At 41.2% G+C, this 105,529-nt stretch overlaps 3 protein-coding genes and 1 long non-coding RNA gene across 14 annotated transcripts; 2 read left to right on the top strand and 2 right to left on the bottom strand.

Annotated features, from left to right (window-relative positions):
• Nucleotides 1–2,295: 2,295 nt before the first annotated feature.
• Nucleotides 2,296–8,170, bottom strand: C11H6orf201 (chromosome 11 C6orf201 homolog). The gene is made up of 2 exons (XM_036868606.1): nucleotides 7,978–8,170; nucleotides 2,296–3,117 (listed from the first exon to the last, which is right to left on the bottom strand). The coding sequence occupies exons 1-2, from the start codon at nucleotides 8,168–8,170 to the stop codon at nucleotides 2,915–2,917; spliced, it is 396 nt and encodes a 131-aa protein (XP_036724501.1). The 3' UTR covers nucleotides 2,296–2,914.
• Nucleotides 8,171–14,105: 5,935 nt separating this feature from the next.
• Nucleotides 14,106–22,281, top strand: FAM217A (family with sequence similarity 217 member A). Its single transcript, XM_036868371.1, has 5 exons — nucleotides 14,106–14,238; nucleotides 17,371–17,384; nucleotides 18,019–18,093; nucleotides 18,191–18,258; nucleotides 20,632–22,281. Exons 3-5 carry the CDS (start codon nucleotides 18,049–18,051, stop codon nucleotides 21,794–21,796), a joined length of 1,278 nt encoding a protein of 425 aa, XP_036724266.1. The 5' UTR covers nucleotides 14,106–14,238; nucleotides 17,371–17,384; nucleotides 18,019–18,048; the 3' UTR covers nucleotides 21,797–22,281.
• LOC118903368 lies at nucleotides 14,416–17,036 on the top strand. The gene is made up of 3 exons (XR_005021788.1): nucleotides 14,416–14,787; nucleotides 15,018–15,179; nucleotides 15,897–17,036. It is a non-coding gene; the product is annotated as an uncharacterized LOC118903368 (long non-coding RNA).
• Nucleotides 22,282–26,137: 3,856 nt separating the features above from the next.
• Nucleotides 26,138–68,470, bottom strand: PRPF4B (pre-mRNA processing factor 4B). Of its 11 annotated transcripts, XR_005021795.1 has the most exons (18): nucleotides 67,681–67,841; nucleotides 58,946–60,145; nucleotides 56,061–56,237; nucleotides 47,793–47,948; nucleotides 46,378–46,459; nucleotides 44,856–45,066; nucleotides 41,076–41,149; nucleotides 39,758–39,848; nucleotides 38,899–39,046; nucleotides 37,062–37,199; nucleotides 36,260–36,413; nucleotides 33,527–33,641; nucleotides 32,817–32,968; nucleotides 31,427–31,513; nucleotides 28,816–30,719; nucleotides 28,486–28,558; nucleotides 27,986–28,030; nucleotides 26,138–26,323 (listed from the first exon to the last, which is right to left on the bottom strand). XR_005021795.1 is itself a non-coding variant. In XM_036868406.1 (15 exons), exons 1-15 carry the CDS (start codon nucleotides 67,815–67,817, stop codon nucleotides 30,516–30,518), a joined length of 3,126 nt encoding a protein of 1,041 aa, XP_036724301.1. In that variant the 5' UTR covers nucleotides 67,818–68,470; the 3' UTR covers nucleotides 26,138–30,515. The 11 variants fall into 11 exon arrangements, 1 of the variants encoding a protein (XP_036724301.1); XR_005021799.1 differs by lacking the exon at nucleotides 28,486–28,558 and having other exon boundaries at nucleotides 26,138–28,030; nucleotides 28,816–28,902; nucleotides 29,419–30,719; nucleotides 67,681–68,470; XR_005021801.1 differs by having other exon boundaries at nucleotides 26,138–28,902; nucleotides 29,419–29,464; nucleotides 29,978–30,719; nucleotides 67,681–68,470.
• Nucleotides 68,471–105,529: the final 37,059 nt, after the last annotated feature.

Here is a 105,529-nt window from a genome sequence, read left to right as displayed (position 1 = left end):
TAGACAAAGACTTTAATAAAACAACTGTCAAATATGTTCAAAAGAGCTAAAGGAAAACATGGGCAAAGAACTAAAGGAAATCAGGAAAACATTGTATGAACAAAATAATATTAACAGAGATGGAAATTATTTTTTTTTTTTAATTCTGAAGATGAAAAATTACAATAACTGAATTGAAAAATTCACTAGGGGGGTTCACCAGCAGACTCAAACTGGAAGAAGAAAGAATCAGCAAACTTAAAGACATTTGAAATTATTGAGTTTGAGGAGCAAAAAGAAGAAAGAACAAAAGTGAGCAGAGACTAAGGGACTTACGGGACACCATCAAGCGACCAATATGCACACAATGGGAATTCCAGGAGGAGGAGGAGGAGAGACAGTGGGACAGAGCAATATATTTGAAGAAATAATGGCTAAAAACTTAACACAATTTGAGGAAAGACATGATATACAATGCAAAAAGCTCAATGAACTATAAGTAGGATAAACACAAAGAAACCTACACTGAGACACATTATAATCAAACCTGTCAAAGACAGCATGAATCTTGAAAGCAGAAAGAGAAAAGCAACTCATCGTATACAAGGGATCCCCAATAAGATTATGAGCAGATTTCTCAGCAGCCAGAAGGCAATGGATATATATTGATATATTGAAAGTGCTGAAAGAACAAAAAAAATTGTCAACTGCTAACTCTACACCTGGCAAATAGTGTTCTTCAAAAATGAGGGAGAAATGTAAGACATTCCTATACAAAATCTGGGGAGTTCATTACCACTAGATGTGCCCTCCAAGAAAGGCTAAAGGGAGTCCAAGTTGAAATGAAAGGATGCTAGATAGTAAGTCAAAGCCCCATGAAAATATAAAAGTTCTCCAGCAAAGGTAAATACATGCACACGAATATAAAACTATTATTGTAATTTTGCTTTGTAACCTCACTTTTTATTTTCTACAGGATTTAAAAGACAAATGCTTAAGATATAATTATAAATCTGTGTTAATGGGTATATAATATATAAAGATGTAATCTGTGACATCAATAACAAATGGAGAGGCAGAGTTGTAAATCAGTAGTTTTTCTTTGCAGTTAAGTTGGTAAAAATTTAAGACAGATCATCATGATTTTAGGATGTTATCTGTAACCCCCATGGTAACCACAAAGAAAATATCCATAGAAAATATCCAAAAAGAAATGAGGAGGGAATCAAAATGTGTCAACACAAAAATATCAACTCAACTCAAAGGAAAGTAGTAGTGGAGGAAATGAGGGACAAAAAAATGATACAAGACATATGGGAAACAAGATGGCAAAAGTAAGTGCTTCCCTATTGACAATTACTTGAAATGTATTAAACTCTCCAATCAAAAAACACAGATTGGGCTTCCCTGGTGGCACAGTGGTTAAGAATCTGCCTGCCAATGCAGGGGACACGGGTTCGAGCCCTGGTCTGGGAGGATCCCACATGCCGCAGAGCAACTAAGCCCGTGCGCCACAACTACGGAGCCTGCGTGTCTGGAGCCTGTGCTCCCAACAAGAGAGGCCGTGATAGTGAGAGGCCCGCGCACCGCGATGAAGAGTGGTCCCCACTTGCCACAACTGGAGAAAAGCCCTCGCACAGAAACGAAGACCCAACACAGCCAAAAATAAATATAAATTAATTAATTAATTAAAAAAAAAACAGATTGACAGAAAGGATTAAAAAATATCAAGGTTCAACTATATGCTGCCTATAAGAGTCTCACTTTAGATCTAGTGACATGCATAAGTTAAAAGTGAAAGGATGAAAAAAAGATATTCCATACAAATAGTAACCAAAAGGGAGGAGACTCAAAAGCTGTTACAAGATACGGACATAATATCATGATAAAAGGGTCAAAACAGCAAGAAGATCTAACAATTATAAACATTTACACACTAAATATTAGAACTCCAATATATATAAGGAAACATTGGCAGAATTGAAGGGAGAAACAGCCTACAATAATAGTAGGAGACTTCAATACCCCACTTTCAATAGTGGATAGAAAACCAGACAGAAGATCAATAAGGAAAGAGAGAACTTGGACAACACCATAGATCCTTTGGACCTAACCGATGTGTACAGAACACTCCACCCAACTACAACAGAATACACATTTTTCTCAAGTGCACATGGAACATTAACCAGGTAAGATCATATGTTTGGCCACAGAACAAGTGTTAATAAATTTAAAAAGAGTAAAATCATATAAAATATCTTTTTCTAATTACAATGGAATTAAACTAGAAATCAACAGCAGAAGGAAAACTGGAAAATCCACAAATGTACGGCAATTAAACAACACACATTTAAACAACCAATGAGTCAAAGGGGAAATTAGAATATATCGTGAAACAAATGAAATAAAAACACAACATACCAAAACTTGTGGGATAAAGTAAAATCAGTGCTAAGTGGAAAATTTATAGCTGTACATGCTTACGTTAAAAAGAAGAAATCTTGTAGACTAGGTGTAAAGCCAAAGTTCTACCACTCATATGATATTATCCTAGGTCCCTGGTCATACTTGGGGTGGGCTGGTGCTTCCCAACTCATGCAGCATAAAAGCCCTACAGCTCGGTGGTTGGGTCCCTAAGAATCCCTCTCCAGCCCTGCTAGGTCTCTGCTCACTGACCTGGAATGCGATGGCCCATGGGGAACCCATGCACCTGCACCAGTCTCCATGAGTTTTCTCCCAATGAGGGCTCCTGCAGACACTGGGAGGTGTGAAAATGGGGCTCATGTGCTTTTATACAGAGCAATGCTTGTTTTCACACTCACCGTATATACCAAAGACAACATTAAGTCATTTTTTAGCTTTTAAAGGCATAAAGAGAGTTTGTGGTCATCCTATACATCTCTAAATATGCCTGCATAGGGCAAAAATTAGGCACCTACCTGACAACTATGGTTGACATTGGAGGCTCCTTTGTGTTTTTATTCCACAAATGGCATTTCTTCCACCCCTGATTTGCGTTGTTGTCGACTTTTCTTCTCCACAGGGGCATACTGCTTGGTTTGGGGGTCAGATTAATCTCTTTGGGAAATTGATGTCTTTCTAAGATCCTTTCTAAGCCAGAGAATTCAGAATTCTCACCTGGTAATAGAACAATCGTTAATACAATTCAATGTTCCTTTCCATCTTTGCATAGCAAGAGTAAGATGTCATTAATTTGAGAAAGACTATTTGTGCCACTTAATCGCTGTTTAGGTCTCTGCCATTTCTTCATTCCAAAAATAGCAGTGAGCAACATTTAGACCGTAGCTGGGTTCTAGACATCTAATAGATGCACAGCAAGAAATGAGTGAGTGAATGAACAAAGCAGGTGCGCTCGTACTACCACAGGTACTGACGGTCATTGGTGTAATCTCTGCATTATTCTCAAACGAACGGTAAGTAACTGGACTATTTTTATCTTCAGCGATATTAACCACACTCTGCACTGACGTCACATCCACTGCTTCACACTGACCTCAGTTGGCCCCTAACCAAATCGCCCATCCGTAGTGAGACAAAGAGCTTGTGCCAGAATGTAATCCAGTACACTGCTTCCTTCCTTCATTAAAACCATCTTCTCCAAAAAGAAGGAAGGAAGGGAGGGAAGGAGAAAGAGGGAGAGAGAGAGAAGGAGAGAGGGAGGGAGGGAGGGAAGGAGAAGGGGAGTCAGTTGAACCACGCAGCGTGTTTAGTGACATAGCTGAGTTGTCTTGTAGTGTAAGCTTCTTATCTCTTTGCCAACTGGTAACAATTTGAGAAGCAAAAGCCAGTTTGCAAGCTGTACTATGAGCATCTCTGCAATCCATTTGGGTGCGTAGAAAATAAGCTGTTACACACCTACCGTAAGAAGAGAAGCTAAGCCTCAGAGAGACTCAGGGTGACCCTGCATTGGATTAGGAATTACATCAGTGCTCGTCCAGCCCCCATTATTTCTCAGGCTGAATCCCTGAAGGTCCCTCCCAGGCAGGGTAATTGACAGAGACCTAAGGAACAAAGAATTGGCTCAAGGGACCATAGGTTGGCATTCAGACTAAATGGCTTAATAACTTGCTGAATAGATTGATCCTTAGAGGCCAGAACAACCACTCCAAGTGAGGCAAGAGCAGGCCTGGAATATGGAGCTCCTGCCCAGCGGGCAAAGGCCAGGGCTCTTAGCAGCAGTTTATTAGCTCAGTGACCGCACAGCTGGGCCACCCGGAAGCTCCCACGGGCTTGCCCCAACAATAGGAAGGGCATAGGGTTTGCTTTGGTTGTCAGAATTTCAAATCTAATGACATGGACAGCAGTCTACACGGCAGGAACACTGCCAGTTGCTAAAGATGTATCAATATCTATTCATGTCTACACTGGGAGGCTAAGAGAACAAACTCTAAATCAACATATAACTGGAATATCACTGGGAAATCAAAACCCACTTCTCCAACCTCACATAAATGCTCACTGTATTTTCGATTTTAAAATTGCATTTTAGTTACAAAAATTAAAGACGCAGGAAAAGATTTCCACTGGAATAAATAAAATCAAACAACTTAAAGAAGTATACATAGTGTAAAAAATTAATGAACAGAAACCTCAGTTAAATAGAGCCGGGAGACCAGCAGGGGGAGCTCTCACCCCTGCATCCAGAGCTGAGCCCAACCAGAAAGAAGAAAGATTCCCCTCTTTCCTGCTAGGACTCAACCACAGACTCTTTGTTTACTATTTTTGTTGCCCCCCTAACTTCCTTTCCCCTCTATAAAATGTTCTCCTTCCCATGCCATGTGGAGACTTGCTGGTGGTTCACCAAGGTTGCAGACCCCGAATTGCGGTTCTCTTCTGATCTTGAATAAACCCGTCTTTGCTGGAGAAATACCAGGCGGTCCTCTTGGTTCAAGTCAACAGCAAAGGGAACATCTTCCTCCCTCCCATCTCTATCCTTCCTGAGAGGTAGGCACCACCCTGCATTTGCTGTGTCTCCTTCTCAACTCTTTTCTATGCATTTATATACATATTTGCATTTACAAATACATAGTCTTCTTTTGGCAAAAATGGAATCATTGTTCCTTATTTTGCAGCTTGTTTATTAAAACTCTGCAGTGTGTTTTACAGATATTTTAATGTCAACTTTCTTTTTAACAGTATTCCACAGTACGGATGTATCGGTTTATTTAACCATTCAGCTGTTGAATGACATTCGGCTGTTTACAGTTTTTCACCATTATAAACATTCCTTCAGCACACACCCTTGTTCCTGCATCTGTGTGCACGGGTGCCAGTATTTCTCTAGGACACTAACTAGAAGTGCAATTGCTAAGTTGAAGGGCACGCATATATAGCAGGATGTTAAAATGTGAATTTTTCTGTTGTCTCAGTTTTGTCCTAAGGCCACACAGTCTGAAAAAATCCAGTGGCGCCAGATACCCAGCTATGAACAACAAACTTACCTGTCTAAGAAAAAGCTAAACATTCTTTGGCACATGAAGACTTCTTTAGGCAAAGCTGTTGTAGTGCTGGGTACTGTAGCATCTCCCCTCCTCCTGGCAAATGAAGGTACTTTAAGAGAACTACGTGAGCCGGGCTGCGCCCCCTGTCACCTGGTGTATTAGTGTCCTGGGGCTGCCATAAAGCAGCATGACAAACTGGGGGCTTAAGCAACAAATGTATCGTCTAACAGCCTGGAGGCTGGAGATCCAGAGCCAAGGAAGGTGTCATCAGGGCTGTGTTCCCTCTGACGCCTCCAGGAGGGAATTCTTCCTCGCCTCTCCCCAGTTTCTCGGGTTTGCGGGGGATCCTCGGTGTTCCTCGACTTACAGATGCATCACTCCAATCTCTGCCTCTGTCGTCACATGCCCGTCTTCTCCCTGTGTGTCTCTGTCTTCTTATAAGGACCAGTATATTGGATTAAGAACCCACCCCGCTCCAGTATGACTTCATCTTAACTTAATCACATCTGTACCTCTGTAAAGACCCTATTTCCAAATGAGGTCACATCCCGGGATACTGAGGGTTTGGACTTAGACATATCTTTGGGGGCACACAGTTCAACCCGTAACACCCAGAAAGGTCTAATGGTAAAAGGCTGGGACCACAGCTGCCTGTGCCCACAGAGAAAAGAGGTCAGTGCAGGAAACTAGCTATACTTTCACCAACTGGGTGAAGGTCAGAGGACAGGGGTCAAATTTCCTCTGAGCTCCCAGAAAGGAGTCAGCTTTGAGTTATCTTGCATAGGATTTCAAGAGGACTTTGTTAAAGGCTGACGCAATCTGGGATGAAGTAGGATGGAAGTGTACCGTGCCAACGCTGGGGTGGCGGCGGGGGGTGGTGGAGGAGAGGTCAGCAGGAGGCTGTGCAGGTGAGACCCCCAGCAGTGGAAGCCCCCAAAGAACCCACACAAATGCCACGGAGAGAAAACGTCAGCTATTGAAGGCAGCCACCCTCCAGAGACCACAAATGACAGATGACAACGTGATGTTTCTCCAATCGAGGAAAAGTTTTCCCATTCCTCCCACCCTCACCCTTGTCAACCTAAAAGTAGCCACCAAGGGAGGGGGCAGAGCAAGAAGAAGAAATCCTGCACATGGCCCGACCTGCTGCCAGTTTCTGAGTCTAAATCAGGCCGGTGAAGTGGAGAGCAGAGAGCCTTCAAACTGGACGAGGGTTTAGAGTTTGGATATGAGAGAGGACTTTTTATTACCTGAGCATGACCAGGAAAGCTATGAGATCTGCTTGTAATTTCACCCAAAGGTGATGAGCGAAGATCAACAGAATGGGTACAAGGCGGCAGTTGTGAGAAGAAGAAAATTACGTTCTGCTTACTCTTTACCAAATTCAACTCATTCAATAAGCCAGCAACATACATTTAAAATTTTGACAGTTTCTTTGAAAGAGCCTGAATCAAGGAACATGCCATCAATTGTGAGGATACTAATTTCCCCACATGCTTATTATTAAATTTTACCACGATGATAGCCTAAAAGGATCTCCTTGGTTTATCTTTTACTTCCTTGATTACCAGAGTGCTTGAACATCTTTCATGCCTATTGACGGCTTGTGTTTCATCTTGTGAACTGCCTGTCTATAACGCTTATCTATTCTATTAGGTTGCTTACATTTCTCTTGATGATTTTTAGGTAATCTTTAGTGTAATCTGGATCTTGCAATTGATTCACAATACCGTGGACTCAGGGATTAGGGATTAATTAGAATACAAATTGCCAAATTAGCCATAATGTTTTAAAATCATTACCCCAATACCCACCTTCCTACCCAGGACTTGTGTATTAATCACTGTGGCAGCTGCTACTTTGCTCCCTAAGTTCTTGGGGCACAAGTGGCTGCCATCTCCCTCTGCCCTTCACTTGGCCTTGAACCCCCCAGGAGGCAGGCTGCACCCAGCTCTGTGAGTCAGCCGTTATCACCCTCTGGGTCAGAATCCAGAGGGGACAGCCCACTCCATACTGTGAAAGGCAAAGTTTGCCTAGAATGCCCCGGGGAGATGGCCAGCATTTCCCTAGGGGTGGTACAATCCTGGTGACAGAAAGGAGGAGTAGGAAATAGAGCCAGGGAATAAACTTCAAAGCCTGACTTTCAACTGGGAAGTTCTGTCACTAATCTTAAAATCAGATCTAAAGCTGAAATTGTACGTTTACTGGTATCTGCCATTCAGTCCCCTTTCCATCTTTCCACGGGTACGCTCTGCCTGAAGAAGAGTGACAGAACTATCTTGGTTCATAAAAGACCAACTTAAACAGAAGGAACCTGAGGAGGCAATGGGAAAGTCAAGTCAGTGTGTGGGTAAACTGCACATGAGCCCTGAGCAGGGAGTCCCACAGCACGATCAAGATGGGCCATGGGTCTCAAGGATGGACCACACCTGCTCTCTAAGACTGAATTCTCACTCGTGGCTAAAGGAGGGGCCGTGGGTACCATGACAAAGTGTACGCTTTCTAAAGAGTTGGCACCTACCCTCTGCCCACATACATTTTTTCTTGTCTTCTGCACTCTTGTAGGAAAAGAGCAGCTCCATCATACGATTTGGAAGCAGCTTGTGAAGGTTAGACAGAGTCTCAAAGGTGTGACGGAGAACCTCAGGATGGTTATAGTTTTTCGGGGTCTTAGGTTTTTCAAGGAGTGGGAGTTTCAGTTCAACTTGATTGTCCCTGGCTGTTCCCATGCTGACCCGTTAAGTTACGGAGAAGAATTCACGGAGAACTTGAAGGCTGGAGTCCCTCGCAAGTGCTCTCTCTCCGAGCTTTCCTTCATCTCCAGGAAGGTACCATGGAAACTGTCTTCTGGTGTCTGACTCCTGAGCGTTCCGAGGGTCACAATGGCCCAGAGCTTAGCCTGGAACCGGCAGCTCACGCTGCATCTTCCCACCAGAGGAAATCAGTCTTTCACAAATATCCCAAGTCTGACAGGGGTTGTAGGCAGAAACCCCAGTTTCCTGTCTGGACATGGACAGTATCTGAGGAAGACAGGGTGCTTTCCTAAAGGAAAGGGGGACCCGGTGGGCACACATCAGTGTTATTTTCCCATTGGGCCCCTGTGGAGGCCGTGCACCCTGTGTGAACATAATTAAGGCTCCACAGACCGACCAGACCCTGAGGGAGTGTGGTTACATCAGCGCAGTTCTCAAGCGGAACTGGGGAAAGAGCTTCCTCGTCCACAACGAGGAAATGTCCAGATTAACACAGGTAAGAAGCTCACCTGCTTCTTATTCTCATATCCAAACTAACACCAAGGAAACAAAAGTAAACAAACAAAAATTCTCAGCTCTGGCTTTACTGTAGAAGCCATCCTTCATTGCGGACCAAAAGCAGAGGAAAGATAAAACAGGGAACCAACAAGGACCTACTCTATAGCACAGGGAACTATACTCAGTATCTTGTAATAACCTAAATGGAAAAGAATATGAAAAAGAATAGATATGTGTATATATATATGTCTAATGGAATCACTTTGATGTACACTTGAAACTAACACAACACTGTAAATCAACGATACTTCAATTTTTAAAAATAAGATATAAATTTTAAAAATTAAGAAATCAAAAAACAAAAAGAAACAAAGAAAAGCAGGGGATAGTAGACGTACTAAATAATCTTAAACCACCACACCTGATAGCACAGCCCCCAAAAAAGACAGAAGTTGCCAAGGACTACTCCCAGATTTGGGGCAAAAATGTAAATAATGAGGTCTGTTAGAGCTGCTCCTTCGTTTCAGCGTGTTCCAAGCCAGGCTCACCGTAACTGCTCTGTTCTATGAACTGGCTAGACAATCACACTCCACAGTGGTCAGAAATGGGGAAAGCCACGTGAGCCAAGGGTGCCGCGGCAAAGGCTGGGAGTGCTTGCCAGCTTTTTACCAAACTTAAAAACCCTCGGCCAGGGTTGTAAAAAAATCATGATGGTATCATGGTGCCCAGCACAGGAGGTACAAAATTCCACTTCTTAATTGAATGGATAAAGAAGATGTGGCACATATATACGATGGAATATTACTCAGTCATAAAAAGAAATGAAATTGAGTTATTTGTAGTGAGGTGAATGGACCTAGAGTCTGTCATACAGAGTGAAGTAAGTCAGAAAAAAGAAAAACAAATACCGTATGCTAACACATATATATGGAATCTTAAAAAAAAAAAAAAAGGTTCTGAAGAACCTAGGGGCAGGACAGGAATAAAGACGCAGACGTAGAGAATGGACTTGAGGACACAGGGAGGGGAAAGGGTAAGCGGGGACGAAGTGAGAGAGTGGCATGGACATATATACACTACCAAATGTAAAATAGATAGCTAGTGGGAAGCAGCCGCATAGCACAGGGAGATCAGCTCGGTGCTTTGTGACCACCTAGAGCGGTGGGATACGGAGGGTGGGAGGGAGACGCAAGAGGGAAGAGATATGGGGATATATGTATGCATATAGCTGATTCACTTTGTTATACAGCAGAAACTAACACAACAATGTAAAGCAATTATACTCCAATAAATAAGTTTAAAAAAAAGTAAAACTTTAAAAAGTAAACACAAAGGCATACTTTAAATAGAACTATATTTAAAATATGGTATAGAACTAACGAGAACTATTGGAATAGAATGTGATTCTCATCATTTCATAGGTGTTTTTGGAGCGAGAAGGGAATTGGTGGAGGTGAGGTGGGTAGAATATTCTGATAGCCAGAAGTTTCTCTCTTCCAAGCAGATTTGGGTGGATTACTCTAAATCCTCATTTACATAAATAGGAAGGAACAAACCATGTCTTAAGACATTCAACAGGCCAAGGAAGTGATCTATTAAAATCGATTTTTTTCAATCCACATAAGTTGACCCATATGTTTCTTTTAATTCATTTTATTGAAGTATAGTTGATTTACAATGTGTTAATTTCTGCTGTACAGCAAAGTGATTCAGTTATACATATATATACATTCTTTTCCATATTCTTTTCCATTATGGTTTATTATAGGATATTGACTATAGTTCCCTGTGCTATACAGTAGGACCTTGTTCTTTATCGATCCAATATATAATAGTTTGCATCTGCTAATCCCAAACTCCCACTCCATCCCTCCCCTACCCTCCTCCCCCTTGGCAGCCACAAGTCTGTTCTCTATTTGATCCATATGTTCTTAACCATTGATCTAAATAACAACTGTTGGACTCTTTCTAGCGATCTGAAGTTTATTGACCTTGGCTGAAATCAGGAGGCCACAATGATCACGTTTATTTTTAAATAAACTGTCCAAGGGAGAAATGTTTCCTGCCATGGGTACGTCTTCTTCAAGGAGTCAAATCTCATTCATTTTCTCTGATTACGGTGCAATGGCAAGAACGCTGTCGGGGATGGGAGTTAACAGTCTTACCTGAGAGTAGAGGCTGCTGAGCCCAGCTGCTAACTAGCTGTGTGATCTTCACAGCAGCCAAACAGGTCTCAGCCTGCGGTGCTGCTGCTGAGACAAAACCTTCCATTGTGTATCTTGCTTCGAACTCCTCTTATTTACAGTTCTACTCTTCAATGACCGGTAGGTATATTGACCTTTCAAAACTGAATTTGTGATCAAGTGTTATTTTCTCCCAAGAAAAGATCAGAAAGACTCCTCCTCAGCCCGTGCTCCTTTTCTTACTGTGATGACGCTGAACTGCTCTGAAGGCCAGCAGCCCCGTGCAGGTGCCGTGTGTTATTAACTAAACTGATCCCACAGCAGAGCAGCTGCAGTATTCTGGGTTGTTTTTCTAGGTAGGCTGATCTCTTACTCACAACTCTTAGGTAAACGGCAATTCCTTTTTTTATTCCAAAGAGGGCTGTCGTGTCTCCCGAACTCCTTCCCCTCCCGCTCTGCCACAGTGGATGTGACAAGATCAGCTGGTTTCCAGAAGGCAGGGTATTCAGTAACATCCAAAGAGAAAAGATCATCTCCAAGTTTCTGAAAGAGAGCGTCCTAAAGAGAGCATTCCATTCCAAGCAGATGAGATGGGAAGGTCCCAGCTATCAGAAAGAGGATCCAAGCTACAGCTTTCCTGGCACCAGAAAGTAAGTTCTGATCCTGAAACCCAAACCAAAATTCAAAGTGAATCCATGATATAAGGCTAAGAAAACACAGCTAGAGAGAATAGGCATCTGAAGGACAGGAAGAGGTATAAAGCAACTTGGACTGCAGAAATCAAATCTTGCAGAAAAATCTAAACGTGGAAATATATGATTGAGAACTGATTCAAAAGCACGAGCTGCAACAGATGCAGATGTCGAATTTACTGATGTTTGCGTTCATCTTACATCTGGAAATATATTGATATACGTCACTATCACATGCCTTCTGGGAATAAATAGATTTTAATCAAGATTTCTTATATTTTTGCGACAAAATGGAGGCCTCCCAAATAAGGGAGAAAAGTGTTAAAGGTTAATTTTTTAAACAAAAACACAACTTCTAACTAAAAACATTTCCATGTATATTTCTCAGAGCAGAATTATACACAGACAAGAAAGTTAGGCTATTTAAGGTAAACGCACACAGAAATGGAGTCCGAAATTGGGGATAAATATGATTGGCCATGGGAAAGACTAGTTATCTAAATACACCGAATACAAATTGCCCATAATTAAATTGGAATGTTTCCCACTGACTTAGCATCTTATTCGAGAACAAAAATGCATATTGTTAATTAGAAAAGATTGTCCTGACTTTCTGAAAACATGTACCTAATTACGCTGCACAAGATTCTACTGTAGAACACGAGCAGCCATGAGCTTGGCAATACTGGAGGGAAAGTCAAGGGAGGTGGAGACAAATGCATGGAAATGTAAACCATGAAAGGGATTGACAGAGGGAGGCTGAAATAGAGAGCTTTTCCCTCCAGAATAACTACTGATCGAAAGCAAGCACTGTTGTTCCTGACGTTTTGCATAAACCTGGACAATGAAAAGGAATGTACATCAAAGTGCTTTCCAAAAGAGTTATTGGTGGTCAATGTTGTCACCTTTGTCACAGCAGGAAAAACCGAGGTGGGCAGCAAGGCATCTTACCCACTAGGTGATTGGATTTCCTAGGATTTCCTTCTCTTCCACCCATTCAGACCACCTCCGGTGTAACTGACAGAAGAGTTTGTTAAATGCCATGAGACAGGGTCGACCTGGCCCTGTTTCATTGGGTTAATAAAGAGATACAGGATGAAAGTAAAACAGGCTAAAGCTACCACTCAAAACTGAATCCCCACGGGGGCCTTGGGATGGTCAAGAAGGACAGTGTGTTCTCTTGGGCCGAAGACTTGAGCTGCTATGGCAAACAGCCTACGTCCAACTCATGCCTTGGCTCTCAAGGCTGGTCTAGAGGCAAACCAGACTGGAACCAGCCTCAACCCAAGCTCTCTGGTTGTTTCCCTGCATTCCTCCATATCCACGACATTTCACATCTGGCCCTTGTCCCCTGGCTCCCCGTGAATACCGCGCAGGGTCTGTGCTGTCACCATAGTGTTAAACGTGCGACACTAAAAACTTTATCAGTTCAACAAGTGATGGGGGGGAAGGAAGCAGGATTTTGATGCTGATGCAAAGCGTTCAGAAAGTTTCCAGAGGAAGGAAGAAGTGTCAAGCGGGGACGATAATAGGAAAGGAGGCTTTTTAAGAGTATGTTCTGTGAAGGAAGAAAAAGAGGATCTTGGAGGATGTATTCCTGGATGACACGTCTCAGAGGGACTTAAAGGGCTCAGGAAGCATCTCAAGTTCTGAAACAAAAGGTAAAAGCAGAAACAGAGAGCAAGGAAGATGGGAGATGTATAAGCTACACATGTGAAATGCACACACACATGTACACATACACACATCATTTCTGTCTCCCAGCCAGGGAACAGAAAAAATCTTTCCCACCTAGATATACTTATAGGAAGTGTTAGCTGGGGATACGTGGACCCCACACTTACCCAACTCACTATTTTTCAAGTAATTGTAAGTTGGGAAAACTTACTTAATATATTTAAGGCGCAGGTTACTCATTTATAAAATAGGCATAACCAGTACTACCAGCCTCACTGGGGTGTTACACGCACAGAATGCATTAGTACCACCCCCATTTCTGGCTCAAATGTCAGTGCTTTGTCATATAATCGAATCTGGACTCATGAGGACCCGCCCAGAGGCGGGCTTGCGCTCGGCGGAGACACCTTCCTGCTCTCACGTCAGTTATGGGGACACTGCATGTTGGCAGCGTGGACAGCACTGGACACACAGCCCGGCCTGGTGGCGCGGGGGCGGGGCGTGGGCCGGGGGCGGGGCCGGGTTGGGGGCGGGCCGGGGGCGGGGCGTGGGCCGGGGGCGGGGCCGGGTTGGGGGCGTGGGCCGGGGGCGGGCCGGGGGCGGGGGCCGGGTTGGGGGCGGGGCCCGGGTCCGAGGAGAGGTCCGGGGCGGGGGTGGAATCGGGATCAGGGTCGTGGCCCGGCGTAGTCTGGGCCGGGGCCGGGGGCGAGGTTGTGCTCAAGGTCGGGGACAGGGCCGGAGTCTGGTGTCCGGGTCCCGCGAGGGGGAGGGGGCGGGCGAGGGGCTAGGGGCGGGGCCGCGGGTGGGGTCGAGGTCGGGGGTCAGGGGTCGGGGTCGCGGCCCCGCCGGCCGTATCCCGGCGGCGCGCTGCCCTCTGTCCTCCCTGCAGGCGGGCTGAGTCGGAGGCTGTGCGCGCGGAGCGGCCGGGGCCTCGGGGCGGCAGCGCCCACGGAGACGCCGCCGGGGACGAGCCGGGGGCCAGCGGCGCCGAGCGGTAAGAGGCGGCCGGGCCCTGCCGGACGCCCACCCCCCCGGCCCCGCCCCGGGTCCCCGTCACAGAGGCCGGGCCGGGCGCTCACCCCGCACACCCCGCGGCGCCGCATCCCCCGCGCCCGCGCGCGCCTCCCTCCCGCTCCTTCCGCCCGGGCGCGGCGCAGGTGGGTCAGTTCTTACTGATGCAGAGCATCCCTGAGCTGCGTTCTCTGCGTCCTCAGGACCCACCCTTCCTCTAGGGGACAAACAGTTGTGAACGACTAGCAAAGACACTGAGTACTGCTGTGGCTTCAGTTTGTGGTTTTTTGCGGATACCCATGCCCTAAGCAATGCCTTAATCCGTTTAAGCAACGCCTTAAAGATTGCTTCACTTGTTTTATTACACAGTAGTTCTCGGAGACTTCTGCCTTAAACAGGAGTGGGCGCCATAGCAGGATAGTTCGGGTGGAAAACAGTGGGCCTTTTGGTACCTCTGCGGCATGTGGGAGTGTCGGCTGTGCCCGTGCGTAAGGTTCATCCTGCTTTCAAACGGAGCACCTGGCTTAAATCAGTAAGAGCAGAGTTCATGACCCTGAGTTTTAATTCCAGATAATTCACCATACTTTTTCTGATTTGTTTTATCGTCCTGTCTGAAATTATCTCCTTTCTCACTTCAGACCTTCACTTCCTACTCTTCTGTCACTTAGACCTTCCACCTGGCTTGTTCTGTGCCCCTCGTTTTTGTCTGATCGCCTCTGGCTTCCACTTAATTTCCTGTTGCTACCCCGCCTCACCCCACAGGCCCCCTCTCCCGCGTCCTAAGCTTTCTCCTGACCCCCTTTGGATGCGGAGCCGAAGTTCACGCGCTGTTTGAGATCAGCCTCGTGTCGTACCCTCAGCGTGCCTGGCCCACACCTGTGCAGGATTGTGCGGAAACAGAGAAGCGGGACGGGGGGAGAAATGGTGAGGACAGCGGCCCCAGGCTGCGCGCGTCCGTCTCCCGAGAGGTGCGGCAGCTGCCGGGGGCGCAGCGTCGGGGAGCAGCCCCGGCGGTCAAGGCCTCACTCCGCGGAAGCTTCCTGCCACGTCCCCCGCTGCTTTCTCTCTGGGAGCAGCTTGTACTTTCACCTCTTGGTGCATTTGGGATACCGAATGGAAAATTTTCTTTTTTCTTTTTTTTTTTTTTAAATTTTTATCCTATATTGGAGTATAGTTGGTTAACAATGTTGTGTTAGTTTCAGGTGTACAGCAAAGTGATTCAGTTATACATAAACATCTATTCTTTTTCAAATTCTTTTCCCATTTAGGTTATTACTGAGTACTGAGTAGAGTTCCCAGAAAATTTTTGTCTTTTAACAAAGGAAAAGCTAACCAGCTTCTTCGTAAATCTCCAAACATTTCTTTTTTTAAAAAAATTTATTTATTTATTTATTTATTTTTGGTTGCGTTGGGTCTTCGTTGCTGCGCGCGGGCTTTCTCTAGTTGCGGCGAGTGGGGGCTGCTCTTCGTTGCAGTGCACGGGCTTTTCACGGGAAAAGTGCAGTGCACGGGATTTGGTGAAACATGCCACCTTGAACCGTCGGGCAGTGCTCACCTTTTAAATTTTCTCACACGTGTTTTGTGAAAAATATTGGTAAGGCAGGTGGATATCAAATAGTAGAACCAATGCCCACCCTGTAGGCAGTTTGCAGTCTGGCTGACTTCACGGGCTACTGACAGCCTTCCTTACTGGCTGACGAAGTTGGTTACTTTTATTCTATGACCTCAACAACATGGTTTTCATCAGTTCCCGTTTATCCTGTTAAGGTAAGGCTATTTCTCTCACAGGTTATTTTGTACCTTAGGGAACCAGGATTCCAGAGCTGAGAGAAGCTTGAGAATCTGTCAGGAGGCTTTAAAAATACAAATATCTGGCCTCATCCTACTGAATCAGAATCTGTGCCATTTTTTCAACTATTATTTTTAAAGAGCTCCCCTGGTGACTAGATCCAATGCGTGTTATCTCAGAGAGCAGAGAATTTTATTAATTTTATTTTTCATGAGAACCTCCGGAGAAAGATAATCTGCAGCCCACGTGCCAATGTTCAACTCTCCTTCCTATCGAGAGATAACTTCCTTGTGGCTCAATTAAATCCTCATCCTGTACTTAAGCTTATTTGTCCCTGTTTCTCCTTAGTGCAGAGATAATACCTAGTACTACCTTTCATTTGTATATTGCTTGGAGTTTAGTTTGCAAAGGATTTTCTCATTTGAGATTAAAAAAAAAAACTGAGTTCATCCCTCACTTTCCCTTTCCAGGATAAACGATCACCTCCCTATCCTGCACACACCCCATGCTTTTACCACATACCACTCAGCACAGTGTCTGGAACATAAATCCTCAATAGATATTGTACCTATCCTTATTCATTTTTTGCCTTAAAAAATATTTCCTAAGTGTTTCTCAGCGTCTGGAGTCTAGAATGAGAGGTGGGCTGGTCAGTGTGGAGTATGTGAGAATTTTGTTCGGTTGATGGAAAGATTCTTATACTCTTTCAGATCTGGTACTCATATATAAAATCTGGTGACTGTGCCATTGTGAACTGGACGTTTTATCATATCTTTTAAATCACAAGTTTTGAAAACTTGTGTGCCATTATTTTTAACAAACTGTGAATGAAATCATAAATTCTTATAAAAGCCTTTCATTTCCTAAGAGGTGTTAGTTATCCAGCTGATAATAGTTTGATGAGAGCATTGCCCCCTCCTCACAAATGCTGAGTGTCCTTTATAGGAGGGAGGGGGCCGGTCATGGACCTTTGTGCCTTTTGTCATATTTTAACCAAGGGACTTGTAAAATTATGTATTTGAGCTTTTAAAGTTTTCTTACATTAAGTTTATCCTAAAACAAATATTGTTTTAGAACTTATCTCACTGGAATTTGGATACAGAAGTACCCGTTCCTGAAAATAAAAACTTCCCACCTGAAAGGGATGGTGCCACAGGTGGTAAGAAATCCTCGATGTGTCTATTGATACTTATATTTATAAATATATGAAAATTTATATTCTAATTTACAATATGAACAACCACTCATATTAAAGGGGGCTTGTTTTGAATATCACCAGTTTTATGTACCTATTAATTGTCTTTTTTTTCATACACATTCTTTCAGGCAAAATTAACAAGGTAAGGATAAATATTTGGTTTTAAGTAATTCACAAAACATTTTAACATTACCATGTATGCTCCTTAAAGAAAATTTCTTTCCTCAAAGTTAAACTTTTAAATTTTATTTCTATAGAGTTCTTCAAACAAGTCAAAGCCTTTATTTACTATTTTACAAGGCTGCAAATTGGTCATTAAATATCTTACTATATTACTTTTTTTCAGCATAACAGTGTTATAAATGGAAATTAACATTGTAGCAAAGATAATGTTTTCCAGTCACTGCCAAAAGGGAAGTGGTCTCAGCCCTTAAGATATCTTGAAGCAGCTGAAATGGTTATATTTTGTTTTGAAGTAGTGAAAAAAATTAATCTTTCATTTACTTTTTTTGATCAAAATATAAAACAGTTAACTTAATAAAATAAAGACAATCTTAATGATAGTCAAGGCTTATTAGTTAACACTGTTTAGTTGATGTTTATAAACAGATTATACTAATTCCTACTGAGGTCAGTAAAAACCATTTATATGGACATGAGGGAGTATTATAGGACTTTACTATATATTGCTTGGTTAGAACAAGAACTATACATTCTTAGAACAAGAGTCGGGAACAGAGATGTCGTGTGTTTAAAAGTCTTCTGCTGCTTTATAGAACCATTTGGAAATTCCAGTAGAGCAACTCATGCTGGAACTTACTTTGTCAGAGCATGCTCCCAAAACAACACAGGTAGGGTTTTATTCATCACACTCTGAAAGTATTATTTTTTTTAAAAAAAGCATGCAGTTACTGACTAAAATGTTGTCCATGGTTCTCCTGTTCTTAGAATAGTAAACAAGGGATATTCCGGTTATGGAGTTATCCTCTCAGCAAAGGAAGTGCCACGGAGAACAGGTGAGAGAATATTTATGTTTGTAAACCCCAAAATTACTGAAATAAATCTAAATACAGATGAGTTAACTGCTCAGCTGAAGTACGAGGCCAAAAACACAACCAGAAGAAAAAAGTACTGTGCGCAAGTACTGGGAAATTATAGAGACGCGCCCTAAAATAGGACGTGGCTGGCAGACAGCACGGTGTGTGGTGAAGAGGCGACTGGCCCTTTACAAGGAGGGTCTAGATGGAGAGGGTTCGGACTTCTCGTTGGAGTGAAAAGGGGCCGTAATAGGAAAGTAATAATTCACGTGCCAGGAATGATTTTCGTTCCTTCGCGTATTAACTCATTTAACCCTCAGGACAGTCCTGTAAGGGAGGTGCTGTTGCCATTGTCCCTATTTTACGGATGAGGACATGGAAGCAGGTGACAAGTGACAGACGGTTGAACCAGGATGTGAAAGCTTGGTTCACGCACTCAGACCCCCTTCCTTGCTTCAGTCCCTTCCTGGGATTTGAATTCTTACTTTTTGGTTCTTAAACTCTGGTGTGCGTGAGAACCAGCTAGAAGCCTTCTTCAAAACGCAGGTTACTGATATTGGGAAATTAACGTGTATCGAGCACCGCTGAAATTAACATGTATCGAGCACCGCTGGGTGTTGCTTTTACATAGTGTATTATTTAACGGGGATGCTGAGTTGCGTTCCTCTCTTTTCTCCCCATTTTTAACAACTGTGTGGTTCCCTGGACAGCCGCTGTCTCTTCGGCTGAGGATTCTCCGGTGTGCGCCTCGGGACACAGCTCACCTAGCGCTAACACTGAGGGGAGAACCAAGAGGCGGGAAGGGGATCGTAGTGACTCATGTCCTGGGGATGCGGGTGGTGATGGGGGGAGGAAGCCTGCTTTTACGAGAAGGAACTCAAAGGAAGAGGTCAAGTGAAGTGAGAGGACGTAAATGAGTCGGCAGAGCGCAGTGGTTGGAGACGTGAACGTGGGACCCAATGCCGGGGTTTAATCCCAGCTCCACCACTTACGAGATGTGCGACCTCAGCCAGTCTGGGCCTCAGTTCCCTCGTCTGTCAAAGGTAGAGAATGGAACTGCCGACCTCATGGGGCTGTTGTGAGGACTAAACAGAATCACGCGTTTGGTGGGTGTTCGTGATTGATACTGGGGAGGCCTGGTGATGGTGCAGAGTTGGAAGCTTGGGGTCAGGGAGACATTTTACTACTGAGATGTTTCTCCTCAATATGCTGTCAACAAGGAAAGAGAATAAAAGTCACGATAGCTTTCATTTAGTGTTTAACAATTTGCAAAGTACATTCATATAATTGTCTGCTTCTTAGACCATCTCCAGGGTGGGTATTATAATTTCCATTTTGCTTGTTGGTGGCAAAGGGGTTCAAGCTTAGGTCTTCCACATCCAGATTCCATGCTTTTTTTTTTTAACTGTACTACATGGATTGTGTCTGTTATCAATTATAGATTTAAGGTGATTTTCCTGTGGTTTTTCAGAGGCAAGTCAGTAAACCTGTAGTATTTATTAGCTAAATAAATAAATTTTTATTATTTTCTGTACTTTTTAAAATCCTTCAAGACTGCTTTGTTGTCTTTAGTGTAAATTGGCTTTAAAAGCAGCAGGAAGATAATGGGGCTATAAATATGTCAATTAACGCGTCAGATCTTTCCATGGCAGTATTTCTAGTAAGCTTTAAAAAAATACTAACTGTAAACTCAGTATTCTGTGGCCTGGCTTTTTTGCAGTTTTCATTTGAATATAATACCTAGAAGTATTAGTCCTAAAATAAAAGAGCACAATCCGATGGAAATTACGATAGACTATATCTGGGATAATTTTTGTTTGATAGACATTGTTTTGCTTCCTTTTTTGTTAGAATAATTTTTAAAAAACCACAGTGGCTAAAGTAGAAGCCCTTCTTAAGTAACCTAACTACATTCTTTGAGAGTTTCCTTTTATCTAATTCTGGGTCAATAAACATTTCACTATAATTTCAATTTGAGTTGGATAGCCTCCTTTTCAGACATCATAGTTGAACGTACAATATATTCATAGGCAAATAGCTGTAATTAGACACTTTCAGCCTAGTGGCCATTCATAGCCAGTTAGCCATTTGTAGGTATAATGATCTAGTCTCCTGTGCATGTACAAAGGGATGCCCAGTTATTGTTTTAATCTGTACTTTAAAATATGTATATAGCTGTATATAATTAGAGCGTATTTGAAAATTAACATGTTTCTGTTACAGATAGATACACGTATGCCATTGGGAACCAAACATTAGCTAGTCTTTGATAAAGGTTTCTTATTCATTATCATTTTAATAGCATTTTAATTCTAGGAAACCAACCATTTATTAAATAAATCATTTTTTAAGGGATTTCAAAAAATCTTCAATGGAAACTGGCTGTCATGTGACCAGTAATCGCATAAGGTTCTTCGCTGTGAACCACTCACTGACAAGTGCTTCAGTGGACAAGCCAGTTGGCTCCTACCCTGCCCTGCAGATGCCATTAAGTCACTGCTGGCCTTATGCTGATGGAGGCTTTTTTAAGGACAGAAATGAGCCTCATATTAATTTATGCTCAACTCTAGGAAACAACAGTGGCGAACTTTTAACTGCGCCAAATTGGAATCTGAAGTATGGAAACAGCAGTGTGGAAGAAAATTTAACAGATGAAAGTGATTTATCAGAAAATGAAAAAGCAAACGATACTTTACTCAGCTATTTTAAAAAGATGGACCTGAACTTAAAGCCAGAAACAATAGAAAATGTTGAAGACTCTTTCACAGAAGAACCAAGTGAAGTATTTCCATATCCTGATTTTCTTCCCCCTCCTTTCAATACCCTGGACTTGCACAAATTAGCCATCTCAAAATCTGAAAATTGGAAAATGACAATGGAGTCCCTAGACAGCTCTCTGGAACATTTGGTAGCTCGTTTACTGGACATGGAGAGATTGCAGCGCGTGACTATTCAGAGAGAACGGCCGAGACTGCAGACGTCCTTCTGTGCTCCCTTAGCTGCCCAACGACCCGCTTCCTCCAAAGCTGTACCCAAAATGAGACAGCCCAAACCTTCCGACTCTGTGGGTCTTCAGACAGCTTGTGTAGAGAAAAGTCACGAGGAAAGGAAAACCAATTCTGGTTCTTGCAAGCTTGAATACAATGCTCCCAAGTGGAATTGCAGCCGTGCTGGGAAATACAAGTGGAATTCTAGACCAGCTCTGAAAACCTCACCCACCACAAAACAGGTGATTGCAGCTTACGACGACTTTAAGAACCCCAAGGTCTCCATTTTAAACCCATGCCAAGAACTCTCAGCCAAGCCTGCTCCTGCCCAGACAACTCAGTTGCTGGTTAAAATGGTCTCAACCAGATGTCTGCCACCAAAGTCTCCTACACCAGTTTCACCTATACCTCTGTCTTTTCCTGAAAATCAGAGGGAAGAAATTAAGGCACCAACAAGGACCAGAAAGAAACTTCACCGAAAAGACATGGTACTGAACAGACCATTCTATATTCAGAAGCTAAACTGTTAATCACCTTCGTTGATACCTAAGGATAAGTGCTCACCCATTGACCAAAAATAACTTTTCTTTCCTGCATCTCAACGTGAGCAAGTCTTTTCCAAGAAGCCTGGCTAAAATATGGTTCCTCATTCCGAGATACAGGTATTACACACACACACACACACAACAATTCCTGAATGTGCTGTGGAGTGGAACTTGTGACAGTCGCAGCTGAGACGTCTACGTATAAACCAAGGGCTTCCCTGATGACATATTTGAGTCTCTTGCATGTTATGTTTCAAAGGAATGTTTCACTTAGAAAACCATTCTATTCAAGATGGTTCTTTTGTTGTGATTGTTTCCCAGTATAATTCCATCATCAATAAATGGCATAAAACTTATCGCTGGTACAATTATTCTTTTATTCCGTTTTATTAAACAATCATAAGAGCCAGTGATTTTTTTTCTGTTTTTAATTGAAGTATAGTTGATTTACAATGTTGTGTTAGTCTCAAGTGCACAGGAAAGTGATTCAGTTATACATATATATGTATATACTTTTTCAGATTCTTTTCCATTATTACAAGATATTGAATATAGTTCCCTGTGCTATACATTAGGTCCTTGTTGTGTATCTATTTTATATATAGTAGTGTGTGTCTGTTAATCCCAAACTCCTAACTTATCCCTTCCCCTTTGGTAACCATAAATTTGTTTTCTGTGTCTGTGAGTCTGTTTATGTTTTGCAAGTAAGTTCATTTGCATCATTTTTTTAGATTCTACATGTAAGTAACATCATGTGGTATTTGTCTCTCTCAGTGATTTTTTTTCCTCCACTGGTACCCTTTCTTCTTTCCCTTCCCATCTCGACAAATCTCCTTTGTCTGTCATTTTGACCTAAACTTTGGGTATTTGCTTGGCCATTAAAAGCTAAAGAAGTTGCCAGTTTGTTAAATTAACGTACAAGATCCTCTAGGTCCTCCCATGAATCCTTAGAAGCTTTCCCTTCCCCAGGCCCTTTGTCATATACATGAAAGCAAGATCGTTTCTCTTTGGGGCCTAGCTACAGGTTTAGGCTTGAAACAACCCACTTCCCTCAGATCCAGTAGTTTTAGGATATTGAAGGAAAACGGGAAGAGGTCACTGTCCACAGAGCAGCCCAAATCTCTTGTTCATGGAATTTTTCCCGATGGCTCTTTGTTGCTGGAAGTGTTAACCTTGGTTAGATGAAGCTCAGACAGCTAAAGCTTAAGTCATTAACTGGTGAAAAAGGGAAACTATGTAATTGACACACTTTACTGTACTTAAGAATCAAGGAAACAAAACAGTAGAGTCCTGGTTTCTCTTGGAGGCCTACGGAAACAGAATCTTTGGGAGTCGGGCCCAGGGATCCACTTTGCAGAAAAAGGCATCCCAGGTGATTTTATTGCAGGTGGTTCTTGGAACATACTTGAAAAACACTGTAAAGGGGAAAACCTGATGTAACATGCATGGATCAGAGTTTGGATATTTTGCGGGGTAGTGGGCTTTGGTTTTAGTGGATGGTTAGTGAGTTCAAATTAGTTTTTATTAAATGTTAAAAAAAACACACACTTGATAAAAACTTCAAACATTACCAAAAGGGAAAGGCTTCTTCCCACCCCCAAACTCCTCCCCCCCACTAAGGCAGTCAGTATTAAGCTTTTGTATATCATCCCCCTAAATAAGATGGAATATTTGAGTTAGGGATGGGTGAGATGAATTAAAGTACAATTGAAATAAATGTTGAAGAGGCAACTTGTTTGAAACAAGAGGTAGCTTGTTTCCTCTATTCTATCGTTAGGAAAAGAACAAGGCTCAAATAGTATTTAGAGGCAGGGGTCAGAGTATGCTTAGCTTTTAGGTTAATTTCAAAGAACGTTCTGGAACCTCATCAACAGCAATGACAAATAAACTTAGTTGTTCAGGATCCCTTATTATAATAGACTTTTACCTAAATCCCATATAATTAGTGTCGTTAGCCAAATGGTATAACATCCCGTTCACAGATTGTAATACAGACATGGACTTGTACTTTCACTCAGTTCCAACCTGCAGTGACCTTCCTCGTTTCCTCCACCAGCTAGCTCTCTTTACTCTTGCCTACAATTCTGAGTCCTGAACCTTACGTACCAGCCCTTTGTATCCATTCTCATTTCCTCCCTCTTTACGTGTTTCGATTTTTAGCCCCTCACCTTTAGAGCTGGAATGATCTAATTTTTACTTGTAAACTCTTCAGGAAGGGACATGCATTTTGTCCACTGCTGCAGCCCGGTCACTGCCTGGCAGGTGGTAGACACCCTTTAAGGCGTTTGACTGGAGTGGACTTCTCCCATCACAGAGGCTTGTGACGTTCGCAAAGCAGCTGCGAGCACTCGCTCCCAGGCTCCGCGACTAACAGCCCCAACTCCTTAGGCAGGTTCCCTAACCTCTCTGTTCTTCACTTACCCAATTTGTAAAGCGAGTAGGATAACTTTTATCTCATATAATCACGTGAGATCAACTGAAGTGCCTGGCAAATTCAGGCACGTATCAGGGAGAGTAGGAAGGGCACAGGAGGGCAGAGTGGCTGGAGTGGGCTGCCCTGGCACTGGACTGTCACCGCATGTGACAGCTCATGATAGACCGCGTCCCACCTCTCGGGAGGCACGAGCCGGGCACCGGGGACGCGGTGTGGAGTAAGGCACGTGCACCCTGGCTTCCGGAGCGGGCGCGGGGGACGGGGCGCAGGAGGCGTGGAGGAGCATCTGCCGGGGGCTCCGTGAGAATCCTGCACTGAAGGATTTCATCTCTTGGAGTGAGGGGTGCGGGAACACGGATTCTGGGCTTTAATGTCTTAGAGGTGGGTAACGGCAAATTTCTTACTGGGGACATAACCAGACTGTTTTATTTAGGATGCCATTGGACCTAAAAAAAAAAAAAATTTAAAAAGAAAAGAACTGAAACACCTACTGGATAGTTTTCAGTTAACAGTCCCAAATTGCTCTAAATGTAGTTATGTAAAAACTGTGAGCAGCATTGCTGACTTCAGTTATGAGGCAAAGGGACTAGTAATTATGTAACATGTCACGAGCACGTGGTTAAAGCAGAGTCGCTGGGATTCTCTTTCCGGTGCTTAAACCGAGTCCCTAGAACGAGGCACCGCGTAGAACGATGGGAGAAAACAGGCAACACATACAAACGGGTGAGGAGAAAAACTCACCACGGAGGGGGGTTGACGTGTAGTTATCAACAAATTCAAGACATTCTGCTATCTCCCAGACCTGTTGGAAGTCAACTTCTACCACTGTTTTTGAAGAAACATTTGGCAAAGTCTGTAACAGACACGTACAAAGTAATCCTGCTCAGGAAATTCTAGTTAAATCTGGCTTTTCGGCTTGCTCGCGGAGTCCCACGTTTAGCCCTCCAGCACTGACACTTTTTCTTGGCTCCTTTTCGGGTCTTAACTGAGCTAGAGTCTGAGTTTCTCATCCGTAAAAGAAAGCCCATGATGAAGGTTGTCATCAACCTAAATCCACCCTACATACTACTTCCCCTAATAAAAACAGGATCTCATGACCCCTGCCCATCACTTTGGATAGATGACTACGTAGCCCTTAGCCCTGTAACAGGCCGAACAGGAAACACAACCGGGGCTTTTACAAGGCTCTCCAGAGCCACTGCCACTCAGCCCAACACTCCAACCACCACGACCTGACCAGATGGCCTGGCCGGCCACCCGGTGGCAGGGGCTCCAGCTGGGTCGGACGTGCTCTACGAAGCCAGCCTGGGCCTCTGCCCTCTGCCCTCCAGTCCTGTTTTGCGTGTGCTGAAGGTTCACACGACCTCCCTGTTCCTCTTAAGTATTTCATCACTGTTCTGTTTAAAGCTGAAGACAGTTCCTTAGGAGAAAATAAAGAATGGGAAGAAGCGGACAGGGGTCCAATACTCGTCAGGCTTCCCTGCCTGCAATGAACTGACTGGTTTAAGTCATTACAGGAAGGGGTTATCCCGTTACGCATCGTTTCTATCCCCAGGAAAACGAAGTCAAGTGTGTGTAACGGGAACGAGAACACAACACCCTCTGGCGTGAGTTCTGCGCTCAGCTGCTTGCAGGCTGTTTCCAGGCTGCAGGTTCCGAGGGGCAGATCCGGCTCGCTCGGCGGGACCTCCTCCCCACCCTCCCCTTCGTGAGCCTCGCAGAGCCTGTTGGATGTCTTCCGAGAACTTCCCTAACCTGGCGGTTCCCAGTCATACCTGAGCACAAAACACTTTGCAAAGCACACCTAGGAAGATCAGGTAAGAAACAGTGTTTCTGGCTTAAAGCTACATGTAAGGTACCAAACTCGAGCAATGAAAACTTAGCAGGCAGTGTGGTAACAAGAGGCACATTTTATTACATTCTCCTAGTAAGTCAACTGGGAACATTGCTGCTGAAATGCAAGTTACAATTCAAATGACACTGGGAATAATTAGGATACATGTCAAGTATTTTCAGAGATGAGCTTCCGTATCTTGATCACTAAATGGAAAGATTCTTCAGAAGAACAGTCCCTTACCCTACACATCGGAGAAGAAAAATTAAAGATACCATGATGATATCTCTCAAAATAACTGGAAAGCATTTTAAAAGTCAATTTAGTGTACATTAATTGACAAGTAAAACACATGAATTTGTAGTGAGCATTTCTATAAGGACGTTTCGTCTCAGAAAAGAATGATAAAATTCACGTTAAATATATGCCTGAACTAGGATTCTATGAAAAAGAAAACACTTTATGAAGCCCAACTTCTGACAGTGTCATGATAACTAACATAAAGTAACTGCGCATTTGACATCTGGCTTCTTTCCTATCTCGACATTTCAAAGGGGATTCCCTCAACTGCTCGGCCTGAATCTGAAGACACGTGATTCCCGGTTCAGAGATTCTCCCTCTCCCCGGCCAGCTGGAGACGCCCAGGTGAGGGGAGGGGGAAGAATGCAGAAAGGGGCGAACCTGGGAACTGTGCGCCTCACTGCCTCCACCACGTACCCACAACACTATGACTGTAAAAATGTCCTGAGTATTTGTTTTAGTCAGGAAAAGAAAGGGGTAATTATAATGGCAAAAAAAATTTTTTTTTAAACACAACATTATTTTGAGAAAAAGTAGAGTGGAATGAAGCAGGCACTGGGGAACGCAGACAGAAACAGGACGCTGTTAGTAAGGACTGGAAAGTGAGGGTGAACGCAGATGCTGGGAGGGTCTTGAAGTTTATGACAAGACACCCCCTTCAAAACCCCAACGTTCCAGCCTAGTTTCTGATAACCTTTGAGAACAGGTCTACCCAGAGAACGGCGTCTAAAATGCGTAAGCTCAACTACTCTCCCAACCACAGAGAGAACTACGCCATCTTTGTGGGTTACGTCCTAGGACTTACGGAGCCTGAAGTCTCACAATCACTTGGCACCATTTTTGCCATAAAGTGAAATACAGCAAAACCTTCGTGAGAGAAACTACACAGCAACTGACTGCGCGTCTGCGGAGGACTGTTCGTGCCCTGGGCCCACCTAGCAGAGGGCTTGCAGAGCTCCACGTCTCTCTGCCTTAGAACATTACAGACTCCAATACAATTACGTGTGTGTGGATAAACACTGCTTACAGGGTTCCTTTCAAGTAGATAAATCAAGGAATGCTGAGTTCGGGAATTTCAAAGATCGACAGAACGTGCCCTCGCATTTCCCTTAAGAAGGAACGCTGGCAGTGCTCTGGATATCTGGTCTATTTCAAGCCCGTGACCGGGGCACTGGCTGAACACAGACACTGAGGGTGAGCCGGAGAAGAGGGCATCCCAGGAGCTGAGCAGTGCTCGTAGGGTTCCTTTCTACCCTTGTGCATCAGCCAAGGAGACGTGACACCTAATGTGGAAGACTACACCGTCAGATGGATGCTCTTTTGGTGGCTACTGTTTTTCTAATAATCCTTAGGGACCAATTTTGACAACCACGTGTGATGCGGAATCTCACCATCCACGTGGCCAACATCGCTAGATCTGACCCCTATTCTCATCCTAGGGGAGGGAAGTGGGGGAGAGGCAGGAAGCATGATAAAGCGAAAACTTTACAATGAACACAGGAGCACCACAGTAACGCACCCCAAATCATAATGCTGAAAACTAAAAAACCAGACAAAAATTAAATGGAGGATTCTTTTTTTTTTTAATCTTTTATAGGACAGAAACCTTAGCTCATGTCTTCCGCTGTCATCATCTTCCACTGAGCTGCACCTAAAACACAAAGAACAAGTAACAAGCAACTTTGTTTTTTAAAGAACACGTAACAGTTTTGAAGGCATAAGATGAACTGTCTCTAGTGGAAGTTAACTTACTTAAATAAGTATATAAAATGAAGCCATGAAAATCACCAGAAACATACAAACGTTAACTATCAATATTTTGAGTGAAAAAAACTAGGAAAGACTTGACTATGCAGCATATCATCACCAAAGTAAACAGTGGTGGGAAAATCACTACCCGTTTCATTCAGGTAGGAAGGCTGCACCTGTGACGCCTTGTTTACAGGGCGTCACCACCTGAGGATGAGCACCACCTGGTCAAATTTACGTCAGTTTACGTCTAAACCACGAGGAGACGGGGGTACAGAGTCAAAGCTGGCCTATCGTTTCATCTATCACCTTCCTGGCTGTAGTTCATTTCATGCCTTTAAATGGAGCAAAACCCACCAGAAGAATGCTGCTACTCTGATTTTCCATTCTTGAATGCACCAAAATGTGCATGCTTGTTGTAATTAGGTGCCTGGGTGAATAAAAAAATCCCATTTACAATTTTAAAATATTATTTAAACCCCTAAAATCTGATTATTTTCCACATTTCTCAGGGAGACAAGCATTAATTTTACCACCCAAACAGAAAAGATTACATACATTTCTGAAAATTCTCTGCTATCACGTTAAAAAATACTAATTTCTTCGTGTTGCAAAACCAAACCGATTTACATGATTTTGTTTTAAATTGTTGCTAAATGTTTATCTACACATGCTGTCAGAAATAACCTTGTTAAGAAGGTGAAGCTGGTGTCTCAGCAAATCAGACCCCTTGGAGAAGGCGGTGAGTGGCCTGTGCCCCGTTTTCCTTTTTCTCTTTCCGCACCATCAGAAGGAAAAGTGAGAAAATAGCAGAAACATTAGTTAAATCCTGAATTATACCCCATAACCTACAGGAATTACCTCACTACACTGAAAGCTGACAATACTGGTAGAATTTTTTGATGAAATAATTAGGATCCTAATTATTAATAAAATGATAAACTTCTCGGTAGGTCTACATCTTTAACAAATAATTCTTTCAGTTAAAGACTTAAAGGAAGAAACGCAAGGTTGCTTTTAACTCTATATCGTTTATCTGACTTACCAGCACTGAAGACAAAAACTTTTAAAAATGGCTACAAATGCCTTGTTCACAAAAGACTTTATTACCTAGTGATGCATACTGAGAACATACAGAAATCTGCATGGTCCACGTCACATGCAGTAGAACAATCTTCACTTTACAATAAGTGAGTGTCAACTGTTTTATGCAATAGACAACACTTTAAAGTCACATTCTTAAAGAAAAGCTTCATTTACAAAAGAAATAAAAGGTAAAGAAGCAATTACCGCTTTTAAAAAGCAGCTGCTTTGTTCAAGAGTGGAAGGTTTATGCCTGTATTGAAAGACAACATGATCACAAATAATGAAAACAATGAACAAATGAAAAACACTTTTACCATAAAGCAGTACACTTTCAAAATGACATACAAATAGTTAAAAATTTCATTATGTTGTCTATCTAACTTTTAAATATGAGGACTTCCAGAATTAGGCCTCAACATTTGTCATTAGTAAATGAAAACTACGCATTGTTTCTATGTCACTAGGAACTGTATTTAACAAAATGTATATAAAGTCTATAGCAAGTTGATTTAAAAAAAATTAAAGTTAATAAGAAACAGTACACTGAAGGCGCTCTATCCATCAAGCGCATACTCTTCAAATTTTAAATGTGATGAACAGAACAGAAATTGTAACTATGCCACAGTTGCAATGCCAAAAAATAAAACAAGATCAGTTATCACACATGCAGGGAATTCTGCCACAACGCTAATATCCCTCATTTGTCAATTGTTCCAATAAAATAACATCTTAAAACACCAGTGATGTTGATGGTTTAGCTTACCTTCAGTGTACTGAATGTTGTACACAACCTGCTTTAAAAGAGGAGACCATCCCTGCAGGCAGGCTCAAGAAGGAACAGACCCCTTTCGGCACTGACTACACCCAGGGCATGCTGCTGTGGCCTGCACACACACACCTAGGAAAACGTGAATATAAACAGCATTTATGCTGGCCATTTTATCTGAAGACCAAAATGAAGCCAAGTTTGCTAAAAATAAATCAACCACCCAGTATTACTACTCATTTGATAACAGGTGCTTCTGTCTTCTATGAGAACTGCAACCGTTTACATTAGCACTGTAATGCTGTGCAGTCTTGGCAATTGAAACATTTCTACAGTGAAATTCCACATAAGACACAAAACAGATGAACTAGCATTTCTAAAAGAAATATCACCCTTGGTGTTAATTCAAATATATCATGCTTCCTCAAATTTGCTGGAGAAATATTTATAAGTTTATATACATTAATAAACTGCTGTGAAATTTCTTCAGTCTTTGTATTTAATTACTCAAACCCTTGGAGCGTCTTCATCTCGTTTAAATCTTCTCCTGGATGAAGGCGTGCTGCAGGGCCTGGTTGATGCTAATCCGTTTAGCTGGGTCCAACATTAGGATCTGGTCCAACAAGTCCTTCAGCTGGTGCACTTTTTTACGCTGGTCTTCAGGAAGTCGCTGGCACCCAATCAAGTCAGCCAACAGGTCCTTAGTTGGATTAATGGTGCTCATGACAGTAACTTTCTCCTACAAATAATTTTTTAAATGTGTATCTCTAAATAAATTACTAAACACATATAACCTAAAAAACTTGAATGAACAAGGTCAACCCCAAGTTAGCCATGATAGTTTAAACATCATTCTGTAATTTAATTTTATAAACAGATCAGAATGACAACAGAAAGGAATTCTATGAGAATTCAAAACCATAGTTAAGTAATGAAGGTCGGGATGGTGTGTGAACAAAGGCATGGAGGTCTGGAACACGCAGCATGCCCGCTGGCCCACTGCCAGGTGTGGAATGGTGGGGTCCACGCAGTCGCGAGGACAGGGAACCGCTGAGGACGGCAGTCTTTCTGAGGAGTTAAATACATTATCTTATAGGTAAGAGGGCGCCAAGGAAGAATTTTTAAGCAGGGAGAGTAACACGATCAGATTTGTTTTTAAAAAGATCACTCTGGCAAGCAGTACGGAAGCTGGATGGGAAGCCAGACCAAGAAAGTGACCCAAGGAGAGAGAAAAGGGCCTAAATATGATAAAAAATAAACTCATTATACTAGGCAAACATTTTAAAATCTTTTCTATAACCTGACGTGTCTTATTCAGGAATTGGCCAACAGCAACAGGAATTATTTTTAGTGTTTTAAAATACTCGCATCTCCTAGAACCACCCAGCACGCAATCCGTTAACAATAAGATAATCATCTAATGTAGCACACCTAAAGGACACTTACCCTCTCTGTTACTTTATCAACTTCTATGTACATGAAGTTGAGGTTTTGATCAAAATGTTGGTCTTTAAATACGCCTTTCCGAATCATCTGGCAATAAAACAGAACAGTTGGATTTTGAGCTCTTAGACAACATCGGTAGCCTGGTCTACCGATGACCCGATACACAAGTCACACAAGTGTTCCTGTTTAGTCTCTCTGGGTTTGCTTCCTTATTTGAGAATGATCTCCGATTCCTTGTTCTCGAGAGAATAACACCTTCGGAAAAGCTCATACAAATGCTGTACCTAAGACTACTTAACAACATGAAATTATATTTTCCCGGGCAGTGACTTAGACCAATTACAATAAATATCATGTTGTGCTTTCACTATTCAAAACTGAAGACTAATAAGCAAAGACTTACACCAGTGGTTCCTGGGAAAAATATTACACAATTGGGGCCTTCTCTCTTGGCAGTTAAGAAACCTAATGACATTGAAAAAATTATGTTCTAACAGCCCTAAAGTGATAGCAGGTCAGGCCTCGTTAAAACAAGTACCGACATAGCTAATTTCTGTGTATCTCAGTCTAAACGAGTCCAACATAACAGAATTTGGACAGAACTTAAAATACATAATGGCTTCTGACCTATAGGGAGAAAAATCTGTAAATCTCTCAGAAAGTCAGCACATAAGCTGAAATCATAAAAGCCTAAGATACGGTCTTTAGACATTTTTATAAATGCCTATAAAATTCTTGATTTGTGTTAATCAAACAAATATTACAGCTCAAGCATTAAGAGTGAGTTTCAGGTTAAAAAGATGTCATTTTCCGTGAGTTTTCTCGGTACCTTCTTCCTCTCCCAAGCAGCTTCCAACCTCTATAAACGGACTGCCGCCAAGTCCCCCTCTCGTTCTCTGATGACTGAGTCCTTCCTCCGCCACCTGCCTACCCGGACCTGCATCTTTCCTCACTGCAGCTGTTACCAATAAAGGCGTGCTCCCAGGGGCCCTGCCGCTGCTCTTCCCATCACTGAATGACAACCAGTGGAACAAGGGAAGGACAGAGATGTGAAAACAGTCGCGTGTATCCTCTCTCCCTCAATTCCAATTCTACCTTAAACTATAGGCCCTACACTTCTGCTTAATTCAGGAGAGTGAAGAAAAGCACAAAGACAGACTTCAGACAAGAAAAGGAAAATGGGATCCTCTTATTCTCTCTTGATAGCTCTTGGCTGATTAGAACCACTAATTTAAACACCAGAAGTGAGAAAGAGCTAAGGAATCAGAGTAGCCATGTACCTGCCTCTCAGAAACTGTTTTATAACCACTAGAGATGAGTGTCAGCAACCCACGAATCTATCGGAAGGTACCACTAAGACCCTGGAAACAAGCTCACACTAGCATCCTACCTTATTTGGCATCTTTCCTTTGAGATCCATGGCGAGCTTCAACATATGGTTATTGGTTTTGCCAGGAAATAAAATCTTTCCAGTATAGAGTTCATACAAGGTGCAGCCTACGGACCACATATCTATACCATAGTCATAGCTTTTACCTATAACTGAAAACATAATACAAGTTTTAACACATGATGATAAAAACAATCAACTACTGTTTACTTCCATTAACAGGGGCATCAATTTAGCTCGGACTATGTAACCACAATCTGAGTACCTCACTTCCACATTAGTTACAGATTCTTTCCCACTAATTCTTAATCGGGACTCTTAAAAACCTTAAAAAAATGAGGGCGTGGGGAAGGAACTGAAGGGGCAGAAGAAGGTGTGTATCTCTTCTATCTTTTCATTTCGCCTTTGGTGGAGGGGCTAACCAGGCTCAGCCAAGGCAAAAGAAGGGGAAAAACACAGGTCCCAGACAATGCACAAATGTGACAGTCAGACCCTGCGGAAGTAAGAGCAGTCTCCCGAAGCCGAGGGCTTTCCACACCTGCCGCAACTACGGTCATCCCACCTGAGGAGGATGAACTGGCTAGGGTTCCCTTCCTCGTGAGTGACTCAAGCAGCTGCTGCAGTGCGACGGAGAACAGAGCTTAGACAGTCAACATGCTGCTCCCACTGCACACGGCGGCCCAGGTCCAAGAGCGTCGGAAGAAACTTACTGATTTCAGGAGCGCGATAAAATCTACTGACAAGGTAAGGCGTTATGTCATTATCCGCAACATGTGAAGCCGACCCGAAGTCGCAGAGCTTTAAAATAGTTTTTGATTCATTAACCTGCAAAACATTTTATAATTGAAGTTTAACTCACGCCAGGAGAAATTAAGACACATGATCAGATAAAAAAAACTGGCTCTGAGAAGTTATTCCCAATACTGAGAACAAAGTCACTCACTTGAAAATTCCTTTTCTAATTATATTATAATTCAATTTCCTAATTATGAAGAATTAAGAGCTCTCAAACATTTGATCATAAATTAGTAAAAGAACTTTCTTCGGTGAGGAAATAAGAGATAATACCAAGTCAATTGAACCAAAGCTATTTAGAAAAGGGTGGAATAGTAACAGAAAGCATTGAAGCAAGGCATCTTCTAAAAACCCCCAGGAAACCCGAACCAATCAAGTTACTGCCTAAAGGAACACGAAGACTGTCACTGAGAAGAAATCAGACTTAGATTAACTTACAACTGACTTAAGTTAACTTTCATTTGCCAGAAAATTACGATGGCAATGAAAGCAGAATGATTCAGATTAAATTTGGACAAAAAGAGAATAAAAACATTCTTCATCCGAAGCTGCTAGACCATCCCAAATTTAGCACTCACTTCGAGTCTAAAAAATATTAAATCCCTTAAACGTAAAGAAAGTATCAGTCAGGAAAATGTTAAATATATTTGGCAAGACGGATGAACACGAACACCGTATCAGTCATCTGTCTCTTTTCCCCTTTGCAAGCACTCCCACGTGCACAGTGACAGTGACAGTGACAGTGACAGTGACACCTGCTGAGAGGCTGGGGGTGCTCCCATGGCTGCTGCCACTCATGAGTCACAGGCAGGCTCGGGATTAACAAGTGAAGGTAATTCACATTCCAGAGTCCCTTCCCCCCTTCAAAAGAGACACACACAAATTCCGAGTTGGGACTTGAACTTGGCCTACTGTTCCCACCCCAAAGAAACATTAACACTTTAAATAAGCAGCCCCGGGCAGTCTCTCCTGGGATATCATGAAGCCTGGTCAGCGCTACAGACTGGTCCACTACAGACAGACCTCATCCACGGAATTAAGATAATACAGGAAAAGTACTTTTAAAGTTTTTAAATATAAACTGCCTTCAGCCACTTAAGGGTGCAGCTGCAGTAACCAGAGAAAAGCCCGGGGCCACTTTAAAATCCGAGTCTGTCGGGGGAACGCTCGGGCTGGGTGAAATGCCCTCAGCAGCAGCGACCCACACTCGGACACTTCCCTCCACTCGCCCGCGGGGAACGCGCACTTCTGCCGGACTGACGGCTGAAATCCTGGGCTAAAAGCTTTGGATTTTCATTGACAAACAGCACCACGTGGCCGCAGGTGTCTGTTTGTTCCGTTCTCAGGAAGAAGGGCAAACTATCTGAAATCCACGTGAAAACCTATACTAGTTTAGCACTAACTCAAAGGAAAATGAAGCTCTAAAAACAAGAGCTTCTAAGATGCTAACAAATGTCTTATTACTTAACCTCCACGGTGGTTACACAGATGTTCAGTGCGTAATTACCTTTACCTTATACATAGTTTATACGTTCTTTGATATGGATGGTGTATTTCACAATTCAAAAAAGAGAAAGAAAAATTGAGGTAAAAATCAACGATGCAGTGGACTCCGCAAGCCTACAACCTGTACTGTGTCCACCAGTCACTGAGGTTACTCAGCCACTCTAACCTCAGGTGACGTGAGAGACACAGTACCTTCCTTTTACTCAGACCAAACGTACAAAATGGAACGCCTCATTAATGTGGTGGTCTGGAAGGAGATATTTTAAGATATTAAAAAAGAAGAGAAAGGGAAATCTGAACTAAGAGCTAAGTTAACTGACAAGGAGTCCAAAACAAACTTTAACGGGATCGTATCTTTCTTAAAACATGTGGAACATGTTATGGGCAGACGAGCTAGAATCCCCCAGCTGTGAACACGCCCCCGACTCTGACAGCATGACAGAGAAAGGGCTGGGGAGGGAAGGGGCACGCACACGCCAATCACTCCACTGTGATGAGATGTGTTTCTAAGTTTCAAAAACATAAACACTGGGAAATCTGCATCTACCACACCAGAAGGCACGAGCTAGGAGAGGTCAAGACTGGGAAAGGCTCCTTTCCATACAAGGCCCAAGAACAACCGAGCTTTCCTGGGTGTGGCCGCCAGAAGCCACAGCTTCTAAAGCATAAAGAATAAATGAAAAAGAATTATTCCTGGACACCCTAAACTCAACCCCAGGCATCTACTTCAGAGAGGGTAACTCCCTTAAATGTCCCTCGCTCTGCTCTGTCAGTCTATAAAACTAGAGAACAAAGGACTGTGAACACTCCTTATTTCAAAACAGCAACACTGCAGCATTTTTCTAGGTACCCGAGGAAGCCCATCGCTCCTACATCAAAGCATTCTTGGGGTCTGTGTGCACTCATCACATCCATCAGTCAACAGGAAAACCTGGGACAGCAGCCTACCACCTCTCTCTGCATACTTCACTATAAAACTTCATGGCCCAATTTCTAGAAGAGTAAAAACTGGTAAAGTCATTCATTTGTAATGGGTAATACACTGAATTATTCTTCAAAGACGTCACTTCTAGAACACAGTGGTAATCACATTATAGTAGAAGTTACATGGATGTACAAGGCAGTCTGATCGTTTGACTTACCAAGATATTGTCTGGCTTGATATCTGCATGGAGGATATTGCATCTTTTAAGGAGTTTTAGTGCCAAGAACAACTGCTGACTATAGGATCGTACAGCCTTAATATGAAGGCCAACATCCTTACCATATTTTTTTAACACCTCTCGTAAATTCATACTTTTAGGAAAGAAAAAAACAAATAAAATTAGGGGTTAAAATGCAAAATGGAAATTAAGAAAGGCAAAACCATTTTCAAGCATAAAGTAAAATCAAGTTCAAAGCATGAATTACAATGAAAACACTCTGTTCAAGAACCCCCTCCCACAGCCCAAACGTTTGGTAAATTATCCTACACTGAAATGAGAGCGCATGAAACTGTGTGTACACAACACAATTTTCAAAATGAAGAGAAGGGAAGGTATGCAGTGCTAAAATTCCTACTGATTTGGAATGGGCTTCCGCTCGAAAGCATAAACACGAAGCCAGTTTTGAAGATGGACGTCATATTCCTACTCCACTGTTCCCATTTCTTTTCACTATGGCTTAATCCTTTCTTGAAGTATTTAATTTTCAGAGAACTCTCTGCTGAGCTGAAGGCCACACGAGGTGAGTGTGTGACACACAGTACACAGCCAATCACTGTTTACACATTAACAACTGTCAAGAAGCTAGCTCTTCACCAATAATTAAAAAACAAAACCCAGAGCCAACTGGAAAAAACACATCAAATACCCAGAAAATTTATCACGGCACTTATCTGAACTGAGGTTGGCAAAGGTAAAGAAGCTGAGTTTTCAGGGTAATGTACAAGTTTTGACACTGTACCTCAGAGGCTCAAACACGAGGCAGAGATGCTGTTTGTGATAAAAGTGTCTGAAGAGTCGCAAACAATGAAATTTGTCATCAGGATCAGCATCGTTCAGTTTTTTCAAGAATTCTAATTCTTTTAAACCAGTTTTTTGCCTGAGATGAAAAAGAAAATTAGGTCAAAATTGGATACATCAAGAATTTAGGAAAACTATACAAACAATAAATGCTGGAGAGGGTGTGGAGAAAAGGGAACCCTCTTGCACTGTTGGTGGGAATGTAAATTGATACAGCCATTACGGAAAACAGTATGGAGGCTCCTTAAAAAACTAAAAATAGAGCCTACCATACGACCCAGCAATCCCAATACTGGGCATATACCCTGAGAAAAGCATAATTCAAAAGGACACATGCACTCCAATGTTCAATGCAGCACTATTTACAACAGCCAGGTCATGGAAGCAACCTAAATGTCCAGTGACAGATGAATGGATACAGAAGATGTGGCACAAATATACAATAGAGCGTTACTCAGCCATAAGAAGAAATGAAATTGAGTTATTTGTAGAGACGTGGATGGACCCAGAGACTGTCATACAGAGTGAAGCAAGTCAGAAAGAGAAAAACAAATATCATATGTTAACGCATATATGTGGAATCTAGAAAAATGGTACAGATGAACTGGTTTGCAAGGCAGAAATAGAGACACAGATATAGAAAACAAATGTATGGACGCCGGGGGGGTGGGGGGGTCGGATGAACTGGGAGATTGGTATTGACATGTATGCCCTACTATGTATAAAACAGGTAACTAATAAGAACCTGCTGTATAGCACAGGGAACTCCACTTCGCTGTACAGTAGAAACTAACACAGCATTGTAAAACAACTATACCCCAATTAAAAAAAAAAGAATTTAGGAAAACTAAATAATATGTATTTATTTAGTGATGTGTTTAGTCTGTTTTTTTTTTTTTAAGTACTAATAATAGAACTGTTGAGGAACACAAGTCTCTATATCATTCACACAATACTTTACTCTTAGCCAAATACTGTTTTCATGGAGTTAATTTCCAAAATAATCAATGAACAAAACAGAAACATCGAGGAATAAACCCACCTTGCTTGAACGGAAATCAATCTTGCACATTTTATCTCAAGATGTCTTGATGCAAATATTATCCTCTGAAATTCTAGTTATAATCTGTCAATAGGCTACATTTTAAAATTAGTGTCTATAATACAGAAGTTGGGGACTTCCATCAAACAAACTTTCTAAGCCTAGGCAACCTAAGACTTCAGTATAAACCTAAACACTTCTTTCTTGTGTTTCCAAACCAGTACCAAGTTGACTTTAATGCCAGCTCAGTGTGTGGCATAGATTATGCGTTAAAGCACATGGGTATGGCAGTTACCTCCTTGCTCATAAAGAGAGGAGGCAACAGACAAAGATACAAATAATTCCCAGAACTATCTGATTTCACACCTTTTCCAGGCCACCATATGCTCAGTGACAGCTAATCAATCTGACCTTTTGATTTCTCACCTTTCGTCTTGAGTTTAAGCTATTCACAGCAAAGGATGGTCGTAAGACAAGCGGTAGATGGAAGGAGTCTGAGCTGACATCAGTGCACAAAGCAAGTGCTGAAATGCACTGAAATGAATTAAATACAATCAGCCGACGGTTCTAGTGCCTCACACAGAACAACATGTGACTATCAACTAAATACCCAGAGCTGCTCTGTCATTTTATAAGCCCAATACCTGTCCTACACAGATTGTGGTCACTATTTAAAAACAGGCTTATGTGTGAACACCCGTGTTGGTGAAGGTTTTGTTCTGTCTCCTGAACTTACATGAGCTCGTTGTTCCTAATGATCTTCACGGCCACCTCCTGGTTGGCCCTTGCATTATCCCTGGCTCGGACCACGTTACTGAACACGCCTTGACCCGTGTAGCCATACACGTTATAACGCTTATCCAGGACTTCACCTATGTTCACACCTAAAAAGGTAAGCTAAAAGATTAGAATTCTGACCATAATAGATTACTGAACAAAACTGTGAGATACATCATAAAAGTCGAAAAGTAGGATACACAGTGCAGTCACTTAAAAACTGTGTCAAATCTCTGCTGTATACTTGGCTTCCTGGACACCATGGAGACTCAAGGCCTCGCCCCCATCGTGACCCTCCTGCGTAATGTGGTTCAAGTTGCCGGCTGCCAACCACTGCAGGAAGACTTTCTGCTCTCCTAGCAACCGCTGACGACCCTAACACTGAGGGGGGAAGAGCTGTGCTCCCTGCAGGGCTTCTGTCTGTGGTCTGCGTGACTGGCGCCCCTTCCCTCTGGAGGAGGATCTCACGGCCGAAAATAACTTTGAATAGATTTAAGCTGCACATCAAGTCTTCACCTCACTTCAATTTGTGATGCTTCTGGGCTGTAACACAGGTTCATGAAGCTGCTAGATGTGCCACACTTTTGAAGTGACGGCACTGTGATGTGACTTTCAGAGTCCTCCCAAGCGTGAAGGCATTAGACCACATACTTTTACAAGATGTTACAATGAACTCTAAAATTAATAAGAACTGTATTGAAAAAGAACAGATACATGTATAACTGAGTCACTCCGCCATACACCTGAAACTATCACATTGTTAACAACTATACTCCAACAGAAAATAAAAAGTTAAAAAAAAAGAACTGTGAACTTACGATAATAGCCTTCTGCATCAGTCCAGTTATCCCTGAGGTTGGGATTCTCTTTGAAATCTTTCCCAATGCCAGCAGCCCGCAGACGCGCACTCTGAAATTAAGGCAGCAACATGAGCTATTTAGCCACCAAACAGGCAGACATTTAAAGCACTTCCTTTAAAAGAAAAACAGGCAGAACCAGCTAAAATTTGATAACATTTTATGCCAACTTAAATAAACTCTTACTATGACTTATGTAAATGCAACATAGCAGAAACATGATTATCTAAGTCTCTTGTATCACAATAACGCTCAAGAAAAAAAGTAACAAGTTATCTTCACATTTCTTTTCCTGCCCTAGTCACGTAACACCCCCTCCCTGTCTCCTCCCATCTATGGATGGAATGTCACTGGCTGTGCTAGAGGATGAGGTTAAGAACATCTGGTCCTTCTGAAGAGTCTTCACTGCACATCACTCACATCACTCTCCATGATACCCAGAAAGCCCTTCAACATCACCCAGGTGGATGATGGGTGCCAATACTTTAACTGGCTCAAAATCATTTCACCCTTCCTTAACCCATCTTTTTTGCGTGTTCCTGTGGCAGCACACCACACACGGGACACGTTACTTAAGCCAATCACCGGTGTCTTCAGGGTCCTGGACATTATTGCTTATCCTAGTCTATTTTTAATCTCCCTGTTATATGTTTATCTCCCCCACCTCCCTTCATCAAAGCCTCTGTATTTCTCATGTTCTTTTAAATTTATGATGGAAATGGTCTGCTACTTTTGAGACCATTTTTCAAGAAAATCTTTTCAAGAAAAACCACTGATAAAATGGCTAAAGGTACAAAATTTCTTATTCCACTCCTTATAACATTTCCAACTCTTCCATGACTGCTATTAGGCTCCAAATCCTTAAGTTCCCAATCGCCTACAATGTAGAGGCCCAAAGTGGACTCTAGGCCTGAAAATTACTGACATCACCTCGTCTCCCCTAACTACAGCACACATACACAGAGGCTTGTAAATCCAAGAAGCAAGTTGTTTAAAAAGAAAATAACTACACATTTAAGTCATTTGGTATTTAACTTTTATGAAGCCCTCAGATTGTTCTGCTGTACTTGTTTTAAAATTTGATTTAATTTCAGACAGAGAAAAGTTGCCAACTAGTATAAAGAGATTCTAGATACACTTCACCCAGACTGTCCAAATGTTAGCATTAATTTGCTTTATCCTTCCTTCTCTCTCTATATGTATATACCACTGAAATACATATTTGTTATATACCATTTTTTGATTAACAGTTGTGTTTTTATGACTTAAAATTACTCACGTCAAAATACGCAGCAAACATATCATCAGATTCTGTAAACATATCGGGTGCCAAAAGCTTCTTCTGAGATGAACCTTAATGGAAATTAGCATTAATATTTGAAAAATGAAGAGATACAAATTGAAACACAAATAATAAATCAATGGAAAATCACTAACAGCAATTCAAACTTTTTTTTCCTCTTGCACATCCGTTTTTCACCAATACCCAACTTAAAATCACTTTGTAACACTAAGACATATAAAGCTATCCACTTTTTACTGAGAATGCACTTCAGAAAGTTGAAAGACTTAATATCGATACTTCCACTAACGTTGAATTAATATGCTAATAACTAAGCAACGATTAGGTATTACAAGGGAAGCTCCTCTCTAAACTGCAATTTCTCTCAGAAGGTTAGCACCCCGCACTATGAATACAGATCTACGTATTTCTCTCCTAAAACGCCTAATAACCCCATTAAAACACTGGGCAAAAGAATAAATGTAAGGAGCTCCTAGAAAAAAAGAATGCAAGGGCTTTAATCATATGAACACATGCCTGATCTCATACACCCATCTCAAACACAAATTAAAATCACAATGAAATACCATCCTATGAGACTGGCTAAAAATCTAAAAGTATGACAACGTTCTGTTAACAAGGCCCTGGATAAAAAGCCCTCAGACATTGCTTGTGGGATGGCAAAACTGTACAACCTTTACAGAGGGGAATTTGGAAGTATACAGCAAAATGACATATTCATTCAGACCCAGCAATCCCACTTCTAAGAAACCATTCCAAAGACACAGTAACAAGCAGAAAAAAACGACTTAATGCACAACGCTATTATCATTAATGCTCCAATCAACAGCCAAACATCTACCATTAGAAGACTAACTGAATAAACTGGCGCACTCATCACACTGGAGTAATATGCAGCTGTGAAAAGAATGAAGGTCACTTCATACAGATGAGTATAATTTTTTGTGTGCATGTGTAGATAGAATATAAACACATGCACATATGAAAGATGTTTTAATGATTTTTTAAAAACCGAAAATATTCCTAAAAATCAAAAGCAAATGAAAATAAGCCTAAACCAAATCAAACTGGTGATATAACCGTACAGAGGAGAACTACTTCAAAAAACTTTAAAACAAACACAGGTTTGTATACATCTTGAAAAATAACCTAAGGACAAAACCATTACATTTTCAAACTGCATTCAGTACATTTAATACTGACAATCGCAGTGATAACTCTGCGTATGGAAGTTTCAAAATAACCTAAGTAACTGTGTTTATTAGGAACCAAGTTTTTCTACTGTAAAAGAGAGAAATACAAAGTCAAGAAAGTTAATAAAAACCCTGTAATCTCGAATTTGAATTGGCAAATCAGTATGAACTCCTCCTTTCCAAAAATGTATGCATTTCCTAGTTTGGTCCACTGAAAAGGCCCATCAGTAACGGGCATCCCTAAGTGCCCTGTAGTCTCCAAGCGGCATTTCCTACTAAGTGGAACCAAGGATCCCTGCAACAATAACCGATTCTGCTCTGGGGCAAGATGCACACAAGGTGAGCCTATGATGTCTTACTGCCTTGAACAGGAGTCAGCAAACTACAGACTGGGCCGAATTTGCCCCTTGCTTGTTCCTGTATGGCCCTGACACGTGAACACCACGTGAACTTCAGCCCATCCAGTGTTTTGGGAACGTGGCCATGCTCATCCAGCTGTGCTGGCCCAGCCGCTCTGCACCATGAGAGCAGAGCTCAGCAGTTGGACCAGAGAAAAAAGTCTAAAATAATTACAAAAGCCTAAAATATTGGATATTTTACATAAAGCCCCTGTCCTAGAAAGTAAAACAGCCATGTTAAATAAATACTGCAGGGTTTGCCTCAAAAAGACACCAGAAACCCATTTAAAAGGGGCTCCCTGGGGCTTCCCTGGTGGTGCAGTGGTTGAGAATCCGCCTGCCAATGCAGGGGACACGGGTTCGAGCCCTGGTCTGGGAAGATCCCACATGCCGTGGAGTGACTAGGCCCGTGAGCCACAACTACTGAGCCTGCACGTCTGGAGTCTGTGCTCCGCAACGGGAGAGGCCACGATAGTGAGAGGCCCGCGCACCATGATGAAGAGTGGCCCCCACTTGCCACAACTAGAGAAAGCCCTCGCACAGAATCGAAGACCCAACACAGCCATAAATAAATAATTAATTAATTTAAAAAAAAAAAAAGGGGGGGGGGCTCCCTGGGCTTCCCTGGTGGCGCAGTGGTTGAGAATCCGCCTGCCAATGCAGGGGACACGGGTTCGAGCCCTGGTCTGGGAAGATCCCACATGCCACGGAGCAACTGGGCCCGTGAGCCACAATTACTGAGCCTGCGCATCTGGAGCCTGTGCTCCGCAACAAGAGAGGCCGCGATAGTGAGAGGCCCGCGCACCGCGATGAAGAGTGGACCCCGCTTGCCGCAACTAGAGAAAGCCCTCGCACAGAAACAAAGACCCAACACAGCCAAAAATAAATATGAAAATAAGTTAAAAAAAAAAAAAGACCTAAAGAAGAAATACATGGCGAATATCTTTCTTCTCTTTAGTTCCTAAATTCATTTATTTAAAAAAAAAAAAAAAAAAAAAAAAAAAGGGGGCTCCCTCCTCGGGTGAAGAGAGAACAATCTAAGCTTCAAAAAGAAAAATGGCAGCAGCGGATCCAAACACAAGAGCATAATGACACCAAATAATAAAAACCCAACAAAAAAACCAAAATTTCACTGGTCACCTCTGGAGGTTGCTCAGGCACCAACTCTATGCTATGCTAAAAACTGGTCAATAAGCGAAAATAATCAAGTATTTAACCTGCCTTTCCTATACGAACTATATTGTGGGGTAACCAAAGAATGGAAACCTCCTCTTTTACAAAATTAGAGCTAATAATTCAAAAGTCATGATAGAGATTTTAAAAATCACCACTTTGGAAACCCTGCTGCCCCCAGTGAAATAACGGATCTAAGCAGGGACCATCAACGGCCGCTAAAAGCGCGAGGCAGACAGCTGAACAGAAACTTCAGTGGAGTATCTTACCCAACACACCGCCTCAGTGCCAGTAAAAGCAGGACAGCCACACCACACCGCACGTGCCGCCAGATGTGATGTAAGAGTACATACCGCCAGTTAATGAAGCATTCTTGCCAAAAAAATTAAACCGACACCTGTTCAAGTCTCTAACACTAACTACTAGTTTTCAAGAAATACGGAGGAGAGAGGAAATAAATAATACAAGAATGTGGCCAGACAAAATCAGAGTAGAAAAGTTCACAGGACACAGGCCCTAGCAGCTTCACAAGTAAAGGGGGCGTCGGGGGGCGGGGGACAGAGCACACCACAGTGAGAAAACTATTAAAAAAGAGACTTCAGAGATGTATACCCCAAACATAACGTGTATCTTATTTGGATTCTGACTCAAACCAACCAACTTTAGACATCAGATATCTAAAAATTATCAATTTTATCAAGTGTAAGTAATGTTTTTTAAAAGGTCCTTATCTAGCAGATACAAACTGAAGTATTCCCAGATGAAATCAAATCATGGCTGGGATTTGCCTGAAAATAGCCTAGCAAGCCAAACCAAAGGCGGTGAACACGCATGTGGGGCTCAGGGCGACACTCAGGTCATGCTTACAGCTCTCCTTGTCCCCCTCCCGTCCCCATCCCGTCCCCATCCCCAAATAACCTCTCTCCTTATGAAGTAACAGGGGTGCAAATTCAGAGAAAAGCATGGTCGAAACAAAACTGTAACTGACTCACCATTATTCTGTTCGACTGTCATGAGATTATGCTTGGCTTTGACTGAGGCCTCAAACGTATCAACATTCTCCCGTTCATACTCCTTGACGTCGGCAGCTACCCTTTCCAGAATGTCCTCAGGAGAGGGAGAGCGGGTGCGAGTGCTGCTCTGGGGGCTGCTGGGCTCAGACGGCACGGACATGTTGCTGTCCTCAGCAAGGTATTTGTATTTCTGCGGTAACGACACAGAGTATTACTGTCACAACATCTGGTGCTAAGAGGGCCTGAACTGAAAAGTTAAGTGTCAAGGAATGCTAAAAAAGTTTTAAAGGTATTGAAGTCTTAACTGAATTAGATCCACAATCCCTTATATGTAATTCCAAATCCACAAAACTCTGAACGCTTTCCTATGTCTGGTGCACATTCATGAGGCGGCAAGATCTGCGCTGCAGAGACGTGGCGCTCTGAGCGGTCTGAGCTTCCCCAGCGTGAACGTGATGCGCCTCGCTCACTGCAAAACTCTCCTAGGGGCTGATAATGGGGTGCTGTGCTAGACCCCACTGTTGGGGCAAAGGAACATACATATATGCACCACATTACCTTTCTAAAATTCACATATTTCTGAGTTCTGAAGCACATCTGGCCCCAAAGGTTGGAGATAAGGGATTGTGGACCTGGGTAAGAACAAAAAAAGATTCAACCAAGTCTTTAGGGATATCAGTTTAATACCAGTTTCATCAGTGCCCCACAAAGGTAAGTTTCCTATGGAATTCTAGTTATGCCCTACATACTCAGGTGATTCAAATTCCTTCCCTCACCCTGAAATGCTGTGGTTGCCCTCTCTGTTTACCCAAGCTGCTACGACTGTCCTTTCCTTGTCTGCTGTCCTCCTAACAGCACCCAAGCATGTTTCATATCTTCCAGAATTCTTCCTCTCAGCTCCATCACTCACCCCCATCACATGATGGTGACAGAAGGCGCTTTACAGGGACCACCATCCTCCAAGGTTGGAGTGGCCAGGCCTCATCTCCGGATGGCAGGGAGAACCGGCAGCCTTCCCAGGCAGCTCACCTTACCATTAGGCCTGAGTCTGACACCCTTTCCCACCCAATCCCTGCATCGCTCGGCTCTCAAGGAGTCTTACAATTACTGAGATGTTCCATTTAAACATTCACATCTGCATTAGAAAATGTGCCATTTTATAAGGCATTAAAAAATCTTTTCCACATATTAACAGGTTATTTATAAATTTGTGCTAAAGGAAATTCCTCCTATTTATACTCACTTATGAGGGTTTTCTTGTTCATCAACTTAAAAAAAAAAAAGAAAGCAAACTCCAAATTTTGTCTTATAAAAGAGATTTATATCAGAATCCCATGTATAACAAAAAAGATTAACTATTTCAATTTTATTAAGGAACCACCTTCCTTTCAAGACCTATTCAATTGCTACTACTGTCACTGCATTGTCAAGGTAAAAATCCTTAATTTTGTTAAAATAGTGGTGAAGGAGTGTTGATCAAAATGTTACTGAAACCATGTACCTGAACAATGGCCTGCCTTTGTATTCTTCTCTGTTCTATCAAGGCTTCTTCATCTTCCTCCTCAACATCAAAGTCTTCAAGGCTTAGAAAAAATTACACACACATCCGTGTAATTAACTTCAAACATAGAGACTCCAAAAGCATTACGTTTATACATTTAAAAAAATAAAAGCTGGAAAATGTAGGTCATCAGTACATTTGAGCAAAAATCTTAAGCCACCCCACTCTATCCTTGCTTTTAAACTATCCTGGTTTGGAATCCTGGCAAGTAATTTAACCTTCTATGTCTCATTTTTCTCCTCACCTGTTTCACAGCACAGAGACTGGGAACAAAAGAAAGATGCCTAAGTTTAAAAGTCATCACTAGCTGTGCCCTGTAGTAAAGTCATTTCACCTCTGCAGCCCTTGTTCTCACACCTATACAACAAGAGGGGGGCTGGGACACACTAGTAAACTGCTACCTTTTCTGGGTCACAGAAGCCTTTGAAAGCTATAGATCCTTTCCCCACCAAAAATGCACAGGTAGACATTTGCATACAATCTGAAGGGAAAGTGGCTCTGCCTCCCAACACTGCCCCTGACCGGTTCAGATGGTACCCCCAGAGAACCCCACCCTCTTCACGATCCCTCCCAGCGCAGCCTTTTCTACGACCTGCTGGACGTTCACTGCGGAGGTGTAAGCGACCTGCACTCTGAAGGTACCAGGTCTACGCAGGACACTTTCCCTCCACTCAACTTCCTTATCTCCCAGCTCCAACCAGGGCTCCTCAGCGCAAGCGTTGCTAACGTTAGGACAGCGCTGCGTGCTGGGGCGTATCCTATGCACTGCAGGGTGCAGAACAGTGTCCCTGGCCTCCCGCTACTAGGTGACAATAAACAGGTCTTCAGACATCGCCAAAGCGTCCCTGGGAGGCAAATCTCCCCCTGCTGAGAACCACTGCTCTAAATTCGTCTCATTTATTTTTGAGATGTGCCATTTAGACAACGAAGTTTGCATTAAAAAAAATTTCCCCACTATTTTATTAGGCACTGAATATTTCTGCATTTTTCACACTGTAACAGGCATAGCAAGTGTGTATCGTTTACACAAAATGGAAAGTCTAAACTTAGTATAAAAATCCCCCCACCAAAACTGGTAACTGAGATTGGCAGGATACCTCTATGGTTCCTAATGAAAATATAGAAGGAAAGGCTCGTGATAAAGTGACGGCCCATATTCACTCCAGCCAAACCAAAATTCAGACAACCATGACCTCTGTCACATAACCTATAAAACCTGCACAGAAGATGACCTTAAATTCAGGGTCAAATTAATGGATTTGCTTAAAATATTCAGATGGAAATTAAAGATTTCCAAGTCAAACAGTGTTTCTCTGATTTGGAAAAAGGAAATTATAGGAAAGTTCCGTTCTTACTTATCATCAGATGAAGATTCCTGCTCAACTTTCATTCCTTCAGAAAGACTTCCTTTAAATTTATCTTCCTTTACTTTGCTTCTGCTCCTACGTCTACGACCACCCCGTGACCGAGACCGCCTTCTCAGGCGTGATCTGCTCCTTCGACCTCTGTCCCTGTTTGAGGAGAAGACAAATTCTAAAGGTCAATTAAAGTTGAGGAGGCTGTGAGTTTGCTGGGTGTAGGGGTAGTACAGGGACTCTCTGTACCTTTCAAAAGCTCAGCTCTGTTGTGAATCCAAAAGCGTTCTAAAAGTCAAATCTTTAAAAACAGTTAGTTAAAATTTTAAAACAAAATTAACATACCATCAGTAAGATTCAGATACCCAGCCTAACTGACGACAACTAAACCACAGCTACTCTTCTCACCAACTACAAGGGCGCGAGGGAACTGCAGGGGCGATGGGAACGCTCTGTACCTCAATGGTGGCAGCCGGGCGACCACACATCTGTCAAAACTCACAACTTTACAACGAAAAGGGTGAATTTTACTTTATGTAAGTAATGTGTCTCAATAAACTTGATTTTTTACAAGATCACTGCTGAATAAAGTACGGGAAAGACAAAGGTGACAGAAATTCTAAGTCTAATTGATATGGCCCTCAGACATTGTCATAAATACCCTGTTAACCAAACAGAAAGTGACATCAGAGTTCAAGTATGAAGGTGGAAGTTTGTGTCAGAAAGTGCTGTGGGACTCCCAAAAGAAAAGGCTGTGAGTCTACAAAGGGCTGGTAAACTCTGTTCATGTCACATCTGACCATGTTTATCTCAGATTTCTTCGGAAACCTTACTAAAACAACATTAAAGGGAACAATGACAAAATAAAACCTTCAGTCAAAGACAATGTGAAGAGATGTGATAACAGATACCAATAAAAGCTTGAAACATGCAAACTGGACAGAAAAGTAGTAGCAGATCAAATCTAAATCTTAGTCCAATAGGGACATACAAGGTAAATAAGAAACAAGTCAGTGCCTGCCACAAAGCCCCAGAAAGCCTCAAGATCTGGAGATACCGTATCCTCTGAAGGATGGAGTACGAGGGAAAAGCTAAAGAGAACTGGTTGAAATCCTTTAGGAACAGCTTGACTTGGTATATTCTCCTTTCTGACTCAGTGGAGAATGCCACCAGCCGCCCCTCCCCACACTACCACAGGAAACCTAATATTCACTTTACAGAGAGGTAGTGGTGGTTGTGAAAACTGGCCCACGGTACCGGAGGGCACTGCACTGGGAAGAGAAGGGTTAAGGGGGGACCCACACTATTTAGGACCGGAACTCTACTGGCAGCCATGTCTTACTCTCCAGCAGATGAGAAGATTCTGGAAAATTCTCAAGCCCAAAAGGAAAGATCTACAGTCACTGATACGCTAATCCGCCACCAATCCACAAGTTCCAGGTTGTCAGAATGGAAGAAAGCTTCCATTTAGCATTCTAAACCAGAATAAAAAAATAAATAAATAAGTACATAAATAGTCATTTGCGACTTTCCTGGCGGTCCAGTGGTTAGGATTCTGTACTTCCACGGCAGGGGGCCCAGGTTCCATCCCTGGTCGGGGACCTAAGATCCTGCTCTCATGGAGAGGATAGGCAGATGAATCAGAACAGGTAGCAAGGAAGGATCCACCTGATCTAGGAAAGTCCTCAAATGAAAAGGCAAACAAGCAGCAAAAGAAACCTGGGTAGAAACAATATATTGGTAAGAGAAGAAAACTATAAAGAAGAAAAGCTCCACAAAATAAACTCATTATCATCTTTGACATAAAGATGCTACTTCCATAAAATGAGAGTAAAATGTTATTAAAAAATAAACAGCCAACAAGGTCTTGGAAATTTAAAAAATTATGAGTGTGCAGAAGGGAGAAAAAAAAATCAACAGAAAGGTAAGAAGGTAGATTGAGAAAGCTTCTCAAGACTGAAAGTAGAACAAAAGGACAAACATAAAAGATGAGAGAGGACACATTCATGGAAAGAGACAAAATGAAAAGGCAGAGGACTTTGTACCAGATGAAGGAACAAGATAAAACCCCAAAAAAACAACTAAATGAAGTAGAGATAGGCAACCGGCCAGAAAAAGAATTCCGAATAACGACAGTGAAGATGATCCAGGACATTGGAAAAAGAATGGAGGCAAAGATCGAGAAGATGCAAGAAATGTTTAACAAAGGCCTAGAAGAATTAAACAACAAACACCTAGAAGAATTAAAGAACAAACAAACAGAGATGAACAACACAATAACTGAAATGAAAAATACACTAGAAGGAATCAATAGCAGAATAACTGAGGCAGAACAACGGATAAGTGACCTGGAAGACAGAATGGTGGAATTCACTGCTGTGGAACAGAATAAAGAAAAAAGAATGAAAAGAAATGAAGACAGCCTAAGAGACCTCTGAGATAACATTAAACGCAACAACATTTGCATTATAAGGGTCCCAGAAGGAGAGGAGAGAGAGAGAAAGGACCCGAGAAAATATTTGAAGAGATTATAGTCAAAAACTTCCCTAACATGGGAAAGGAAATAGCCACCCAAGTCCAGGAAGCACAGAGTGCCAGGCAGGATAAACCCAAGGAGAAACAAACATTATTGAAAGCAACAAGGGAAAAATGACAAATAACATACAAGGGAACTCCCATAAGGTTAACAGCTGATTTCTCAGCAGAAACTCTACAAGCCAGAAGGGAGTAGCACGATATATTCAAAGTGATGAAAGCGAAGAACCTACGACCAAGATTACTCTACCCAGCAAGGATCTCATTCAGATTTGATGGAGAAATCAAAAGCTTTACAGACAAGCAAAAGCTAAGAGAATTCAGCACTATCAAACCAGCTCTACAACAAATGCTAAAGGAGCTTCTCTAAGAGGGAAACACAAGAGAATAAAAAGACCTACAAAAACAAACCCATCACAATTAAGAAAATGGTAATAGGAAGATAAATATTGATAATTACCTTAAAGGTAAATGGATTAAATGCTCCCACCAAAAGACACAGGCTCGCTGAATGGATACAAAAACAAGACCCATATATATGCTGTCTACAAGAGACCCACTTCAGACCTAGGGACACAAACAGACTGAAAGTGAGGAGATGGAAAAAGATACTCCATGCAAATGGAAATCAAACGAAAGCTGGAGTAGCAATACTCGTATCAGATAAAATAGACTTTAAAATAAAGAATGTTACAAGAGACGAGGAAGGACACTACATAATGGTCAAGGGATCACTCCGAGAAAACAATTATAAATATACACGTACCCAACATAGGAGCACCTCAATACATAAGGCAACTGTTGACAACTATAAAAGAGAAAATTGACAGTAACACAATAATAGTGGGGGACTTTAACACCACACTTACACCAATGGACAGATCATCCAGACAGAAAATTAATAAGGAAACACAAACTTTAAATGACACAATAGATCAGATAGATTTAATTGATATTTAAAGGGCATTCCACCCCAAAACAGCAGATTACACTTTCTTCTCAAGTGCACACGGAACATTCTCCAGGATAGATCACATCTTGGGTCACAAATCAAACCTCGGTAAATTTAAGAAAACTGAAATCACATCAAGCATCTTTTCCAACCACAATGCTATGAGATTAGAAATCAATTACAGGGAAAAAAACGTAAAAAACACAAACACATGGAGGCTAAACAATACGTTACTAAATGACTAAGAGATCACTGAAGAAATCAAAGAGGAAATCAAAAAATACCTGGAGACTAATTACAATGAAAACATGATGACCCAAAATCTATGGGACACAGCAAAAGCAGTTCTAAGAGGGAAGTTTATAGCAATACAAGCCTACCTCAAAAAACAAGAAAAATCTCAGATAAACAATCTAACCTTACACCTAAAGAAACTAGAGAAAGAACAAACAAAACCCAAAGTTAGTAGAAGGAAAGAAATCCTAAAGATCAGAGCAGAAATAAATGAAATAGAAACAAAGAAAACAATAGCAAAGATCAATAAAACTAAAAGCTGGTTCTTTGAGAAGATAAACAAAGCCAGACTCATCAAGAAAAAGAGAGAGGACTCAAATCAATAAAATCAGAAATGAAAAAGGAGAAGTTACAACAGACACCACAGAAATACAAAGCATCCTAAGAGACTACTACAAGCAACTCTATGCCAATAAAATGGACAACCTGGAAGAAATGGACAAATTCTTCGAAAGGTATAACCTTCTAAGACTGAACTAGGAAGAAATGGAAAATATGAACAGACCAATCACAAGTAATGAAATTGAAACTGTGATTAAAAATCTTCCAACAAACAAAAGTCCAGGACCAGATGGCTTCACAGGTGAATTCTATCAAACATTTAGAGAAGAGCTAACACTCATCCTTCTCAAACTCTTCCCAAAAACTGCAGAGGAAGGAACACTCCCAAACTCATTCTATGAGGCCACCATCACCCTGATACCAAAACCAGACAAAGATACTACAAAAAAAGAAAATTACAGTCCAATATCACTGATGAATACAGATGCAAAAATCCTCAACAAAATACTAGCAAACAGAATCCAACCACACATTAAAAGGATCATACACCATGATCAAGTGGGATTTATCCCAGGGATGAAAGGATTCTTCAATATACGCAAATCAATCAACGGGATACACCATATTAACAAACTGAAGGACAAAAACGATATGATCATCTCAATAGATGCAGAAAAAGCTTTTGACAAAATTCAACACCCATTTATGATAAAAACTCTCCAGAAAGTGGGCAAAGAGGGAACCAACCTCAACATAATAAAGACCATATACGACAAACCCACAGCAAACATCATTCTCAATGGTGAAAAACTGAAAGCATTTCCTCTAAGACCAGGAACAAGACAAGGATGTCCACTCTTGCCACTATTATTCAACATAGTTTTGGAAGTCCTAGCCAGGCAATCAGAGAACAACAAGAAATAAAAGGAATACATATTGGAAAAGAAGAAGTAAAATTGTCACTGTCTGCAGATGACATGATACTATACATAGATAATCCTAAAGATGCCACCAGAAAACTACTAGAGCTAATCAATGAATTTGGTAAAGTTGCAGGATACAAAATTAATGCACTAAAATCTCCTGCATTCCTATACACTAACAACGAAATATCAGAAAGAGAAATAAAGGAAACAATTCCATTCACCATTGCAACAAAAAGAATAAAATACCTAGGAATAAACCTACCTAAGGAGGTAGAAGACCTGTACTTAGAAAACTATAAGACACTGATGAAAGAAATCAAAGATGACACAAACAGATGGAGAGATATACCATGTTCTTGGACTGGAAGAATCAATATTGTGAAAATGATTATACTACCCAAAGCAATCTACAGATTCAATGCAATCCCTATCAAATTACCAGTGGCACTTTTTACAGAACTAGAACAAAAAATCTTAAAATTTGTGTGGAGACACAAAAGACCCCAAATAGCCAAAGCAGTCTTGAGGGAAAAAAACGGAGCTGGAGGAATCAGACTATACTACAAAGCTACAGTAATCAAGACAATATGGTACTGGCACAGAAACAGAAATATAGATCAATGTAACAGGATAGAAAGCCCAGAGATAAACCGACACACCTATGGTGAACTAATCAATGGCAAAGGAGGCAAGGATATACAATGGAGAAAAGACAGTCTCTTCAATAAGTGGTGCTGGGAAAACTGGACAGCTATATGTAAAAGAATGAAAGCAGAACACTCCCTAACACCATACACAAAAATAAACTCAAAATGGATTAGAGACCTAAATGTAGGACCAGACACTATAAAACTCTTAGAGGAAAACATAGGAATAACACTCTCTGACATAAATCACAGCAAGATCTTTTTTGATCCACCTCCTAGAGTAATGGGAATAAAAACAAAAATAAACAAATGGGACCTAATGAAACTTAAAAGCTTTTGCACAGCAAAGGAAACCACAAGCAAAACGAAAATACAACCCTCAGAATGGGAGAAAATATTTGCAAACTAATGAACAAAGGATTAATCTCCAAAATATACAAAAAGCTCATGCAGCTCAATATTAAAAAAACAAACAACCCAATCCAAAAATGGGCAGAAGACCTAAATAGACATTTCTCCAAAGAAGACATACAGATGGCCAAGAAGCACGTGAAAAGCTGTTCAACATCACTAATTATTAGAGAAATGCAAATCAAAACTACAATGAGGTATCACCTCACGCCTGTTAGAATGGGCATCATCAGAAAATCTACAAACAACAAATGCTGGAGAGGGTGTGGAGAAAAGAGAACCCTCTTGCACTGTTGGCGGGAATGTAAATTGATACAGTCACTATGGAGAACAGTATGGAGGTTCCTTAAAAAACTAAAAATAGAATTACCATATGACCCAGCAATCCCACTACTGGGCGTATACCCAAGAAAACCATAATTCAAAAAGACACATGAACCCCAATGTTCACTGCAGTAGTACTTACAATAGCCAGCTCATGGAAGCAACCTAAATGTCCAATTGACAGACAAATGGATAAAGAAGATGTGGTACATATATACAACGGAATATTACTCAGCCATAAAAAAGAACTAAATTGGGTCATTTGTAGAGACGTGGAGGGATCTAGAGACTGTCATACAGAGTGAAGTAAGTCAGAAAGAGAAAAACAAATATCGTATATTAACATATATTATGTGGAACCTAGAAAAACGATACAGATGAACTGGTTTGCAGGGCAGAAATAGAGACACAGATGTAGAGAACAAACGTATGGACATCAAGGGGGGAAAGCGGCGGGGGGCGGTGGTGGTGGAGTTTGGGAATGACATAAGAACCTGCTGTATAAAAATAAAATAAAATTCAAAAAAAGATGAGAGGGGGAAGTCAGTGTAACAGTTTATAAGGTCTAATTGGAAAAAACCCAGAAAATAATGGGGGAGAAAGCAAACAAAAACATGAGAAAATTTCCCGGTACAGGCAGCCATAATCTTCCTGCTTTAAAGGGCCTATCTAGTGCCCAGCAAAATAAATGGTAAGAAGGAGCTGCTCATCAAGGCATTATTACAGTGAAATTTTGGAACACAGGACATTTCTTATAAAAAGAGAAAAAAGCAAGTCCTATAAAGAAACACCCACTTATCAGAGGAGGACTTCTGAATAGCAATAAGGGAAGCTAGAAATCAGTGGAATAACAATTTAAAAATTCTTAAGAAAATGATCTCAAACTAGAATTCTATTCCTTGATAAATCAGCAATGAGAATCATAGGCATTTTTTAGAGACACAGGTCCCCAAGATTGTCCTTTCTGTTCACTTTCCTCAAAAAGCTATTGGAGATGCATTAGCAAACAAGGAGGTAAAGCAAGAAACTGGATACAGGAAAACGGAATCACAACGTAAGAGAAGAACAAGGGACTCTGGAAAAGGGAAGCAAATCCTACGCAAACTACCGTCAGCTTGGAGCCAGAAGGCTGGGAGCATGAGAGTCCTCTCTTCCCCTCTCCCACCGACTGCTTGCTCTGGAATGAACGGTATGTATACGATCACAATGATTACATTAACCTCGACCATGTCCATCTGCAAGAAATGTGATGAAACTGGGCAGAACAGAAACGTGTGAGGAACAGTATTAAAAAAACTAATGAAACCAATACATATGGCAGTAACTTAAAAAAATTTAGACAAACACACTGTCAAGGCATTTCCACTTCTGAGAATCTAGTATACAAAAACATTCAAAGATACATACATAAAGACTGGTTTCTACTGCTGTGAGTTAAAAGAGATCTTCACCCAAAGAGTCTTTCACGTCTACTGAGGACATCATCTCCAAGTTGTGTTCTTAAGAGGACCAAATACAAGTTCACAGAAAAATCAATACAGAGCTGCAACTATGAAATGACAGGATACTTATCTATTACTCTGTGATCTAGCCTGCTAATTAAAAGAAAAATCATAAGCCTAGCTCATTTAGTATTTATCTCTCTTTAAAACAGAGGGAAAAAAATGTCCTACTTAAAAAAAAAAAGATTTGTGTTTTTAATGAACACGGATTTATATAAATTTGAAGGAAAACTCTATTAAAGAAAAATCAGTGTGTGTGAAATATCACATGTTGGTAACAGGAAACTATATGGCGTCACAGCTACAATTTTTCAGAGAAAACTGTTTGTTAAGAAAACCTACCAACTGAGCTTCAAAAACAGTCAGAGTTTGATGGATCAAATGGGTATCTTTACCTTCTCCGAGGAGACCGGCTTCTTCTTCTGGGAGATCGGCTCCGTCTGAGGGGGGAGCGGGACCTCCTCCTAACAGGAGATCTACTGGCTCTTCTTCGGGCTGGAGACCACCTACTGATTGGGCTGGCATCTTTTGACCTTTCCCGCCTACTGAGGATGTCATCTCGAGGTCGTGTTCTTAAGGGGACCAAATACAAGTTCAAAGAAGAATAAATCAAATTAGAATAAATGAATTTCTTCTACATGTAAAGAACACTTTAAGAAAGGGCACATTAACCTAAAGTTAGTAAACACAGATTAATATGTTTTTTAACAAAAATTCAGATGATCACAGTGACATCTGGTGTTATAGTAGACACACAATAGAAGGTCTATTTCCTCTGGTCTCACAATTTGAAGAATTATTAAAGATTATTCATATTGTTAAAGCTACTGATTTTCAGATAAACAAATAAAACTTGCCCAAGTAAGTAATAATATTCCATTCCCTTGGTTTGAAGACTGTTTTCTTTCTAAATTTTTGACATCTTTGCAATTAAGAGCCTTATTTTTAATGTATCAATTAAGAATAAAACCCCCTTACAATCAACATTAACCTCAGAAGAGGAAATACAGGTAAGAGTTTAGGGAAAAGGACAGTCCACCTAGTCATGGCAGTAAATATTGGTATAACTTATCTGGAAGGAAATGTGGCAGTTAACTTTCTAAAATGTAGATGTACATAATCTCAGACTGCAATTCCGCTTCCATGAATCTATTCTAAAAGAAACTTTACACAGAACCAATGGATGTCTTTGCAAACAATCATGAAAAACTGGAACCAACCTCAACTTTCATCAGTTTCAACAAGGGAATGGTTAAATATATTATGGTACATCTACACTGTGAAATATCATGTTGCTATTATTGATATATGAAGAATTAAAAATGATCCTTATGTATTGTCACAGAAGTGTTTCATGAAAAAAGAAAATCACTGTTAACATAAATAGTATGAATCCTATTTTTAAGAAAAAACGCATACATACAATCGTATGTGCATAGTCAAGGGGCTAGAAAGAGACAGTCTTCTTTGGAGTGGCAGCAGAGGAGGGATGGAAAAAGTGAATTTACAGGCTTCCAGCACCATTTAAATTTCTCTTTAATTAGCATGTATCTCTTCTGCAACTAAAAATAAAAATTTGTTTCAAATATTCAACTCTAGTCCTTGATAAACTCCTCAGAATTTCCTTTTCAAACTGAAAGCAACTGAAAGAGAACAGGACCTTAAGAATGACGTCAGATAACACCAGCAACACTGTCTCCACAGAGCTGCAGGCAGAGCCGTTTCATTACACTGCTTAGAAGTAAAGAGTCAACAGGATCTCTTAAGATACAGCACTTTGAAAATAGCATTCTTGAAGCTTCTCAAAACACAGGATGATTTATTTAAACTTCAAGGCCAGTTCAGATTTATACCCATACACAGAAAACATTAACATGCAACAGTAGATGGCTAGGAATTCAGAATATCTTTGCATGGTATAAGCCGACATTCTTTTAAGGGAAACTTGGTTGGTAATTTCGCATGTCTAATTACTGAATATAAAGACATTAAAAAATCAGTTTCTAAAGTAGCTTTTGGACCAATCTAAACAACACCCTCCTCTCCCTGCCAAAATCCCTTCTGTGCCTTTACTCATCAGTTCTATGACCCTAGGTAAGTTAGATAACCTCTCAATCTACTTTCTCATTTATAAATTAAGTATGACTTACTTCACTCTGTATTAAGTCAAAAAAAGAAAAACAAATACCGTATGCTAACAAATATATATGGAAACTAAAAGAGTGGTACTGATGAACCTAGGGGCAGGGCAGGAATAAAGACGCAGACGTAGAGAACAGACTTGAGGACACGGGGAGGGGGAAGGGTAAGCTGGGACGAAGTGAGAGAGTGGCATGGACATATATACGCTACCAAAGTAAAATAGCTAGCTAGTGGGAAGCAGCCGCATAGCACAGGGAGATCAGCTCGGTGCTTTGTGACCACCTAGAGTGGTGGGATAGGGAAGATGGGAGGGAGACGCAAGAGGGAGGGCATTATGGGGATATATGTATACATATAGTTGATTCAATGTGTTGTACAGCAGAAACTAACACAACATTGTAAAGCAGCTATACTCCAATAAAGATGTGAAAAAAAATGATGACAAAAAAAAAATTAAGTATGAGGATCACTCCACTTCATGAGAGACAATCATGAGAACTTATGAGAAAAGAATTGATGGACCAAATGTATATGAAATATTTTCATTATTATTGATAAAAAATAAAATCACTTCTTACACTATTCTTCCTAAACTTAAGAGGTATTTTTTTTTCAATGAGATTACAAGTATATGAATTAGTAACAGAAAAAAACGTCCACTTTTAATTTAATTATATTTTGGGGACCAAAAAAGACAACTGTAGTTCCAATCATATTGTCAGAATTCAAAATCATGCCAACTCAAAAGAATGGACAGATCACAATCCTTAAACTGATAGCTCCATTTTTAAAAATTTCAGCCCATACTGTTCAAAGAACATTCCCTACTCTGGAAACTATACAATCTCCTTTCCCGTAAAATGGGCATACGGAGACTTATCAGCCAAATTACTTGGATTTAAAGGAGTAATTCTGCACATTAGATACTAAATTAAGAACTTTAAAAATGTCAATAAGTTCAATATTTAAAAATCACCTAGAGTCAAGAGACTCACTGACAAAAGTGCAAACATTAATATAGTTAGTGGACAGGATTATAAGTAACACTATAAAACTCATTACCATCTCATTTTTATTGTCCACAAGTTCTAGTTTCTCCTCTGAAATCTGCAGCACTACAGCTTTGCAGTCAAGTTACCTTGGCGAAGAAAGGCGTCTCCGTTCAGGCTCCCTGCGTTTTCTTTCCAAGGATCGGCTCTTGGCTCTCCTACCAGGAGACAGAGTTCGAGAAGGTGACTTGCTTTGCTTAGACCTTCTATCATTTAAGAGTGGAGATCGACTTCTTCTTGACTTATCACGTTGTTTCGGAGACAAACTTCTTCTTTTGGGACTACGACCAGGTCTTCTACTGGGTGACCTATTTTCTTTCCCAGAGGAAGCATCTTTAGAGGGAGATTTAATTGGCTTCTTCTCTTTATCAGTTTCAGACCGTTTCGATTTCCTCTCTTTGGACCGTGACCTTCTGTCTTTGGATTTACCTCTCAAGTCAATTGGGGATCTAGATTTTTTGCCTCGATCGCGACTTCTACTTTCATTTATGATTGGGGATTTTTTCCTGTCTTTTGACTTATTTTTATCTTCAATTTTAACCTTGTCATCAGCAGGAGATCTGGCCTTCCCAATTTTCTCTTGAGACCGCCTTCTAAGGGTAGGAGACTTTGACTTTCTTGCTTGATCTTGAGACTTACTTCTTTTGGAGGGACTTTTGGACTTTTTCCTCTCCTTTGACTTGCTCCTCGTTGCCTTCTCTTTAACTATTTCAACACCTCCCTTACTTTTCTTTTTATCAGACCTATGTCTAGTCCGTTCTTTGGATCTGCTTTTACTTCGTTTTTTTGTACTATTTTTATTGTCCATAAGTTCAAGTTTCCCCTTCGTACTTGAAGATCTAGTACTAGACCTATTTCCATTTCGTGCCTTTTCATGAATCTCCCCCTCTTCTTCAGAGCCAGACTCATAACCTTGTAATATGAGCCCCATCCCAGACTGGACCTTTCCTTCCATTAACTCATTATCAAGTTCAGCTTTAATCAAGGCCCTCTGTTTCTCCAAGTCTTCCAGCAAAGCTAAATCATCAAGTTTAGTTCTTTTTGCTGGAGACATACCTTCTTTGTCAGAAGCATCAATAACCTCTTTTCTTTTGTGTTTCTTATGTTTATGCTTATGTTTATGTTTTTTATCCTTGTCTTCTTCTGAAGAATGTTTATGTTTCTTATGTTTACTTCTGTGTTTATGCTTCTTTTTTTTGTGACGACTGTGCTTATTTTGAGATTGGTCTTCTGATACCTCTCCATTTTCTTCATTTACACTCTTTTCAGAATTATCAGCATCTTCCATCCTATAAATGTATCAAACACATTTAAAAGTCACATCATTTATCAAGCATTCAGAATCATAACAAAATAATAGCAATGATAAAATACATCTCAATAAGATACATGAAATTAGTCACTGAAATATTTTATTTCAAAGGTATACAGCAAGAACTGAGTTGAACAGTGATTTAACTTTAATTTGTTTCTAACGGTTGAACTCAAATACCAAAAGTATTACAGGAAATACATAATGCAGGAGGTTAACATAATTATACTTAATAGAATAAGGGAATCCAAACCAGGTGCAACAAATTGTTAATGCTGACTTTCTTAAAGTCACTCAAGTAACCTGGTTTTTAAACCAGCATTTCCCACACAACTCAACACCAAAGGACCCCCCCCCCCATTTTCTTTTTCCGTAAAACATTAATAACGACATATATTGGGACACTCATCTCCTTCTCCACTTGGATTCAGAAATATATATATATTTAAATCTCTAGAGCCAATACAGAGCTACACCCAAAAGCAGCAGTCCCTTCAATGTGCACAGGCGGCTGATGGCTAATGTTGATATTGTCAACACATCCCGAGGGTTAAAAACTTCAAAGTGAACTGACAGGAGTTAGGACTCTAGGCTCTAGGCCTATAAGTGGCCACTTCGCAACCATGTGGTACAGCAGTACCCCTGCTCTGTTCTGAGTAGCACGATGAAATCTTTGCGCCATCTTGCCTGGGTTCCCCCACCATGGACATCGTCTGCTCCTGACATCCTACCATCCACATCATCACGGCTGAGAATCCAGGATGACAGGAAGCAGACGATCTTCCGTCTGACATATGGTCAGAAGGTCAGTAGTAGCCTAACGCTATGTCACAATGCCTAGGTCATTCACCTCACTTCATCTCATCACACAGACATTTTATCATCTCACATCACCACAAGAAGGGAGAGTACAGCATGATATGCTGAGAGAGAAAAACCACATAAATGTAACTTTTATGACAGTACATTGTTACAATTATTCTATTTATTATCGGTTACTGTTGTTACTCGCTTACTGTGCCTAATTTATTTTTGAATTAAACTTTATCATAAGTATGTACACACAGGAAAAAGCAGTACGTTCAGGCCGGGTACCATCCCTGGTTTTAGGCCTCCACTGGGGGTGCTGAGACGTGCCCTCCTCGCACAAGGGGGCCTCTGCTGCATTAGTCTGAGACACGGCAGAGTCTTCAACACGCCAGCAACAGCCTATCTCAGCAATTTCATATGGTTCAGCCAAGCATTTGCTCAGCAGGCTATTTAGTCTAAGGTGGGTGGCTTCTGTGCTTAAATGTTTGGACTGAGTTAGAGTTTATGATTCCAAATTATTTTGCTAAATCCTTGCTCTTCAGTAATCCTAGGTTAAACACAGGCTGCAACAGCATTACTTAACTTTCCCCATTAAAGTCACTTCATACTAAACCATCATGTCCTAGAGTTTGAGACCAAAGCCAGACTTTTAACTTATCTAGATTCAGGTCATCACACTATTTTTGGAAGAAGACATGGATTATTTTGTTCAAGTCCTCCGAATTACATACTCCTGTACTTTTAGTAAGCTTAGTATTTGTGCCATATACTACAAATAGCTCCTTGCAAGTTAAAAATTAATGAGTCTATTCAATCTCAACATTTAAAAGAAAATCACCTACACATAATGTAGGCATTGTCAGGTAACAGGAAAATAAAAATGTACAAGACCAATATTTGCCTCTCTCAAGGAAATTTCCGGTGGAAAAGAAAGTCACATGAAACACTGGAGAACTGCAATGATAAAGACCCGAGTAAGGGCATTATGGGAACACTGAAGGATCACTTTAAATCAATTTGAAACAGTCAAGGAAGGTATCTTGCATACCACAGAAAAACCCAAGCTTCTGTTCAGCAGGGACTTTAGGGGGAGAGAAATTTAGCAACAAGGTACTTGGATTAAAAAATAGGATGAGTAACACTGTGTTAAAGAATGAGTAAGAAATTAACCAGAAGGGTTAAGGGGTACTTTAGATATAGGAAAAAAGATCAATGTTACCAGGGCGTCAAACTTGTGGAAGAGACTGCTCTAACGGAGGTTAAGATCTCAAGCGGACCAATTCCAGGAGATGAAAAGATACAGCATGGGATTCTGGGAGCACACGGTTGAGACAGTCAGAGGCTCAGGAACTGCAAGGTTAAGCTACTGGACGGATGGTCTGCAGTGATGCTGCTGTTATGGTCCTCCGGCAGGTCTCCGTCTTCAGTACACTTGGGGGATGAGGGGAGGGGAGGGGAGGGGAGGCGCAAGCAGCACAACACAGCGGAGTGTGCTTGTGAAGTTACCAGCGCACAACAATGAGCGGGTGTGGAGGACATGGAGAACACACAACTACCACATGGCAAGAACTTTGAATTTGGGGCGCCAGACTGCCAATGTCCATTTCTGGCACTATGCACTGTGGGAAAGGAGAAAGTATTAAACAGTGCTGCAGAGGAAGCCGAGTCTTCAGCTGAGTCAGGTTTTAGTTTGGCCTCACTTCTCTCAAACAGGGTATAAGAAGACACGGGATAGATGAAACAGTGTTCTAGGATCATCAAATTTTCTCAGAGACTTGGAAAAGGAAAGTGTAATTTTTGTGTTTAAAAAAGAAAAAACCAACATGGCTTTATCAAGGAGGGGGGAAAATCACAGATTTAGGGTGAAGATACAAAGACATTTCAACTTTGATCCTTGTATAGGCTACAATCTCATACAGGTAACCACCTCCCTTCCCTACAATCTCCCAGCCCACAGTCCAGAAGGTGAGCTACGTGTCGATTTTTCTGAACCTTGAGTTACAGGGAGAAAAGCTTGAGAAAAAGAGAACTAGGCTAATTCAAGATACAGAAGTAGGTACGGAGAACCTTTTTAAGGTCGGGAAGGGTTTTCAGGTATATAAAACCTAAGTGTCCAAAGTACAAAATTCTAGTCAATAAGCTAAAACTCAAATAACGTAGGGCAGCGATCCCCAACCTTCTTTGGCACCAGCGACCGGTTTCACGGAAGACAGTTTTTCCACGGATGGGGCAGCGGGGGAGATGGTCCAGGTGGTAACGCGAGCGATGGGGAGCTGCAGGTGAAGCTTCGCTCGCTCGCCCGCCGCTCACCTCCTGCCGTGTGGCCCGGTTCCTACCAGGCCACGCACCGGCGCACCAGTAACGGTCCGCGGCCGGGGAGTTGGGGACCCCTGATCTAGGGAATTCCCTGGTGGTCCAGTGGTTAGGACTCCACGCTCTCACTGCCAAGGGCCTGGGTTCAATCCCTGGTTGGGGACCTAAAATCCCACAAGCTGCACAGTGCGGCAAAAAAACAAACAAGACCATCTGAAGATCCTCTAAGTATCCTCAAGAAAAAGGATAGTTGGGTGGTAAAGTCTCCAGAGCCAGACTACCTGGGCTCAGTTCCTGGTCTCACTACTTACCAGTTGTGTGGCCTTAGGTGAGTTTAAGCTTGATGGAGAAAAGAGCCGTACCCACCTCAAGGCACGTGGTAAGGACAGCACAGTGCTGGTTAACAGACATCAAGGGTAGCGAGGCCTAGCACAACCCTAGGGCCCCAAAAGTAAGTTGTTCTTATTGTTCAGACACTGGATAAATTTGCTCCCCACTGTGGGCACTGTGGAGCTGCAGACGGACACTAAGAATGTTATTTTAAGGAATCCTGGCGGGAGCAAGGATCCTCGAGTCAAATGGCCTTGTTCCAATGCTGCCTGCAATGGGATACCTCTAGTGTGACCTTAGACAAGCTATTCCCCTGTGCCTCAGTTTCCTCCACTGTAAAAACGGGGGACATAACAGTACTGGCAAATGACAGGTTTGTCGCAGCAATGAGTTCATACATATAAAACTGTCACACAAAGTGCTCAAGAAGTACTGCCTCTGCCTATGTCCCCAGGACAGATGAGACTTCACATTCAAGGAGGTGGACGGGACTCGCCTAAGGGCATGTGTATCTCAAGCTGGTGAGAAGGCTGGTATTACATTCAAAGTCAGAGCTCTTGCAGTTGCTCGAAGATGCTTTTAAAATGTCAGGTCATGTCACCACTCTGAGTGAAAACTGACTACTGTTTCCTACCTTATTCAGAGCAAAAACTTAAACTCTGTATGAGTCCTATACCATCAGCCCAACCCGTCCACCACCCTGAACCCCTCGTTCCCTCCCACCCTCACTGCTCTCTTCCTACAGCAAGTGCTCTCCCACCAAAGGGCCTGGCACGCCTCCCCCAGACACAGCGCTGCTGCCCCCTCGCCCACCTCAGGCCTTTGCTCAAATCACGCTTCCTCAGCCAGGTCTCCGGGCCAGTTCCTTTTCACTGCTACCCCACCCTAGCGCGCATAGCTCTGCTTAGCTTTCTCTGCTTAACCGCCCCCCACGTCACGGAATTCGTATTCGTCTCTCCCTGCCGTAACACGAGCCCTTTGAGAGCAGGGTCTGGATCTGTCTACCTGGCTGCTCTGTCCCTGAGGCCCACAAGATGGTCTAAGCTAGGGCAGGTACTCAGTAAGTATTTGCCGTGTCAAAGAAACGATCTACACAGAGTAACACACACAAGGAGTGTCACGGACTACAGCTGGTTTACACTGCCTGCACGCGCGCTCGCAGCTCTGGACGGTGAACACTGTTTTCGCTCACTAACACCCCCAGTGCCCCATACGGCGCACACGCCTATTTCTTGACGGCAATACCCTCAAACGATTTAAATTTAATCACCTCCCGCAGAAAAATCTGCTCTTTTTTTTTTTTTTTTAATTTATTTATTTATTTTTGGCTGTGTTGGGTCTTCGTTTCTGTGCGAGGGCTTTCTCTACTTGCGGCAAGCGGGGGTCACTCTTCATCGTGGTGCGCGGGCCTCTCACTATCGCGGCCTCTCTTGTTGCGGGGCACAGGCTCCAGACGCGCAGGCTCAGTAACTGTGGCTCACGGGCTTAGTTGCTCCGCGGCATGTGGGATCTTCCCAGACCAGGGCTCGAACCCCTGTCCCCTGCATTGGCAGGCAGATTCTCAACCACTGCGCCACCAGGGAAGCCCTCTAGTGTTATTTTAACTTCCTCTTTCACATATATTTTTCAAAGAGTATTCTTAATAACATCTTATTTAGAAAGCATTCAATTCATGCTTTGCAGTTGGGGGCAAGGGGGAGCAAAATGAATGTCACTGCATTTTATAAAGAAAATAATTAAGCCTGTTTCTCTGACTATGTAGATGTTAAAATAAAAATGGATTCAAAAGACCAACTAGTCTTAAAACGAACCTTGCCCCGCCCCCCCCACCTTTTCCAAGTGGGATATTAAGTTTCAAAGAGTTAGAACTGTCATATCATGAAAACGGACCTTTCTAGGACACTGGAAATAAATAAAAATGATTTCAAATGCTAAAGGCTATTTTTAAAAGGAGCCACACTGTATAGCAAGGGACCAAACAGTACAAAAGTCAGGAGCAGGGCTCTAGAACTAGACTGCCTGGGTTTCAATCCTGCATCTGTCACTTAGCGTGACGTTGGGCAAGCTAACTTAATTTCTCTGTACTTCCGTTTCCTCATCTGTAAAATGTGGGAAATAACAGTATCCACCTCCGTTGGGTTGTTAGAAGGACTGAATGAGGTAATATTTGTTCAGTACCTGGTCTTGGTAAGTGCAAGTAAGTCAATGCATATAAAAATTTAAACGCTTAAAACCATCGAAAAAGGCTGAGCTAAAGAGACTGACAAATGTAAAAGCCACTAAAAAGCCTTCAGGGAGCTTAAAACTATTTTATACGTTTACCTTTTCTAAATGTTCCATTTGGAATAGACTCCATGTAACTGTGAACTCCTCAGTGTGTCCTCAAAAAAACTATTCAGACACTACATTCCAGCATTCACTGCGGGCAGCCAACATGGTACCTGCTTTCTTAGCAAACTGTCATTTTCTATGGCAAAACATTTTCAAATAAGTGAAAGTGGGACACATACAGACCACACATTCCATGCAAAACAAGTGTCGAGGAGGGGGGAGGTGGAATTAAAGACTATCTCAGGGTCATTCATACTGCAGGGGCCAAAATAAATATTATTATTAAATCTAGTGTTATTTGAATATGTAAAGAAATACGGCTGAGCCACTCTTCAAAAGGAATCTGAACTGTCCCTGAAATCAAATAAATGGACATAATACTACAGAACTTTAAACAGATTACTAGAAAAATCAGCCGCGTTGCCTAAGATTTGGACCATCTTGTCATGAAGACTGGAACTGAGCCTCACTGTGAACTCGAGGAGAAACAAAAAGAGGCAAAGTCTACCCAGAACTTCGGAATCCATTTGCTCTCTTTTAAGTCAAATTGAAATGAAGATAATAAAGCAGCTTTCAGAGGTCTTTAATGAAAAACTTCATAAATATCTCTGTCTAGCTGAGTAAAGCAAATGACTGAGCAGTCCAGAACTGGACGCACAGCAATGAAGCGATGGGCCGGCTGGTGGCAAAGATTTCTCCTCTCTCTCAGTCCAAAGTTGCTGAGAGATTGTATCTACCTCTTTCCTAAGACAGCAGGAAACAAAATCAAAAAATGCGGATGCAAAAAAAAGGTCGCTATAGGAATACTATTTTAAAATCCATTCTCTTCTAGGTTCTTGAGTTTTCCTAAGGAACACACGAAAAACAAGATACTGCTTTTAGTTAAGCAACGGTTACCCTTGCAGCATGTACAAGTCTGTTTTTGCTCGGCCGCATCGATCCTTATACTAGCTTAATTACAGACAAGAAGTGCTTGGGTTTGGAAGTAGCTAACAATTTCCACTTCTTCCACTCGTACTCCCAAAGAAGCACTATAAACTCAGGCCAAAAATGCTAGGCCTCAAAACCGAGGACTTGATCCTACTTTGTCTCAAGTTTGCAAGTTGGCAAATTGCTGCAATTGGCGGGGGGGGGGGGGGGCGACGGGGGGATGAGGGGGGGTGGGATATCGGGGGGATGCTAGAGTACAGAGTACAGGGTGGCAGGAGGAAGCACCCCGCCAACCGCAAACTGCAGCTCTGGGGTGGTCAAGGAGCACGGCCCCGGCACCCCTTCTCCTCCCTGCTTTCAGGTCCTAAGGCTGACAAGGGCAGCAGAAGCACCAGGGGAACCGCCTGCGGAGGGAAGGTCTCAGGGCTCGCCCGCGCCGCCCTGCTGCTCGGGGGCCCGCACCGAGGCCGCCGGGAGCCCCGCTCGTCCCCGCGGAGGGCAGGCGGGCAGGCGCGCCCCCGCTGGAGCCGCGCGCTCGGGACCTGTAGAGGCCGCTCGCGCCCACGCCTCCCGGGGCAACGACGCGGCAGGCCCGGCCGCCCTCGACCCAGCAGCCGCGGCCTCCCGGCGAGCGGAGCGCGCAGGCCGCCCGCCCGCGCTCCACGACGCCGCGCGGGAGGCAAAGTTTGGCCGCGGCCCCAGGGCCCGAACTTTCCCGCCCGCCGCCCGGGCAGCTCTCCGCCCGCTCCCCTTCGGCCAGCCCCGGGCGCCGGCCTTCCGCGCTCCTAGACTACTTACTCTGGCTGTTCCCGCAGCGACTGAGCCTCCGCGGCGGCCATCTTGAACTTCCTGACTCCTGGGCGGCGGTGGCGGTGGCCGCCCGGACGGTGGAAGCCACTGGAGGAGGAGGAAGAAGGAGCAGGGCCGTCGCGCATGTGCCGACAGCGTCGGGAACCGTGGAGCTCAGAATTGCTCGGAGAATCCGGATATAAAAGTGCATCCGGGGACAGGGCGCACGAGCGTCATGACGCACTTCCGCGACGGGGCGGGGCTGCGGCAGCGAGGGCTGGGGCTTTAAGGGCGCGCGTTGATTGGGTTAGAACCGACGTTACGTTCCAGGACCCCGGTGGAGAAAGGGGGTGTCTGCCTTGCGGGCGCGGTTCCGAGAACTGGTTTCATTGTGGGGCCCACAGTTGGGTTAAAATTCTCAAACTGGGGCAAACAAGATGACTTTGCTTTTAAATGCCTTTTTACTGTCTAGATAAGTCAATGTGAAACGGCATTAAGGGAAAGTTTGTAGAAAGGCAGGAGTACTGGAAACGTAGGGCTGTACCTAGAACATAGGGAACTATTTTTATTGATACATTTCTTTGAAACTTTTGAACTTTGTTTCAGCTGTTGCTAAGTACGGGGGTAACGATTCAGGAATCCGTTACTCCTGTTTAGTTTCGCTGGTTCTGTAATTGGTCCGAATAACTTTGTGACTTTGTTTTTCTATAATAATGGAATCTACGATAACGAGATTAAATGAAACATTGTATGAGAAAACATTTACTGTCTCTTGGAGAGCTTTCAATACCATGGAGGTTTTTACGTTCTCTGTCTCTCAAAAGAGACATATCTTTCTCCATACTCTGGAACCGGAAAGCAGGGTGATGATCACTTTTATTCTTATAATCCACTGAGTTTGGGTTTGACCTAGAAATTTGAGTTCGGAATATCTGAGCTTCTTATATATCTCTTGATTTTCAGAGAGGAAGAGTTACAAATATTCTTACAAAATAAGTCCCTGGGTGGCTGGAATCCCAAACGTGTTAAAATGTTAAGCGTTTTCCCCTCATGGACTTTATTAACATGGAACACTAAATCAATCCCTGGATACTTATTGATTTTTTGTGGGTTCCCCCCCCATTGTTGCATTTCTTTATATGGTCCTTAATTATATTGTTTTCCTTATGAAGGATTTCTCTCTCCTTAATAATCAAATCCAGGTATAATAACTTAGAAGGCTTCTTTCAAAGGAAATAGTTTTCAGAAATATGTTAAGAATGGTTTATATTTTCAACCATATATTTATCTATGTACGAATAGTGTGTAGGTTGGGATTTCAGAGTTCCACTAATTGTTCCTACCTCTAGATTCTCATCCCTGTATATCTTTTCAAAGGTATTTTGTATATGGCAGCCTTGTATTTACAGTTTATTATATTCTCTGTCCCACGAAGGCAAGGCCATGTGTCATTGTGTTAAGAATAGCTCAAATATGTTATTAAAATGACAGAAAATTAGTACATTATTTTTAAATAAATAATTTTAAAATGAAAATAAACAGTGTAACAGACTTATTACAGATCTCTTCTTAGAATTGAGGGCAAGCCTGTAAGAGATCTCACCTTGGATATAAAGTAGAATGATATACTTTAAGGCAAAGAAGCGTAGCAAACTGGCACTCAGAGGTAAGGTGACTTGCTTGTGATGACTCAGTTCCTAGGTGCCAAACCACGGTTTGAACTGAAATTTCTCAAGTCTGTGCTCTTCCTTACTGTGCTGCTTCCCACAGAAATGTCATTGGTTTAACATCCCCTTATTGAGCACCCACCCACACAGCTCTTTGGTTTTCAAACTCCTTTCGAATAAAGGTAACGGAAAGAGCACTGGATTGGCACCCAGAAATTCCTTATTTTTTCTGTGTCCGTAAGCTGTAGTCTCTTCCTTGTTGCTGATTCGTGGAACGCTCATAAACCAATCTGTTTCCTCAGTCTTAACGTGATCTCCCTGCCCTCCCTCGCCCCGCCCCCCCCCCCCCCCCCCCGCGTTTCTTTGCAGCAGCTTTCATGTAGACATTAAACTAAGCATACCGAGTGTGGCGAAGGATAGGTGGGGAACACAGGAACTAAGGTTCAGGCTTGGAGCCTGATTATGACTGGCTCAAGTTTAGACTTGGACAAACCAAGTTTTTCAACAAGAACATAGTAAAAATCAAGTTTCAGAAAATGATGCTGGCAAACACATTTCGCTCGCTCGGTACTACTCTCGGAGGATGCACTAGGACAGGATTTGTCAAGGACTCAGCCCGAACTATATACTGCCGTTGAAGTTTTGGGAAAAACGGGGTTCTTTGAAGGCGGAGTTAAAGCAAACATCCACTTATTACTTTAATCATTCAGCAAACGTTTACTAAGCGACAAACGTAAGCCCAACTTTTCATTTTCAAACTTGAAGCCCATCCTCTCAGCCTCGCTACTTTCTCCTGTCCTAGTTCGGGAACCTTTGCACCGGAAAGCAGCCGCGGTAGTGGCCGCTGGGTCGGACCCGCGCCGCGGGAGAGTTTAGGGGTGACCCCGCCCACCGGAGGTCGCTGGAGGGGCGGGGCCTCGGCGAGCGCGCGTTTCTCGGCCCAGTGAGGCGCGTGCGTGCGTGCGTGCGTCCGTGCGTGCGTGAGCCTGGGAAGGGGTGGGCGGGGCTGAGGAGAGCGGCAGCCCCGCCCCTCCCCGCCCTTCGGAGCCCAGCCAGCCTAGCGCCTGCGAGCGAACCAGCGAGGGCCGTTCGGTGCTGCTGACGGATCTTCGGGACCGCAGCGCCCGGACGCCGGACACAGTCTCTGGCCCGAGGACAAGGTTTTGGGGACAAGCATGCATTTTTGCACACTGGACTTTTTCTTACCGTCTTCCAAGTATTAGTGGTTTCCTGCAAGACGCACCTTCCCGAAATAGTGCGGTGCTTTAGAGTGACGTTCCTCCCGTGCCGAGCGATGTATTAAACTTGGACCTTCTAAGCTACCCTGTCCTTCGATCGCGCCAAGCTCTTCATAGGCTCGTTATAGCGTGGGCTGCAGACAAACAGCTTCCTAAGTCCTTTGAGGAAAACTGGCCCGCGCAGACTCCCCAGATGTCAATTCAAAGAATGTCGACGACCTTTTAGGTAACACGTAAGGTTTGACTCAGTTTAGATCTAGACTTGGGATTTGTAGATGCTTGGGAAGACACTGGGTTGAGTTTTTCCTTTATTACAAAACAAAAACATGAAAATAGTTTCTTGTTCTTTGTTTTAAAGCAGCTCCAGTGCATTCACGAATATCTGGAAAATACAAGAGAGCAAAAGAAAACAAAACGAAAACCACCCAGAGTTCCATTACCCAAACGGAACCAAAATTAATGTATGGGTCTATTGGGGCCTATTTCCACGTGAAATACTAAAATTTCTTGTACTCCTGTATGGAATGTGATAGTTTGCTTTTCCACGTAACATGCCTATCAATTTTTACATAATTCTAGCTTTAGTAAATGTCTTCGTAACTACACGATGGCCCTTTCCTTTGTTACTGGGTGTCCAGTAGGGTCAGTGTTGCTCTGTTGTGTGTGACTCTGATGAGGCAGTGTCGCCAGTGGTGTTCAGAACGTGACTGTTCAGGTCAGGAAGACCTGGGCTTCACCACGTGTTTAACCTTTGGAGCCTCACTCTACACCTCAGTAACGAGAGGGTAATAGTTCCCATCATGTAGGATTATTACAAGAATTAAATGAAATAATGAATGAAAGGCCCTGGAGCATGTATTGATAAATACTAGCTATTTCGATAGGCAAGGTTTTTGGTTTTTTTTTTTTAGTTTGTTTCTTTTGTTCTGATTTTTTTGTTTAGTTCCAGATTTTCTATGTAGTTACATACTATTGCTACATTGGGTATAAGGGGTTTTATACACAGCTTTTCATGGTTTTATTACATAAGTAACACATAAATAATACATAAATTAGAAGCACTTTTTGCAGTAAGAAAAAATGAAAATTGTCATCCTACTCCCTGTAGATAATTATTATTCACATTTTATAATAGGGCTAGCTAGCCTTTCTCCCTTTTTTATACTTGCATTCATATATTAATGACATTTTAAAAACTGCAATTGCATTATGAACTCAGTCTCATAACGGGCCAAGGATAGCGAAGAGGTCAGTGTGGAGAGAGTGCAGTGATTACAGGAGTAGGAAATAAAGCTGGAAAGGGAGTTTGTGGGATTTGGATTTCACTTAAGATTTATTGGACAGAGTAAGTGCAGGGTTGCAGAATGGCATAATTTATTTTAGAATGTTTTCTTGGCTGCTCTAAGGAGCTAGACAGCCAGGAACCAGGGGAGGAAAGGTGGAATCCAGTTAGGAGTGTAACTCAGTAATCCTGGTGAGTGAAGGTGGTGGATTAGAACAGGGTGAAAGTGGGGAAAAGTGGTTGGATTCTGGATATATTTTGAAAGGACAAGCTGTAGAATTCACTGATCAATTGGATGTGGGGTGTGAGAGACGGTGACTTAAAGGTATTTTGGCTTGAGCAGATATAATGCAATTGCCACTTACAGAGCAGATTTAATTGGTGGGGATTGGGGGCGAATGAAGAGTTCTGTTTCAGTCATATTATGATTTCAGAGTCTATTAGATGTCTAATTATAAGTGGGGTCTTAAAGACTTCAATTATTGTTGTCCATTTTCCCCTTCATTTCTGTCAGTTTTTGCTACATGTATTTTGGTTCTTTGTTATTAGGTTCACGCATGTTTATAAACATTATATCCTATTGGATTGACACTTTTAGCATTACAAAATGTCCCTCTTTTTCTGTAGTAACTTTTTAAAAATTTAAAAGTTTGTTTTGTCTGACATTAGCACAGTCATTCCCACTTTCTGTGGTTGCTGCTTGCATGATTTTTACTATGAAATCTGAAGTATATCTCCTGTAGACAGCATGTAGTTGGGTCTTGTTTTTTTAAATCTATTCTAATCTCTGCCTTTTGATTAGATTGTTTAATCCACTCACATTCAATGTTATTGACATAGTTGGATTTATGTCTATGATTTTATTTTTCTGTATATCTCATGTCTTTTTGTTCCTTTGTCCCTCCTTTACTGTTTTCTTTTGAATCAAGTGAATATTTTCTAATGTAGCGGTTTAATCTCTAAGTGATTTTTTCCCCCACTATTTTAGTTGTTTCCTTTGTGGTTGCTCTAGAGCTTACCACATACATCTTAACTTACCAGAATTAGCTCCAAATTTGTACTAACATAATTCCAATGAGATTAAAAACCTTACTCCAATATAGTTTTGTTCTATTTGCCTATTTTTTGTGGTATAATTGTTATATATATATTGTACCTATAAATGTTACAAACCCAACAGTACATTGTTATTATGATTACTTTATATCTTTTACGGAAACTGAAAGAAGAAAGGAAAGCAAATACATATTTACAGTTGACCCTTGAACAACACTGTGGATCCACTTATTCGTGGATTTTTTTCAATAAATACTACAGTACTACATGATCCGTGCTTGGTTGAATTCATGGATGCAGAACCTTGGCTATGGAGGGCCATCTGTAAAGTTATAACACGTTTTCAACTGCGAGGGGGGTCAGTGCCCTTAACCCCACATTGCTCAAGGGTCGACTGTATAGCTTTTATTATGTATGACCTTCTTATTTATCATTTCTGCTTCTCTTTATTTCTTGTTTTTGTGGATCCAAGTTACCATCTGGAGTAATTTCTTTAGCTCAGTACAGCCTTGCTACTACCCACCTCCTTTGTACTGCTGTTAGCAAATATGTTACATTTCTATTCTATATGTTATAGACCCAACAATACATTTTATTATTTATATACATAAAATGTATTGTTTTTTTTTTTTTTAGAATTGAAGGCACTCTTTTTATTTATTTATTTATTTATTTTTGGCTGTGTTGGGTTTTCGTTGCTGTGCGCGGGCTTCCTCTAGTTGTGGCGAGCGGGGGCTACTCTTCATGACGGTGCGTGGGCTTCTCATTGTGGTGGCTTCTCTTGTTGCGGAGCACGGGCTCTAGGCGCGCGGGCTTCAGTAGTTGCAGCGGGGGGGCTCAGTGGTTGTGGCTCGCGGGCTCTAGAGTGCAGGCTCAGTAGTTGTGGCTCACGGGCTTAGTTGCTCCGCGGCATGTGGGATCTTCCCGGACCAGGGATCGAACCCGTGTCCCCTGCATTGGCAGTTGGATTCTTCACCACTGTGCCACCAGGGAAGTCCAAAATGTATTGTTTTATACAATTGCTTTTTTTCATGTGTGCATCTTAAAAACAACTTTATTGAGGTATAATTTGCATATCATCAAATCACCCATTTTAAGTGCGCACTTCAGTCATTCTCAGCAAATTTACATAATTGTGAACCATCACCATAATCCAGCGTCAGAACATTTTCATCACCCCTGTAATATTTCCTCGTACCCACTTGCCGTCACTCGCCATTCTCACCCCTGCTCCCAAGCAACCATTAATATACTTTCTTTCTCTATGGATTTGTCTTTTCTAGGCAATCATTGTATTTTTCTTTTTCAATTTTATGGTACATTCTCAATTTTGTACAACTACTACGTCTATCTAGTCCCAAATATTTTCATCACCCCAGAATAAAACCTGTACCCAGTAAGCTGTTTGTCCCCATTCCCCTATCCACACAGCCCCTGGCAACCACCAGGCAGTATCCTGTTTCTATGGATTCATCTATTTTGGATATTTTATCTAAAAGGAATAATATATTATGTGACCAGTTGTATCTCTGCTTTTACTTGTTTTAGAGGTTGATTCACATTTTAGTATGTATCAGTACTTCATTTCTTTCTATGGAGGAATTATATTCCATTGTATGAATACATACAGTTGTTTTTTAAATCTCTTAAGAGAAGAAACAAAAATGCATTTATGCTGTCTTTTGTAATTACCTAATTACCAGTGCTGTTTGTTTTTATGTGTTGATTCAGATTACTGTCTGTGGTCACTTTCTTTTAGCCTAAAGAACTTCCTTTAGTATTTCTTGTAGGGTGGGACTGCCAGCAGCAAATTCTCAGTTCTTGTTTATCTGGAAGTTTCTTTATTTCATCTTCATTTTTGAAAGATAACTTTTTGGATATACTATTATTGGTTGACAGGTTTTTGTTTGACCCTTTTGAACATGTTATTACACTGCCTTCTGCCTTCCATTGTTTCTGCTGAGAAATCTGCTGTTAATCTCATTGAGGTTAACTTTTTTGGGGCCACACCGCATCTTAGTTCCCCAACCAGGGATCAAACCCGTGCCCCCTGCAATGGAAGCTCGGAGTCCTAACCACTGAACCACCAGGGAAGTCCCAGTGTCCCCTTTAAATGATGAATTGTTTTTCTCTTGCTGCTTTCAAGATTTTCTCCTTGTGTTTGGCTTTCAGCAATTTTACTGTGATGTGTTTATATGTGGATCTCTTTTACATTTATTCTACTTGGAGTTCTTTGTTCTATGGCTTTTCAATAAATTTGGGAAGCTTTCAGCCATTATTTCTTCAAATATTTTTCTGCTCCTTTTTCTTCTCTCTCTAGCAATCTCATTACATGTATGTTGGTGTGCTTTACGGTGTCCCACAGTCCTAAGGCTCTGTTCATTTTTTCAGAAATTCTTTTTTCTCTCTGTTTTCTGATTGCATAATTTCTATTGATCTATTGTCGAGTTTACTAATTTTTTTTTCTGCCAGTTCAGATCTACTGTTGAGCCCCTCTAGTGAAGTTTTCATTTCATTTATTGTATTTTTCAACTCCAGAATTCCCACTTGTTTTTTGTTTGTTTGTTTGTTTGTTTGTTTTAATTTATTTTTGGCTATGTTGGGTCTTCGTTTCTGTGTGAGGGCTTTCTCTAGTTGCGGCAAGTGGGGGCCACTCTTCATCGCGGTGCGCGGGCCTCTCACTGTCGCAGCCTCTCTTGTTGCGGAGCACAGGCTCCAGACGCGCAGGCTCAGTAGTTGTGGCTCACGGGCCTAGTCGCTCCGCAGCATGTGGGATCTTCCCAGACCAGGGCTCAAACCCTTGTCCCCTGCATTAGCAGGCAGATTCTCAACCACTGCGCCACCAGGGAAGCCCCCCACTTGTTTAATAATTTCTCTTTATTGATATTCTGTATTCGATGTGACATTGTCATCATACGTTACTTCTTTAACCATGTTTCTTTTAGTTCTTTGAACACGTTTACAGTGGCTACTTTGAAAGCCGTTGTTAAATCCAACATCTGGTTACTCTCACAGGCGGTTTCTATTGCCTGCTTTTTTTCCATGGTATGGGGTCATACTTTCCTGTTTCTTTGCATGCCTTGTAATCTTTTGTTGGAAGTTGGCATGTTTTAGCAACTCTGGTTACTGGTTTCCACCCTTCTCCAGTCTTGTTATTATTATGCTTGTCTATTTGTTTAGTGACCCAGTTATTCTAGTGAAGTCTATTCCTTCCCCACCCCGTGCTGTGTGAAGTCTCTGATGTTGTTCCTGAGGGAGTGCAGCCTTGGGGACTCCTACAGTCACTCTGGGGTGACAGTGGTTTTGTACAGGTTCTCCTTGCCCCTTGCTTGTCCTGGCCATACCCAGGTGTTAAGGCCCACTAGGTGTTGGCTGATTGCTGTATTGTTTTAAACATTACCCTGGGGCATAAATTGGTCCACAGACTAAACCAATCAAATTCAGGGACATTTAAAAGGATAGTTTCTAAGGTCACTGTCTGAGATTTGGTCTGACTCAAGGTGGGTTCCTACCAGCAGTCTCTCTATGCCTGGTTCTCTGTTAGAAACGGCTGGCCTACAGTTTAACCTCCATGTGCAATGATTCTACCAGTCTCCTCCGGGTTGTCTTTCCCCACATCCTCCACTGTTTTTGAGAGCATCTGGAAGCTCGAACTTCCTCTCCTCTGTTGCAAATGAAGCCATTTCTTTTGGGAAGAGACGAGGAGCTATCTGTTTTACAGCCTCCTGTACCCTCCTGGCAGAATCTCTGATCCTGGACTCTGGAGCTGGGAGGGGAGCAATGACATGCCTCTCTCTGAGTGACACTTGTGTTAGGAGCTGGGCGCTCGGTGGAAGGGGACAACAGTAGCCACAGGTCCTCCCCTTCTCCCAGTGCCTCTGCCTTGGGACCATGGCAAAGGCAGTCAGGGCCCCAGTATTCCCAGTGGTGCCACACTTGAGGTGTAAAGCCTTCAGTCTGCAAATGGGAGCTGGGCAGAAGAAAGTCCTCTCCTCTTGGCTGCATCCTCCTGGAACTTAGCCTGAGGAACAGGGAGCTGGGGGCAGAACGAGAAAGGCTGACAGCCCCAGAAGATGGCCCTCTGTCTGGGAGCTGGGGGACAGGGAGCCCCGTGTTTTGGGTGACACCAGGCTGGGGTGGAGTTTCTTTTTTTTTTTTTTATATTAATCAGTCATCAATTTTATACACATCACTGTATACATGTCAATCCCAATCGCCCAATTCAGCATACCACCATCCCCACCCCACCGCAGTTTTCCCCCCTTGGTGTCCATACGTTTGTTCTCTACATCTGTGTCTCAACTTCTGCCCTGCAAACCGGTTCATCTGTACCATTTTTCTAGGTTCCACATACGTGCGTTAATATACGATATTTGTTTTTCTCTTTCTGACTTACTTCACTCTGTGTGACAGTCTCTAGATCCATCCACGTCTCAACAAATGACTCAATTTCGTTCCTTTTTATGGCTGAGTAATATTCCATTGTATATATGTACCACAATTTCTTTATCCATTCCTCTGTCGATGGGCATTTAGGTTGCTTCCGTGACCTGGCTATTGTAAATAGTGCTCCAGTGAACATTGGGGTGCATGTGTCTTTTTGAATTATGGTTTTCTCTGGGTATATGCCCAGTAGTGGGATTGCTGGGTCATATGGTAATTCTATTTTTAGTTTTTTAAGGAACCTTCATATTGTTCTCCATAGTGGCTGTATCAATTTACATTCCCACCAACAGTGCAAGAGGGTTCCCTTTTCTCCACACCCTCTCCGGCATTTGTTGTTTGTAGATTTTCTGCTGATGCCCATTCTAACTGGTGTGAGGTGATACCTCATTGTAGTTTTGATTTGCATTTCTCTAATAATTAGTGATGTTCAGCATCTTTTCATGTGCTTCATGGCCGTCTGTATGTCTTCTTTGGAGAAATGTCTATTTAGGTCTTCTGCCCATTTTTGGATTGGGTTGTTTGTTTCTTTAATATTGAGCTGAGTGAGCTGTTTATATATTTTGGAGACTAATCCTTTGTCCGTTGATTTGTTTGCAAATATTTTCTCCCATTCTGAGGGTTGTCTTTTCATCTTGTTTATGGTTTCCTTTGCTGTGCAAAAGCTTTTAAGTTTCATTAGGTCTCAGTTGTTTTTTTTTTTTATTTCCATTGCTCTAGGAGGTGGATCAAAAAAGATCTTGCTGTGATCTATGTCAAAGAGTGTTCTTCCTATGTTTTCCTCTAAGAGTTTTATAGTGTCCAGTCTTACATTTAGGTCTTTAATCCATTTTGAGTTTATTTTTGTGTATGGTGTTAGGGAGTATTCTAATTTCATTCTTTTACATGTAGCTGTCTAGTTTTCCCAGCACCACTTATTGAAGAGACTGTGTTTTCTCCATTCTATATCTTTGCCTCCTTTGTCATAGATTAGTTGACCATAGGTGCGTGGGTTTATCTCTGGGCTTTCTATCCTGTTCCATTGATCTATGTTTCTGTTTTTGTGCCAGTACCATACTCTCTTGATTACTGTAGCTTTGTAGTATAGTCTGAAGTCAGGGAGTCTGATTCCTCCAGCTCCGTTTTTTTCCCTCAAGACTGCTTTGGCTATTCGGGGTCTTTTGTGTCTCCATACAAATTTTAAGATGATTTGTTCTAGTTCTGTAAAAAATGCCATTGGTAATTTGATAAGGGTTGCATTGAATCTGTAGATTGCTTTTGGTAGTATAGTCATTTTCACAATATTGATTCTTCCAATCCAAGAACATGGCATATCTCTCCATCTGTTGGTATCATCTTTAATTTCTTTCATCAGTGTCTTATAGTTTTCTGCATACAGGTCTTTTGTCTCCCTAGGTAGGTTTATTCCTAGATATTTTATTCTTTTTGTTGCAATGGTAAATGGGAGTGTTTCCATAATTTCTCTTTCAGATTTTTCATCATTAGTGTATAGGAATGCAAGAGATTTCTGTGCATTAATTTTGTATCCTGCAACTTTACCAAATTCATTGATTAGCTCTAGTAGTTTTCTGGTGGCATCTTTAGGATTATCTATGTATAGTATCATGTCATCTGCAAACAGTGACAGTATTACTTCTTCTTTTCCAATTTGTATTCCTTTTATTTCTTTTTCTTCTCTGATTGCCCTGGCTAGGACTTCCAAAACTATGTTGAATAATAGTGGTGAGAGTGGACATCCTTGTCTCGTTCCTGATCTTAGAGGAAATGCTTTCAGTTCTTCACCGTTGAGAATGATGTTTGCTGTGGGTTTGTCGTATATGGCCTTTATTATGTTGAGGTAGGTTCCCTCTATGCCCACTTTCTGGAGAGTTTTTATCATAAATGGGTGTTGAATTTTGTCAGAAGCTTTTTCTGCATCTATTAAGATGATCATATGGTTTTTATTCTTTAATTTGTTAATATGGTGTATCACATTGATTGATTTGCATATATTGAAGAATCCTTGCATCCCTGGGATAAATCCCACTTGATCGTGGTGTATGATTCTTTTAATGTGTTGTTGGATTCTGTTTGCTAGTATTTTGTTGAGGATTTTTGCATCTATATTCATCAGTGATATTGGTCTGTAATTTTCTTTTTTTGTAGTATCTTTGTCTGGTTTTGGTATCAGGGTGATGGTGGCCTCATAGAAGGAGTTTGGGAGTGTTCCTTCCTCTGCAATTTTTGGGAAGAGTTTGAGAAGGATGGGTGTTAGCTCTTCTCTAAATGTTTGATAGAATTCACCTGTGAAGCCATCTCGTCCTGGACTTTTGTTTGTTGGAAGATTTTTAATCACAGTTTCAATTTCATTACTTGTGATTGGTCTGTTCATATTTTCTGTTTCTTCCTGGTTCAGTCTTGGAAGGTTATACCTTTCTAAGAATTTGTCCATTTCTTCCAGGTTGTCCATTTTATTGGCATAGAGTTGCTTGTAGTAGTCTCTTAGGATGCTTTGTATTTCTGCAGTGTCTGTTGTAACTTCTTTTTCATTTCTGATTTTATTGATTTGAGTCGTCGCCCTCTTTTTCTTGATGAGTCTGGCTAATGGCTTATCAATTTTGTTTATCTTTTCAAAGAACCAGCTTTTAGTTTTATTGATCTTTGCTATTGTTTTCTTTGTTTCTATTTCATTTATTTCTGCTCTGATCTTTAGGATTTCTTTCCTTCTGCTAACTTTGGGTTTTGTTTGTTCTTCTTTCTCTAGTTTCTTTAGGTGTAAGGTTAGATTGTTTACTTGAGATTTTTCTTGTTTCTTTAGGTAGGCTTGTATAGCTGTAAACTTCCCTCTTAGAACTGCTTTTGCTGCATCCCATAGGTTTTGGGTTGTCGTGTTTTCATTGTCATTTGTCTCTAGGTATTTTTTGATTTCCTCTTTGATTTCTTCAGTGATCTCTTGGTTATATAGTAACGTATTGTTTAGCCTCCATGTGTTTGTGTTTTGTACGTTTTTTCCCCTGTAATTCATTTCTAATCTCATAGTGTTGTGGTCAGAAAAGATGCTTGATATGATTTCAATTTTCTTAAATTTACTGAGGCTTGATTTGTGACCCAAGATGTGATCTATCCTGGAGAATGTTCCGTGTGCACTTGAGAAGAAAGTGTAATCTTCTGTGTTTGGATGGAATGTCCTATAAATATCAATTAAATCTATCTGGTCTATTGTATCATTTAAAGCTTCTGTTTCCTTATTTATTTTCATTTTGGATGATCTGTCCATTGGTGTAAGTGAGGTGTTAAAGTCTCCCACTATTATTCTGTTACTGTCGATTTCCTCTTTTATAGCTGTTAGCAGTTGCCTTATGTATTGAGGTGCTCCTATGTTGGGTGCATATATATTTATAATTGTTAAATGTTCTTCTTGGATTGATCCCTTGATCATTATGTAGTGTCCTTCCTTGTCTCTTGTAACATTCTTTATTTTAAAGTCTATTTTATCTGATATGAGTATAGCTACTCCAGCTTTCTTTTGATTTCCATTTGTGTGGAATATCTTTTTCCATCCCCTCACTTTCAGTCTGTATGTGTCCCTAGGTCTAAAGTGGGTCTCTTGTAGACAGCATATATATGGGTCTTGTTTTTATATCCATTCAGCAAGCCTGTGTCTTTTGGTTGGAGCATTTAATCCATTCACGTTTAAGGTAATTATCGATATGTATGTTCCTATGACCATTTTCTTAATTGTTTTGTGTTTGTTTTTGTAGGTCTTTTTCTTCTCTTGTGCTTCCCACTTAGAGAAGTTCCTTTAACATTTGTTGTAGAGCTGGTTTGGTGGTGCTGAATTCTCTTAGCTTTTGCTTGTCTGTAAAGCTTTTGATTTCTCCATCAAATCTGAATGAGATCCTTGCTGGGTAGAGTAATCTTGGTCGTAGGTTCTTCGCTTTAATCACTTTGAATATATCGTGCTACTCCCTTCTGGCTTGTAGAGTTTCTGCTGAGAAATCAGTTGTTAACCTTATGGGAGTCCCCTTGTATGTTATTTGTCATTTTTCCCTTGCTGCTTTCAATAATTTTTCTTTGTCTTTAATTTTTGCCAATTTGATTACTACATGTCTCGGCATGTTTCTCCTTGGGTTTATCCTGCCTGGGACTCTCTGTACTTCCTGGACTTGGGTGGCTATTTCCTTTCCCATGTTAGGGAAGTTTTCAACTATAATCTCTTCAAATATTTTCTCTGGTCCTTCCTCTCTCTCTTCTCCTTCTGGGACCCCTATAATGCGAATGTTGTTGTGTTTAATGTTGTCCCAGAGGTCTCTTAGGCTGTCTTCATTTCTTTTCATTCATTTTTCTTTAGTCTGTTCCGCAGCAGTGAATTCCACCATTCTGTCTTCCAGGTCACTTATCCGTTGTTCTGCCTCAGTTATTCTGCTATTGATTCCTTCTAGTGTAGTTTTCACTTCAGTTATTGTATTGGTCATCTCTGTTTGTTTGTTCTTTAATTCTTCTAAGTCTTTGTTAATCATTTCTTGCATCTTCTCAATCTTTGCCTCCATTCTTATTCCGAGGTCCTGGATCATCTTCACTATCATTATTCTGAATTCTTTTTCTGGAAGGTTGCCTATCTCCACTTCATTTAGTTGTTTTTCTGGGGTTTTATCTTGTTCTTTCATCTGGTATATAGCCCTCTGCCTTTTCATCTTGCCTGTCTTTCTGTGAATGTGGTTTTTGTTCCACGGGCTGCAGTATTGTAGTTTTTCTTGCTTCTGCTGTGTGCCCTCTGGTGGTTGAGGCTATCTAAGAGGCTTGATGGGAGGCTCTGGTGGTGGGTAGAGCTGACTGTTGCTGTGGCGGTCAGAGCTCAGTAAAACTTTAATCCACTTGACTGTTGATGGGTGGGGCTGGGTTCCCTCCCTGTTGGTTGTTTTGCCTGAGGCAACCCAACACTGGAGCTTGCCTGGGCTCTTTGGTGGGGCTAATGACAGACTCTGGGAGGCCTCACGCCAAGAAGTACTTCCCAGAACTTCTGCTGCCAGTGTCCTTGTCCCTACGGTGAAACAGAGCCACCCCCCGCCTCTGCAGGAGACCTTCCTACACTAGCACGTAGGTCTGGTTCAGTCTCCCCCAAGGTCACTGCTCCTTCCCCTGGGTCCCGATGCGTGCACTATTTTGTGTGCGCCCTCCAAGAGTGGGGTCTCTGTTTCTCCCAGTCCTGTCGAAGTCCTGCAATCAATTCCCACTAGGCTTCAAAGTCTGATTCTCTATGAATTCCTCCTCCCGTTGCCGGACCCCCAGGTTGGGAAGCCTGACGGGCTCAGAACCTTCACTCCAGTGGGTGGACTTCTGTGGTATAAGTGTTTGCCAGTCTGTGAGTCACCCACCCAGCAGTTATGGGATTTGATTTTACTCTGATTGCACCCCTCCTACCATCTCATTGTGGCTTCTCCTTTGTCTTTGGATGTGGGGTATCTTTTTTGGTGAGTTCCAGTGTCCTCCTGTCGATGATTGTCCAGCAACTAGTTGTGATTCTGGTGTTCTCGCAAGAGGGAGTGAGAGCACGTCCTTCTACGTGGGGTGGAGTTTCTGTCTCTCTGATTTGGGAGGGTGAGAAGGAGGGAGCAGGTGTTGGTTCAAATACCACAAACTCTCACTGATTTTACCAAATTATAGTAGATTTTCTTGAATGAGTGTTTCTTCATTTGCTGCATGCCCTTAGGATAATTTCCAGAGACTATAAGTGATTGTTTTAAATACGTTTTATCAGGTTTGCTGGGGAACAGGTTCATGGAACTCCTCACACTGCAATGCCAGTTAAATGTCTAATTGTAGATGTGAAGTAGGCAGTGGATAGACAAGTCTGGAGTTCAAGGGTGAAAGTAGAGCCGGAGACAGATGTTCTGGAGACATGGCGTGTGCATGTATTTTAAGAATGAGATTGACCAAACTCACTTAGGTTCTGGGCAAGAGGGTAGATGGAGAAGAGTGTAGGCAAGGTTTTAAAGGCCATGCTTATTTTAGGGTGATTGGCAGTAAGCATTATCACTTAGGTGCCATTAGAGAAAAACTGTTAAATTCACATAAAGAGTTAGGAGGCACTTAATAATTTCCTTAACTGCTCTGCAGCTAAGTAATAGTGTGTGGCCTTGAGTGAGTTGTATAATCTCAGTTTCCTCAACTAAAATGAAGGAGTGGAGCTAGGTGATGACGAGAGCCTCATTGTACCTTCCAACCACAACCTATTATTCTTTAAAATTGGATAACTACACATTCTTGCTTTCTCAAATTCCAGGTACTTATATAAATTCCTGTACTCAGTGCTGGCAAGAGTTTGGTGAAATGGGCTTGCTTATACACTGCTGGTAGGAATGAATTTAGTAATGTGCTTCAAGATCCTTACAAATGTCAATGCCATTTGCCCCAGTAATTCCTCTTTCAGGACTTCCCTGGTAGTCCAGTGGCTAAGACTCTGTGCTCCCAATGCAGGGGGCACAGGTTCGATCCCTGGTCAGAGAACTAAATCCCACATGCCACAACTAAGAGTTCACATGCCGCAACTAAAAAAAGAAAAAGATCCCGCATGCTGCAATTAAGACCCGGCGTAGCCAAATAAATAAATAAATACCAGGCAAAAAAAAATCTCCCTCAACTTTACATTTTGTTACAAAGTACTCCACCAGATGTACTCCAGAGTTTGTAATTTTCACTATAGGTCTTTACGTGACTGATCAAAGTAGAATTTTGATGTATATGTCATTTCTCAGTGACTTTAGAATGTTTTTGAAGTTTAGGGAAAGATGATTTAATTTTTCAGATAAAATTACCTTCTAGGTAAGATCTGCCTAGAAGTCAGAGCATTTTGTATTAAAATTTTTTTTTATGTTGCGGTTGCAAACACAGCAATTTGTGCAGTAGATCTCTGTATGCTATGTTCTTCAGTAAGTGAATGGATAAACAAACTGTTGTACATCAATACAATGGAATACTATTCCAAGATAGTGAGAAATGAACTATCGTGCCACAAAAAGACATGGAGGGATCGTAAATGCACGTAGCTAAGTAAAAGAAGTCTGAAAAGGCTGAATACTGTATGATTCCAACCATGTGACGTTCTGTAAAAGGCAAAACTATGGAGACAGTTGTTGCCAGGGGCCCAAGGGGAGGGAGAAATGAATAGGCTGAACACAGAGGATTTTTACGAGAGTGATACTATAATGGTGGATACATGTCATTGTACGTTTGTCCAAATCCATAGAACACACAACACCAAAAGTGAGCCCTAAAGTAAACTATGGACTTTAGTTAATAATGTATCAACATTGGTCCATTAATTGTAATGAATGTAGCACACCTATTTAGGACGTTAATAGTAGGGGAAACTGAGGATGGGGAGAGAGGGAGTATACGATAACATTTTGTACTTTCTGCTCCGTTGTATGTAAACCTAAAACTCTAATAAATAAAGTCTATTTTTTAAAAAGCTTAGCTATCGGGCTTCCCTGGTGGCGCAGTGGTTGAGAATCTGCCTGCCAATGCAGGGGACACGGGTTCGAGCCCTGGTCTGGGAAGATCCCACATGCCGCGGAGCGGCTGGGCCCGTGAGCCACAATTACTGAGCCTGCGCGACTGGAGCCTGTGCTCCACAACAAGAGTGGCTGTGAAAGTGAGAGACCCGCGCACCGCGATGAAGAGTGGCCCCCCGCTCGCCGCAACTAGAGAAAGCCCTCGCACAGAAACGAAGACCCAACACAGCCATAAATAAATAAATAAATAAATAAATAAAAAAGTAGGGAGTGGGCTAATGCCTCAGATGCCACAGAAAGTTAAAAAAAAAAAAAAAAAAAAAAAAAAGCTTAGCTATCAAATTTGTGAGGTAGACCTCTGTATGTTGTGAGTGTATGGGGGAGGGTGTCTTTGTATACGGGGTGGAGTCACAGATAACTAGATGTCATTTCAGCAACATTTTCCCCTTCACATTTATTGTTTTTAAAATTGTGTGCCTTGTAGTGAAAATTCAACACCCAACTGTATGTCGATCGTATCTCAATAAAACTGGGAAAAAAAGGATTTAACACCAGCCTTTTAAAATAACTTTTTATACATTCTTTTCTCTTTTTTTTTCTATTCATAGGTAGGTCTGTGTTGTTAAATTCATGAATTTGAATTTAAATTCCAGTACATTTCCTGTGATCCTGACATTTATCAGAGGAAAGCATAATGTCCAAATCCTTTTTCCTAGGGTTCCTAGGGGAAGACTTTGAAGCTCAAGTTGCAAGCTTGGGAGAAATACTTTCCTTAGAGACGTGTGGGTGCAAGCTTTTTTTTTTTTTTTTTTTTATAAATTTATTTATTTTATTTATTTTTGGCCGTGTTGGGTCTTCGTTGCTGCACGCGGGCTTTCTCTAGTTGTGGCGAGCGGGGGCTACTCTTCGTTGCGGTGCACGGGCTTCTCATTGCTGTGGCTTTTTGTTGCGGAGCACAGGATCAAGGTGCGCGGGCTTCAGTAGTTGCAGCACGCAGGCTCAGTAGTTCTGGCTCACGGGCTCTAGAGCTCAGGCTCAGTAGTTGTGGTGCACAGGCTTAGTTGCTCCACGGCATGTGGGATCTTCCCGGACCAGGGCTCGAACCCGTGTCCCCTGCATTGGCAAGCGGATTCTCAACCACTGTGCCACCAGGGAAGCCCTGGGTGCAAGCTTTGCTAGGTCACCAGCAACACAAAGAACGCCTCAGGAACCACATCTTAATTTCCTGTTGAATGATAGGTGCCATTACAGTTTTGAACCAGAAATGAAAACCGACTCAGATGAAAACTTCAAGTTTTAGAATGCAGATTAGTCAGAAAACAAACAAAATCTGGAAACGATGCCTTTTCTGTTACCAACGTACTGAGTGCTCCCAGACCTAAATTCTGTGTCAGATCCTAACCCCAGGTGGTCACAGCGACAGTCTTCGTGGGCCCGTGAATCAAGCACACTGAAGAAGCTGGACAGTTCCTGCTAACGGGCCTTTCTCTCCTGTGGCTAATGTCCTCTGAGCTAAAATCAGGTAGGAAAGATAGAAAGACCCAGCCTGAGTGCTTTATAGCTGTTGGCTTATGCTGAATTTCTACTATACAATCTCAGAACCTTGGGAGAATTCAGTGTCCAAAGTAGCTTCAAAATGAGAACTGATAAAAGTCGGAAAAAAAGGAAGAAATGACAATCGAGTTTACCTCTAAAAATGTTGTGATGAAAGAAGCCTTCTAGGTAGCCTATTTTAGACCACAGTTGTACTAAATTTTGTTGTAAATGTCAAAAGAGACCTTTTGGATTTACATGTTTCTATTGTAACAGATCTAAGTAGAACTTAATGGGAAGACAATTTTCACAATTTTTCACATGCTAGGAAAAGTAATCAGCGCTTGATAGGGAAAAAGTTTTCTTGACACAAAATGATTGGGGGAAACATAGGAATCAGTCATCAAAGAAAGGAGTCAGTCGTCAGTGTTTTTTTAAATTGTCCAGAGTGTTTGGCTTTCTGTGAAGCTGAACATGTTAGAAATCTCAGGAGACTTCTCATTATGATAACTTAAGTCTCTGAACAGTCATTTTCCTGGAAAGTTTAGAGCATTTCTTTTTGGTTGTTGCTGTTCTTATTCACTCATCTTAAATGAAATTCAGAAAATTGTATTTTGGATGTGAACAGTCAGGCACCTGTGCTTCCTAGTGCAGCTGGTTACTATTAGCCTTTTGCAACTTGAGTAATTTCAGGCAGTTTCATATAATTCAGTATAATCAAAGAGTGTTGGAATAGAAAATGATTTTCTCGTATATGCATTATATTGTCTCCTCTTAATGTTTGTTTGAATATATGTCCATAATTTTGAAGAGTTAAAAACTTTTCTACGTATCTTGACAAGCCTGCAGTCTGTGTGCCATGAGGGCACAGTGGTGAAGAATACAGTTTGGTGCCACTGCCTTGATGGGTACTAAGGTGCCAGCAGTTTTACCACCTTTGATTTTGTACCATCAGTACAGCCAGAAATGCAGACAGCATCTCAGTGTAGTTAGGAAAGTAGTTTTGATATTGTAGACCCCAAGAAAGGCTTCTGGAAACCCCTAATGATTTGTGGACCACACTTGGAGAACTGCAACGGTAATTAGAAAAGTTAGTCAGACAGAATAGAATAGGGAGGGATTACACCGTGCATGGGCTGACACTGTCCCCGGAGGGCAGCAAAACTCATCACTGGTATCAGAGTCGCCAAGGAAAACACAGCGCGGTCTAGTGCGGGATGGACCAACACTTTTACTCATGTAAGGAAGAGACAGAGCAAGATCAGCTCCAATAAATAGTGTGTGTTGCTCTCCCACTGCCAGCAGTTCCCCACCGCAACCGAGACAGGACAGACGGCCTGCACGCATCTCTCTTGTGCTGCAGCAGAAGGACCCGGTCCCTCCCCGAGGAGTGTGAAATACTGAAAGTCTGCGGGTTATCCAGACACCCACCGGAGCAGAGCAAAGGAGCCCACGGTGAGCCTGAAACAGGGAAATACATCCCACACAAGGCCATAAAGGACCAGGCTGTGTGGGCTCTTTCGCTCGGTGAGGAAGTATCCAGGGAGCGAGCGAGGTCGAAGGGCCGTGGGCAGGCGATTGCCTTTCCCGGCAATTACGTGTGATCTGCTCCCACTACAGTCTTACCTGCTGCTTCTCTTTATTTAACCTCATCCAGTTGCTTTCCTTCCTTTTTTTGGTCAAATTATTTTGCCTTGATGTGTTCTGTAATGTTTTCTCGTTGAAAATTATTATAAAATTTAATCGTATAGATGTTTGCTTTTAAAAATTAATAGTGGAGGAAATGAGGCATCATTTAAAAATTATAACCAACTAGCAGTCAATCCAAAGTAGTAAGTAAGTGCTGGATAGCTACCTATTGCAAGTGTCCTCAAGACTGAAGAAAGGATAAAATCAAAACTTCCGGGACTCATGCCATTTTCATATCTGGGGGGCATGTCGTCGGTTCCGGTCATTGCCCCCTCCTCTTATTTTCTGCCTACTTAGAGCCTTTCGCCACTTTCACAAACTATTTGGAATAAATAATGCTGAATCCTGCCTACTTTGGGTGCTTGTTAAACTGATGACCGACTTCCTGTTGTCAATAGGATTATCAATAGAGAATGTAAAAGGCAGAGAGATCCGCTACAGAATTGGATTATTTCCCCACTATTTCTACATGGGGAGTATTCCTGTGTTCTTCTCATTCTTGAAAGAGATAATGGCTACTAGACTCGCCCTTTTCACTTCACTGGAGGGACGTTCTCACCTCTCTTGAGGGCACCTCTGGTGTACCCTGCTAGAAGGAAGTCACCTGTTTCCTCTGGTCAGTGGGCACTGCCTCAAGTTATAAGTCCTAGGTAGTATTCTGGGGAGAATTTGAATTGCTTTGGATTAACTGTCCTAATGTATAAGAATGGCTTGTGAACTCTGAAATGGTATACACTGGAGAGGTGCCAGTGAGATGATTTCTAATTTTTAACTACACGTAAGTTCATTCATCTTGCCAGGGACAAAACTCACAGATGTCAGATTATAAATATTGCTGCGACAAGGAACCATCTATAGACTCTCTGAAACATTCTGCTGCCTTACTCATCTTATTTGGATAACATGAGTGGTTTCCCTAAATACACAATTCATGTGAAAAGTACTTTGCAATCTGTAAGTGTATGTACAACTATTAGTTACTGGAAGGTAATAAAGTAAAAGAGGAAGACATTAGAACAAGGGTAAAACACTTGCAAGAAAGAGGAGGCTGCCTAACACAGACATGAGGGTGATGTGACTATGCAAGGGGCCTTTGATCTTCAAGACAGGATTTCCATCTTTCAGTGTCGCTCCCTTTTATAAACTGTAACTTGGTTCTTGTGCTTTTTTCATACATACAGGACTTAGCTTTGATAGGATATATATTAATCTGTAAATATATAGGTACAGATTTATATTGTATCTGTACTAACTACAATTCATAGAGTTAAAATGAGTATTTCTGATTGGTCTTCATTATCATTTTGAAGATTACAGATCATCTAAATATACTATGTATATTCCTGAGCTTTTTTTTTTTTTTGACAGATAAAAATTTGCCTGAGATTCCCAAGCATCTCAATGCCCATACCCACAATTCCTACTCACATTTGTCCAATGAATGTGAAGAAAACAAAACAAAATAACGACAGCAACAAAACTGCATCAATATGCAAGTGACTTGATGTTAATAGGTAAACTAGAAACCATGGAAAACTATAAAGTGAAAAATAAGTTATCTATGATCCTACCACCAAGAAATAGTCCCTATATTAACATTTTGATATTTCCTTCCAGTCCCTCTTTTTCTGGCTTTTTCCTTAAAAACAGTTTGTTTGGTTTTTTTAGATCTAATGTGACACTTAACGTAGGTTATTTTTAGTCAGTTAAGATTTAGGTAGAACCAGTGAAGGAGGGCAAAACTTAATGGATGAAATAAAAAAGCTTTAAAACTTTTTAATTAAAATATTCTGTATTACTATTTAAAAAACAGACCTTGAATTTAGACATAGAAATACAGAACCACACTCCCCCCAACCGTATACTTTCTTGCCTTTTAATCAGTATATTTTATGAATATACTGACAACATCCTGAGGTGTATGAAAATACCGAAACTCAGACCCTGCTGCAGTTGATCCTCTGTGTCTACAGGTTCTGCATCCATGAAGATTCAACAATATTTGGGGGGAAAATTCCAGAATGTTCCAAAAAGCCATACTCGAATTTGCTGCACATTGGCAACTATTTACAAAGCCTTTACATTGTATTAGGTATTATAAGTAATTTAGAGACGATTTAAAGTATACTGGAGGATGTGCATAGGTTATATGCAAATATCATGCCATTTTATATAAGTGACTTGAGCTTCCATGGATTTTGGTATCTGAGGGGGTCCTGGAACCAATCCCCTGCAGATACCAAGGGACGGCTATAATTATTTTTCACTTTATTGCTACTAACATATTTTAGAAGGTTTTGAAATACTATAATAGTTGTTTTTCAGGTATTCATAAACATATTTTACACCATGATATGTGTCTTTCACACCATAATATGTGTCTTTCACAGAATCTTTCAGTTTACTTCTTGGTGTTCTCATAACATTCTTCAACCCTTTCTATATAATTTTTTGTTTGGATTAGCTCCTCTCTTTGGAAAACCTTGCAATAGAAGGAGGATGGACCCCGCCCAGAAACTGGTTCTGATGTTGAGACAGATGACACCACCATCACACCAAGTGGGTATGGAAAAGCTTATTTACTGAAACTGTCTATAAAACAGAAAGAAAATCAGGGACATAGAAAATAGACTGTTGGTTGCCAAGGGAGAGGGGGGTGGGGGAAGGGAGGAGTGGGAGTTTGGGATTAGCAGATGCAAACTGGTATATATAGAATGGATAAACAAGGTCCTACTGTATAGCACTAGCAACTATATTCAATATCCTGCGATAAACCATAATGGAAAAGACTATGAGAAAGAATGTATATATATATATGTATAACTGAGTCACTTTGCTATACAGCAGTAATTAACACAACATTGTAACTATACTTCAGTAAAAAATAAATTAAAAAAAAAGTTTATTTACATAGTCAGGTTTTCTGGGGCGAGCAGCCGCTGGCTCCCAGCCTGGTTTGAAAGTGGCTCAAGAGAGCAGGGGAGGGCGACTGACTTGGTTTGGGGTGCCGTTCCCACAACCCAGCCTGGGCCTGTGTGGTTTGAACTTGCACCAAAGTAGGAGCATTCGATGCTCTCATCAGCTTGCTCAGATGTGGGGCACAGGGGAGGGATATGGGAGGGGGGCTTGGACACACTGTCTGTAGTCAAACATGGAAATTGGAATCAGACTGTGTATGCCAAATCTACCTTCCTAACCATTTGTGTAAATAGTTTTGAGAAATCTATTTTCTGTAGCATTTTTTAGGAGAATGATAACAATGTAATAGTGATGACAGCTGACATGTGTGCTGTGTGCCAGACACTGTAATGACTGCTTTACACATATTTAGTTCACTTAATCTTATAATCAGTCTATGCAGTAGGCAATAGTATCTTCATTCTACAGATGAAAAATCTGCAAACAGAGAGGTTAGGTAATTTTCCTAAGTTCACATAGCTAGTGAGTGGCAGAGAAGGGATTTGAAAACAAGTAAAGACAAATTACCTTTAATTCTTTTTGCTTTCTGAGTGTTTGCACTGGCCTCCAATATTGCATGTTAATTAAAAAGATTTTAAGAATAATGAGCTTTGAATCACTTCCAATTTGTCTGTGTGAATTAGAGCAAATTTTGGGTCCCAGGAAATGCTCTTCCAAGGGAACATGTATTTCTACTTCTTTAATTAAAAAACTTAGCAGCATACTATTCCTACTGCATGATCCAGCACAGTTATAAATTTGTCCCTTTTTCACTGTGTTAGGATATTATACACATCTCTCTATTTTTTTAATAGAATTAGATTTCAGAAAACTGCCCACATCTTTAATTAATTTGTACTGTCCTTGAGTTGGTAATTTATGGAGGAAAAAACTGGTACAGACTTTTATCTTCTTAGTGATGTGATTTTTTTCTCACTAATCCCCTTAACGATCTTTTTTCTGCTCTTTTAAATGTTTAACTAATTGCTATCTAAATATCACTGGTGGGAAGTTTGTTACTTTTAGCTCTGTGACTTAAGATATAATATTTGGTTAGAAAGGTGGTTGATAATAGTTTTCAGGTAAGTACATATCTAGTAGAGACTTTTTTTTTTTAAAGAAATTCGCATTCTTACTTATTGATTGATTGATTGCTGTGTTGGGTCTTCGTTTCTGTGCGAGGGCTTTCTCTAGTTGCGGCGAGCCGGGGCCACTCTTCATCGCGGTGCGCGGGCCTCTCACTATCGCGGCCTCTCCTGTTGCGGAGCACAGGCTCCAGACGCGCAGGCTCAGTAATTGTGGCTCACGGGGCCCAGTTGCTCCGTGGCATGTGGGATCTTCCCAGACCAGGGCTCGAACCCGTGTCCCCTGCATTAGCAGGCAGATTCTCAACCACTGCGCCACCAGGGAAGCCCCAAATAGAGACTTTTAAAATAATAATTTAACTTTTCTAAACTTTGTATAAAAATAAATCTAATCATGAAGTGCTTTGAGAACTTAAAAAGCATTACTGAATACAGCTGACTGCTTTTAGGAGAGCATCTTATTTTAACTGTTCAGGCTGCTTTGAAACATTTTTTATTTCAATGCCCTTCTAAAGTCAATATTAACTATATGCGACTAATTGCATTTTTTCTTGAAATCTGTTATAAAACAATTTCTTGCATAAGAAATGTACTTTCAGTAAAAGGAACAGTTTTTTTCTTTAATGTTTTGTTTTAGATATTGTGTGGTTTTAGCTTGTCCTGGTGATTTTTTTCATTATGGTGTGAGATAAGAGTCAAGATTCCTTTTTTTTTTTAAATCTATGGATTTCCAGTTGTTCCAACACCATTAAGTTACCTTTTTCTTTGTGCTGAGAAATCAAATGGCCACATATGCATGGGTATATTTTTGAACTGCCTGTTCTTTTCCATTAGTCAACATTTCTATTCCTACACCAATTCTGCACTGCCTTAATTACTGTATCTTTGCAGCAAGTGGTATAAGATGTCCAACTTGGTTATTTTTCAAAATTGCTTGGCTATTCTAGGTCCTTTCCATTTCCACTCCCACATAAATTTTAGAATCTGTCAATTTTTACTTGTCTGAGAAACTGTTTATTTTTCCTTCCCTTTTTTAAAATAGTTTTTAATAATTGTGGTACAAAGACTCAGATGCAAAGAATATACAAATCAATTTTCACTGCAAAGTAAAGGAGCTGTTACAGTGGAGGATTACTGGACTGAATGTCAATATTATGACATAGTATGAGTATGTTTCGTGTTTGGTAATTGCAATCATTGTTGCTTTTGTTGTGGTCATCCATTTACAATGCTTGGTGTCAGTCTATTTATCTCTTGTAAAAATAAAATACAGTGTGTGTGTGTGAAAAAAAAATTGTGGTAAAATATACATAATTTTTATCATCTTAACTCTTCATAAGTGTAAATTCAGTGGCATCAGTTACATCCACAATGCTGTGTACTCATCACCACTATCTGCACCCAACATAGACTCTATCATCATCCCCAACATAGACTCTATTCCCAGGAAATACCAACTCCTCCTTTTCTCCTCCCCACCCCCCGGCAACCTCTATTCTGATCTGTGTCTGTGAATTGCCTATTCTAGCTGCCTCGTCTCAGTGGAATCATACAATATTTGTCCTTCTGTGTCTGGCTTATATCACTTAGTGAGACCTCATGGATATCTTCAAGGTCCATCCATGTTGTAGCATATATAAGCATTTAATTCCTTTTTATGGCTGAATGGTATCCCTTTGTGTAATATATACACCACACTTTGTTTATCCATTCGTTTATTGATGGACACGGTTGTTTCCACCATTGAGAATAGTGCTGCTGTGAACATGGGTGTGGAGATACCTGTTTGAATCCCTGCTTTCAATCGTTTTGGATATACAGTTGACCCTTGAATGCAGGAGTTAGGGGCGCTGGCCCTCCTACAGTTGAAAATCAGCATCTAACTTTATTTTATTTTATTTTTTTTAAATAGGTGCGAAGTTTATTTTATTTTTTTCAACATATTTTTTTTTAACTTTTTATTTTATATTGGAGCATAAACGATTAGCAATGTTGTGATAGTTTCAGGTGCACAGCAAAGGGACTCAGCCGTAAATATACATCTATCCATTCTCTCCCAAACTCCCCTCCCATCTATTTTTTTAAAAATATTTATTTATTTATTTGGCTGCGTTGGGTCTTAGTTGCGACATGTGGGCTCTTCGTTGGGGCGTGCGGGCTTCTCTCTAGTTGTGGCTCGCGGGCTCTAGAGCGCACGGGCTTAGTTGCCCAGCGGCATGTGGGATCTTAGTTCCCCAGCCAGGGATCAAACTTGCGTCCCCTGCATTGGAAGGCGGATTCTTAACCACTGGACCACCAGGGAAGTCCCAGCATCTAACTTTGTAGTCAGCTCTCCATATCAGTGATTCTATATCCTTGAATTCGACCAACGATGGATCGTGTAGTACTGTAGTATGTATTTATCGAAAAAAATAAATTTCAATTTATTATACTCCACAAGTAAGTGGACCCTTGCAGTTCAAACCTGTGTTGTTCAAGGGTCAACTGTATACCTAGGAGCAGAATTCCTGGGTCATATGGTAATTCTATATTTAATTTTTTGTGGCACTGCCAAGCAATTTTCCACAGTGACTGCACCTTTTTCCTTCTTTTTTTTTTTTTTTTTTTGGTAGCACCGGGTCTTACTTGCAAGAGGCAGACTCCTTAGTTGCAGCACGTCCTTCACTTTTTAAAAAATACATTCAATTTTCACTAAAAGTCTTGCATGTCTTTCTTTCTTTCTCTCTCCCGCCCTCCCTCCCTCCCTCCCTCCCTTCCCTTCTCTCTCTGAGGCCTGCGGGATCTTAGTTCCCCGACTATGTGGGATCGAACCCATGACGCCTGCAGTGGAAGCTCGGAGTCCTAACCACTGGACCACCAGGGAATTCCCTTGCATGTCTTTCTTGTTTAAACCTAGCAAACTCCACTTAGTTGTAGGATAACTTGTCATATTAAGCAAAATTAAATTCTAACATAAAAGTAAATATAATGGAGAAAAGTCAGACTATTTTCGGTTTGAAAGCGTGGGTAATTACAGTGGACATAAGAAGCTAATTTAATTTTTCTAACTATTCCTTTAAAGAAATTTGGAAAAAAGAAGAAAGGGAAAATAAAACAAAACAAGGTCTTGTCACCCCAAATTCTAACCTTAATGCTCTGTCTTCTCCAGTGTCTTTTTATTTTCTTAGCTTGGCAACCACACCCAAGGGCACACAATGGACCTGCCTCTCTCCCAAACTCAGTAATTCAAACACCCTCTCCCAACCACAACCACTATGAGCATTTTCAGTCTCCGTGTGATCAGTGGGAGAAACCACTGATTTCTCTGTTTCCTCTTTTCTTTTTGCTCCTCTCCTGCCTGGTGTGGATTCCAAGTTACATTATTTCATTTGCTCTTTCTTGATTATGTGGGCCACTCCCTTTTCTCTCTGCCTTTCCCAGCTCCTGTCTCCTAAAATCCTCACCCAGAATAAACTGTGTAATTACCATCCCTGGTAGTTACATTCTGGGTTGGTGCTTTTTTTCCTGCAACATTTAAAATATTTCATTCCACTGTCTTCATGCTTGCACGGTTTCTGGTGAGAAATCTGATATAATTCATATCCTTATTTTGCTATGGGTAAAGTGTTCTTTTTCTCTGGCTTCTTTCAAGATATTTTCTTTGTCTTTGATCTTCTGCAGTTTGAATGTGATATGCCGAGGTGTTTGGGTATTTATCCTGCCTCTTGTTGTCTGCGATTCCTGGATCTGTGGTTTGGTGTATGTCATTGATTTTGGAAAATTGTCAGCTGTTATTACTTAGAATATTTCTTCTGTTCCTTTTCCTCTTTCTTTGCTTCCTGGCAGTTCCATTATACTATGTTATACCTTTTGTAGTGGTCTCATATTTTGTGGATATTCTATTTCATTTTTTTCCATTCTTTTTTCTCCTTGCATTTTAGTTTTTTTAAGTTTCTATTGATTGGCCTTCAACCTCTGATTCTTTCCTTGTCCATTCTGTCTACAGGCCCATCCATTCTTCATTTCTGTTACAGTGTTTTTGATTTCTAGACTTTCTTTTTGATTCTTTCTTAGTGTTTCCGTCTACCTACATACACTACCTATCCTTACATGTTGTCTACTTTTCTCATTATTAGCGTATTAATCATAGTTATTTAAAATTCTTGATCTAATAATTCCAAATTTCCTGCCATATCTGAGTTGGGTTCTGATGCTTGCTTTACCTCCTCAGACTGCATTTTTTCCTTTTAGCATGCCTTAAAATTTTTTGTTGAAAGCTATATATGATAAAATGAGATAGATATGCCTTTAATGAGATTTTATGTTTATCTGGCTTAGAGTTAGGCTGTGTTTACTGTTGGCTGTAGCTGTGGTGTCAGAGGTTAAAAATCTCCTCTAGTGCCCTTGTTTTTGTGTCCCCTATTGTCTCCGGGTATTCCTAGAGACTCCTTAAATAAGTTCTGACACTTGCTGTTAATTTAGCTGTAATCCCCTGTGATTATAGAGGAGCTGTATTGATTTTGTGGTAAGGTATGTGGGAGGAGAAGCAATCTATTGCCCTATGATTAGGTCTCAGTCTTTTCAGGGATCCTGATTTGTGTATTTGCCTTTGCCCACTTTGAAGGCTACAGGAGGATGGAGTTGTTTCCCTGCCCTTTGGCCAGTTAGGCGAAGGTAAAAACCCAGGCTCTGGTAAAATAGTTTCCCTTGTTAACAAGAACAAAACACTCTGGGTGCACTTTTATGTGGTTCATTTCCCAATCCCCTCCTGGAAGCACAAAAGGATTTTTGTCTGACCTTTACAGTAGTAGGATTCCAGGAGGTAAAACTCGTGTAAGTATGAGATCCACCCCCCCAAGAATGGGCTCTCTTAGGGTATTTTAACTCTCAAGCTTCTCCACACTAAGCCTCCAGCAGTTCATCAATTACAGCCTAAAGTGTTCTTTCCAATACTGGCACCAGCTGCCAGCTTCTGCTCCTAGGTATTTGTTCCCAGTAAGCTGTAATTCTTCGTATCTCAGATTCTTTGTATCCTGGCTGTTTCCCCAGCTTTGGGGGAAGCAGTGTGCCCTGTGACCTCAATCCTCTGATGTATCAAAGAAGAATTAGTGATTTTCAGTTTGTTTAGATTTTTTCTTGTAATGATGGAAGTGACAACTTAAAACCATTTTACATGTCTGCCCAGAAACCACAGAAGTGTGCTTGTTGATTTTTCAGAAGATCCTGCTGTGATACTGATTGGAACTTGTGCTGAATCTGTAGTTCAGTTTAGAAAGACTTGACATGTTAACAATATTGAGTCTTTTGATCCATGAACATTGTATACATATCCATTTATTTATATATTTAAAAATTTCTCTGAGCAGTATTTTCTAGTTTTCAGTATATAAGTCTTAACACATATTTTGTTAAATTTATCCTTACATGTTTCACATTTCTTGGTGCCATGGTATCTGTTCAATGTCAATTGTCATTTGTTTACTGCTATATATAGAATATAAATAATTTTTGTATATTGACTGTATATCTCACAACTTTGTTAAACTCATTATTTCTAGTGGTTTTTGTGCAGATCTGTTAGGATTTCTTATATATTAATCACTTGTTTGCAAATAAAGACACTTTTACTTCTTCCTTTCCAAGTCATATGATTTCTTAAAATTAATAGATGTTATTTTTCCTTAGCTTTTTTTTTTCTTTTTCTTTTGGCTTAATGGCATGCATGATCTTAGTTCACTGACAGGGATCAAACCCATGCCCCTGCAGTGGAAGCATGGCGTCTTAACCATTGGACCACCAGGGAAGTCCAATAGATGTTAATTTTTAGAACAGTTTTAAATTTATAGAAAAATTGAATAGGCAGTACAAAGGGTTTCTATATTCTTCTCCTACCTCCACCCCTGCAATTTCTGCTATTAACATCTTGCATTAGTGTGGTACATTTGTTATAATTAATAAGTCAATATCGATAACATTATTATTAACTGAGGTCCATAGTTCAATTACGGTTCACTCTTTAAAATACACTTTTTTTTTTTTTTTGGCTGCACCACAAGTCATGTGGGATCTTAGCTCCCCAACCAGGGATTGAACCTGTGCCCCCTGCAGTGGAAGTCTTAACTACTGGACCACCAGGGAAGTCCCAAGATTCACTATGTGCATCTTACAGTTCTATGGGTTTTGACAAATGTATAATATAATGTCATGTATCCACTATTACAGTATCACACAGAATAGCTTCATTGCCCTAAAAATCTCCCGTGCTCCACCCATTCATCCCTCCTTTCCTCCCCCTGAATCCCTGACAACCACTGATCTTTTTACTCTCTCCATAGTTTTGTCTTTTCTGAATATAATATACCTGGAATCATACAGTATGTAGTCTTTTCAGATTTGCTTCTTTTGTTTAGCAATATGTATTTACATTTCCTATGTGTCTTTTTAGGGGAGGGGGTGCTTGATAATTCATTTATTTTTGTTGCTGAATAAAATTACTTTGTCTGAATGTACCACAGTTTATTCATTCACTTATTGAGCTAGGCTTCCTCATTAGGAGAAGAGTGATATTGCCAAGTGTGACCTAAGGGAAGCAAGTAGCAGTGCAGCATGAAAGCTCAGTGTGTCCTCAGGACTAGAAGAAAGATAAGACGCCAACAACGGATTCAGAATTCTAGAATACATATTGCTTTTATCTGATGCAGGTCTATCTTTAATATTATATTTTCCAAGCCATGAATAGCAGTGATTCCCTAGGCTTACTGGAAAATCATTATATATTTCTTTTCTTTATTCCCCACATCTGCGGAGTCCCTACTGTGTTTTAAGCACTATTCTAGGCGTTGGGGAAATGATGGTGAACTCAGGATGTATAAGGCCCTCGCTCTTACATTCTTGTAGGTAGGAAACATAGTAAGTGCAGTGAAAAAATAAAGCAGAATGACAGAGTAAAGGAAAGCTACTTAGAGGATGGTCATCAAAGCTTCTCTGAGGAAGTGACATTTGAACTGAGACTTGAATAATATGAAAGGGGAGCCATTGGGGGAAGAGTGTTCCAAACACCAGCAAGTGTGAAAACCCTGAGGTAGGAATACATTTGATGTGTTCAAAATACAGGAAGGAGGCCCACGTTCCCACTGAAAACCATTTACCCCATTTTATGATGCGATCACAATGCTAGGGGGTGAACTTCTACAATATGCTGGTTTTGAGCGTTTAATTCTTCTATAAGATCTTTGTAAGCAATTGGTCAAATTGGACTTCCCTCGTGGTGCAGTGGTTAAGAATCTGATTGCCAATGCAAGGGACACCGGTTTGAGCCCTGGTCCTGGAAGATCCCACATGCCGCAGAGCAACTAAGCCCGTGCGCCACAACTACTGAGCCTGCGCTTTAGAGCCCGCAAACCACAGCTACTGAGCCCATGTGCCACAGCTACTGAAGCCCACATGCCTAGAGCCTGTGTTCCACAACAAGAAAAGCCACTGCAATGAGAAGTCTGCGCACTGTGATGAAGAGCAGCCCCCGCTTGCCGCAACTAGAGAAAGCCCGTGCACAGCAATGAAGACCCAATACAGCCAAAAATAAATAAATAAAATAAATAAATAAATTTATTTTTAAAAAAATTGGTCAGATGGACTAACCTGCTATTCATATGTTCTTTTAACAGCTCCAATTACTAAACTTAAAGTTAGGTGGCATAGCAGTCTCCAGACTTTCCTCCTCTCTGGGTCTTTGGGGCTCTTCCTCTTTATCCTCCCCTGTGGCTTAGTCTTGAGTCTCTTTTCTTCTCACCCTACTATCTCTTTAAGTGAACTCATCCATTTCCATTATTTGTCATTTATGGACTGGCTACTTGACAGATTTACTTGGATATCTCTCAGAAATCTCCCCCCACCTCCCTAAACTGGCTCCTTGGTCTTCCTTACCTCAGTATGTGAGATACCTCCATTCAAACCAGTCTACATCTAGTCCATCATCAAGTTCTATTAATTTTACCTTTAAAACATCTATTAAATTCTCTGTGTTCTTTCTAATTCCGTTGTCACCACCTTAGTCCAAGCTTCCATCTTGTTGGAACTCCTGCAGTTGCCTTCTTTATTTCTCTATGATTTCTCCACTCTTGCCTTTGCTATGCTCCAAACCATCCTCTATCCAGAAACTGGAGTAAGCTTTTAAAGGCGTGAATTAGGTCTCGTTGCTTTCCTGCTCCAAACCATTCAATGGTACTGTGGTTCTTTGAATGAAATTAAACTCCTTCACATGGCCTGTAAAGCCTTGACAATTTAGGCTTTATTTTCCAGTCTCATCTCTCAGCCTCACTGGCTTCATGTTAATCCTAAAGCATGCCATGCTCTTTCTTATCTTAAGGCTTAGGGTTTTTGCTATTTCTTCTGCCTGGATTTCTCTTTTCTCACTCTTCACCTAGACTACTACAACTTATCCTTCAGGTGTTGGCTTAAATGTCAATTCCATAGAGGGCTCTTCTCCAAATGACGTTAAAGTGGTGCAGCCACTCTGGAAAACAGTATGGCGTTTCCTCAAAAAGCTAAAAATAGAACTACCATGATTCAGCAATTTCACTCCGGGTTATTTATCTGAAGAAAGCAAAAACACTAATTCAAAAAGATACATGCACCCCAATGCTCATAGCAGCATTATTTACAATTGCAGAGATATGGAAGCAACCTAAGTGTCCATCAACAGACAAATGGATAAAGAAGATGTGGTATATTATATATACAGTGGAATATTACTCAGCCATAAAAAAATGAAATTCTGTCATTTGCAAAAACATGGATGGACCTAGAGAGTGTTACGCTTAGTGAAATAAGTCAGACAAAGACAAATACTCTATATCATCACTTATATATGGAATCTAAAAAATAAAACAAACAAATGTATGTAATGAAAACAGAAACAGACTCACAGATATAAGAACAAACTAATGGTTACCAGCGGGAAGAGGAAAGGGAGGAGGGGCAAGTTAGGAGCAGGGGATTAAGAGAAAAAATACTACATATAAAATAGACAAGCAACAGGATGTATTATACAGAACAGCCATTGTTTTATAATAACTTTAAATGGGGTATGATCTATAAAAATGCTGAATCACTGTGTTTTACAACTGAAACTAAAATTAATAATGTAAATCAAATATACTTCAATTTTAAGAAAGGAAGCAAAGGTGCTTGAAACAAATATTTTTAGATTATGATTTTTACTTATTTTGTAAATTTTATTTTATTTATTTATTGTGAATAAATCGGCTACATGATGCAATTTTATAATTTTAAATAAACAAAATATATGCCAGTCTGTAAACCATAAAGATTATATTGGAAGGTGTTTAGTCATTTAACTAAATAAATAATTTATCATAGGATTCTTATAAAATCAAACTCCTAGTACATATCAGAGATTCAGTGGATAAAACTTTCAGTTCAATTCCACAAATATTTATCGGGTCCCTCTTATGTACTAGTTGCATCGTACTAGAAACTCATCTATCATTTAAAGCTGGGTACACCTGAAATAATTTTGTTATGACAAAGTGACACTGCAGTTACTGGCTGGGGATTTTTGTGTGTCTGTGGACATCCTCCATAAGAGGGCAGCAAAGGACCATTCTCATTTTGTTCTTATGTACGCAGTCTTATACCGTACACATTGCAAACTTATATATCAGGAATCTTCCAAGAGTAAGGGAAGACAGAGGGCATGGTTATAGCTTCACTCTGTTTCTAGGTTATCTTCTGTATGGTCTCATGTGGTTTTTATACTGCAGAGTGGATTATCACACGCGGCCTGTGGTTTCAGTGACAGCTTTGTAATTGAATGCTGGCCGTGGGGTCAGCCACTGGGGTTTGAATGCTGGAAGCATGGCTTACCAGCTGTGTGGCCTGGAAAGACTACTTAACCTTTCTGAGGCTGTTTCCCCATCTAATAAAAAAAAGGGGGTGGGTAGAATAGCAATGCCTCCTTCACATGGTTTTAATAAACACAAGAGAGTTTCTATATCCTGGAGAGGCTGAGAACAATTAAAAGATAGAGCTAGAAAAGACTAACCCAATAGCCCACTGTCTTGGCACTACTTACCTAAAGAAAATCCTGTTAAGGGTCTGAAAAAGGAAAGTATAGACCATTACAGAGGTAGCTACTTTTATATTTTTAAATTAATGAACATAATATTTATGTAACTTGTAAAGCCAATTAAATGCATGTGAATATTATGTTAAAATCCTTCACTATCTCAAATGGCCTATCTTTTTTTTTTTTGGCCGCTCCATACAGCTTGCAGGGATCTTAGTTCCCTGACCAGGGGTCAAACCTGGGTCCCAGCAGTGAAAGTCCTCAAATGGCCTATCTTAATTTGGTCACTCCAGTTTTTTATCTTCTAAGTAAGTAAATAAAATAAGATTTGAGGCACTGAAATTTTTCAGATTTGTTTGAAATCTGAACTATGAAATCAAATTTCAAATTTCTGAAACAAATTTTTCAAATTTGTTTGAAAAAGATTTGTTTCATCCTCATTTAATTCTCACAAATTTATTGTAATAATTATGTTTCTTCTTATTTCTGACATTTTTAATGGCTTTCATTTGTTAAGCTTTCCTGATTATTTCTTTTTTCTCCTTTGCCTGTAAAACTTCATTGATTATGGTTTTGTTTTTTTATCTCTTGTGTTTAAATTTTTACTAGCTGTATTGAAATATCTATCAATGTTGAGAATTAATCAGTATCTAACCTCCAACTTTCAAATAAACGACATTTAGCCTGATTTCTTTTTCCATTTCTCCCTTGTGACATGCCTATATTTTGAGAAATAATCTAAAATTTTAATCTGAGAATATTATTATTTTGTTTGTTTCATTTTGCGTCTTTTAAAATGGACCTCAAGTGGTGCACAAATAGATTAATAATAATTTCTGGTTCATGACATGTTCTCACTACTGATCCATGCAAGGTCCTCATTCATTTTTTACTTATTTTTAATATTGATTAAGCATCCTTGAAGCTACCATCCAGTTCAACAGCCAGAAGCTTGATATTAACCTACAACTAGCTCTGTAGTACACTCCCCTCTTGTTCCGGGCCTCCCCGCGTTTGGGGTATTCATCATTCCCTTGTCTTTTTGCTTGTTAGTCCTTTGCTTTACATGGTTTTATCTATATATTTCCTTAAAATATTATCTTACACTTGTTTTTAACTAAAAAAAGAATTATATCAATACTATATGGAATCTTTCAAAAGTATATGGAATCTTCTGACACCATCCCACTATATGTATATACCAGAGTTTGTTTTCCATTATTCTATTGATAGACAATTAGGTTGTTTCAAGGTTTTTCCTACTTTGTATTGTACTTAAGCAATAACTTCTTTGGGGCTTAAACCAAAGGGTAGAATTTCTGTTAATGTTTAACTCAACAAATAGCACCAAGTACTTTCCAAAGTGGTTGTATGCAATAGACCGAATATTTGTGTCCCCATGAAATTCATATGTTGAGATCCTAACCTGCAGTGTGACGGTCTTAGGAGGTGGGGCCGTTAAGAGGTGATTAGATCATGAAGGTGGAGCCCCCATGAATGGAATTTGTTTCCTTGTCAAAGGGACTCCAGAGCGCTCTCTCCTCTCTCTGCCTTGTGAGGATACACTCTCCTTCTGCAACCTGGAAGAGGGTTCTCGCCAGAAGTCGAGTGAGCTGGCACCCTGATCTTGGGGTCCCCAGCCTCCAGAACTAGAAGAAATAAATTTCCATTGTTGGTAAGCCACCCAGTCTATGGTATTCTGCTACAGCAGCCTGAACAGACTAAGATGTACCAATTTAGAGTCCCATGGAATGGGTATGAGCCTAAACAGCCTCTTCTCTAACACTCCTCTATTTCTTCCTTTTTTTTTTTTTTAAGATTTTTTTGATGTGGACCGTTTTTAAAGTCTTTATTGCATTTGTTACAATATTGCTTCTGTTTTATATTTTTTGGCCCCCGAGGCATGTGGGATCTTAGCTCCCCGATGAGGGATCAAACCCGCACCCTCTGCCCTGGAAGGTGAAGTCTTAACCCCTGGACCGCCAGGGAAGTCCCAGGACTTCTCAGTTCAAAGGAAGATGGGAGACTCGGTGCCCTGTGTTGCCCAGCAGCACCTCTGCTTCCAGTGTTTCAGCATCCTGGAAGCCAATTGTTTTCAGCTTGTCTGCCTGCCTTTATCCTGCTCCTCAGGAATGGCAGGGAGTTCATCTCTTTTGTTTATTTGCGTACTTTCAGGGCCTCGAAGAGTACATAAAAATGGTTAGTTCTTTAAACCATCATAACCATAAAAAGGTCATAACTATAAAACAAGTTACAGTCTATAACTAAGAAAACTAACCCCCCAAATTATAGTCTATTTTAATTTTATAGTAATATTAAGAATACATTACAATTGCTAATTTTAAAGAGGTTTGCCGATTAAGAACTCTTTTGTTGTAACTTTTGTTCCATAATGTTTGACAAATGAGGTTTTTTAAATAGCCAGCAGTTTCTGGATTTTGATTACTTGTATAAAAATGATTACCATCCTTATGCAAACTGGTGGTCACAGAGTTTCTCCCCAGGGATCTCCACTCGTGTGTTTACCAGCACATTGAACATACCAGAAGTTGTCAAGCCCTGTTGTCTCAAACTCAGTTTAAATTTGGCTGTCGACTTGAAATTTGGAGACAGAATTTTTCATTAGATTACTCTCAATGCTGTAGTCCATACTTTAAACAAACTGGATCTAGTGTATCTTTCTTTGCCTTCAAGCTTTCCAAAGGGGAAAAGTACACGGAAAAGCCATTAACCGTTACAGATGGCCACTTCAGTTATGATGGTTATTTCTTTGTATTCTAAAACATCTGTTTATTTTATATTTGTAAGGTGGTAAAATCAGTTGATTCAACCAGCTCTCTCAAGAACAGGAAGTAATAAAATAAGAAGAAAAGATTCTTTTCCTCTGATTATTTTTGTGTTCTTTGTGGCTCATGGAATAGATCTGTTGCCTTCCTTTGTATCTGCCACGTATGCTGGGCAGGAAAGAAAAAGTAGGCGGGGGGGGGGGGGGGGGGGGGGGGAGGGAGAGAGAGGGAGGGAGAAATGAACTCTCCATTTTCTGCACTTTTCTGAGCAGCTTCTTTGTTTTTATTTGTGTAATTGAGTCTCAGCGCTGCCACCAGCCCCATCCCATTACAAGGAAGTCCTGAAACAGATTTGAAGCTCATCTCCAAAGGCATTGACTATAAGTAGTTACTTATTTCCTTTTGCTTTTCAAAAATATGAGTCAGCATTGGATAAGTAGGAAAACTACCTTCTTTTCATTGGAAAGAGAAGATCTGTGTGGTCAGGATCAATTTCTTCACAGGGGAAAAGGTCTGAATTAATAATAGTGGTTACTGTGTCCTAGGCACTGTTCAAAGTGAC

Source organism: Balaenoptera musculus, chromosome 11 (assembly GCF_009873245.2).
Source record: "Balaenoptera musculus isolate JJ_BM4_2016_0621 chromosome 11, mBalMus1.pri.v3, whole genome shotgun sequence".
Lineage (NCBI taxonomy): Eukaryota > Metazoa > Chordata > Mammalia > Artiodactyla > Balaenopteridae > Balaenoptera > Balaenoptera musculus.
This window is presented reverse-complemented; position numbering and strand designations above follow the sequence as displayed.

Bases quoted from the DNA above. Each gene is read 5' to 3' on its own strand.
- C11H6orf201 (XM_036868606.1), bottom strand. From the start codon at position 8,170: ATGGGAACAGCCAGGGACAATCAAGTTGAACTGAAACTCCCACTCCTT. The intron at 3,118-7,977 runs GTATGTGGGCAG...TTCTATTACCAG, and splicing joins TGCAGAAGACAAGAAAAAAT to GTGAGAATTCTGAATTCTCT.
- FAM217A (XM_036868371.1), top strand. From the start codon at position 18,049: ATGCTGGAACTTACTTTGTCAGAGCATGCTCCCAAAACAACACAG. The intron at 18,094-18,190 runs GTAGGGTTTTAT...TCCTGTTCTTAG, and splicing joins ATGCTCCCAAAACAACACAG to AATAGTAAACAAGGGATATT. The intron at 18,259-20,631 runs GTGAGAGAATAT...TCATTTTTTAAG, and splicing joins GGAAGTGCCACGGAGAACAG to GGATTTCAAAAAATCTTCAA.
- PRPF4B (XM_036868406.1), bottom strand. From the start codon at position 67,817: ATGCGCGACGGCCCTGCTCCTTCTTCCTCCTCCTCCAGTGGCTTCCAC. The intron at 56,238-58,945 runs GTAACTTGACTG...GGTCCCCTTAAG, and splicing joins AGACGCCTTTCTTCGCCAAG to AACACGACCTCGAGATGACA. The intron at 46,460-47,792 runs GTAAGAACGGAA...ATTTTTTCTAAG, and splicing joins GAATCTTCATCTGATGATAA to CCTTGAAGACTTTGATGTTG.